This window comes from Rhinatrema bivittatum, chromosome 7 (assembly GCF_901001135.1).
Source record: "Rhinatrema bivittatum chromosome 7, aRhiBiv1.1, whole genome shotgun sequence".
NCBI lineage: Eukaryota > Metazoa > Chordata > Amphibia > Gymnophiona > Rhinatrematidae > Rhinatrema > Rhinatrema bivittatum.
In genome coordinates this window covers 162,650,554-162,794,732 of record NC_042621.1, presented here as the reverse complement: position 1 = coordinate 162,794,732, position 144,179 = coordinate 162,650,554, and the positions used below count along the sequence as shown (strand labels likewise).

The following is a 144,179-nucleotide window of genomic DNA, read 5'->3' as shown; positions in this document are numbered from 1 at the left end:
TAAATCACCATGACCTTTCTCACCAAATCCTGCATTCCATTAAGAATTAGATCTAAAATAGCTCCCTGTCTCATCAGTTCCTGAGCCAATTGCTCCATAAAGCAGTCATTTATTCCATCCAGGAACTTTAAATAACTAGCATGCCTGATATTATATTTACCCAGTCAATTTTGAGATAATTGAAATCTTCCATTATTATTGCACTGACAAATTGGTTAGCTTCCCTGATTTCTCATAGCATTTCATCATCCATCTCATCATTTTAAGGCCAGATAGACAGTAGTATACTCCTATGACTATAGTCTTACCCAACACACATGGGATTTCTATCCTTGTAGATTCTACTGAACATTTAGTCTCTTGTATGATCTTTATCCTGTTGAACTCTATGCCATCCCGGACATAAAGCGCCACACCCCCAGCAAGTTGATCCTCACTATCATTGTGATATAATTTGTTCCCTGATATAGCACTGTCCCATTGGTTATCCTCCTTCACCAGGTCACTGAGCTAATAATTATGCCTTTCCTCCTTCACTGCTATATGCTCTAACTCTCACAACTTACTTCTTAGACTTCTGGGATTGACATACAGACATTTCAAAGTGCATTGTTTGTATTAACAACTGCTTTTCAGTTGATAGGAATAACTTGGAATCCTTTAGCTCAGGTGATTCTTTACTTATAGGCACATGGACTACTTTTACTTTTATTGGAACCTCTCTGTTGGGGTGCTTTAACTTTCCTGTTTCATTAGTATCCTTCAAAGATAGCTTCCTCCAAACCATGCACTGCTGAGTGACTGTCAGCTGATCTATCTCCTTTATAAAAGTTAGTGCCAGCAGCCTAGTTCCACTGGTTAAGATGGGGCCTGTCCTTTCAGGAAAGTCTCCCCCTTCCCCAAAAGGTTGTCCATTTCTTTACCAAACTGAATCCCCCTTCCCTACACCATCGTCTCATCCATGCATTGAAACTCCGGAGCTCTGCCTGCCTCTGGGCACCTGCTTGTGGAACAGGGAATATTTCAGAGAATGCCTCCCTGGAGGTTCTGCATTTCAGCTTTGAAATTAACTCCCCCAATTAGCTAAATTTGTTCTGGAAAATCATTGCCCACAGGGGGAAAAAAAAAAGTGATGGTAATAGGAGTGTTTCCAGGATGTGTTTAAAATCTAGCTGGTTGGTACTCATATTCTATACTGGTTGGCCAAATCAGGTTAATGCTGATTGGTCAAATAGCAGGTGCTAACTAGACAACTTTGCCCAGTTACCTACAGACAGGTATTCAGCTGGACCATCTTCAGGCTGAATATATAAATAGAATCAAAGTTGTCCCTTTAAATTTGTAAGTAGAGGGAACAAAGTTCAGCGGTCTGGTTAACTTTAGATATTCAGTCCAAAGATTGTCAAGTTGGACACATTCTTTGAACATCAAACCCCAAAGGGTCAGCTGATTATCAGCCCCCAAAAATGTTTTCCCTAACAGACACGAAATATGAAATAAGCCTTAGTGATTCAATCCCTAAGTATTGCAATTCTGTGCTAAATAGTTGAATGGCCACCTTAACACATGTACCTATCTAATTTCTGTCGCTGGGTGCACACTGACTTGTTGGTTGGATTGGTAAGATAAATTGACATACAAATAGAATTCTGGGGCAGTAAAAGAAAAACCATAAACTTCTTTTTACAGGACATGGATTTTGCCATTGCTGGACATCACTGTCCAGTGCAAAAAGGGGAAATAATATTGGATCAAAATAACAGACACTTCAACAAGTGATATGCCTCAGGGCAGCAATCCACAAACAAACAAACATTTTTACCTCTAATTGGTCAATTAGGTCACTTAAGCTAGCAGTTTTACTGCTGATGGTATTGCTGGCTTTATCATCCTTTGTCACAGCTAAAAAAAAAAAAAACACACAGAAAAGAAGTTTATTATGCTGTTAGGATCATAAAATTGTAGTAGCTCTTCTTCAAGGTCTTTAAGAAGGGATAAAGTTTGATGGATGCGGGTGTAATGTCAGAATGGATGTGTCATTCTCAACTTGTGGATCACAAAGGATTTTCTAGAAGGAGGACACTATACTGTATTATGCTGATGTCGTTATTTAAATTAAATTATTCGATTGGAACAGCATTACCTAGAGGTCAGAGATAATTTCATTAAACAGCACCTTTCTCAAGGGGAACAAAACAAATGTTGATGCAATTGATGGTGTTGAATGCTAATTGTGAGCATTTAAACATTTATCATTTGGTAAGTATACAATTTTTATTGTATGTACCTGTTTGAATTTAGTCATGCCACTGAATATATCTCGTAGCTTAGATAAAGATAAGATAAACTGGTTAAGTTATTTAAATGGTCAGGTTCGAAATTAACCTCCTTCTATTTAATAATAATAGCCCAGCCAGTATGAAGCTGGAAAGAATTTCTAAAAGTGACTTTGAAGGCTCATGATTGTGCAGTGGGATCCATGATTTTTTCACATTTGTTAGGTGGGTCCACAAAAACACAAATAAATAATTTGGAATATAGCTTTTATCAGAGACTTTTCTAAACTACAAAATCAATTTTCCACTTTTATCTTAATGCAATAGAAAGACTGTAGATTCATGTAGCACATCCCACTCATGCAGGATCTGAAGGGATATTAAAACAATCATACTAACTGGCATTTTCTTATGACAGTTTAAATAATCAAAATCATTAAGATCATTATTCATTCTCTGGGCCTGATTTTAAAAAGCATTTACATGCTTAAAATTGGATTTTACAAGTGTAAATGCCCTTTACCCATGTAAGTGGGCTTTGGAAATTGCTACAATATATGTCATTGAATTGTCCTTAGGATATGCAAATGTAAGAGCATTTTATGTGGATGAAGGGTATTTTATATGGAGGAAGGGCTTTTATGTGGATGAAGGGCTTTTAAAATTGCTGCGATAATATGTTACACGTTCATACTGTGAGAGAAACGTACAGATACCATTGTTAGAGTGCACTTACCTGTTGGAAGACATGCTGAATTGAAGAGTAGGACTCCCCACAAAGTTATGAAAATATACTGCATCGTTAATCCTCAAAACCAGGCAGCTCTGTCTAGTTTTCTATGTCAATCTGTATGTGTCTCTTTCTATTCCTACAAAATCAACATCAATGTCTTATTTATACTAGGCATCATATGAGCCGACAGACTTTGCCAAAGTAGTATTGTGAATTGACGAGACCTCATATATGTGGCGGGCTGTTCAACCACAAGCCCTACTGCCACTATTAGAAAAACTTGCGGTGATGTAGGAAAACTTTTGCACCGTCTTCACGTTATAATCATTGGTCTCACAGAAAAACTGGATGTGTAACCGTGAATATGTAACAGTTTACTATGCAGCGGGTTATAAACAGTAGGTTATTTTGTTACTTATCGTAGCGTGGTGTTGCAGATAGGGTATAACACTGGCTCTGGCCCGACACGGCTCGTGTTTCGGAGAACCTTCTTCAGGGGCCGCTCAATGCCATTAATTTCCCAGTTCTGCCAATCAGTTCCACTACCGGGCTGCTGTCCGAACACATTTGCAGCCCGGTAGTGGAACTGATTGGCAGAACTGGGAAATTAATGGCATTGAGCGGCCCCTGAAGAAGGTTCTCCGAAACACGAGCCGTGTCGGGCCAGAGCCAGTGTTATACCCTATCTGCAACACCACGCTACGATAAGTAACAAAATAACCTACTGTTTATAACCCGCTGCATAGTAAACTGTTACATATTCACGGTTACACATCCAGTTTTTCTGTGAGACCAATGATTATAACGTGAAGACGGTGCAAAAGTTTTCCTACATCACCGCAAGTTTTTCTAATAGTGGCAGTAGGGCTTGTGGTTGAACAGCCCGCCACATATATGAGGTCTCGTCAATTCACAATACTACTTTGGCAAAGTCTGTCGGCTCATATGATGTCTATTTAGAAATTTATATAGAGATTACATCATATCTTACAGTTCTTTAAAATAAAGTTATTTATACTAGGGTCATCAATAACTGTATTTACTTAGAGCAATGTTGAAGCAAAGTGCATTATTGCTTAAGCTGCTAGGAAACTGCTGGATGCAGGGACTTGCTGGGAATTTCCTAGCAGGGCGGTGCTTCCGTTAAGCAAACTAGGCGGTCACCAAAAGTGCCAAAATTTCGAAGGAGGCAAAACCCATCCATTACGAGGCTCAGAGGGTGCTGTGCAGTGCTGGAGCAAATGTTGCCAAAGAAGAGAAATCTGTGATGAAGCCACTAATGCAGAAAAGAGGCTGTGCTGGAGCTGCCACCAGTAGGTAAGTTAGGGGAGAGAGTGCCTGACTGAAGGTTTGCCTAGGGTACCAAATACTCTTGCACTAGCCCTGTACCCTGGACACCTTCATGGAGTTCATACAAATAATTAACTGCAGTAAATTACTTTCCCCTGGCATAAGAACCATAAGAAATCCCAAAGAATAGATCCTATCCTTCTTGCTCACAACCAGGAATAAACTTTCCCAAGTTTACATGGCAAATATTGGTTTATGGACTTTTCCTCTAGGAACTTGTCCAAAACTTTTTTAAATCCAGTTACATCAACTGCTTTCAATATATCATTTGGCAAAAAATTCCACAGTTTAATTTTTTATTGAATGAAAAAATACTTTCCCTGATTTACGTATGCTATTAACTTCATAGAGTGTCCCCTAGTCTTAGTACTCTTTAAAAGGATAAATAACCGTTCCCCTTTTACCAGTTCCACTTTGCTCAGATTTTATAGATATCTATCATATCTCCTCTCTGCCATCTCTTCTCCAAGTTGAAGAGGTCTGTCATTCAGCCTTTCCTCTTTATCATTTTGGTTGCTTTTCTCTGTACCTTTTCTAGCTCTGCTATATAATTTTTAAGATGTAGTGATTAGTCCCGCATACAATACTTGAGTTGCAGAAGCATAGTGGATCGATAAAGAGACACTGTGATATCTCTGTTTTATTTTCTATTAATTTCCTAATAATATCTAACATTCTATTTGCTTTTGTGACCTCCACCACACACTATGGGGTAGATTTTAAAACCCCTGTGCGCGTAAATCCGGGAGGATTTACGCGCGCAGGGCAGTTGCGCGCCGGCACACCTATTTTGCATAGGCCGCCGGCGCGCGCAAAGCCCTGGGACGAGCGTAAGTCCCGGGGCTTCGTAAAAGGGGCGGGAGGGGGCGTGTCCGGGGGCATGTCCGGGGGCAGGGGCGGTCCGGGGGCATGGCGACAGTTCGGGGGCGGGCCGGGAGGGCGATCCCGAGTCCCCTGGCACTGCAGCCTGTGCCGGGGGATGCCGGGGCGGCACGTGCAAGTTACGCCTGCTTCAAGCAGGCGTAACTTGCCCAACAAAGGTAGGGGGGGATTTAGGTAGGGCTGGGGGGGTGGGGTAGATAGGGGAAGGGAGGGGAAGGTGGGGGGACGCGGAAGGAAAGTTCCCTCCGAGGCCGCTCCAATTTCGGAGCGGCCTCGGAGGGAATGGAGGCAGGCTACGCGGCTCGGCACGTGCAGGCTGCTGATTTTGTGCAGCCTTGCGCGTGCCGACCCCAGATTTTATAAGATACGCGCGGCTACGCGCGTATCTTATAAAATCTGGTGTACTTTTGTTCGCACGCGCGTATATTTTGAAGATCTACCTCAGCGTTGATTTAAAAATAATGGCCTCTTGTTCACAATGACTCCTAGATTCTTTGCCTGGTAATGATGCCTAACATGAAACCCTGCATTATCTACGTTTAGTTTGGATTATTCATTCCAAAATTTATCACTTTGCATTTGTCCACATTAAATTTCATCTGCTATTTAGATGCCTAATTCCCCAGTTTCCCAATGTCCTCTTGCAATTTCTCACAATCAGTTCATCTTTTAATTACTTTGAATAAATGTGTGCCTTATGCATTTAGAATCACTTCACACCATTCCCTTTTCCAGATCTTTATAAATATATTTAAAAAGTACAACTCCCTGGGGCACTCCACTATTTACCTTTCTCCATTGAGAGAAATGACCATTCACTCCTAAACTCTGTTTCCTATCCACTGAAACATAGAAACATCACATGAGGAAAAGGCCATTGTAATGTTTGGCTGGCCATGGAAAGGCCCCAAAACCAGCCGCACTCACCCAAAGGACCCCAAAAGTTCGGCCCAACACCAAGGGGTAGATTTTACAAATTTGCGCACACGCGTACTTTTGTTCGTGCACCGGGCGCAAACAAGAGTACGCGGGATTTTAATAGATATGTGCGTAGCCGCGCGTATCTGTTAAAATCCAGGATCGGCGCGCGCAAGGCTGTACAAAATCGGCAGCCTGCGCATGCCAAGCCGCGCAGCCTCCGTTCCCTCCGAGGCTGCTCCAAAATCGGAACATCCTCAGAGGGAACATTCCTTCCACCCCCCCCTGCACCTTACCCTCCCTTCCCCTACCTAACCCAGCCCTACCTAAACCCCCCATACCTTTATTGCAATTTTGCATGCTGCTGGCGTGCAATTCCCAGACCCGGGAGCCATTTTGGAGGCCTCGGCCACGCCCCCGAAACGCCTCCGGGCCGGAACCACCCGCAGACCCGCCCCCAAATGACGCGCCGCTGCAACACGCCCCCCGACATGCCCCCCCCCCAGGAAAGCCCCGGGACTTACGCACGTCCCGGGGCTTGCGCGCACTGCCGAGCCTACTCAACATAGGCTCGGCACGCACAGGGGGAACTTGGGCAGGTTTTTCGGGGGTGCGCGTGTATCTTACGCGCGTACCCCTTTGAAAATCTGGCCCCAAGTGTCTTCATGGTGTGGATGCTGCCAGCTGTTGCCTCCCTTTCTCCTGGTGCTACTCTTAGGTAAGTGCACCATACTCCAGGTGATATATTTCTATGGCAGGAAAGCCCTAGACCAATGCCTCCTGATGACAACTCATGGCTGGGTATTTAAACCCCATCCACGCTTCCTTCTGTGCCTCAACAACAGGTCCTCCTGCAGCTCTGCAGTGCATGTTGCTTCTCCTGGTTTGCTCCTGATCCTACCTCAATCGAGTCTTGTTCCTGTTCCAACCTTGCCTTGTTCCTACCTTGCCTAGTGTTGCGACCGTCACTTCCTGACGGCTTCACTCCGCCTACCTTTCCTTTCTTGCAACTCCTTCTGCTCCTCATGGACGCCTGGCTGCCACGGCGTCCGCTTGCCGTCTTCTCCGGCGTCCCCAGACCAGCTTGGGCACTGCCTCCCGCCATGCTCTTCAGGTACCTTAGGGCGCGCACACCGCGCAGCCCTCATTCTTATTTCCTCATTGGCGCGTTCCTCAGGGGCGTCCCCCTGTGATGATGTCACGCTGCCTGGATATTTAAGCCTACTGTTTATTGTTAACCGTTGAGTTAGCAAGGGTGATCTTACGGATGGGATTCACTCTCCATACCCAACTACTCTGCCTTCCAACTCATATTGGACTCTTTCTGCTAACGGGGTATTCACTTCTCGGGGGCCTCATTGTTTCTTTCAGGTCGCTATCAAGCAACTGGTACTCACTCCTCGAGGGCCCATGTTCCCTGACTCGCTGCCTGCATCTATCTTCTCTTCTACTTGGAAGAATTCGCTACAGACACCATCAGTGAGTACTATTATCATCTACTACTCAGAGCTGTCGCCCTGGAACCAGGTACTCGCTCCTAGAGGGCCTGCCCCCGTTCCAGTGCCAGTGCCATCTCCTACGTGGAACCACTGTGTGAGTACTTTGCCAACAAGTCTCTCTACCTCCAGGGATCTGGTACTCACTCCTCAAGGGTCAGCTCTCCCTATCTCGGGGTTTCTCCATATCTGGGACTCTGTGAATATTCTATTGTGCTCACTTTCTCAGTTCTCTTCACTACAACACTGCTACCGGAAGAACCGCTGTTCCAGCGCCCTGGGTAATACTATCCGGGCTTTCTCTTCTACTCACTACCACCACCTCTGGTGTCTTCTCAAACTGTCTAAATAAAGAACTATCTATGTTTGTGTGTCCAGAGCTGAGCCTGAACTGTGGCCCCCTCATGGGACTTCCCCCGTGGGCGTGGTCAGCTGCCACAGTATCCAAGGGTCCACCCAAACCTCACTAACTATAACACCTAACTCTAGTCCCAGCCTTACCTCGTTTCTGCTTCCTGCCTTGCCCTGTTCCAGTCCTCCACCTGCCTGATTGCCTGATACTGACCTCCACTATGGACCCAGACCATTCTCTTGCCTACTGCCAGGTACTGACCTCTGCAACAGACCCCCAACTTCTCCTTAATTGCTGCTTCCCCTGACACTTGGCCTGAACCTGGTAACTGCCTGATCACTTGGCCTGCCCTGACCTCAGCTTGGCTCTCTTTCTGACTGTCCTTAGGGAAACTCACCTAAGTCCTGCTGGCCCCTGGAACTCAATGGTTCAACCTGCAGCGAATGGCGCTGGTATAGGTGAAGGTCATCCACACCAACTTCTCAGCTCTGGAATCCCTACCACTCCCTCAGAGATCCCATGTGCTTATCCCATTATTTCTTGAATTCAGATATTGTGCTTATCGCCACTTCCTCCACTTGAAGGCTGTTCCATGCATCTACCATCTTCTCTGGAAAGAAATATTTCCTTAAATTAGCTCTGAGTCTATCCCCCATCATCCCATGACCCTCGTTGCAGTGTCTATTCCATTGAAAGATATCTGCCCTTTGATTGGGGGGGGGGGGGGGTTCTTGCACAGCAGTCAAGATGGTTGCCTGATCCAATTGCTCCTCAAGATCCTTTCTGAATCACTGCATCCATCCTACCTTTTTTGAGTCTGCTTTCGGCACTTGTCATTTCAAAACATTCAGATATGTCTGGATCTAAATCGGGGAAGATTGAGGCAGCTTTCGTTGCAGCAGCAGGCACAAAACATTCTAAGCAAGATTCCCCGTCACCGGAGAAAGCAATGCCCACAAAACCTATGGCATCTACTGAACTGGCTCTCACCGAATTGAAGCAGCTTAAAAAAATGCTGCAAATCAACATGGAAACCAGGTTGGCTAACCAGACAGATTTGTTGGCAATGGCCCAACAAATGGCGACCTGTCAAGCACAATTAGAGGATGTGGAATCACAAACTGCGTCACTGCTCTCGCAACAGGACGGTTCCTCAACTTCAACCGAAAAGTAGATTACTTACAGAGGGACCTTGAGGACTTGGCTAACCGTAACTTCAGGAACAATGTCCGGATCCTTGGTATCCCAGAGAGAACCGAAGGCTCAGACATGATTCGGTTCTTAACCTCTCTGATTCCAACGTGCCTGCAAATTACCAGGGTCATTTATCAATTCGCGTTATGGCGTTTTTGCATGCGTTAAGGCGTTTTTTACATGCAAAAACACCTTAACACATGTGAAAAGCTCCATAACGATGGTGCTATGCTAATTTTTAAAAGGGAGTGATAGGGGGCGGGAATTTTGTAAATGTTGCCTGGCTTTGCAAAGCCATAACGCATGATATCACACAATTTTAACACTGAAAATAACTACACTTTTTTCATTAGCATTAAGCTGTGCGATGTCATGCGATATGCCTATAACGCAAATTGCAATTGATTCACAAATTCCATATTAGGCATTTTTAGGCTGGGGAAGGGCCTGAGATGGGGAAGGAAGGGAGAGAGGGAAGGGGAGAAGAGAGAGGGGGAAGATGGGAATAGAAAGAGAGAGCCTGGGGGGGGGGGGCACCATTGCAAGCAGCTATTTATGCTACTATAAGAGGCCCACCTAGTAACTCAAGGTGAGGTTTAGGTAGTAGTGTATGGGTTAGAGGTCACTTTTAAATGCAGAGTGAGACATAAGAACAGAACAGTACAGTCTTGTGAAGATTTGATGTCCTTCGGAGTGAGGAAACTCAGACAACGATGAGATTTGTACAATGTTCTCTCAACTTAGCTTGATGTTACCCAGGTAGAGAGTCCATCAAGCTAGGTCGCGAGAACATTGTACAAATCTCATCGCTGTCTGAGTTTCCTCACTCCAGATTATGTCAAATCTTCACAAGAGTGTACTGTTCTGTTTGTACATCTCACTCTGCATGTAAAAGTAGCCCCTAACCCCTAAACTACTACCTGAACCTCACCTCGAGTTACTAGGTGGGCCTCCTATAGTAGCATAAATAACTAACTACTAGAAGGCTCTTGTAGATAGTCTCTCTCTCTCAATGAGCACTTTACAGATAAGAAAATGCAATTATGTAGGTATTAGTATGAAAAGTTAATACACTTCTGCAAAGCACTAAGAACACACATTGCAATAAATAGGCTATTACCATAAAACACACCCCTTTTAATATTTATTGCTTTTTGATAAATCTAGGCCTAAATTTGACACTCTTCTGGAGATTGAGCTTGCACACTAAACACTATCCAGACCTCAGCAAAACTCTAAATATCTAGGACCAATTATTTTCAAACTGCTTCATTATCCTCATGCTCTGGCTATCCTCTCTGCAGCTCATTCTAGATCCCTGATTCTATACCAGCACACTCTCCATTTTGTGCCGGACCTGGTGAAAACTACTGCAGCTAAACAGAAGGCCTTTTTAGTTTTTCATCCCCATTTAAAGGCTCTAGGGTTGCACTTTGGCCTTCTCTATCCTGCAAGGATGAGGGTGAACTACCACAACCAGACGAAGACCTTCAATTTTCCTGCTGATCTTGCTTCCTTCCTTACTTTTTTGGAAGCTGCACAGCAGAATATGGTGACATGATTTCTTGGGTCTTAGATTTTTTTTTTATTTTTTTTTTCTCCATTGTAAGCCTGGAATCGAGTTTGGCTCTTTTTTTCATCTGGCCTGTAGTTCTGGATTTTCTATACTTTTTGTACACTTTTTTAGCTATTTTGGGACAGAATTTTTTTGGTTTCTCGTGATTGATCAAACTCAATGGGTGTAAAACTAAAATGTCATGGGATAAGAGGTGATGTCCTTTCATGGATTAAATGAGACTCAAGGAAGAACCAACAGCTGAACAAGATCTAATTGGGACAAAAATACAAGACTACACCCATGTAAAGAGACAGAAAAAAAGAAGACTATGAATGTAGTCTTGTACTTTTGTCCCAATTAGATCTTGTTCAGCTGTTGATTCTTCCTTGAGTCTCATTTATTCTACATGCCAATATTTGGCTTTGATTGTCCTTTCATGTCTTCTTTTTCACTACTCAATTTTTCTTTATTGTTGTATGCTTTCCTGTTGGATTGCCATAGTGTTTTCTGGGAATAATGTCCTGTATTGCATGTCTCATTCTTATGCAGGTTTTGTGCTATTTTCCTTAATTTAGCACTAATATGGCACTCGCCTCTTCATTGCATATAATTTCTCTCAATGTCAATAACCTTTCACATCCCATTAAATGGAACAAAATATTATTTTATCTGCACACTCTACACATGGATGTGGCTCTGCTTCAAGAGACACATCTTTCTTGACTTCAGTGCCGGGAAAAATAGTAGAAACAATTCTAAAGATCAAAATTGTAAAGCAAATCAAAAGACAAGGTTTAATGGAACACAGTCAACATGGATTTACCCAAGGGAAGTGTTGCCTAACAAATCTGCTTCATTTTTTTAAGGTGTTAATAAACATGTGGATAAAGGTGAACCAGTAGATGAGGTGTATTTGGATTTTCAGAAGGTGTTTGACAAAGTCCCTCATGAGAGGCTTTTAAGAAAACTAAAATGTCATGGGATAAGAGGTAATGTCCTTTCATGGATTACAAACTGGTTAAAAGACAGGAAACAGAGAGTAGGATTAAATGGACAATTTTCTCAGTGGAAAAGGGTAAAAGTGGAGTGCCTCAGGGATCCGTACTTGGACCAGTGCTTTTCAATATATATATAAATGATCTGGAAAGGAATTTGATGAGTGAAGTTATCAAATTTGCGGTGATACAAAATTATTCAGAGTAGTTAAATCACAAGAGGATTGTGTTACATTACAGGAGGACCTTGGAAGACTGGAAGATTAGGCATCCAAATGGCAGATGAAATTTAATGTGGACAAGTGCAAGGTATTGCACATAGGGAAAAATAACCCTTGCTGTAGTTACACGATGTTAGGTTCCATATTAGGAATTACCACCCATGAAAAAGATCTAGGCATCATAGTGATAATACTTTAAAATCGTCGGCTCAGTGTGCTGCAGCAGTCAAAAAGCAAACAGAATGTTAGGAATTATTAGGAAGGGAATGGTTAATAAAATGGAAAATGTCATAATGCCTCTATATCGCTCCATGGTGAGACCGCACCTTGAATACTGTGTACAATTCTGGTTGCAGCATCTCAAAAAAGATATAGTTGCGATGGAGAAGGTACAGAGAAGGGCAACCAAAATGATAAAGGGGATGGAATAGCTCCCCTATGAGGAAAGGCTGAAGAGGTTAGGGCTGTTCAGCCTGGAGAAGAGACGGCTAAGTAGGGATATGATAGAGGTCTTTAAGATCATGAGAAGTCTTGAAAGATTAGATGTGACGCGGTTATTTACACTTTTGGATAATAGAAGGAATAGGGGGCATTTCATGAAGTTAGCAAGTAGCACATTTAAGATTAATCAGAGAAAATTCTTTTTCACTCAACGCACAATTAAGCTCTGGAATTTGTTGCCAGAGGATGTGGTTAATGCAGTTAATGTAGCTGGGTTCAAAAAAGGTTTGGATAAGTTCTTGAAGTCCATTTACTGCTATTAATCAAGTTTACTTAGGGAATAGCCACTGCTATTACTGGCATCAGTAGCATGAGATCTTCTTAGTGTTTGGGTAATTGCCAGGTTCTTGTGGCCTGGTTTGGCCTTTGTTGGAAACAGGATGCTGGGCTTGATGGACCCTTGGTCTGACCCAGCATGGCAATTTATTATGTTCTTATGTTCTATGGAATCCCTCAAACTGAAGCAGGTTGAGTTGGGGAGGTGTTTTTCAGCCCTGCGCAGCACAAGAAGAAGGGGTTGCAATTCTATTTCATAAAAGGCTGGAGTTTCAGGTCCCTCAACTTTCTGCAGATCCTGATGGCAGGTGGGTTTCTATACAGGCAACTTTGGGGTCTGAAAGTTTTGTATTTTTCAATCTATATGCTCCTAATACTGATGATCCTGGGGTTTTTTCTCAGGAAGTTTTATCAATTGCTGGGAATGGGTTCCTCTAGCTGGGTTATTGGTGGTGATTTTAACCAACCCATTGATCTTATTTTGGACAAACAATCTAAGGCTAGACCCTCTTACTCTAAAGCTTATACAGTTTTACATAATCTTATTAAGGTTAATGGCCTGGCTGACCTGTGGAGATTATTACATCCCACTGATAAGGATGATACTTTTTTCTCTCCTCCACACTCCACATTCTCCCGCATTGAATATTTTTTTGGTTTCAGTTTTCTTGCTCCCTAATATCCAATATGCAAATATCCACCCGATTTTAGTTTCAGATCATGCTGCAGTTTATTTACATTTTACCTTTGTTTCTATTTCAGCAGAAGATCGTCTTTGGCAGTTTAACGCCACATTACTGGAGGATACTTCTTTTTCTGAGTTTTTCAGGCTAAAATTGATGACTATTTTCTGCATAATGACACCTCTGATGTTTCCTTGCCCTTGGTATGGACCGCTTTTAAGGCAACTATCAGAGGCAAGATCATCAGCTGTAGTAGCCGATCATGGAACATACAATGAGCTATCCTTTCTTTACTACAAGCTTCTGTCTCCCAATTAGAACAAGACCACATAGCTTGCCCGTCTTCCTCTACTTTATTATGATTACAGAAAGCAAGTTATGTATATAATAAGTTATTGAGTTCCCATTTTGATAAATTTCTTTTTCCTCAACATGCGCAATATTATGCAGAGAATAATAAATGTGGCTATCTTTTAGCGAATTATTTGTGAAAAAAAAAGAAAAAGAAGCACATCCAAGTGATTAGGTCTCCATCAGGTACTGTTTTGTTGTCTGACTCTGGAATTCTGCATGCTTTTCGTGAGTTTTATTCTGATCTATATCAGTCTGGATCCTCCTCCTGTACCCCTGATATTAACCAGTTTCTCTTGCAGCTTGCTCATCCTTCTCTTTCTGAGGATCAACGTTTGGCTTTGGACAGTCCTATCACTTCAGCAAAAATCATCATCGCCTTGTCTACTTTGCATAGCAGGAAGGCTTCAGGATTGGATGGATTTACTGTGGACTTTTATAAGGCATTCCAAAAGTCACTGGTCCCTAGACTACTCACTTTCTATTCTGATTTGGTTTTTCACCCTGACTTTAATTCTATGTTTTCTGAAGCTTGCATTGTGGTACTTCCAAAGCCAGAAAGAGATCCCCAACATGTGTCCAACTGTTGCTCGATATCACTCTTGAACACGGATTGTTCACTTAGGGGTAGATTTTCAAATAGCGCGAATTGGCCTACTTTTGCTGGCGCATCAGGCGCCAGCAAAAGTAAGCTGGATTTTAGTAGATACGCGCGGAGCCGTGCGTATCTGCTAAAAACCTGGATCGGCGCGCGCAAGGCTATTGATTTTGTATAGCCGGCGCACGCCGAGCCGCGCAGCCTACCCCCGTTCCCTCCGAGGCCGCTCCGAAATCAGAGCAGCCTCGGAGGGAACTTCCTTTTGCCCTCCCCTCACCTTCCCCTCCCTTCCCCTACCTAACCCACCCGCCCAGCCCTGTCTAAGCCCCCCCCTTACCTTTGTCGGGGGATTTACGCCTCCCTCTGGGAGGCGTAAATCCCCGCGCGCCAGTGGGCCTCTTGCGCGCCGGGACTCGACCTGGGGGCGGATACGGAGGGCGCGGCCACGCCCCCAGACCGCCCCGGGCCGTAGCCATGCCCCCGTACCCGCCCCCAAAACCCTGCCGACACGCCCCCTAAACGAGCGACGACCGGGCCCGCCCCCGACACGCCCCCAACACGCCCCCCTCGGAGAACCCCGGGACTTACGCGAGTCCCGGGGCTCTGCGCGCGCCGGTAGGCCTATGTAAAATAGGCTCACCGGCGCGCAGGGCCCTGCTCGCCTAAATCCACCCGGATTTGGGCGGATTTAGGCGAGCAGGGCTCTGAAAATCTGCCCCTAAGATACTGGCATCTGGATTGGCGAATGTTATGGGATTTCTCATATACCCTGATCAGTCTGGCTTCATTAAAAACCGACTAATTTCTAACAATGACAGTCTATTTTTCATATCCAAAAGCTGGCCATGACATTTCTCTCTCCTGTCATTGCTTTGTCACTAGACACTGAAAAAGCATTTGACAGGGTTAAGTGGCAGTTTTTCACTGCTACTCTCAGTTGGTTTGGTTTTGGTTCTTCCTTTTTGGCTTGGATTCAGCTGATTTATCACCACCCGTCAGCTTTTCTGTATCTTAACAATAAGAGGTCCTCCAGTTTTGTTTTACATAGGGTCACCAGACAGGGCTGTTCCTCATCTCTCTTTTTTTTAACCTGGCTTTGGAACCCCTCCTTATGGCCATACGACAGAATTCCCAAATTGTAGGTATTAATTTTGGTACTGAAACCTATAAACTATTGGCATATGCAAATGATGTTATTTTGTTTCTCGCTAATCCAGCCTCTTCTCTTCCTCATTTGTTTTCACTGATTTCTACTTACTCTGCTTTTTCTGGCTATCATATTAACTGGCATGAAACTGAGCTTCTTCCCTTGAATCCTTCTGGGGCAATGGTTACTTATCTGGTCATCCATTTTATTTACAGAATCAAGGTCTTTAATATTTGGACATTTGCTTTTTTACCACCCTATCTCTCACACTAACCCATTGTGAAATTTCACTTTATATTACAATGGTCTCCTCTACATTTAACCTGGTAGAGTAGATTGGAAACTATTAAAATGGTGTTGGCTCATCGCATACACTTTGCTCTTTCCATGGTCCCCATTTTCTTTTCTGGTGTCTTTTATAAGCAAATAGATCACCTTCTCTCTCGATTTCTTTGGTATTATAAAGCCCCTATGTTGCCTTATCTAAGCTAAAAGCTGACATGGGTAGAAAAGGGGTCAACTTTCCCGATTTCTACAGTTAGCATCATATGTTTATTTTGCAGCAGGGTTATCAGTGGTTGTCCTCCTCTTTTACAATAACTGACAGTCTGCTGGGTTTCTATAGAATGTGAACTTCTTTCTCCATTTCCCTTGGAGGGAAACCTGGCATGCTCTTTGCCCTGTTAAATTTCACCTGATATTGAGCACCACACATCAAGCCTTTTCTGAACATACCAATTATATGACTCCTCAGGCCCTCTCTGGCAGATTTTTTTGCTTAGCACCTTTATTGTTTCATAAATCTGTCACTATAGGAGGCGCTATTATTAGTTGGAAGAGCTGGCAGGCCTGTAATATTTGGTTTCTTTCCTCTTTTATATGCAATAACTCTCCTTCTTTTCTCTGATTTCAGGGATACCTATTCTTTACCCAAATCTCAGTTTTATGCCTGATTACAGCTTCATGATTGCTTAACACCATCTTTCCTTTCTCATTTCCATTGTTTTGATTATCCCCCCCTTTTCAGGTTGTATCGGGACCGGCTCTTTAGGCCATTTAGCTTCTAGGATATATAAATCTCTAAAGGAGTCTCTTTTTCCTGTGCATGCTGGTCTGCAACATTTATGGCTTAAGGAAACTGATTGTTCTGATAATGATGTGGATTGTGGGTACTTTTCGTGCTCTTCTCTGTGTGTTCATTGTCTTCTAGTTTGACACAATCTTCTTTTTTTGTTTCTCAATGAGCAGTGTGGACTCCTTGGAAACTTTTTAGGGTGGGGCTTTTATCCTCTCATGTCTGTTGGTAAAACTCTTCGGATAAAGACACCCTGTCACATTTGCTATATTACTGCCCTATGGTTCATTCTTTTTGGCAAAAGCTGAGGAGTATTGCTTCCCAAGTTTTCCATATTGATGTTCCCCTTACTTATTGTATAGTTATACTTCGGGGGGGGTGGCCTTTTTTTTCTTTCTCCTCCACACCGCAAACTGTTAGATTTTTTCCTTGTCACTGTTCATTTAGGAGCAGATTTTTAAAAAGTATGCGCGCGCGTACTTTTGTTCACGCAACCGTTGCAAACAAAAGTACACCGGATTTTAAAAGATACACGTGTAGCCGCGTGTATCTTTTAAAATCCGGGGTCGGCACGCGCAAAGCTGTGCAAAATTGGCAGCCTGTGAGCGCCGAGCCACACAGCCTGCCTCCATTCCCTCCGAGGCCGCACCGAAATCGGAGCGGTCTCGAAGGGAACTTTCTTTCCGGCGCCCCCAGCTTCCCTTTCCTTCCCCTAACTAATCCGCCCCTCCGATCCTAACTAATTCCCCCCTACCTTTATTTCAAAAGTTACGCCTGCCTGAGGCAGGCGTAACTTCAGCACGTCGACCGGCTGCCGAAGCGCCATGTTCTGGTCCGGGGGCTGGTCCAGAGGCTGCGGCCACGCCCTGGAACACCCCCCGATAATGCGCCGGCCGCGACACGCCTCCTGACATGCCACCGACACGCCCCCCCCCCCCAGGAAAGCCTCGGGACTTACTCGCGTCCCAGGGCTTGCACTCACCGCCGAGCCTATGCAACATAGGCTCGGTGCGCGCAGGGGGTGGAAGGGGCAGCTTTTCACAGTGATGAACTCAGCATTTTTGGTGAAAGTCTGTATGCTTATATTGTAAATATGAAAAAGCGGTTGCTGTTAAGAACTGTTGGTGGGCTAAATGGTCCCAGGTATGGAAGCCATTAGACAATTTTTTTGCTTTATATGGATAAGCTTTATTGTTGCATAAACTGCAATCGTGCTGTATTTATTTTTCTTACCATTTGTCTTTTATATATTGCTACCGTGGCCCTGTTCTTATTTGTTTCCTTGCTCATTGTTTTTGCATCTGTACTTTTTGTTTTTTAATCTTATTAAAAAGATTTGAATAAAAAATAAGAGATCTGCCTCCTGTACATTAATACCTTGGAGGTATTTAAATGCCTCTATCATATCTTCTGTATCCCACCTTTTTATAGGATATGCATTTTTAGATCTTTGTTTGTCCCCATATTTTTTAGAATGAAAACTACTGATCATTTTAGAAGCCACATCCTTTAGCCAGTTACCAGTGGGAGCACTGAGGATCACCTTGCTGGTGGCTGGAAAGAATCAGTAAGTACTGCTTGGAGAAATGTTTAAAAGTTAAAAGTATTGGGGAGAAGTAAACTATTGGGATATATTATTTAGTGTGTTTGTGGGTTTTGTTTTAAATAGATAGAAAGTCAGGCAATAAACAGGTTTATATGTTTTTGTTTTAAATAGGTAGTCAGAAAAACAGGCAACAAACAGAAGTTTGTGTGTTTGTAATTCCCCAACCACTCACCCCAGCTCATCCATTAATTTATAGGCAGGTGTCACTTTCACACTTAAACATTTTTTTTTAAACCAGCCTTTTGACTTAAACTCAGAAATTGCCCCACATCTTATCAAGAGTTGATCATTCCCTTGAAGGTCCTACCAGATATATAGTGAATAAACTAATACATTTAAAGGACCCTAATTGTATATAATCCTATACCCACAGCAACCTAAAAAACTAGGAACTGAACAAATTTAAGATGAAGGGAGCAGTCCAGCAGCAAGATGGGGCCTCCCAGTCTTGTGCATCGAGTGTCACATGTATGATTTTTTATCCGCCAGTGAGAAATTGTACTTGTGCACTCGATGCAAAGAGCACCTGTCTCTCAGACAATGAGTCCGATCTCTGGAGGCTAGAGTGGCAGACCTGGAGGAACTGAGGCAGACAGAGAGGTATATAGATGAGACCTTCAGGGACATGGTTGCCAAGTTCCAACTCCAGTCTGGCAGCCCTGGTACTGCCTTTGAGAAGGAAGGTCTCATGATCGGAGAGCATCAAACTCTGCAGCAGAAAATGATCCTGTAGCAAGGACCTGCTTTCCATGTGGTGAATTGTCCACTTGCACCGAGGATGTGTCTCCCAGGGCTCCTGGGTTAGGTCAGCTGTCATAGTTAGTGATTCGATTATTAGTAATGTAGACAGCCGGGTGGCTGGTGGGCATGAGGATTAGCTGGTAACATGCCTACCTGGTGCAAAGGTAGCGGACCTCACGCTTCACCTAGATAAGATTTTATATAGTGATGAGGAGGATCCGGCTGCCATGGTACATGTGGGCACCAATGACATAGGAAAATGTGGGAGGGAGGTTCTGGAAGCCAAATTTAGGCTCTTAGGTAGAAAGCTGAAATCCAGAACCTCCAGGGTAGCATTCTCTGAAATGCTCCCTGTCCCACACGCAGGTCCCCAGAGCAGGCAGAGCTTCGGTGTCTCAATGCATGGATGAGATGATGGAGCAAGGAAGAGGGATTCAGTTTTGTAAGGAACCTTTTGGGGATGGGTAAGGCTTTTCTGAAGGAATGGGTTCCAGCTTATCCAGAGTGGCACCACACTGCTGGCACTAACTTTTAAAAAGGAGATAGAGCAGCTTTTAAACTAGAACAAAGGGGAAAGCTGACAGTCACTCAGCAGCACATGGTTTGGAGGGAGGTATCTTCAAAGGATACTAATGAAGCATTACGGGCGGATTTTAAAAGCCCTGCTCGCGTAAATCCGCCCGGATTTACGCGAGCAGGGCCTTGCGCGCCGGCACGCCTATTTTCCATAGGCCGCCGGCGCGCACAGAGCCCCAGGACTCGCGTAAGTCCCGGGGTTTTTTGGGGCGTGTCGGGGGCGTGTCGGGGGCATGTCGGGGGTGGGGCCGATCGACGCGGCGTTTGGGGGCGGGACGCAGCATTTCGGGGGCGAGCCCGGGGGCGTGGTTTCGGCCCGGGGGCGTTCCATGGGCGTGGCCGCGCCCTCCGGAACTGCCCCCGGGTCGAGTCTCGGCGCGCCAGCAGCCCGCTGGCATGCGTGGATTTACATCTCCCTCCGGGAGGCGTAAATCCACGGATAAAGGTAGGGGGGGGTTTAGATAGGGCCGGGGGGGTGGGTTAGGTAGGGGAAGAGAGGGGAAGGTGAGGGGAGGACAAAAGAAAGTTCCCTCCGAGGCCGCTCCGATTTCGGAGCGGCCTTGGAGGGAACGGAGGCAGGCTGTGCGGCTCGGCGCGCGCCAGCTGCCCAAAATCGGCAGCCTTGCGCGCGCCAATCCAGGATTTTATAAGATACGCGCGGCTACGTGCGTATCTTATAAAAACCAGCGTACTTTTGTTTGCGGCTGGTACGCGAACAAAAGTACACGATCGCGCATTTTTTTAAAATCTACCCCTTAGAGTTAAGGCATCCCAACAGAGAACTTCCAATAATAAGAAATGTAGTCCAAGTGCCTATAATTAAAAACTCACCTGAGCTAAAAGATTCCAAATTATCCCTGTCAACTGAAAAGCAGAATGTAAATACAAACAAAAAACACACTTTCAAATTTTTGTATGCTAATGCCAGAAGTCTAAGAAATAAGATGGAAGAATTAGAGTGCATAGCAGTGTTGCGACCATCGCTGCCCGACATCTCCACTCTGCCCTCCTCACCTCCTTGGCGACTCCCTCTTGCTCAAGTGGAAGGTTGGCTGCCGCGGCGTCTTTCTGACATCTTCCTCCGGCATCTCCGGAGCGGCTCAACGCTGCAATCCGCCATGATTCACAAGGGCCAAAGGGCGCGCGAACGGTGCGGCCCCGACTGATGTACCAGCAATGGCGTGAACCTCAGGGGCGTCCCCCTGAGATGACATCAGCAGTGCCGGATATATAAGGTCTTAGAAATCGCTAACGAATCGAGTTAGCAAGGGATACGCTACCTAAGCTGCTCTGCCTCCTCGAACTTACCAGGGGTACCCACTCCTCGGGGGCCTCGCTCTCTCTTTGTTTTTCAGGTCATAGTCAGGAACCGGCACTCGCTCCTCGAGGGCCCATGTTCCCAGACTGGTTGCTGAATACTTACTCTGCCTGGAAGTCATCGCTGTCTACTACACCAGTGAGTTACCATCTCTCTCTCAGAGCTTTCCCTGGAACCAGGAACTCGCTCCTCGAGGGTCTAACTCATTCCAACACCTGGACTACTTCTAGAGACTATTGTGTGAGTGTTACCATCAAGCTTCTGTTCCTGAACTGCCTACTCACTATATTCAGTTTCTCTACAGCTCAGTTATCCAAAATCACTGGATTCCAGTACCTGAGGGACTACAGCAATGCCGGCCACTTCCAGCTCACTATTGCCACCTCTGGTGGTTCAATATACTGTTTAATAAAAGAACTAGTGTATGTCTGTCTCCATACTCTGAGCCTGACCGGTGGTCCTTCTCGGGATCTTCCCCCGGGGGTGTGGTCATCTGCCACCAGCCCAAGGATCCACCCACAACTACCTCAAACAGCAACAAGCAGTGAATGAGAAAATAAACAATTGGCATCTCAGAGACATGGTGGAAAGAAGATAACCAATGGGTTAATTCTATTCCAGGGAATAAATTATATTGCAATGACAGAGAGGAGCATCTTGGTGGCAGGGTGGTGCTTTATATCTCGGATGGCATGACACTAAATACACAATCAAATCTTTATGGGTAGAAATCCCTTGTGTGTTGGGGAAGAGAATAACCCAAATAGTGAGATGGACAATGAAATGCTAGGAGAAATTAGGGAAGCTAACCAAACGGATAGTGCAGTAATCATGGGAGATTTCAATTACTCCAATATTGACTGGGTAAGTGAAACATCAGGGCATGCTAGAGAGATAAAGTTCCTGAATGTAATAAAAGATAGTTTTATGGAGCAATTGATACAGGAACCAATGGTAGAAGGAGCAATTTTAGATCTAATTCTTAGTGGAGCACAGAGTTTGGTGAGAGAGGTAATGGGGCCCCTTGGCAGTAGTGATCATAACATGATCAAATTTGAATTAATGACTGGAGGTGGGACAGTAAGTAAATCCACAGCTCTAGCGCTAAACTTTCAAAAGGGAAACTTTGATAGAATGAGAAAAATAGAAAAAAAACTGAAAGGTGTAGCTACAAAGGTAAAAAGTGTACAACAGGCATGGACATCCTAGAAGCACAGGCCAGATGTATTCCATGCATTAAGAAAGGTGGAAGGAAGACAAAATGATTACCAGCAAGGTTAAAAGGTGAGGTGAAAGAGGATATTTTAGCCAAAAGATCTTCATTCAAAAATTGGAAGAAGGACCCATCAGAAGAAAATAGAATAAAGTATAAGCATTGGCAAGTTAAATGTAAGACAGTGATAAGACAGGCTAAGTGAATATTTGAAAAGAAGTTGGCCATAGAGGCAAAAACTCACGATAAAAACTTTAAAAAATAAATCCAAATAAGAAAGCCCACAAGGGAGTCAGTTAGACCATTGGATGATCAAGGGGTTAAAGGGGCACTTAGAGAAGTTACGGCCATCACAGAAAGATTAAACAATTTCTTTGCTTCAGTATTTACTGAAGAGGATGTTGGAGAGATATCCGTTCCGGAGAAGGTTTTCATGGGTGATGATTCAGATCAACTGAACCAAATCACGGTGAACCTGGAAGATGTGGCAAGCCTGATTGAGAAACTGAAGAGTAGTAAATCACCTGGACCAGATGGTATACACCACTGGGTTCTGAAATAACTAAAAAATGAAATTTCAGACCTATTTCAATTAATTTGCCACCTATCATTAAAATCATCCCTATATTTAAAAAAGGATCCAGGGGAAATTCAAGAAACTATAGACCAGTAAGCCTGACTTCAGTGCCGGGAAAATCATAGAAACTGTTATAAGAATAAAATCACAAAACATTTAGATAGACATGGTTTGATGGGACACAGCCAACATGGATTTTCCCCACAAATGTCCTATATTTTTTTGAAAGGTTGAATAAACATATGGACAAAGGTGAACCAGCCTATGTGGTATATTTTGATTTTCAGTAGGCATTCAACAAAGTCCCACATGAGAGGCTTCTAAGAAAACTAAAAAGTTTTGGGATAGGAGGTGATGTCCTTCTGTGGTTTGCAAGTTGGTTAAAAGATAGGAAACAGAGAGTAGAATTAAATAGTTTTCACACTGGAAAAAGGTAAACAGTGGAGTGCCTCAGGGATCTGTACTTGGACCAGTGCTTTTTAATATATTTATAAATTATCTGCAAAGGGGTATGATAAGTGAGATGATCAAATTTGCGGATGACATTAAATTATGCAGAGTAATTAAATCTCAAGTGGATTGTGATGAATTACAGGAGGACCTTATAAGACTTCAAGATTGGGCTTCCAAATGGCAGATGAAATTTAATGTGAACAAGTGCAAAGTGATGCATATAGGGAAAAATAACCCTTGCTGTAGTTACACAATGTTAGGAGTTACCACCCAGGAAGGAGATCTAGGCGTCATAGTGGATAATACATTGAAATTGTTGGCTCAGTGTGCTGTGGCGATCAAAAAAGCAAACAGAATGTTTGCAATTATTAGGAAATGAATTCTTTTTCACTCAGCACATATTTAAGTTCTGGAATTCATTAATAGAGGATGTGGTTACAGCAGTTAGTGTAACTGGGTTTTAAAAAAAGTTTGGATAAGTTCCTAGAGGATAAATCCATAAACTGCTATTACGTTAATTAATAAGCAATAGTACCTTGTTTAAGTACTTGCCAGGTACTTGACTCTTGGATTGGCCTCTGTTGGAGACAGGATGCTGGGCTTGATGGACCCTTGGTCTGACTCAGTATGGAATTTCTTATGTTCTTATGTAAAGAAAACAGTTGTTTAGCCATTTTGTTCGTGAAGCAAGTAGTATAAGTCACCACTTCAACTTCTTTTGAACTTTTGCAAATAAAATTCAAAGCAGAAAGTCGTGTTTTACAATAGTGAATAGCATTAATGAACCTTTTTCTCTATCTTTTTTCCTCCTAGGATTCTTATTCTCTGTCTAATACCGGTAACAGCTAATATGAAACTCTCCATCTCTGAGTAGTAAAGTTTATTACAATTGAAATAAGGTGAATATAAAGCAGATGTTTGTTTAAAAGCATATGATTCTTTTCTTATGCTCCGCTTCACAGGTGTTGTGGTGTATTTCCTTGCAGCGGATAAAGGTAAGTATGACCTTTGTATATGTTCCTTTCTTTCTCAGTATTTGTCCTCTATCGCTTTGTCCTCTCTCTCTCCTTTGCTTTCACTGTGTGTATTTCTGAATCTCTTGTTTTCTTGTTCAGTCTAGTTAGGCCCTGATTCACTAAGGCATTTCTCCCACTCTATGTCTATGGGAAAATGCCTTGATGAATCAAGCCCTTAGTGTTTTCGTTGAGTGGATGCACTTAGCTCTTCCAAACAGAGTCCAGTGTTGCTCAGTCTACTCATGCTGTAGAGCATAAATGAATCTTTGCTTCTGGATCTTTGAGTGCACTGTCTGTAGTTCGGTTCTCTCAGCCGTCTCCTTGTCCATTGCAGATTTCTTGACTATCTTTAAATAGCATAAAACATGTGTTCCCTAATTACTTCATTGCATCCCCCTCTTCTGGAGATGTACTACTGCTGTTACTACAAATGCCTTTGCCGTCAAATTGAAATTGTTCTAGCTTAGTGGAGAAATAAAAAAATGAGCAAGGTTCCCTGCTCTTGCTAATAGAGGGAATGAGCAATGTCTTATTCACTCTTCTGTTTTCTTGCATACACTATTACACTCTTCTCCTTTCACACTTTTTCTGCACTTTATTTCTGTGGTTCAGAAGGGAAGTGAGTTCCAGGACAGATATTTTATTCAGAGATAGAGGATGCAATACCCTACTGCCCTTCCCTTTCTTTTCTCACTCACACCTTTCCGTTGTCTCTGCTATTCAGATTGCCAGGGCTGACGCAGTTTTAATTATTCCTAATAGTAGCTATCCTGGCTAGGAATAAGGAGATAGCAGTTAATGTCTCTCTGTCCAAGACAAATGCCCTTGATGTCAGTTTCTCATACTGTCCTATGTACTTCAATGCATTTTTCTAAGGTTTTTTTCACAATCTAGGCAGGTTTTCCTTGAAATTATTCACAGGATCCCCTCTAGCACTTTTCTTCTGTCCAGGGATGTTCTTTCATTTAAAGTAACCATTCTGATAAAATGAACATTACTACCAGCCACTGGCTGTAATTTCTTTCTCTCTCTCTCTCTCAGTTTACTTATCCCTCTGTCTGAACTCAGGGTTAAGCAGGCACTTAAAACAACCACCTGAATGAGCCCAGAAAGTTTATTGTAAATAACTCATAAAGGGTACACAATTAATCAAAGTGTGATTTTTCATTTATTTTTCTTTCACACCATCTCTTCTTTTAGTAGTTCTATCTCAGAGAACTGGGAAAAAACACACGGCCCAGTTGGATTTATAAGCATCTAGCTGTCCTGCACCTTACCTGAAGTTCCTAGGATTACATACTCTCAAAACAATTTCATTCACTTTTAAATATTCAGACATGAACAAGTTTGCCTCAATTCCTGCTAATAATTCACCTCCCCTGAGGCTTCTAAGTTCCCCGGAGTTTCTCTTTTCCTGCCAGCACTGATAACCACCATGTTTTGATTTTGTTTTGGGGTTTTTTCTATGCAGCCTGTCACTGCCTGCACTTAAAGAAACTTGCCACACAGCTCCACAGTCTCCTCTAATTTGAGCCACAACAGCCTCACACCCAGTGATGGGTAGAAAAACATGCCACATCCCAGGACTCAGGTCAGTAAAAAATAAAATGTTTTTACCCTTTTATTGTATATTTCAACCCCTGGTTACATTTATATGGTAAAAAAAATAAATACATAAATCCACTATTCAATTACTTGCTGTGTTTTCCTGTACAACTAAGATGATGCTGATTATTAAATGTTTTTTTCTGACTTTTGAGCAGATTCCAACTAATGAAATCCTACTGACTGCAACTGAATGGGTTGGTGTTTGTGTTTGTGAGAAGTGCTGCCGGCGTATTGCTTAAAGCTGTTCGTTACACATAGTCTTGTAAGGACTCTGAGGAGCCTGTTACCAGTACTAGGCTACAGCAGTAAAGGGAGTTTAAGATTCATAACTAAGCAGGTCATTCTCTAAACCGTGATATTTTTCCCCTGAGAGAAAATAACCGGTCACCATTGTAAAATTTAAAAAAAAAAAAAACCCTTTAAAGATACAGCCAAGGGGAAAATACCACAAGATTCACCAAGCCATGGTAAATGATGTCCTGCAGCTTGCTGCATCACCCTGCCGCTTGGTGAATCCCATAGTATCTTTTTGCATGGGAAAATACTGAGGGAGTGAAGGTCCATCCCAACTCCCTGCAATGATGTCCCTGGGACTGTGGAGCCACCACTGATTAAATGGGCTGCTTGGCCTGAGTAAGCACCCCTTCCAAAGTAGTGAAATCTCTGGCGGTCTGGACAAACACCTGTCCCTCCACCCCTGCTGCCCTTGCAGGCAGCCCATAGTGGCAAAAGATAACAAAAAATAAAAGCTAACTGCCCCTTGACTGAAAAAAACCCAATGCTGGGAGGTTGGGAGCCCCACCCTGACCCTCCCCTTTCTAAAAAAAAATTAACCCTGGTGGTCCAGTGGACTGCCACATATCCTGGATCCATCTTAAACAAAGCTTCCTGGGGGTCTGGTGGACCTCTGACCCCTCCCCCCCCCCCCCCCCCCCCAGAACCCGCTTACCTAAAATATATAATTAGAGGTTCATTGGGGTCCCTAGACTTTGGTCCTGGGGGTGGCCATTTTCCAAAATGGTGCTGCCCGGCCTTTGCCCCCTATCAGGGTGCCTTGTCATATGGAAGGGGGTCCCGGGAGTGGAGTGGGTCACTGAACCACCAGGGCCTTTTTTTTTTCCTAAAAAGGGGTCCAGGGGGGTCCTGGTCTGCTAGGGCTAGAATTTCTTGTAAAGGAATGGGGTTGGAGGTAGGGAACAGGGCATTGCCATGCCAGACAAGGGCAGCGGTGGGATAGACAGGGGTCTAAGACTAACCCTTCTTGCACTGGAAGAGTACATTTATTTATTTTTATATACCGGTGTTCGATTTTACATATCATATCGGTTTACATTCAAACAAAATATGCAGGAAATCATGCGTTTCCTTTGTCAAATACATTAAACATTTATAATAAGGAGATTGTTAACAAAGGATATAAAAGAACATGGGGAATGGCTAACACTACGGGATGCACGAAGGGGAGCGCCCCTTTGTCGCTCCCCTTCGTCGCATGATGCACGGCGCACGACGCCTGGTGTTCTGGTGCTGTTTAATGTCCGTCTCAGTCCTCAGTGACATTGGGGGGTGGGGCGGGTCTCCCGATCAGAGATCACACACCGCCCCTCCCCTCTCAGTTCCAGATGGTTTCCCTTCACCTTTTTTTTTTTTTTCTTTCTCATCACTGTTAATTATTTCAGGGTGCCCGATGGTGATGGTGGGTGGCCTCCCTGTGCGCGAGCGTGGGTAGTTTATACTTCCAGCTGTCAGAAGCAGTGCTGGAGCCCCAGAAGTGGGTTAGTTTTTATCTCATTTCCAGCAGGGGTGTTTTTATATATCTGGGGATGGGGGTGGTATGGAGGGGCCGAGGGGGTAGGGGGTGCGGCCCAAACAGATAAAACTGCAGGTCGGTGGGAGGGTTCCAGGTGAGGGAGGGAACCAGATTGCAAAATAGAATGCAAAACCTGGCAAGGCAGGTGGGAGGGTGCTGGAGCCCGACCTTCAGACCACAACACTGTAAACAAATTTAGGAGGGGTTTGGTGGTGGGGGTTGCATGGCCTGGCAGGGCCATCTTTTAAAATAGATTGGAGAAGGGAGAGACTTGACCACAGGCCCTTTTATTTCTTTTCTTTTTTTATTCTACAGTGCTACTTAGCTGGATATCTTTTGAAGATACGGATGGATAACACAAGGCTGGATAACTTAGCTGGATAGAACTGAAAATTGGCCACGTTAGCTGGATACATTTACTCCTCCCCCAAATGCCCCTGGATTGTGTTATCTGGATAAAATCTAGCTGGATAAGTGGCTCAATATTCAAATCCTTGTCATGCTGACAGATAACTTGTCAGTTATTCGTCTAAATGGTTTTGAATATTGACCACTTAGAAAACTGCCCGCCCTGTATGCGGTTAACAGTGCACGTGTAGGATCTCTGCATGCTTACTTTTACCCACAGAGGCAAGAGGCAGTCCCAGGGGTAGGGCTTAGTACGGGTTTGGAACTACAAGCACACTGGCATTTTCAAAAATGTATGAGCATTTTGTTTCAGCAGCACTATTTGCAAAAGATAGGTGTAAATGTGTGTGTGTAGTTTTCATAGGATAATTTTTCAAGTGGAAGAACAAGCATACTTTCAGTTTGCAAATTAATGCAAAATATGCAGGTAAATAACTTTGCAGCAATATGGGCAGTTACAAAATTACACCCTAATGACATTGAAAATTGTCCTTTTTAAGTTAAATTTAACTGTTATCTCTTGAAAAGCTCTTTACAGTTTAATACTTGATCCAATTTTTGTATGACCTGTCTTTGCCACCCAGGCCAGTTAATTCATGAATTGCTCATTTTATTCAAGGATTGTTCCATAGAAGTATTTGTCTTTTCAATTTAATTTTCAGTGAGTAAATCTTCCAACTTCTAAAATGCTCTAAAGGCTGATATTAATAATACATTTTCCTTAACAATATGACACAGGGGACAAAAAAAAGACTTAGTTCTCTTTCTACCTCCAGCCATCGAGCACTACTCTCTTCCTTCCCGTTATGTGGGCAGAAATCTCTTTGTCACAAGATACATGCATGAAGGGCAGAACACATTTAACAATCCAGGAGAAGCGTCAAATTGGAGAGACTTGTAAACATATAGAGCAGGGTATCCCAACCCTCTCCTGGAGACACACCTATACACAATAAATATGCACGAGATCGATGTGCATATATTAGAGACCTGGTGTATGCAAATCTATCTCATGCATATTCATTGCAAATATCCTGAAAACCCAAGTAGAAAGGTAAACCTCCAGGAGAGGGCTGGAAACAGTGATAGTTACTCCTTACTGACACACAAGAACAAAAGCACATTTTATACTAAATGTATTATATTTTTATTGTAAACCATTTTGATTGAATAGAAAGGCAGCATGTTAAGAAAATGAAACAAACTAAACCAAACTAAGGTGTGACAGTTTCAGATTCTTCTCATGACAAGTACCACAATGTGCTGAAGAGAACTTGGCACTGTCACTTTACAAGCTTTTTGATCACCTTTCCCTCTCCATAGCATTCGGTGCAGTAAAATGGCATGGGCTATATGATTGCGGTAAGGGACTTTGCAGAGATGTTCCTGCTCTGAGCCAGGGGGTAGCGGAGAATCCTTTTGGTTGGAGGGGGGGGGGGCAACCAAGCTCCCAGCTCTTCCCCCAAGCTCCACCCACATTTACACAGCACTTTTTTTTACATTACATTTACAGTTTGTCATTTTATCTTACGTATATTTTTTGCATAAATCATAGAGAATAATTGTTCATTCCCAGACCAAATAAAAGTTTGATGCTAACAAACCAGACATAGCAGTAAAGGAGAAAATGACAAAAATAGCATTACTAATAGAAATGTCAGTACTAAGTGACTGCTCTGTACTGTATGGAGAGAAGATCATCAAGTACCAAGACTGAAGGCTGTTACGTTAAATAACACCCCCCACAAGAAAAATGAGAAAGGCTCAGCAGTGCCCACGTAATATGGTTTTATGTTGGAGCTTTGAAGCCTTTGCCTTTTCTTGTGGTGGAGGGGGGATGGGTAGGACTGGAAGTAGGAGGTAGAGAAAGCAACAGGAGGAGGAGGAGGAGTGGGAGCAGAGAGAATAGAGCAAGAGGAGGTGGATAGGAGCAAGGAGAAGACAGGAGAGAAGCCGAAGGAAAACAAGAGAGAATTGGGAAAGGAGCAAGAGGGAGTGGAGATGGGGAGGGGAGGGGATGGGGGAGAGATGTATGGGAAGAAGAGGGAGATGGGAAGTGGTGATAAGGAGAGAGGAGGGATGCTGAAGTAGAAGAGGGTTGGAGATATAGATGGGATGCTGAAGGGGAAGCAAGAGAGAAAGAGGAGAGGTCTGGAGACCCGGAAGAAAAGCCTTCCTCCAAGAAAAGCAACAAAGGGTGTGCGGCCCTAATATGTTCTGGTCCAGCCTTTCCTTTTTGTCTTGTGGGAGTAGGGGTAGACATATTTGTATGGGCAGGGAAGGGGTGGGAGTCTGAGGGAGGAGAAAGAGCAAGAGGAGGGGGGAGGAGAAAGCACAAGGAGAAGGGGGGGGGGCTGAAAGGAGAGGAGAAGTTGGGAAAGGGAGGCTGAAGGGAGAGGAGGGATAATGGGGCAGGCCGAAGGGAGCGAGGGTAGGAAGAAACTGGGGCTCAGGCGAGAAGCCGAAGGGAGAAGGGCTGGAATAGGGGAGAGAGGTGGGATGCTGGTAGGAGAGTGGAGAAGCCTGACCCTCCATTGTCCTTAGTATTTTCCCTCTTTCCCCCTCCTACTCCTATCCCTCACTTTCCCCACTTCACTCATCCCTCCCCCCCAAACCCCTTACTCACTCTGGTTCATTTCCCACTTCCCTCCGTCTCTGTCCCCTCACTTACCGGCTCATATCATTTTGAAACTGAAGGAAGTACTCTTCTACCATACCCTCCCTCCATTCCCCAACGGGAGTGGGGCCCAAACATTGTGCTTTGAACAACGTGGTTCCACGTGCACTATTCAGGCCCCGGCCAGGAGGAGGGAGGACGGAGAACACAACAGAGGAGCTCTTCTTCATCTGTTTCAAAATGACCTGAGCTGACGAGTGAGGGGAGTAGATTGTGCCATCCACTGCCACCAATGTCTTCCTTTTTCAGGGCAGGCGGAAAGGAGAGGGGAAATGTGCTCTCCTGGGAGGGTGGGTGGTTGGAAGAGAGGGAAATGCTAATGCTTGCCAGCTGAAATTATTTTTTTTTGGGGGGGGGGCATGCTCCACCCCATTCCGATGCTTAAGCTCTGAACTGGAGTAAATATATTTAGAGTTGAAACCCTGGAGGCAAATGAAAGTCATGCAAGTGTCTAGATAAATAACATTGGACCGGTCTTTGGGCAAAGCGGAATGGAACGTCTATGGTGGTTTCTCCTCCTGCACACCCCAAATTTCTTTTTTGAGCCATATTTCTTGGCTACACCACATGCCTCCTGAATAGACCCTTTAATGCCAGTTGCTATTTGACAAAACCCAAATATATGGAGCCCAAAAACACCCAGGGTAATGACAACCTCCAAGTTCTTCTCCACAAGTCACGCATCACAGCAAGTGGTAAGAACAGGGATGAGAAGAGTTTGGGTAAAAGAACTGAAAGGCCTGAGACTGGTTTAGGTAAGGAAACTTATATGTTCATCTGCCCAAAATTGTAAAAGACCAGCGAAGGGAGACAAGAAAATGAACTTAGATAAGGAAAGATATCTTGCAGGTAGTCAAACTTAAGAACATAAGAACATAAGAAATTGCCATGCTGGGACAGACCAAGGGTCCAACAAGCCCAGCATCCTGTTTCCAACAGAGGCCAAAAACCAGGCCACAAGAACCTGGCAATTACCCAAACACTAAGAAGATCCCATGCTACTGATGCAATTAATAGCAGTGGCTATTCCCTAAGTATAATTGATTAATAGCCATTAATGGACTTCTCCTCCAAGAACTTATCCAAACCAGTTTTGAACCCAGCTACACTAACTGCACTACTAACTACCTTCTCTGGCAACAAATTCCAGAGCTTTATTGTGCGTTGAGTGAAAAAGAACTTTCTCCGATTAGTCTTAAATGTACCACATGCTAACTTCATGGAATGCCCCCTAGTCCTTCTATTATTTGAAAGTGTAAATAACCGAGTCACATCTACTCGTTCAAGACCTCTCATGATCTTAAAGACCTCTATCATATCCCCCCTCAGTCGTCTCTTCTTCAAGCTGAACAGCCCTAACCTCTTCAGCCTTTCCTCATAGGGGAACTGTTCCTTCCCCTTTATCATTTTGGTTGCCCTTCTCTGTACCTTCTCCAGGGCAGCTGACAACTGGAAGATATCCTTGGCATAACAGAAGGTGAAAAGGACAAAGACTGGGGCAAGAGGAGCATAGGCAGTCATGAAAACAAAACAAAATGGAAATAAGAAACATAATTGTATAACTGGCAGGAGACATCCTTAGCCACAGCAAAGTAAGCAGTGATAACTGGGCAGACTGGGTGGGCCCACTGGCCATTATCTGCGGATATCTACAATGTATTTTACTATTTTGCATTTTCTCAGCAGGTCTCACCACATTCCAGCCAAGTTACAAATTGAACAGAAATTTGAGTCCCTTTCTTCTAGATGGAAGACATTCATTTAAAGCACTCTGGTTGTGATGTACCATTCTTGTGTTACTGCCTATCTGTGGAGTTTAGTTTTCTAACTTGTGTGTGCATTTTCATCCCAGTGTTGGACCCTTTCATGGCCTTTTACCAAAACTTTCTGAATATGAAACCTGAAATATCCAATATCAAGCAAAAGCTTTGCTTTCCTATTTACAAGCGCATGTTGACAAAAAATACCCAGCAAAAATCCACCTAGCAAATTGTGTTGAAAGCTCTGGGAATTTGAAAAGGCTTTTTATGAGCAAGTTTTCTAATACACATAAAATCCCTAAAACAATACTTACGTGACCAGATGAGCTGATTCTAAATACTGTGATATAGGTGATTGTAACAAATATGGGGTCCAAATTGAGCTGCTGTGCAGCTCGGCAAGTTAGCTGGATGCATTTATCAGGCTAACTTAGCCGCGATATTCAATGGCGCAGCAGCGCCTCTGAATACACCCAGCTATCTTAACGTTAACCAGCTAAGAGGATTCAGCTAACTCGACTCCTCCCCAATCCACCTAGTCCCTGCCCCTGAATGGCACCCACTGAGTGTAGCCGGATATTCAGCGGCACCACTTGGCCTGGTAAGCAGGCCTGGATTTGTTAATGTGCACACTAGGCCCTGTGCCTGGCGCAGCAGGGCCGGCTGAAGATTTGCTGCCTTTCAGCTGTGCTGAATCTCACTCAGCGGAGCACAGTCCTTTGCCTCCTGATGCAGCCCTTCCTTTCCAGGGAACAGGACGGGAAGAGGGGGTGAGCCTGTGGCAGAAAGAGCAAAGAGGGATCATTTTGGGGAGGTTAGGAGGGGCTGAGTGAAGATCATTGGAGGGTGAGGGGAGAGGCTGGGGAGGGTGAGGGGAGGTGGCATATATGTGTGTGTGAGAGAGAAGGGATTGGTGTTTGTGTACATATCAGACTGGGTGCATAGTTAGAGAGAAGGGATACAAGGGGGCAGTAGGACTGAAGCGTGGTAAGGACACCTCCCACCTTTCAACCCTCTCTCCCCCACCCCCTGCAATTCAGATCCTTCCTCTTTTGATCTCAGATTCTATCCCCCCGTTCCTGGAATCTCCCCTCCATCCTATCTCTCCCTTCTCCCTAGGAACCTCCCCTCCATCCTATCTCTCCCTTCTCCCCCAGGAAATTCCCCTCCATCCTATCTCTCCCTTCTCCCCAAGAACCTCCCCCTCCATCCTATCTCTCCCTTCTCCCCAGGAACCTCCCCTCCATCCTATCTCTCCCTTCTCCCCAGGAACCTCCCCCTCCATCCTATCTCTCCCTTCTCCCCAGGAACCTCCCCTCCATCCTATCTCTCCCTTCTCCCCAGGAACCTCCCCTCCATCCTATCTCTCCCTTCTCCCCCAGGAAATTACCCTCCATCCTATCTCTCCCTTCTCCCCAAGAACCTCCCCCTCCATCCTATCTCTCCCTTCTCCCCAGGAACCTCCCCTCCATCCTATCTCTCCCTTCTCCCCAGGAACCTCCCCTCCATCCTATCTCAACCTTCTCCTCAGGAACCTCCCCTTCCATCCTATCTCTCCCTTCTCCCCAGGAACCTCCCCTCCATCCTATCTCTCCCTTCTCCCCAGGAACCTCCCCTCCATCCTATCTTTCCCTTCTCCCCAGGAACCTCCCCTCCATCCTATCTCTCCCTTCTCCCCAGAACCTGGAACCCACTCCCTGACATCTCTTCCTCCCTTCTGCCATTTCTCAATCCCGCTCTCTCCTTCCCTTCCTCCATCCTGAGTTCTCTCACCTTCTCTTCAACCCATTCCTTTCCTCCTCCTTTTCTCTCCCCAGCCCTGAGCTTCTCTTCATGCTTGTGATCCCTTTTCTTCACTCAATAAAAAGAAAATAAATTTGACACAAGGAAGTCTGGAAAACTATTTTTATACTGTTGTATAAAAGATAGAAATGTTTGCCAATTTGCTTCAAGATGTTTTCTAATTTTTGCCACTGAATACCCTGAGCTGCTGCAGAAAACTGTGGGACTGCGCTTTACATCTTCTGCTCCCTGTGGTCCAACCTTGGGTGTGTGGGGGGGACGGGACAAGGGGGGGGGGCAGAAAACAACACCAGGGGTGGCAAAATCTTAAATCTGTCGCTACTGATAAGTCTGACTTATCCGGCTAAATAAATATTGGGCTCTATATAACTAGAGCTTCCAATTTCATAGTATAAGATTTTTTGACTCGAATTTTCATTGTTCTTTATTTTAAGGCTCCAAATGTTGAAGCATCTTTTATTTAGGGTTTTCAGCATTTAAGCACTTGAATAAAGTATTATGAAACCATGAACAAAAAGTATATAAATGCAAGCAAACTGGAAACCTAACATTGGTCAGAATGCAGCTGACAACTGGCTGAACCATATGGACCAAAGACTTTATTCAGTATATAGTTTCTAATATGAAAACTAAATGTAGACTTAAGATTACACACTGAGCTATGGCACTTACTGATTATAACCTATGAGGAGTTTGTGCTAAAAAAAAATGCTATAATCCAGTGGAAAATGTCTTTTCGGCTGGGGAGGTGCAAAGCCAACCAAGCTCCACCCTCACCCTCACCCCTTCCTCTTTCCCCATTCTCTTTATCCCCCTGCCTCCCACCCATCTCTCTTGCTTCCCACCGCCCCCATATTATTCCTCCCCACCTTCTCTAATTTCCCCTGTCTCCACCCTCTATTTTAACCTTTCACTCCCAACCTAAACTATGAGTCTGACCAGCAGCATCCCTCCATCCCCTCTAGTCACTCCCCCCCCCCCCCCCACTATAGCTTGGTGATCCCCCCGTCCTATGCTGATCAGCAGCAGGAGGAGAGCGGTGGTGACACAGGCTGTATCCTCCTCCTCTTCCTCTGCCATCTGTTCCAACTGCTGCTTTGAAATGCTGTACAGCATCTTCTGCAGTTCAAAGCAACATTTAGACCCAGGTCTGTGGAAAGAGAGGGCGCAGCCCAACACATTTCATTTTCCTCCTCCTTATCCTGTAGCCAATCAGCACGGGAGGGAGCTGAAATGTGTCGCTGGCCAACTGGATCTCCTGCATTGGTTCCACAGAAATGCCAGATTTTGCCATACTTCCCGCAGCATTATTATGCTTCCCTGCCTAAAGTTGGTTGGGCCGCCCCATTCTGATTTTAGCACTTTTTAAAAAATTAAGCATGGGACATTCATTTTTAGCACCTGATATATCAAAATAAGTATTTGCAGAGCGAACGCATATACTGTATCCTTCAGGTTCTCCTTTACTAACCAGTCGAAAGCTAAAGGGCCAATTAGCCTGGGGAAACCTACCACCTACTTCCAAATTCAATTTAGGGCCTCCATGCCTACTTCCAACAACATAAGCCCTCCACCTAGACTCCTCTAACATAAGATCCTCATCCATTACCACATCCCCTTGTCAATATAAAGTGTCCCCTCCCAGAACCCTCGCCTCAACACAAGGTCCTTCTCATCTTCCCTCTCAGACCAGAGCAACCTCCATGGAAGGGGTAAGTTTGAGCCAGGGTGCTCCCTGGCCCCAGCAATTTTTGGGGGAGTGGGCAAGGGATGAGAGGAACCTGGGAAGGTTGCAGATGAGCTCAGTTAAGCCCAGCTGAAAAGGTACGGATCCTGACTCTTCTTTTGTGGAGCTGGAGGAGGAGGACCAGGGTGCCCTGGAGAGTCCCAAGCTGGATTTCTTGGGGAGTGGAAGTCCAGCCTCAAGGATGCTGATATTAGTTAATTTTTGTTTTGTTTTGGGGGTTTAAATGTTTTTTAATGGAAAAAAAATTAAAGGAACCAAAACAAATTGTTTCATTCATGCCCCTGTCACATACTCTTGACAAACTTCTGACCTGCTGAAACAATATGTAACTCCTGCAATGAGATCTGAACTGGTATATCGGCTTGACTAATTCATTTTTTTCTGGTGCATATTATTCCTCTACAAGTAGAAGATGACCCATAATGTTTGAAATGGGCCATTTCTTAATAGCATAGGGCAATAACCTTTGCAACAATCTCAATGTTTAAGAGCAGCCAAAGATGTCCTTGTAGGTAAGTCATAAAACAACTAAATGAGAAGCTGGCCAAATACCAAAACATACAGAACACCAACAAAGAAACTGGACCCCTTAAACATCTCATCATTCTGATCAGGTCATCCTGGATCTCTGGACCAAAAGTTTTCTCATCTGAAGTCTTTATGTACAAATACTGCACTTACAATTTCAGAAGACACTGAAAGAGAGATCAGGTCCAAAGTTAGTAGTGTGTTAAAGTCACATTTTCCTTTGGTAAGCATTACCAATGTAGCAGCAGTACAGAAACACTCTTGACATTTGTAGGTTTCATAATCCTGTTAGAGTAGAACAAAATACCAAGGCATGTTCCTCCAGATTGAAATGTGCTTTCTGTTTGCATTAAAGCAAAATCTGTCATTAAAAGTTATCCCATTGCAGATGAAGGCATGTAGTTCTATGAGGTCACATCTGAATTTTAAATTCCTTGAGTTAGAAGTGTCAGATTTCTGAATGATCTTGTAGTGCAAAATCTTATTCTGTTCTGGTCAGAGAGGGGAAGCTGTCATCCCGTTACTGTTAAAACTGGAGCTCCCTGGGTACCTCCCACGGGAAACCACTTCTGCCAAAGTGACCATAGCAAGCTGTCTTCTGATAAATTGGTTTCTTTAAGTCAAGATCCCTGTGAGGAGAAAAATACTAGAGTTTAATTTTAATGTTTAACTTATTCAACTAGCCTTCATGCTTCATAATCACCATTAGAGCATTGTGCAGATATTAGTCCCTCCTTTGTTGGATGACTCAGATCATGCTAGTACCCATTACATTCCAAATGCCAGATTATTAGTGTTTAAATCATGGTGTGGAATATGCTATCAACTGTACTTATCACCACTCAAGCCTATGTATTCCCCTGTAACTTCTTATGCAAGTACCAGAACTCCAGACAGATCCTATCACAATAACTTAAGGTTACTATGTAGGTAATAGAAATTATTTACACAAACACAGTCTATGAATATTTTGCACAAAGGAGGGTTGTAAATAGTTACCTACACCTTCTGCTATACCGTCATACTTCCCTCTGCATTAATTAGATAATGCAGCAGTATACAAAAATAAAAAAATTAAGGTAGAACTTTTCATTGGACTAAGAATACATTTCTTAACTAGTTTTCAGGAAAGCTAGTAAGAAATGTATTAAGTTGACCAATAAAATGGTACCACCTTATATTTTTTATTGACCTTTACTCCTCTGCATTCAAGTAGATTAACATGGCATATGCACTATTTTATCCAAAATGGGGCAGAAAATCATTTTTTACTATAGAATGGATTTCAAATTCATTTTAGAGAAAGTTATATAAGGGCTGTTCTATTATTTCCTCCTAGAATCAAATCAGCTTCAAAATATTTTTTCACAGAGGGTCTGTGGGATGGGAATTCTAAGCCTAGTTTATTTTATGTATTGCATTTTCAACTGATATGCAACACTTTGATTGGTGTTGGGACTAGAACATGGTAAATAGTAATTTTTAATAAATAAATAAAATAAATGATGGGTGATTTTTGTTCTTTCAGAGGTTTTCATTCACATCTTTCTTGATGTATCATGACTTTGACCTACTTCTCATGATTCTGCTATAAAAGAGGGTAGAAGTGATACATAAAGCTGCAAACAGTTTGAAAATGAAGCACCACGGAACAATCATTTGGAAAGTTGTTGGCCTAGGGGTCAGGATATGAAACTTCAAGGGGATAGGTTCAGGAACAATGTCAGGAAATATTTCTTCACAGAAAGGATGGTAGATGCCTGGGTTGCTCTCCAAGAAGAGATGATGAAGACAAATATTGTAACAGAACTCAAAAGGTATGGGATAAATAAGGATCCCTAGAAACCAATATTCTCATCACTTATCTGTCTAAAATTTTAGCCGGATAAGTCATTATCCGGCTAAAATTTACATGGATAATGTAGTGGTGTTTTGGGGGCATCCCGGGGGTAGATTGAGATAATCAAATAATGTATTCAGCTAACTCCAAATAAGTTATTTGGCCATGTCCAGATGTGAGCGGCAGGAGGTTTTTTTTCCATAAACTGTTTATTAGCATCATATATATATATATATATATATATATCAGAAATGAGCAGATCCGTTGCAGCAATTGTCTATTACATAAATAATAGATTCAAAATAAATTATGAATAAATCAGTAAGAATAGTGCATTTTGTGTATAAACATCAAAACAAAAAGGTTTTCCAATTTGTTTCAATTTTGAAGACCCCGCTGGACCACCAGGGCTTTTAGTAAGTCTTGGGGAGGAATCGGGATGGTAGGGGGATTGTAATACAGTAAATTTGAAGGGTTGGGGTGTTTTGTTTTTTTTTAAATAAATGTGCCCCTCCCCCCCGCACTAACCCAAAAAATGAATTTTCCCCGAAGTTCGGGGAAAATCCGTTTCATGGTTCAGGTCCCCCAAACCACTACAAATTAGGCAATTTCGTTGAAATTGCCTAATTCATGATAAACGAATGCACATCTCTATAAAAAAACACCTCCCGTGAGGGCCTCACAGCCGAATCCTGTGCCTTTCCCCTCAGCTCCCCCAAAATGATAACTAAAGTTGCGGGCCTCTAGGCTCGATAAGCTTTCAGCCCCCTCCCCCCGAAAGTTAAAAAAATATATGTATTGCAAGGGCTGCAGAATTTTGAACCCTGCCCTCTCTCCTCTAGCCCCCTCCAAATGCAGTGTTACCCTCCTACCCCACCTTCAACAATGTAATGCTAGCTAGAAGCTCAGATCTTGTGTCCGGCTCCTGGCGTATCCAGCATTGCTCTGATGGTATGGCTGGTGGCATAAGCTACCAGACTTGCAGTAAAAGTATTGCTTTGGTCGCTAGACTTAATGCACCAGGAGCCTTCTCACTAAATCTAACCCCCCCCCCCCCCGCCCCACCCCTTTCCTTCTCAATCTGGCCACAGACTACAAACCAGGGTTCCTAGTTCAAGCAATCGTCTTCTTCCTTCCTGCTATCTCTATCTGCTAAAAGATATCTTAGTTGAAAAAAGCAATAGATATATAAATAGAAAGATATATCCATGTCTGCCATTTACCTGACAATCACTCCAGGTCGAAGGTCAAAGTTCTGATTTACAATATCCAGTAGCTCTTTTTCTGTCTTCTGGGAGGTTCCATAGGTGAATAATGAAATGGAGAGAGGCTGAGCCACTCCAATGGCATAAGAAACCTTAAGAGGAAGAAAGGAGCCATTACTTATATAAATGTAGCTGGCAACTGTCTAAAGAGACAACCCATTTGATTGGTTAAGCATATTCTCCACAACAGAATGTTACTGAATATTAGGACATAAAACTAAATGATATTAGTAAATACTGGAAGAAAAACAGATGCACAAACTGATTGTCATTAAAGACTAAGGGGATATTTTCAAAAGGATTTACATGCTTAAAACTGGGTTTTATGCAGGTAAATGCACTTTTTGCACATAAGTGGGCTTTTGAAAATTGCTATGGTGTGTGCTACTTTTACGTGCATACCTCCTTTTGAAAATTATCCCCCAAAAGCATTCAACTTCACTTCAATCAATGCCAAACACAAAAAACTTGGGAACGAGACAAGAAAAAGTTAAAATTTTCTACACCAGCTCTCCATCCCACCCCTCCCCACAAAATTCATCCAAATGTTACCTGGACCAGAACACGCTGACACAGCTTTGCTTTCACCAAAGATTTTGCAACCCACCGTGCAGCGTATGCTGCCGATCGATCCACTTTCGTATAGTCTTTGCCTGAGAAGGCACCTCCGCCATGGGCACCCCATCCGCCATAAGTGTCCACAATTATCTTTCGACCGGTAACCCCAGCATCACCCTATAACATTAGAAAGGAAGTGTTACCTTTTGTAACCGAGACCAGCACTTAGAAAATATGAGGTCCATATTGAGAAGCATTTAGACAGATAACTCAGCCAAATGACTATTTGGGCATTTAGCCAGCTATATTTTATCTGATTACCTTATTATCTGGATGAAATTTAGGGGCATTTCAGGGAATCGTTACTTTAACCAGCTAAGTTATCTGACTAACTCCAATATTCAGAGATAACTGGATAACTTATCTACCTAAGTCTGGTTGGGCGAAAGAGCTGTCCTAAAGTTAGCCAGATAACTTTAAGATAGTCAGCTATATTCAATAGAGCAGCTGAACTATTGAATATACCTCCAAGGTTAGCTGGATAAGGTTATCTGGCTAACTTTGCTAACCGGGAAGTGACTGAATAGGTACTTCCACAGTTTTTAAAAAATCTATGATTGCCATAGGGCAATGTTTCTAAACTTTCTGCATTTTCACATTTCATCAGATGGTAAAACTGTTTATACCAATAAGTGTTGCTGCAAGACACACATGAATCGATTTTCAAAGGGCCGAGCGTGCAAATACCAGCAGTTACATGAGAGGCCGGGCCCTGCGTGCACTGTGTGCATTTTCTAAAGAACTAGGCCATGTGTATAACCACCGATATGCACTCAAGTGCTGGGCCTAAAAAAAGGGACGGGACGGGGGCGGGGTCTGGGCGGAGCAGGGGGCGGGCTGGGACAGCGCCATTAGTAAGTAGTTATGAAGGGGTTAGGGGTTGGAGTGAAGAGGGGATAGGGAAGAAAGGTTAGGTAGGGGTATAGGGAAGTTCCCTCCCAGTCCGCTCCTTAATTGGAGCGGACTGGGAGGGAACTGGAGAAGCCCTAGTCCCACTGCAGCATGTGGGCTTTGAAAATGCCCCCCCCCCTTTGCGCGGAGGAGGCCGACCACCCGCACATGCGCACACGGATGTTAAAATCCACCACGCATGTGCGTGCGGGTATTGTATTTTATAACACATGCGGGCCAACACATGCGTGTTATAAAATAGCCGCGTCCATGTGCGCGCGCCGGGAACCTTGCGCACATGGACGGCCGTGCTCCTTTGAAAATTGACCCCACAATGTTTAGAGGAGTCAGGGCTCCAAAAGAAGAAGCATGAAGCACAGAAAACAGAATAAGGAAGAATTTACTTAATCAGCATTAAATTCACTATGGAACAGAGAAAAAGGTGAGTATAAGTTGTTATTCTACAGAGGACAGTATTAAAAGAAAAAAGTACAGATAATACTGTGGACACATTGTAATGAAAATAACTTTTAGTAAAGCATGTTTATAAAAACCTAATATAAATCGAATCAAAAGACAAAATAATTATCATTTTTACTTGAGAGTTGTACAATTCAGCTCATAACTGTCTTCTCAGTTATTATTAGGGGTTCTTTACTGTAACGTACTGTAGGAATACCTTATACACCTGATGATATGTCCATTTGTGCAATTTTTCATTGGTGCATCTGCAGGAATTTACGTGCGGAACTTTCCTGGCAGTGGCAATTTATGTGGGTAACTGGAAATTAAGCATACAAGCATAAAACAGCTAGAACAGTGTGGCTGGCAGGATTCCCCAGGCCGTGCCGGTACATGAACTATGGGAGCCAAGTGATCATCAGAGGAGAAGGCCCCGATTGATGCCCATTGGAAGAGGCAAAGTCTTAGGACCTATTGGGGTTGTGGAGGAAAGAAAGAATGCAGAAGCTGGAATGGGAATAGCTAGAAAAGCAATGTGAGAGGACTAGGGGTGAGAGAATTAGAAGAGTATGAGAAATAGAGAGTGAATGGAAGAGGGGACAGGAGGAGAGTGGGTAAGTAAGTGGGGGTGATAGCAGAAAGTGAGGTGTGGGTGGGTCAGAGAATGAAGATGAGTGAGTGGGGGGACAGGTCACATGATGATTGGATGAGAAGAAGATGACGACTGAATAATGGAAAGTGGCTGGGGAGAGGATTGTCTCAGAGGTGAATAAATGGGAGAGGTAGAAAGACCTACAATGGGTGAGTAGTTAGGAGGAGGTCTAGAACTACACCAAGGTGAGAGAGTAATGGAGGGAAAGCACTGTCCCGGGACTGAGGTAGAGAGTGAAGGAGGAGGGAGGAGGACTGCATGTGATTGGGTAGGGGGACATAGAATCAGCAAGAGAGAAATCCACACTCCTCAAAGAAAGTTATTGAGGGAGAGGGCGCTGGAAGTACATTGTGAGTGCATTTTGTCCTTGGTAAGTGCTGAAGGTAAGAACACCCTTGGAAATTTTGTATACTCCATAGAGTGCAGTTTTCCAGTCATGTTTAATTAGAATGCTTTAAATGCAATAACATTGCATCACACTAGACAGCTGCAAAATCTATTTCTTTCTGGCAGAAAAAATAGGAAAGAAGGGTCAGTCAGGTGACTTGGGGTAGCATTCTGCACTGCTATGCAGAAGACCTGCAGAAGCAGCATTCATAGTGCCTGTGGGGAGAAATTTTTCAGTCAATGGTGACACCTAGTGGTCAGTTTTAGGAGCCGCATTTATTTATGCTTGTGTTCTTCTATTCTACAAACATTAAATCAACTGTTCAGTCTGGATTACAAATAGCCAAGTTTTGGAAGTTGCCATGGTTTGTTATCCTTGGCAGGGGACTGCCGTTGTGATCACTGGACTGAGGTAGGAGGACAGTATAAAAATAGGTGGAAAAACCCATGTAATTGTGAATGGAGGCTCCTGACACTAGAGTCCAGTAGAGGCTGGTTCCGATTAAACTGGAAGCCCAAAAGAGAAGGAAGAAACCAGTAGATCATAATAAAAGAGAGTAAGAAACAAACGTGATGAGGTACAGTTTGTGTGTATCGCCCCCAAATTTTCTAAGCGACTTATGCACATAAGTTTGCTTTGAAAACTTGCACACAAGTACCTGAGTACGCTCACAGATCCACCTGCACACTAAGTTACCCCTGCACTATCGAGGGCGTAACTTGCACACATGAACTTATATACATTCTTTTTAAAATAAAATACAAGGCCAATATTCAAAAAAGTCTAAAACAGATAATTTACCCAGCTAGAGTTAACCAGATAAATAATCCAAGATAATTAGCGGGATAAAAGACTTGCTGAATTTTGATGAATAAAGTTATATAGGTATACGTACCTGGATAAGTTTGAAACCTAACCGCTATTTTTGAATATCGCTGGTTAAATGTCAGCTAAGCAGGCCTTCTGGCCAGATCCCCCATCCCAATAAAAGCAAAGCAAGGCCAGCACAGCCGACAGATCTCCCATCCTCCCAAGCCCCCCAGAAATTGTGAGTATCGTTGTAGATTTATAAGCTCAAAAAAGCCTCACTTCTCACAACCCCCCTTCCCTCCAAAACTTCTAGACATAAGGTCGGTTAAATTCCCAATCAAAGGGTCACTCTCCACTGCCCACCTACCCATCATTTCCATCCTAACTCTACTGCCCTACCCAGACACCCCAAGTTATCAGAATATGCATCCAGCTCCCAGCACTTCCAGCAATGCTCTGCGGGAGGTGGGGAGAGAAGCTTTCCAGATCTAAAAGCCTGCAAAGGAACTTACTACTTACAATTCTTTGGTGCGGAAGAGGAAAGAGTTTGGATAATTGAGTAGAGCCAGCCTTGCTTTCGCTGGAATGGGGTATTAGGCCGGGAGAACTGCTCACCTTATTTTTTTTAATCTTTTGAATATTGCCTGTTTAGTTAAAGTACTTTAACCCTCCTCTTGCACACATCTAGAGAAAGCTGAGTAACTTATTTGGCTACCTCAGCGCTGCCCCAGAATGCCCCCAAAATTCCTACCATTAATTTGGATCAGTTTTTTCCAGTTAATGTCTTATCCAGATAAATGTTATCCAATAAATAGTGCAGATATTTTAAAGTTATCATTTATTTGGATAACTTTTAAGTTATTCAGATAAGTACCTTTAAATATTGAACCCCAATGTGCATAAGTACAAACTCTGCCCCTCTGTCCCCAAGAATGCCTCTCTCCTGCTCACATAAAAGCATGTGTATAATCAGGTTATATATATGGGGTAGGTTTTGTAACGTGCGCGCATGGACGCGCCGATTTTATAACATGGGCGCGCCGGCGCTCACATGTTATATAATCCATGGGCCGCACGCACAGGCGCACCAGATTTTATAATCCGCACACACATATGCGGGCGCGCGTGCGGGGGGGGGCGAATTTCATAAGAGTACACACCGCGACACAATTGGACCTTCCCGAGTTCCCTCCCCAACCTTCCTTCCCTTTCCCCTCTCCACCCCGACCCCTAACCCCTACCTATCTACCCCTAATTTTTTTATTTATTGTTCCTTGGGAGCAGAAGCAATTAATGCGCGCCAGCACACACTTCCCCAGGATGGTGTACAATGCTGCTGTCCCAGCCCACTGCCCCGCCCCTCCCTGCCCAAAACCCACCCTCCCGGCCTGCCCCTTTGAAGAGGCCTGGCTCTTGTGCGCATACCTATATTTACACTTGTGGCCAGGCCTCTTTGAAAATTCGTGTGGCGCGCACAAGGCCCGGCCACATGCGTAAACCCCGGGTTTTATGCGCGCAGGCCTTTGAAAATCCAACCTTTGCTTCTTTGCAACCTGATCCCCAGGCTATTTTAATACAGCCATTTACATGCATAAAACATGGATTTATGTAGGTAAATGGCTCTGAAAAAAAGACTCAAAGGACCTGATTTACTAAGACTTTTTTTCCTTTCTGTGTCTATGGGAAGAAAGCTTAAGTAAATCAGACCCAAAGTAAGCTAACAAACTAACAACTATCTATAAATCCTGTAAAGTACAATGTTAGTCAGAGCTCTCTCCACAATGTTTCATGCCAATACAGAATATTGAGAAAAATAGTACTGCTTTATGACTGTATCCAAAAGAGCTTGCCTCCTGTTACTTCCTTTCTAGTATGAATTGTGTTGAGTACAGACAAAATTGTAGTTAGAAACACCTTTTTGCACTATGCCAGGGGTAGGTAACTCCAGCCCTCAAGTGCCATAAACAGGTTTGGTTTTCAGAATATTTACAATGAATATATTTCCGGCCAATGCCTTCATTGTGTGCAAATTTATTTTATGCGTATTCATTATGGATATCCTGAAAACCAGACCTGTTTGCGACACTCGAGGACTGGAGTTGCCGACCCCTGCACTAAGCAGTGAGCAGCCAGGTAAGGACAAACAAAACTCACCTGGGGGCCTCCAATGACAAAACGCCCGCTGGGCTGCAGGTGGTAAATTGTTTTTTCATCCAGATATTTGGCAGGAACCACAGCTTTGATCACGTGTTCCTTTAAGGCTTGGCGCATCTCGTCCAAAGAGATTGTTTCATCATGCTGCACAGATATCACAATGGTGTGCACACGCACTGGGATGACGGCCCCATTCTCCTGGACATACTTAACGGTCACCTGAGTAGGACGGAAACCAGTGTCCACAAACAAGCAGAGAAAAACAGCTCGCATATCATATACTATAATGTGCATTTAAAATCCTATTTGTTAAAAAGATGTTAGCCACTGTATATTCACTGGAAGTTGTTGGGACTAACACTAATTCCTTTCAATGTATTTAGTTCATCTATCTATGATAGATATTTATTTAATATACATATACATATCCAACTGTCCATGTACAGTATCATATCAATGGTATGTATCTGCTAATTAACAAATCTCTATATTTTAATGCTCAGCATTAACAATCTAGTTAGGAAAAGAAGGTTGCAACAATAAGATATATCTGTGGCAAGCCACAGAAAATTAAAAACTGACAGCAGATAAAAATCACATGGGCCATCAAGTCTGCCCACTGGCCTACCGGTGGCAGCATCACAGAACCTGCTTCCAACTTTAATCTCACTTTCCCACTGTTAAGGACACTGCATTTGTCCCAAGACTTTTTCAATCCTGATACCAATGGCACTGGGAGGCAGTTCTAATCTATCAGCTGCTTTGAAAACAGTCCTAGAGAGAGAGGCGGACTTGCAGTCTCAGACAGCTGAGGTTTCTAATACTGTTCTCCATCGGCATATTGAAAGGAAGCGTAAAAGAAAACTAGAATAATATTGAAGATATGTTTGATGGTTCCCTGCTTTAAAGAAAAAGGTTAAGGAAATAATTCTTATAGGAGACGGATATAAAAATAACATTTTAGCTAAACGAACTCACATTTAAGGAGCCAATATGTATTAGGTACAAGAAGTGTCTTAATGTTAGAAAATATGTGCCTACTTGCACCTAACTTCTATTTTCAAGCAGTGCTTCATAATTTATTTGCCTGTTAGTCAGTAAAATTCCCTTCTTTTATTTATTATGTATATTGCTTTCAAGGAGAAATGTGTCTAAGATGTTAGAAAGCCTTTGCTCCTTGACTACTCCCAGCATTGTGAATTTAAGCAGCTTGGGGCATTTCTGCTAGGGTATTACTTGTCATAAGAAACACGCTAATCCAGTCTTGGCTTTACCCCTATGCCTGCATGGATTTGTAGTTCTGATTTTCCTAGGGAAATCAATGGGACAATCAGAACTACAAGTCCAGAACCAGCTCAGTGGCTCAGTAGCAAGCACTGGACACTGTTATGTGGAGGGTCTTAGTTTTTCTGGATTTGATCTTCTGCTCCCCAAAGGCCACATTCACAGCCCCTGGAGGGAAGGATTCCTAATCATTGTGCAGTTGTGACATTATTTGTCAGATTTAAGGACCACGAGTGCAGGGTTTCAGAAAGAGCCCTGGTGGATGACTCCTGACCGAGCATTAATGAATGATGCATTAGAGATGTACATTTGTTTCCAACAAATTTATTTAATTTTATTTATATTCTGCTTTTTCCAGCACTTCAAAGCAGATTACATTTACGCACAGTAGGTACCAAAATGCTATGAATGAGGCCATTTTCCATTAGTTCCAAATGGAATGAACTTGGGTATTTTTGTATTCATGGCATTTTGAAGAAAAAAACAAACCTCTGAGGACCCTGCACCTAAATCTACCTGGTGCCAGGGCCTGCCCGGAGAGAGTTTGGAGGATGGCAATGAAGTGACATCACTTCGATGACTTTCTCCAGTACAGCCAGTGCCATTTTGCTGCATGATTGGATATGTATATGATATGATTGGATATGTATATGGCTGTATAGCAAAATGAGTCCAGCTATACTAGAGGATGTCGGCAAAGTGCTATCACTTTAGCACCATTCTCCAGGAGAAGGAAGTCATTTTTAAAGTATCAGAGACATGGGTAGGAGTAACTGGGCATCACTTCTACCCTTTTTGAAGGATCTGAGAAAGGGGATAAGTGGGGGCTGGGATGGGAGGAGGAGAGAACGTGAGGGCCGGTCCTAGGCCAGCTCAGGATAAGCCTCAACATTGGGCTGGTTTTGGGCAGGCCGCAGTTCTGGGTAAGGTCTTGACACTGGGCCACTTCAGGCTAGGCCTTGGTGCTAGGCTAGATCCAAGTAGGCCCCAACCCCGTGCCAGAACTTTGGCCTGGGATCGTTCTGCCAGGACTCTGGAGGCCTGTTTGGGTTTTTTTGTATTCAGTTTGGGGGTTTGTTTAATGGGGAAGATTTTGGTTTAGCAAATAAACGAAGCCAAAAAAAAAAAAAATTAATGAACTGAAGAAACACAACCCACCCATCTCCCACCCCACAATGAAAAAATGGAGACTGCACATCTCTATGATGTATCATAACACCATATCCAGTTCTGAGTGCACTTGAAATCCAAAGGAGCAGGGGAAAACTATCAGGCCCAAAATCAAAAATAAAAGAACTATAAGTCCATACATGCAAGTGTTCCTTTGGACACAAATCTAGGTGACAAACCTATGCAGGCAGCATATTGATAACACAACCCCTTACTTCCCATGAGTTCATGGTCATTGAAGGGCTGCAAAATCTAGCTCTTGCCACAGAATATGGCAATCTCTGTAGAATTTCATGAAATGAGCCAGCCAAAATAAACAAAAAAACGGATCAATACTTTATCACCCTCCCCTTTCTTCTCCACCAGTCAATTCACTATATCCCCACCCCCAACTGCTGATCAGACAATCTAACCTCTATACTTCTACCCATGGGGCAGGAGGAAGCCAGCGTGGCACTTCAGGTCACCTCCTCCTCCTCTGCTGGCTGGGACTAGTCTCGCGGTTTGAATCACGATGGATCCCGTAATTCTCTATTGTTTCCTTCATGGTTCAAACCAGTAGGCAAAAGGGTGAAGAGGGAAAGGGGATGGTGGGGGGAATGGGGAGAGGGGGAAAGGGGGAAAGGAGATGAGAGGATCCAGGGAGTGAAGGCAGGAGAAGAAGTGGGGCAGATAAGAGGAAAGATAAGAGGAACCTGTAGGAGAGACAGAAAGGTTGCAGTGAAAGAGTGGACTAAGAGGAGAGAGTGAAGGAAAGAAAAACAAAACGGAACCAAGAAAAGGCAGAATGAAAAAAAAAAAAGAGAACTGCAATAGAGCAACGAAGAAAAAATGAAAAAGAATCAAAGAAGTAATCCAGAGGCGAACACCAAAGTTTGGAATGTTGGGGTTTTTTGATAATTCAATGATAATTTTTAAAATAATTATATATTTACAGTAAGAAGTTTATATTTTTTGCATCTTTAGAAATGTAAAGCATGTCTAGAATCTTGAAAATTCTGCCACTTTTTGCCACAGAATGTGCCCCTGAGCTGCAACAGGATGCCAGATACAATGACCAATTGCCAAACAGTCCGCATTAGGACAAAGTCTGCAGGTATTTTTGCAAGTTCCATATGTAATTTCCTGGCTCTTATACCTGGCATAATGCAAGTATACAAATGAGCTGCTATGCATACAAAGAAAGTTTTTGGCATGCAAATAAATAAATCTTGCACACTTTTTTGATCTAGGAAAGTTACTTACATACTGAGAGGTGGTTAATTTTCCCCCAACTGCATTGGAAAACTAAAATGCCTGCCGATGCTCCAAGGCTGCCAAGTTTTAAAGAGAATGCAAAGCCCAGCAAGTCTATATGACCCTCCACATGACCCCCGCGTGTCCTAGGCTGTAAACAAAAATAATTCTAAGACCCCCTTAATCCCTGCCCTGTCAGAGAAAGATCATTCCTACCACCCTTGAACTCCAGAGATTTTCTGGTAAATATAGGGAGAGTCTGGGGAGGTTGGAAAAAGGTAGCGTGCACTTTTAACCAGAAGTGGGGCTTCTAATCTGGGGGTGGAGACTTAAGGGTGGTATAGAATTTATTTTTTTACAGCCCAGGTGAGGGCTTAAAGACCACTGGCATTTTAGGACAGGGGGCTCTAAATGCTGCTGAATATGGACCTCTCTAGACTTATTTCATTAAATAAGAATAGGCTGGTCAGTAACTAGGGGTGTGCATTCGTTTTGAACTTATATGTAAAACGCTACTTTTTTTTTTTTTAACTTAAAAAAGTGATGAGGCGAAAACGATCGGATTTCCAACATATTCAACATAGCTATGTTGAATACGTTGGAAATCGCGATCGTTGATCCTAAATAAAAATTTAAACCCCTCACCCTCCTTAATCCCCCCCCAAGACTTACCAAAACTCCCTGGTGGTCCAGCGGGGAGTCAGGAAGCCATTCCTCTATTCCTTTGTGAGGAGCACGTGACGTCCGCGTCACGTCGGAGTGACGCGGCCGTCACGTGGTCCACCGCGGTTCCGCTCCCGGACCCCTCGTTGGACACAAACAGAACTTTTGGCCAGCTTGGGGGGGTCAGGAGGCCGTATGACATAGTGAGGGCAAAGGTAGCGCCGGCGCCATTTTGAAGATTGGCAATACGGCCCGCGTGCAGGAGGTCGCTCCCGGACCCCCGCTGGACTTTTGGCAAGTCTTGTGGGGGTCAGGAGGCCCCCCCCCCCCCAAGCTGGCCAAAAGTCCCTGGGGGTCCAGCGGGGGTCCGGGGACGATCTCCCGCACGCGTGACGTCGGGAGCCAGGAAACAAAATGGCGCCAGCGCTACCTTTGCCCTGTCACATGATAAGGGCAAAGGGCCACCGGCGCCATTTCTCAACGCAGCGCCTGGACCCCAGGTAATTTAAAACATTTTGGGGGGGGTTCGGGGGGTGGGGGATTTGTTTTAAAGGTTCGGGTGGGTTTTAGGGTTTTTTTGGTGTGCTGGTTTTCCCGCGCCCTATTTAACGATACAATACAAATGCCCCTGACGATAAATCGGGGGCATTTGTATTGTATCGCATATCTAACGATTTTGGACGATTTTAAAATTATCTGACGATAATTTTAATCATTCAAAAACGATTCACATCCCTACTAAGCACTAATGCATGTATATTGGGAATTCCCAACTGTAAGGCATCAACTAGTACATGGAATTTATTAAGGGCTGTGTTTTGAAAACAGGATCTCTGCCTTTCTCATTAGCCAATGCAAATTCTCTTTATTTCTAAACCGTATACTATGTGGTATGAGTTGTGCTTCAAGCTGTGACTACAGGAACTGCAATGACAGGATTTATGGCCCCTCTGTATATGGAACACCTGTTATTCCATTAAGCTTTTCAGAAAGTAAATGTACACCACACAGCTGTTCTTTGATAGTCTCATAACTAAATTAAGCCAAAGGACTATATTTATTGCTTTCCGAACACAAACCATCATAGTACTTTAGTTATATATGGCAATGCCGCATCTTTGCATATCATAGGACTTTTCCACAGGAAGCTGCTTTCTTTCTTCCTTTAGAGCTTTCATGTGTCCTCTCCTGAGTCCAAACTCAGTCCCATACTCCTGGTTTAATATGGGAGGAGAAGTAGAAACTAAATCAGTAAAACATTCTCATACTTTCAGGGTCATTCATCAAAATGTGTTATGGTGTTAATGCTCATGATAGTTATGGTATTGCACAGTGCAAATGCAAATTTTTCAAAGGGGTGGGTTTGGGGAGGGGTTTGGGTGGGATTAATGAAAATGAGGGGCATTAATGCGCTGTGTGATAGTGTAATGCATGCTTTTAATGCTGGAAATAACTACACATTTTTTCCTGTTGTGAAGTGATGTGATATGCCTGAAATGACTACAATGTAATTTGGGCATTTTTGGGCTTGGGGAGAGGGAGAGAACCTCTGGGGTTGCACATATACTCATCACCTATTTATTGCTATAGGAGGGCCAGCTAATAACTTGAAGTGTTGTTAATTGCCATCTCTCCTTCAGAAAGAAACTGAAAACCTGGCTGTTCACACAAGCTTACCGTTGAAGGAGCCTCTATCAACCAACATTGACTCTCACCTTCCAACCATTTCCCTATCTCCTCCCTCCCTCCTTGCTCCAGTCCCTGCCCTGCCACCCCCCTCCCCCGCTTACCTCCCCATGTTTCCTCCTTCCACAGGAAATATGATGTTAATAATTGCCTATGATAAATCTCCAGCCGAACTCAACAATCTGTATATGTCTCGCTACTCTATTGTTTTTCGTTGACTATTTTATCACTCTCCAGTTGTAATCGTTTAAAATCTTTCCTGTCTTCCAACTCCCATGTTTTTGCTCCCTGTTTAATGTAACTTTACCTTCTATATAGTTGTTAATTGGTTTCCCCCAGTTCCATTGTAAACCGGTACGATAAGACTTGGTCTTGAGCATCGGTACAGTAAAAGAATTTAAATAAATAAATAAATAAATGTGAGGTTTTGGTGGTGATGTAGGTTTTTGGGGCCAGTTTTACATGCAGAATGAGACGTACGAACAGCACAGTAGACCTCAGTGAAGATTTGACATCATTTGGAGTGAGTAAAGTCACAAAAAGATGAGATTTCTACAGTGTTCTCTCACCCTAGCTTGATGGATGCTCTACCAGGATTTTATAAAGCTAGGGCGACAAAATATTGAAGAAATCTCATCTTTGTGTGACTTTCCTTACTCCAAATGATGTCAGATCTTCACTGAGGTCTACTGTGCTGTTCGTACGTCTCACTCTGCATGTAAAACTGGCCCCAAAACCCACCACCACCAAAACCTCACCTTGAGTTACTAGCTGGCCCTCCTCTAGTGATATAAATAGTTCACTACTATGTCAGGTAGTCTCTCTCTCCCTTCCTTCCTCCTTTTTTGTTATCACAGGTGTTAGCCATGCAAAATGATAGCATTTTGATGAATCTAGGGGTTTGTTAGTCGTCTCCTCCTTAATTTCAACTCTCATCTTTCTCTTCCCATTGCAGGTTAAAAACATAGTCCAATAAATATGAACATAATATATACGGTCTTACCAAAGGTCCACTGAATCCAGTATCATATCTCAGACAGTGGCTAACCAGAGTCATGAGACTTGTTGCTCACTCCCAGCAATAAGCTCTGGCTTCCCCATGCCTACCTGACTAATAATTGCTTATGAAATTTTCCTCTAGGAACTTGCCCAAGCCCCTTTTAAATCCCGCTATACTATATGCCTTGACTATATCCTCTGGCAACAAATTCCATTCTGCGTGAAGTGAAAAAATATTTTCTCCAATTTATTTTAATTCTGTTCTTATTAGTTTCTTAGTGTCCCCTAATCTTAGTATTATTTGAGAGAGTAAATAACCATTACAGATTTATCTGTTCCACCCCACTCATGATTTTATAAACTTCTATATCATCTATTCTCCCAGCTGAAGAGCCCTAATCTGTTAGCCTTTCTTCATAAGGGAGCCATTTTAACCCCTAGATCCAGGATCCCCTAGATCCAGATCCAGTCTTTTTGTTACCATTCTCTAACTCTATACCTTTTTCAGTTCCGCTCCTTTTTTTTTTTTTTAACATGGGGCAATTATAACTGCATAGAATATTCTAGTTGTGGTTGCTAGTAGGATACAGAGGCATTATGATAATCTTCTTTTTATTCTCCATTTCTCTCTATATAATTCTTAACATTCTATTTCCTTTTTTCACTGCCACTCACGCCACTCATATAGTCCACAAAGACTCCAAGATCCTTTTCTTGGGTGGTGAATTCTTTGGGAAGTAATTTTCAAAGGAGTTACACATGTAAAAATACTAGCATTTATAGCATTTATAGCAGCATTTTCAAAAGCCCACTTACACACATAAAACACAGTTGTAGGCACGGAAAATCTTTTGAAAATTACCTCCATAGTGAGGATTATGTTTCCTTACATGCATCACTTTATACTTGTCCACATTAAATTTCATCTGCCACTTAGGTTCCCAGTTCCCCTGTCTGGCAAGGTCCTTCTCAAATTCCTTACAGTCTGCTCATGTTTTAACAACTTTGATTAATTTTGTGTCATCTGCAAATATGATCACTTCACTTGTATCTCCCTTTTCCAGATCATTTATGTAAATGTTAAGCAGCATTGGTCTCAATATAGATCCCTGGGGCATTTCACGATTTATTTTTCTCCACTGAGAAAACCAACCATTTAGTACAATTTTTTATTTCTTGTCTTTTAACCAATTACCAATTTACAGTAGGACATAAGAACATAAGATTTGCCATACTGGATGAGACCAAATGTCCATCAAGCCCAGTATAACGGTTTCCAATACAAGTCACAAGTACCTGGTAGGATCCCAACAGGTACATAGATTGCATACTGCTTATCCAAGAAATAAGTAGTGGATTTCTCCAAGTCCACCTTAATAATGGTTTATGGACTTTTCCTCTAGGAACTTGTTCGTATCTTTTTCAACTCAGCTTTCACCAATTCCTCTGGCAATTAATTCCAAAGCTTACTTATGCATTGAGTAAAAACAATATTTTCTCCTATTTGTTTTAAATGTTCTACTTAGTAACTTCATTGCATATCCCTAAGTCTTTCTACTTTCTGAAAGAGGAAACAACTGATTTGTGTTCACAGATTCCATTCTGCTCATTATTTTATAGAACTGTATCATATCTTCCATCAGCCATCTCTTTTCAAGCTGAAGATCACTAATCTCCTTAGCCTTTCCTCATAGGGGAATCGTTCATCCCTTTTATCATTTTGGTTTCCCTTTTCTGAACCTTTCCTAATTCTGCTATATCTTTTTTTGAGATATGGTGACCAAAATTGCACATAATACTCAAGATGTGGTCACACCATGGAGCAATACAGAGGCAATATAATATTTTTTTATTCTCCATTCCTTTCTTAATAATTCCTCCTAACTGATTATTTTTTAATTTCCTGGATCATGAGTTGATTAACCTAAGCATTAATGCAATGTATATTAGGTGAAGATTTTCTTATGAGAGACTCAGTGTCAAATGCCTTCTGAAACTCCAGATATGCTATATCGACTGACTTACCTTTATCTATGTGAACACAAGAATATAAGATATGCCATACTGGGTCAGACCAAGGGTCCATCAAGCCCAGTATCCTGTTTCCAACAGTGGCCAATCCAAGTCATAAGTATGTGGCAATTTTTCCTCTAGGAACTTATCCAAACCTTTTTTAAACCCAGTTACACTAACTGCTGTAACCACATCCTCTGGCAATGAATTCCAGAGCTTAACTATATGCTGAATGACCGTCGCCCGTATGACATAGTGAGGGCAAAGGTAGCGCCGGCGCCATTTTGAAGATTGGCAATACGGCCCGCATGCAGGAGGTCGCTCCCAGATCCCCGCTTGACTTTTGGCAAGTCTTGGGGTCAGGAGGCCCCCCCCCCAAGCTGGCCAAAAGTCCCTGGGGGTCCAGCAGGGGTCCGGGGGCGATCTCCCGCACGCGTGACGTCGGGAGCCAGGAAACAAAATGGCGCCAGCGCTACCTTTGCCCTGTCACATGATAAGGGCAAAGGGCCACCGGCGCCATTTCTCAATGCAGCGGTGGCCAGAGAGCGGGAAGTACTGTAGAATAAATAAATAAGGAACATACATTTTTGAGAGTCTGTGGTTCCTTGTCCATTTGGCAAATGTGGAGGAAGAAGGAGAAAGGATACCTATTTAATAACCACCAGAGAGAGAGAAAAGTAAGAAAGAGAAAGAGTGGGACCCATACAGTGTTTAACCACAACAGATACCCATTCAGTATACAGAAGAGAGTCAAGGAGGTTCCTAACTGGTACAACAGAGCAGAGGAGAAGTTGAATTCAAGATCAAGTATTTAGATCACAAATATATGAACAGGGATTTAAATTGGACAGAGGACCCCATATTTCACAGTCCCCCAAGGAGGCTTCACCTTCTAAACAGGAATACGGAAAGGACCTTGATGTTACATTCCGCAGTTCATGAGTAGGCACCGTAAGTTGCGTCACTCATCCCAATGCCAACTAGGCCTCACCATAGCGGAACACTGCCGAATGTCGCCACACAGCAGGACACAGACCACTGCCCAAACTCAAAATCTTTAAATGGCCCACGGCAGGAAAAGGCCACAGTGCCCATGAATGATGTCACTCCAGCTGCCCTATATACGGGCTCATCAGATGTTTCCTCTTCTCCTCATCAATGGGTAAACTACCTTCTGGGTGGTGTTAGTTGATGTGCCCTTCGTCTCTCCAGCCTGTTCCAGTCTTTATCTCTTCAGCATGCCCAGCCTTATCTTTGTCTCTTCAATGTGCCCAGCCTTGTCTTCCTCTCTTCAGCCTGGCCTTCACCTCTCCAGCCTTACCTAGCTACCTCATTCCTACTTTGGATGGATTACTAATATTGACCTCAGCCTGGACTCGCATTATCCTTGCCTGCCACCTGTCTCTGATCTCAGCCTGACACTGGATCTACTCTTCACCCTGTGTCCCAGAGTTGCCACCAAAGAACTGCCAAAGGCTCATTCTGAGGGGAAAGGGGTTGGCATAGGTGAAGTTCCAGTTCAGGCTCTGTACAGTCTGCTCTGCCAGTTGGCAGTGAGGAATTACCCCAACACAAGGGTCCACAATCCTAATAGGTTGCTGATGCCATGGACCTGGCAGCTCTGGCCATACTCCAAGTGATACTCTGTCTGGCTCAATGACTGTAGGAACAACAACAGATACTAAAACAGGTTACTGCGGCCCTGGAAAGATTGGCCATCAGGATGGATGCCCTTAGCCTATCTCAGCATTAGTACCAGTGGCTCCCTCTCCACCGGTTCTGCCTATGTTCACAGACCAGTGCGGCAGCATCCAGCACTCCTGCATTATATGGGGGACTCTAAGCAGTGCTGGAACTTCATTAACCAAAGCCAAATGCACTTCCAACTGCAGGCCATTCTATTCCAGAATGACCACTCTAAGGTCATGTACTTCCTCTCCCTCCTGGGTGGTACCACACTGGCTTAGGCCTCTCCTCTTTGGAAGCATGAAGATTCCCTGCTCCAGAACTTCTCCAGCTTTTTGCATGAATTCCGCCTGATATTCGACAAAACTAAAAGAGACACCAGAGATGTTACAGATCCGCTAGGGCTCCCATACTCTCACTGAATACACAATAAAGTTCCAAACACTCGCCTCCAAGTTAAACTGGGGTGAGAATATACTCACAGCCATCTTCCTCCAGGGTCTTGCAGTCCGAATCAAGGTCTGAATAATCTTATCGCTTTAGCAGAGCATATTGATCGAAGGTTGGTAGAGGTCTCAAGAACATAAAGTGCAGCGGCCTATCCTCCTAGTAACTTGCTTCTGGCATAAGAACATAAGAACAAAAGAAAATGCCATACTGGGTCAGACCAAGGGTCCATCAAGCCCAGCATCCTGTTTCCAACAGTGGCCAATCCAGGCCATAAGAACCTGGCAAGTACCCAAAAACTAAGTCTATTCCATGTAACCATTGCTAATGGCAGTGGCTATTCTCTAAGTGAACTTAATAGCAGGTAATGGACTTCTCCTCCAAGAACTTATCCAATCCTTTTATAAACACAGCTATACTTACTGCACGAACCACATTCTCTGGCAACAAATTCCAGAGTTTAATTGTGCGTTGAGTAAAAAAGAACTTTCCCCGATTAGTTTTAAATGTGCCCCATGCTAACTTCATGGAGTGTCCCCTAGTCTTTCTACTATCCAAAAGAGTAAATAACCGATTCACATCTACCCGTTCTAGACCTCTCATGATTTTAAACACCTCTATCATATCCCCCCTCAGTCGTCTCTTCTCCAAGCTGAAAAGTCCTAACCTCTTTAGTCTTTCCTCATAGGGGAGTTGTTCCATTCCCCTTATCATTTTGGTAGCCCTTCTCTGTACCTTCTCCATCGCAATTATATCTTTTTTGAGATGCGGCGACCAGAATTGTACACAGTATTCAAGGTGCGGTCTCACCATGGAGCGATACAGAGGCATTATGACATTTTCCGTTTTATTCATCATTCCTTTTCTAATAATTCCCAACATTCTGTTTGCTTTTTTGACTGCCGCAGCACACTGAACCGACGATTTCAATGTGTTATCCACTATGACACCTAGATCTCTTTCTTGGGTTGTAGCACCTAATATGGAACCCAACATCGTGTAATTATAGCATGGGTTATTTTTCCCTATATGCATCACCTTGCACTTATCCACATTAAATTTCATCTGCCATTTGGATGCCCAATTTTCCAGTCTCACAAGGTCTTCCTGCAATTTATCACAATCTGCTTGTGATTTAACTACTCTGAACAATTTTGTGTCATCTGCAAATTTGATTATCTCACTCGTCGTATTTCTTTCCAGATCATTTATACATATATTGAACAGTAAGGGTCCCAATACAGATCCCTGAGGCACTCCACTGTCCACTCCCTTCCACTGAGAATCCACCCTCTCCACCTATATCCCAGGCTCCTGAGGTTAAGCTCCTAAAGAAATCCATGCAGTTGGGTCACAGTCACCTTCCTCCTGAGGAGAAGTCACACAGAAGACAAATGGGCCTATGCATGTATTGCGCAGATCATGGTCACTTTGTTGCCAACTGCCCCGAAAAACAGAAACTCCCATGCCTAGTGTTGACCGGGAAGTCAACCCTAGCCCGGCATTTTCCACTCCCCAAATCATCGTCCCTTTGTCCATAACATTGAGTCAAAGCCACTTCTTCTCAGAAGCATTCCTGGACTCCGGTGCAGGGGGAAACTTCATTGACCAGGCCTTGGTTCTGCACCATGGTATATCCACCATACCTCTAAGCCACCTGCTCACCCTTTCCTCTGTTTATGGAGAACTCCTCCTGGAACAGCTCATGAAAAGTACAGTTCCTCTGACCCTCCACCCAGGTCTTCTGCATTCTAAGACCATCATCTTCTATGTTATCCCTCGAGCAGTCAACCCTATAATTCTGAGACTTCCTTGACTTCAAAAACATCAGCCCACCATCAACTGGTCTTCGCTGGAATCGGCACAGTGGGGCCCATCTTGCTCTTCTGTCTGCTTGGCCACTGTCACTCCTCTGGCCTGTCTGATGCTCGCAGCTGCCTATACAGTACTTCCACCTCAAAATGCCAAGTTTCTGGATATATTTTCCAAAAAGAAGGCTAAAACATTACCCCTTCACTGTTTCCTATGATTGTGGTATCGAGCTCCTCCTTGGTATAGAACCTCTTCAAGAACAGATATATCCCCTCTCAAAGCCAGAGACCAAGGCCATGAGTGATTACATTCAAGAAAATCTTGCAAGAGGCTTCATCTGCCCTTCCTCTTCTCCTGCCAGAACGGGCTTCTTCTTTGTAGCAAACGACGGAACACTGACCCTGTATAGAATACCATTACAAAAAAGGATCATTACCCTTTACCTCTTATATCCAAACTGTTCAATCGCCTACAAATAACCCAGATTTTCACAAAACTCAATCTCAGGAGGGCTTACAATCTCATCTAATAGAAATGAAATGCCCCTTTCCTGGGGTATATCATTTCTAAGAACATAAGAAAATGCCATACTGGGTCAGACCAAGGGTCAATCAAGCCCAGCATCCTGTTTCCAACAGTGGCCAATCCAGGCCATAAGAACCTGGCAAGCACCCAAAAACTAAGTCTATTCCATGTAACCATTGCTAATGGCAGTGGCTATTCTCTAAGTGAATTTAATAGCAGGTAATAAACTTCTCCTCCAAGAACTTATCCAATCCTTTTTTAAACTGCACTAACCACATCCTCCGGCAACAAATTCCAGAGTCTAATTGTGCGTTGAGTAAAAAAGAACTTTCTCCGATTAGTTTTAAATGTGCCCCATGCTAACTTCATGGAGTGCCCCCTAGTCTTTCTACTATCCGAAAGAGTAAATAACCGATTCACATCTACCCGTTCTAGACCTCTCATGATTTTAAACACCTCTATCATATCCCACCTCAGACGTCTCTTCTCCAAGCTGAAAAGTCCTAACCTCTTTAGTCTTTCCTCATAGGAGAGTTGTTCCATTCCCCTTATCGTTTTGGTAGCCCTTCTCTGTACTTTCTCCATCGCAATTATATCTTTTTTGAGATGCGGCGACCAGAATTGTACACAGTATTCAAGGTGCGGTCTCACCATGGAGTGATACAGAGGCATTATGACATTTTCCGTTTTATTCACCATTCCCTTTCTAATAATTCCCAACATTCTGTTTGCTTTTTTGACTGCCGCAGCACACTATACCGACGATTTCAATGTGTTATCCACTATGACACCTAGATCTCTTTCTTGGGTTGTAGCACCTAATATGGAACCCAACATTGTGTAATTATAGCATGGGTTATTTTTCCCTATATGCATCACCTTGCACTTATCCACATTAAATCTCATCTGCCATTTGGATGCCCAATTTTCCAGTCTCACAAGGTCTTCCTGCAATTTATCACAATCTGCTTGTGATTTAACTACTCTGAACAATTTTGTGTCATCTGCAAATTTGATTATCTCACTCGTCGTATTTCTTTCCAGGTCATTTATAAATATATTGAAAAGTAAGGGTCCCAATACAGATCCCTGAGGCACTCCACTGTCCAATCCCTTCCACTGAGAAAATTGCCCATTTAATCCTACTCTCTGGACTACTTATGGATCCAATGAAATAGAAGGCAATCCTTCTCTGGCCTCAGCTTGTTGCTCTCCAAGCCCTGCAATAATTTTTGGGATTTGCTAATTATCGCAATTTATCCCCAGGTAGTCCACCCTTGCTGCACTGCTTACCACCGTAACAAGCAAGGGCGCAGACACCAGAAATTGGACCCCAGAGGCTTTCAATGCATTCCAGACCTTGAAGCAAGCCTTCCTACAAGAGCCTTGTCTATGACATCTGGACCCCACTCATCTCTTCACGCTCGAGGCAGATGCCTCTTCCCTCGGGGTTGGAACTGTCCTCAGTCAATATAGCATCGAAGAGACACTTCTCCCATGCTCATTCTTTTCCAGGAAACTTTCTACTACGGAGAGGAATTATATGATCAGGGACAGAGAACTCCTAGCATTTAAGTTGGCCCTTGAGTGGCAGCACCTCCTAGAGGGAGCCCAACATAAGACCACCATCTACATGGATCATAAGAACCTAGAGTTTCTTCAGCAATCTCAACAACTCAACCGCAGGAAGGCTCGTTGGTCCCTCTTCTTTTCTCAATTTGAATTTGAACTTCGCTATTGACCAGTTGCAAAAAATGTACGGGCAGATGCATTATCCATTCCTTCTTAACTGAAGATATAATAGAGGCCCCTCGACATATCATTGATTTTGCAAAGAACATCCTGGCTTCCGCCACTGTTGTTCCTCTCGGGAAAACAGTTGTCCCCCAAGAGACTCCAGGAAAAAAGTACTGAAGTGGACGCATGACTTCCACATGGCAGGACGTCCTGATGTATCCCAAATACTTGACCTTATCCATTGCCACTATTGGTGGCCCCAGGTAAAGAAAGATGTTAGGGACTACATGGATTCCTCTTCTATCTGAGCACAGAACAAAGCTGTTCGTGCAAGACCTTGGGGTTTGATATAGCCATTGTCAGTCCCCAGAGAACCCTGGATCCACATATCCACAGACTACATTGTGGATCTCCCATTCTTATATGGCTCTAATGTGACATGGGTCATAGTGGACAGATTCTCAAAAATGGCTCATTCTGTACCGCTTGCTGGGCTACCCTCGGCTCCTTAACTGGCCTGTTTCTTCATCCAACATGTCTTTCAATTACATTGCTTACCATCCCATATCCTGTCTGACAGTGCCATCCAATTAACAGATGCTATTGGAAGACTCTCAGCTGTAAGTTTGATATTCCCACAGCCTATCACCCCCAGGGTAATGGGCAGACAGAAGGGATCAATCAGGTCCTCAAGACCTTCCTCCGGTTGTATGTCAAAATAAAGCAAGACAACTGGGCCATCTTGCCACCTTGGATGGAATTTTCACACAACAACCATGTGAGCAGTGCCTCTTGTTCTTCTCCATTCCAGATTGTGTATGGCAAGCATCTCTGAGTACCGCTTCCTCTGTCTCTCACCATGGACTGCCCAACAGACTATCTCACCGCCAAAGAACTCCACGACATTTGGACTCATACCAACCATCTACTCTCACAAGCGAGCACTTGGGCCAAGAAGTATGCAGCCACCCAAAGTTGACCAGTGCCACAATTCAAGGTGGGTGATCTGGTATGGCTAGGTACCCAGCACTTACACCTTCGTTTCCCCTCGCTCCACCTGGCACTCCGATTCATCAGACCATACCACATTCAACATCATGTGGAGCCCATGACATACCAGCTAAACTTTCCATTACATTGAGGATCCATGTTTCATTATTAAAACCGCTGATCCTTTCTTGGCCCTCCAGAAAGCCTCCCACACCTACAGATGTAACTGCTGAAGAAGACACACAGTTTGAAGTACAGGAGATCTTAGATTCTTGAAGGCAACAGAACAAATACTTCATCACATGGAAGCACTTTGGACCAGAGGATAAGTCTTAGGAGCCTGCCACCAACCTCCAGGCACCATTTCTAGTAAAGGAGTTCCACAAGTAATTTCCCTCCAATCCAAAGTCTTGTTACATTCCGTGGCTCGCAGGTAGGCACCATGAGCCGCATCACTTACCTCAACGCAGGCTAGGCCTCACCATGGTGGGATGACACCGAACAGCGCCACGTGGCAGGACTGCTGCATCTGGACCCCCTCTCCTAGGTACACACACCCAAACTAAGAACCTTTAAAGGGCTCATGGAAAGAAAAAGCCATGGCGCCCATAGATGATGTCACTCCAGCTGCCCTATAAATGGACTCATCAGATGCTTCCTCTTTGCCTCAGTAACGGATTGACTACCTTCTGGGTGGTGTTATTTACTGCACTCTTCATCTTTCCAGTCTGTTCCAGTCTATATCTGTTCAGCATGCCCAGCCTTGTCTTTGTCTCTCAGCTTTCCCAGCCTTGTCTTTGTTTCTTCAGCTTGCCTAGCCTTGTCTTCATCTCTTCAGCTTGTATAGCCTTGCCTTCATCTCTTCAGCTTGCCCAGCCTGGCCCAGCCTTGCCTTTGCCTCTCTAGCCTTGCCTTTGCCTCTCCAGCCTGGTCTTCATCCCTCCGGTCTTACCTAGCTTACCTAGCTCCGGTCTTACAATGCTACCCTTGGACAGATTATTGGTATTGACTTCAGCCTGGACTCTCATTATCCTTGCCTGCCACCTGCCTCTGACCTCAGCCTGACCCCAGATCTATTCTCCAGCCTGTATTCCAGAGACTGCCACCTGCTGGCCCCTGGAACCCAAAGGCTCAAACCGAGGGGAAAGGGGCTGGTATAGGCAAAGCTCCAGTTCAGTCTCCTCACCGTCTGCTCCACCAGTTGGTTGCGTAAGCCTCACCCAAACACAAGGGTCCACAATCCTAAAACCTGAGAGTTGGATGAAGGGATCACAGAATCATAAATTCACAGATTTACTATTTTGACTTGCTTTATGGAGATTTACTAAAAGAGACTCATACCATGTCCTGTATTTCTTGTTTTAACTACATCAACTGTAAAGTCATGTTGAAACTTTAACTTTGTCTGCAGCTTGGTTCCTGGCACTCAATAAGGAAACAGATAAATAATGTCCAGGTCCCAGGAGTTTATCCTTCCTCCCTATGGAGAATCTTGAAGATCAGGGGCAGAAACAGACTAAGTAATTCATGAAGAACGCTTAACCCCAGTAATGAATGTGTGCCATCTGTGCTCCTAGAAAGGAACCCAGTCTGGTGGATACATCTGCAAATCTAATCACCTCAATCATTGCTTCCTTTTGCAGATCAACAATAAATATGTTAAATAATACTGGTCCCAGTAGATATCCTTGGGGTACGCCACTATTCACCTCTCTCTAATGAAAAATTTGAATTGGCAAGCAAGTTAACATGCTGATGCTCTCAGCCATAGTTAAATACATCTCTTTTCTTAGGCTTAACGCAAATCATTAAGATTTCATATAATTTGTCTTAATTCATTTAATATTAATGAGCTGATTGGCATTCATTTGCATGCAATGTAGCTATCATGATCCTACCTGCTAGGCAGTCTCCCCACCAGCAGAGGTCCTCATGGAGCCACCCCTTCTCTGTGCTGGCCACCTCCTTGATGCTCCCATGACGCAGCCCTATTTATCTCTGCCTCTTCCAGCAGAGGTGAACTAATAGGGGGGGCAAGAGGGGCAGCCTTCCCTGGGTGGCAACAGTGGGAGTGGTGCCATTGCCATCAGTAGGAAGGTCCTACAGTGGCACAGAACAGTGACGTGGCAGGGGAAACCCCACCAGCAAAAGCAAGGATCTGCAGTGGCAGAGGCCAGCGGTGCTGCCGATATTTTCTGCAGCTGGTGCGGTAGCAAAGAACAGGTCCAGCATTGCCGCCTGTGCTCCTGGAGCATACACATATGCTCCCTGTCTCTCACCAAGCATGTATATGTGTGTATGAGAGAGAGGGAGCATATTGTGTGTGTTTGTGTGTGTGTGTGTGTGTGTGCATGTGTGCCCCCAGTCTACAAAAATGTTAGGATGACAGATATGGACAGCAGGATACACTGGTAAAAAACATTTTTTTGTTTCCTTCAGGCTTTTTGGTGTTCCAAATAGATTTTTTTTATGCTGATCACAGATATTACTTCAAAATTTGTACATCACATAAGGTTTTTGAGAAACGGCCAATTTTGTGTTACAATAATTGTAAAATTATGTAAAACATAATCTTGCGTACATATATTTTCTTGCTGGACAGTAGTTTTTATGATTTTTTAAATTCATGTCGTATTTTTGACGGGCATAAGCAACGTAACATGTAACAGAGACTAACTTTTTTTAAAATATACCAAGAATCTCTGCCTGATCATGCCAGAACTTGCTTGGGCAAGCCCCAGCTTGGCTGCAAGATTCCAACTTGTTTCCATGATGACGCAGCCTTATATAAGCAAGCAGCACCAATGAGTAGTCTCCTATACAATGTCTGTGTGAATGAGCGAATTGTATCGCTAAAACTGTTGAGTTTAAAGCTTGTGGATTTAATTTCATATACTTTATGAAATGTCGCGTCAATGTCATAATAGCCATTTCACGTTTTGTTACATCTGTGGTGAGTTTACTCTGAAAGCACAGAAAAGGAGTATGACTGAACTCATTAAGAAGGCATATGAGTTATACTTCGGGTGCAAAATTGGTGACCAGGACAGAGCATGGGCTCCTCATATATGTTGTGCATCTTGCGCCAGTAGTCTGCAAGCTTGGCTAAAAGGTATGCGACCATCCATGCCGTTTGCCATCCCAATGATATGGAGGGAACAAAAAGATCATATAACTGACTGTTACTTCTGCATGACGAATGAGTTAGGATACTCATCAAAGAACAGGAAGTTTATTGAGTATCCTAACCTTGCATTGGCAATGAGACCAGTGCCGCATGATGACAGTTTTCCTGTTCCAAAACCGCCAGAGGTGTGGACACTTGATGTTGAGGATGAGGAGGTAGGCGATGATGGTGAGCCATTGCAGATGGAAGCTGCGGCTGATCCTGACTTTGTGCCATCAACATCAATCCTCATTTAATATCTCAGTCAGAGCTGAACGATCTGGTCAGAGATTCGGCTTTATCGAAGAGTCAGGCAGAGCTTCTTGGGTCAAGGCTGCAAGGATGGAATCTTTTGTCATATGATACATAGATTTCATTATTTCACAGCCATCATGAAGATTTGACAAAATATTTCAACCAAGTAGACAATCTGAGTTTTTGCTGTGACATCAATGGATTGTTTTATGCTCTCGGATGTGACCACGACCCAACAGAATGGCGACTGTTTATTGATTTATCAATCTTAAGTTTGAAGGCTGTTTTGCTGCACAATGGCAATATCTACCCATCAATACCTGTTGGACACACCGTTCATATGAAAGAAAAGTATGAGAACATGCAGCTACTGCTGAACCACATTGAATACTCGAGGTACAACTGGAATTTGTGTGGTGATCTCAAGGTAGTTGCAATTCTTCTGGGTCTGCAGCTTAGTTACACCAAGTATTGTTGCTTCCTTTGTGAGTGGGACAGTCGATCAAGAGATTGGCATTACGTCAGAAAAGTCTGGCCTCTCCACAAGAAGTTGGTTCCAGGGCAGAAGAATGTTGTGCATGACCCATTGGTAGATCCAAGTAAGATATTTCTTCCACCTTTGCACATCAAACTTGGGCTGATGAAAAACTTCATTAAGGCAATGAACAAGCAAAGTAAAGCCTTTGATTATTTGTGGCAAATGTTTCCATGCATAAGTGACACCAAGATAAAAGAAGGTGTTTTTGTTGGCCCACAAATCTGAGCTGTGATGAAGGACAGCCCCTTTGATTGTCTTCTGCAAGGTACAGAACATGTTGCATGGACAGCCTTCAGGAATGTCATTTGTAACTTTCTAGACAACTATAAGGTAGCAGACTATGTCGAACAGGTTGAAAATCTGCTTCAGGCATACAAATTGATGAAGTACAACATGTCATTGAAGATACATTTTCTTCATTCCCACTTGGACTTCTTCCCAGACAACCTTGGCGCAGTGAGTGATGAACATGGTGAAAGGTTTCATCAAGACATTGTCAAAATGAAGAAACGGTATCAAGGCAAGTGGAACCCCTCCATGCTGGGTGACTATTGTTGGACTCTCATCCACAAAGTGTCAGCCAGTGATTACAAATGAAAATCTGTGGCAAAACATTTTTAGTTTTCTTTTCTGGTGCCAACATTGCCATTATAGCTTATGCCGCTACAGACACATAACAATGCTTAATGTATATCACACTTTTCTGGCAAATGGTATGCGATACAGACTTAATAAATGCATATTTGTGTTCAGCTTGTTAAATTCTACTTGTTTCACCGAAGGTTGTGGAGGAAACAAAATGTTCCCAGAAATTTGTTTACCAGTGATATTTTTAAAATCCTTATTAGTTTTAATTATTGGATGTTATTTGATGTGTCTGCTGTTTTGAAATGTTTTATTCGTGTTTAGGAAATTTTAAAATTATATATTGGGGGGGGTGCCAAAGAAGTATCCATCCCAGGTGCCAAATACTGTAGGTATGCCTCTGTCTCCCAGTACTCGTGCCTATTCATTGAGTCACATTGGCTCTTTGCATTGGCCTACCTTGCCTAGCTTTCCTGCTGCATGGCCTTCTTGGCCTTCTGTGTAGCCTGTGACCTACTCAACCTTCTTGTCCTACTGAGCCCTGCCATGGCCCTTCGGGCCTTCTAGTATTTTTTTGCCCTGCCTTGGCCTTTGGACCTTCTGTATTTCCTTGTTTTGTCTAGTCTGTCTTGTCCTTGTCTAGTCCTGTCTAGTCCTTTCTGTGGCCCCAGTTTCCAGAGGGCCTTCTATGTCTCCAGTGCCAGGCCTTGCCCTTTTCTCCAGTCCCAGCCCTGCTTCAGTCTTTGGGCCTTATGTATTTTTTTGTCTTGTATAGTCCGTCCTGTCCTTATCTAGTCCTGTCCAGTCTTTGTTTTGTCCTGTCTAGTCCTCCTGTGGCCCCCATTTCCAGTGAGCCTTCTGTGTTTCCAGTCCCAGACCTTGCCTTTGTTTCCAGTCGTAGGCCCTGCCCTTGTTTTTGGTCCAAGGTCTTTCTCTTGCTTCCAATCCCTGGCCTTGTATCCAGTTCCAAACCTTGCCCTTGTCTTCAGTTCCAGGCCTTGCTCTTGCCTTCAGTTCCATCCTGTGCCACTGGTTCCAGCCCCAGCTTTTAGTTCCAGCTTCTCTCTGGTTCTTGTATCATCACCTGTTCCCTGCATTGTCTCCAACACCTGCTCTACTCCAGCTATAGACTAAGTCCTGCTGGTCACCTTAACCCAAGGGCTCAACCTGCAGAGGAGGTGGCTGGTCAGGCAGAAGAATCTGTCCAGCTTTGCCTAGAGTCTGGCCCTGCATTCCTCACGACATGATAGCAGTTCATTAATATTTTCTTCTCGTTAATTGCTTTTTGCCATTATCGGTAATACTTAAGCTGATGTTACCAATAATGTACATAAATATATATTTAATGCACATTAAGTGCCAAATGTGACATTTAAGACATGTTAATGCATTTTAGTAAATAGGTCCATAACATACTCCCCTTTGGAATGGGTAAATAATTTAACTAATACATTGCAAAATGAGTAAAAATGCCAAGGAGTAGGTGGTATTTTATTGTGATAATGGGCCTCATTTACTAAGCAATTTTCCCATAGACACAGAATGGGAGAAAAGCTTTAGTAAATGAGGCCCAGTGTGCTATAGATTTAAAATTGGAAATTATAGAAAAGAAAGATTATAAATGGAAATCTATTTTGCTTTTTTGTGTGGGATTTGGATTTATTTGGCCACTGGTAGAGGAGAGTAGGGCTTTGAGCCTTCTTTAAAATGTCATTGTAAAGATACTATTTACCTGAGTCTTGGAGTCAGGCCTTAACCAAGGTAGAATATTAGCTCGCCTCAGCTCTGCTAACTTAGAGTTCAGCTTGTGTGCAAGGATGATAGTCAATGGCATACATTCTTCTGTCTCATCTGTTGCATAACCAAACATCAAACCCTACAACAAAGGAAGAGTAAAACAGAATAGTTTTAGATTATAAAGCAGATTAGGATAAATTAATTAACCCAACTATCTAAATAGTTGATATGACTAATTTCATTCACGTTCAGTCTTCTCCAACTTCTCCATGCAGTTTTCATCTCTAGACTACACAACTGCAATAGTATTCTCACTGGTTTTCCAGTTTTAACTCTACCTCCTATACAACTTGCTCAAAATTACTCAGCACATGTACTTTCATCTGCCTTGACATATAGCTCTCCTCTACTAACTGCCCTGGCTCCCAGTAAAATATTGTGGCCCATTCAAAATTCTTTACCTTATTTTTAAATGCATCATATGGTATAGGTCATCACCACCTCTCTGTCTCAACCTACTCACTGTCTGTTCTGAATCTTGTAATCATTTTACTATCTTACACATTAAGTACAATATCTCACATTTTTTGTAAAACTATTTATTTATTTATTTATTTTAGAATATAAGAAACTGCCATGCTGGGTCAGACCGAGGGTCCATCAAGCCCAGCATCCTGTTTCCAACAGAGGCCAAACCGATATTCTGTATATCAATCATACCGGTTTACAGCATATAAATAAAATAAAATCAGTTAAAAAACATTATATAAAATACAATAACATATATTACATAGAATATCTCAGATGCTGAAACAGTCAAAAAAACACATTTCAAATATGAAAGTAACATAAAACTAAAAATTAGATAAGGATTAAATACATTTAAGATAATTTTCCCTCTCCTAGCATCATCCTTATGAAAAGAGTTCTGCCGAACCTCCAGCAGGCCATTACCCTGTCAAATTTTGGAACAAGCTTCAAAACCCACCTTTTTAAACCAAATTGCCCTGTTGCTTAATTCCCTCAGATGTTGTTTTTATTATATGAAACATTTTACTTTGTGCTATCATCTTCATTTTATTAATTGTAAAACATTCAGTGGGTCGTTTTTCCTGCTGAATATCCAGGACAAGTTATTCAGCTAACTTTAGCCAGATAACTCGTCCACCAACTGGTATAATAAATATGAAACTCCCCCCCCCCCCCCCACCATCTTTTTTTTAATAAGGATATCTCTGTACTACCTGGTCTCCAGCTCCAACATCCTCTTCATTTCTGTCTAAATGAACGCCTTGTGCAATATCAGGAGACTGCTGCTCCAAAGCAACCAGGACATTACAGGTCTTGTAGTCAAAGCCTGTTCAAATAAATTACTCCAGTAAGTTGATTTTGTACAAGTAGAAACACTTCCTATTGAAAAAGAGACTCAAGGATAGATGGTCAGGATATGAAGGTATAGGAAGGAAGGCTCAGAGGATATATGAAGAAATATTTCTCTACTGAGAGGGTGGTAGATACTTAGAGAGTGCCTACTAGCAGAAATGGTATTAATCATAATCATGACAGAATTCAAGCATGTTTAGGACAAATGCAGAGGATGTTAGTAAAGAAAGGCAAAGGGAGAGAAAGTGTAAAGAAAGAGAGGGGACTAGGTTTTGGGCCATGGTACAGATATGCATATGTCCATCTACTAGGAATGATAGAGGAACAAAAGGGGGAGTTGACAAAGCTTATTTGCAGTGCATGGTAGTATGGCTATTTCATGATCTTTGGAGGAGGTGGCAAGATCAGCCATCACAAAGCAGAAGTAGTACTTTGGTATATTCTCAAACATTTGGAGAAAGTAGCAGATCACCTAGCATGGGCAGGAGAAAAACTGTTTACACTCACCAGCAAATGGCAAAAAGAATAAGAAATGGCCATCTGCAGGCAGTCAAGCTTGTACAACTGCCAGCTGGGAGCCGCCCTATATCAAAGAATAATGGCAAGAGCAAGGAAGGGTTATACTTAGAGCTCCCAGTTTTCTGTGGCAGATGTTTTAAGACTCTGTGGCAATTATGTGGCAAATTTGCATAATGATTCACACCTCTGTGCACAAAAGTCAAATAGTATTAAATTGAAAACTATTGTTATTGTTTTTAAACAATATTTAAATTATATACAAATAAAAAATGTACCAAGTATAAAAATCAATTATTTATCAAGTTAAGGCATATAAATTATAAACTTTTAACTGAAATGTCACTTTTGTTTTGAACTGAAATAGAGCAACCATTCTTTTTATATTTTCTTCAAAAAATTCCTTGTTGCCATTCCAAGTATATGAGTTTCTGTATGCTAAAAATGCCCCTAACATCAGCAATTGTCATACTGTTAATTACACAGAAAGATATGTCCACATATATTGGATAATACAATAGCAGATACAAAAAAAGTTGAATTAGCCCAAGTTGAAACTGGTCAATAGTAGTGTCATTCATTAAGCCTCCTATGTTTTTAAATTAATGCCCTCTCTGCCAGATGTGGAAAATTAGCAGTTGCACACTTCCAAAAACTCATCCAGGTCTTTGTAAATGGTGTATGATTGGCCACATAAGTGGGTGCATCACTCCAAGAATTATATCAACATCATCTTTGGTTTGATAAGGATTTAAGAGATCTTTGCAGCATCAAAAATTCTGACTGTTTTCTCTGTCTACTCCATCTTCATCTCCCCCCAGGGCCGGTGGAAGCACTAGGCGAATTAGGCCTGGGCCTAGGGCACCGAGCAACGAGCATTAGGGGGAGCCAAGTCGCTGATGGCCGACATGAAGGATCATGCGGCTGCCGGTGGACCTCATCCCACTGGCGGCTGAGCAGTGAACTACTGCTGTGCTGTGTGCTGGATACACACAGCAAGAAGATCGTCAGGGCCGTGGCGGAGCTCATGTCACCACGGTCCGAAGAAAAAGGTCGCGTCCAAACCTGCAGGTGCTCCTCCTCTTTCCTGCCCGCACGGCCCCAGAAGAAAAATGTTGCCAGAGCCGCACAGGCAGGAAGGAGGAGGAGCATCAGCCGTGTGAAGAAGAGGAGCAGCGCTTACTGGCTGCCGCGAATCCCAAGTCGCAGCGGCCTGAGAAGAGGAGGAGGACCGGTAGCAGGATCGCCACCACGGATCCCACATTGTGGGCAGCCCAAGAAGATCAGGGCTGCTGCAGAGCCCATCCTGCGGAGACCCGTGAGGGAAGGCCCAGAGGTGAGAGAGAGGCTGAGGGCCTGTAGAGTGTGTATGTGTGTGTGTGTGTGTGTGTGTGTGTGTGTGTGTGTGTGTGTGTGTGTGAGATGAGTTGAGAGATTGTGTGTGAGAGTGAGTTGAGAGACTGTGTGTGGGAGTGAGGACCTGAATGTTTGCAGAGAGAGAGCATGTGAGAGCCTCTGTGTGTGAGAGAGAGAGAGAGACAGCATGTGACAGTGAGAGCCTGTGCTTGAGTAAGACAGCATGTGGGAGTGAGAGAGCGAGCCTGTGTGTGTGCGAGAGTCAGACAGCATGTGCCAGTGAGAGACTGTGTGTATGAATGATTGTATGAGAGAGAGCATGTGAGAGTGAGAGCCTGTATGTGTGTGTGTGTGTGTGTGTGTATGAGAGAGAGAGAGAAAGAAAGAAAGCATGTGAGAATGAGAACCTGACTGTGTGTTTGAGGGAAGAAGACAAAGACAGATGGAGAGAAAAGAAATAGAAAAAAAGACAATATAAAAGGAATTGACAAAAAAATAAGAAAGGGAAGGTGGAAAAAAAAAGCCTATGACCAACCGATTATAAAACTAAGATCAGACAGCAAATGTAAAAAAAAAAGAAATTACTTTTTACTGATTGGCAATGTAATCTTTGGGAATGTGCAAGAGTAGCACTTTCTCTATGCATATCTCACAATGTACGAGATCAGCATGGAGGAAGTGGAAGCCCAAGGGGCCTGCACAGAGGAGGCAGCAGAATGGGCTTCAGTGCCAGTAGCAGCAATCAGCACCTCCCCAATAGCCACGCAGCAGGAGTAACAGTGGCAGCAGAGGAATGAGAGAGGCTCTGAGGTTCCTGGCAGGGGGTCTCTGCCTTTAGTGTATGCATGCGTATGAATGGGAGTCTGCCTGGGGGTGTATGTATGCGAATGCATGGTGCCTGCCTGAGGGTATGTCTATGTATGGGAATGAATGGGTGTCTTCCTGGGGTTTGTATGTGTGAGAATAGGTGCCTGCCTGTGTGTGGTGTATGTGTGTGTGAGAATGAATTGGTGCCTGCCTGGGGGTCTGTGTGTGTGAGAATGAATGTGTGCATGCATGGGGGGTGGTGAGGGAATGGTGTGAAAATGAATGGGAGCCTGCCTGGGGGTCAGTGTGTGTGTGTGTGTGTGTGTGTGTGTGTATGTTTGTGTGAGAATGATTGGGAGCTTGCCTGGGTGTGGGTGTGTTTGTGTGAGAATGATTGGGAGCTTGCCTGGGTGTGTGTGTTTGTGTGTATGTGAGGGAGCCAGTGAAAGTGAGAGCATGAGTGTGTATGAAAAAATCCAAGGGAGTAAGAGTGTGTGTGTGGGAAGGGGGTGGAGGGGGAGAGAGTGTCAGAGCCTGAGAGTGTGTCAGTGTCTGTGAGAGTGAGAAGTTATGGTGGGTATAAGAGCATGAATGTGTATCTATGTGACAGTATATATGTGAGAGAGAACATAAGAACATAAGAATATGCCATACTGGGTCAGACCAAGGGTCCATCAAGCCCAGCATCCTGTTTCCAACAGTGGCCAATCCAGGCCATAAGAACCTGGCAAGTAACCACATCCTCTGGCAACAAATTCCAGAGTTTAATTGTGCGTTGAGTAAAAAAGAACTTTCTCCGATTAGTTTTAAATGTGCCACATGCAAACTTCATGGAGTGCCCCCTAGTCTTTCTAGTATTCGAAAGAGTAAAAAACCGATTCACATCTACCCGTTCTAGACCTCTCATGATTTTAAACACCTCTATCATATCCCCCCTCAGCCGTCTCTTCTCCAAGCTGAAAAGTCATGTGAATATGTATGAGAGAGAGAGGATAACCTCCTAATCCTCGACAATATCAGGGTGACTGGAAATCAAGAACTCCCATGAATGGACAGCAGGGGCTTTTTAAAATCCTTATTAGTTTTAATTATTGGGTGTTATTTGATATATGTGCTGTTTTGAAAAATTTTATTGGTGTTTGGGAAATTGTAAAAAATGTATATGATTTTAATTAATATAAATTCTATTTATCAGTAGTTTTAAAATGTTCTTTTATTAATATGGTTTTACTATTATAACTGATGCTTTATGTTTCTTGATTTTATTTGTTTTATGAGGCATGGTGGTTCTGTTTTTCCATTGTTAATATACAGAATCTGGCTTCTTGGGGTTTCCATTTCAGTTTTTTCTAATTTGTGCTCCTTTATTTTGTATTCTGTATTTGGTGAGGGTCTGTCTCTGCTCTGTGTGTGTGACCATGATGAGAGATTCTGCTAGCATGTATGGTCTGTATAGGGATCTATAGTAATTGGGTTTGTTTTGTTTCCTCAGTAGGTGGTGTATTGGTATTCTAGGACCCAGTGTAATATTTACCCTTGCTTTTCCACAGGTAGGGTTATTGTTGTTTGAGTCCTTGGTGTTATTACTGTTATGTTATGATGGGATTGCAGTATAGATTTTCAGTGTCTTTTTTGCGGGGTTTTGTGTTAGTTCACAATGTGTCTGGCAATGGAAGGTGTTTGTGCTGCTGTTACTGTGAGGTGACACCAGAATTTGAAAATATCTTTTAGTATGATGAGCTGTAAGGGAAACATCCAAGCTCCATTTTTGGGGGGAATTTCAGTGGATGCACAGAGTTACAGAACTGGAGGTGCAGGATTTGTATTGACATTCTGTTCCTTCCTATATATTCCAGAATTCACTCTCATAGCCATATAGATTTAGTTGAATGAGGCTATCAAATAATTTTATAGTAGTTTTACTAGAAGTGTGAAACTGGACAGTTTTTTTTAAATTATGCAGAAGACCCTTTGGACTTTTTTATTAACACTTTTTTTTATAACCAATTTTAAAGCAGGATCTATGCTATAGAGGTGAGTGTGGATGAAGAAATGTCATTTTGGCTCCCCCCAAAAAAACTTCTTCTGTCTAGAGATGCCACTGATTTTCTGTGACCTTAAGCATTAGTACAAGAAGGATTACGGGGGGGATGCTGGAGAGGCACACAAATGCATTGGCCCCCGGGTGCCGGAGACACTTGGTGCGCCATTGGGTGTGAGCCATATGGGGTCGCGACCCAGAAAACCACAAAGTCAGCAGGCGTGATCGAGAATGAGGTAGGAGTCGGGGCCAAGACCGGAGAGGTGGCGGCGCAACAATTATTTACCTTTAACCTGGTAAATAAAAACTTTGCAAAATTCCATAACTTAGTAAATACCATTAATTGGTAATTTTGTTCTCTTTGTTAAATTCCTATCGCCTCTTCACTGCTCCAACTTATGTAATTCCCTGTTTTATTGTAACTGCAACCTTTCGTTCAGCACCTGTTAATGTTCTTATTGTTTCTTCCTTCGCACCCCTTTGTTAATTGTAAACCGGCATGTTGCGATTCCCATCGCAAATGCCGGTATAGAAAAACACAAATAAATAAATAAATAAATAAACAGGGGGGGGGGGGGGGGGCGCAAGGGAGAAGGCTCGCCTAGGGTGCCTAATCCGCTTGCACCGGCACTGTCTCCCCCCCACCCCTTTCTTTACTTCAGGACAGGAGGAAGTGGGTGTGGGGAACAACAGAAGAAGGTTCCCTGCAGGCTGTTTGTGAGGGGAGAGGCTGGAGCAGGAGCAGAGAAAAAGCTGAGATTGAAGCCAGGCAGGCACCCTGCAGCTTTATTCAAAACATTGAACTAAGAGGTATGAAAGCTTTTAGGAATGTTGATTCTGTAGCAGATTGTAAAATATGCAGCAACAAACTAATTATGTATGCAGTTTCTCCTATGGCACACAATCACTGGAGGCTAGCAACACTGGTTATAACCAGAGCTAGATTAGTATAGGCAGGGACAACTGAGCAGACTGCATGAGCCAAATGGTCCTTATCTGCCAAAATGAACTATGTTACAAACAGGTCGATCCAGTAAAGTCCATGGGAGAGCGGACGAACGCCCGCTCTCCCAGCGCACGCACCGGCCCTTCGCCGGTGCGAGCGATCCAGTATTTAAATGAGGTGACGCGGTGCAAACGAGGAAAAGGAGGCGCTAGGGACACTAGCGCGTCCCTAGCGCCTCCTTTTTGTCAGGAGCGGCGGCTGTCAGCGGGTTTGACAGCCGACGCTCAATTTTGCCGGCGTCGGTTCTCGAGCCCGCTGACAGCCACGGGCTCGGAAACCGGACGCCGGCAAAATTGAGCGTCCGGTTTTCGGCCCGACAGCCGCGGGCCGAATTCAAAAATTTTTTTTTTTTTTTTTTTACTTTTTTTTACTTTTGGGGACCTCCAACTTAATATCGCTATGATATTAAGTCGGAGGGTGCACAGAAAAGCAGTTTTTACTGCTTTTCTGTGCACTTCCCTGGCGCTGGAAGAAATTAGCGCCGACCTTTGGGCGGCGCTAATTTCTTAGAGTAAAATGTGCGGCTTGGCTGCACATTTTACTTACTGGATCGCTCGGGCATACCTAATAGGGCCATCAACATGCATTTGCATGTTGAGGGCGCTATTAGGTGCCGCGGGTGGGCCGCGTGTTTTCCTCCCCTTACTGAATAAGGGGTAAGGGAAAACACGCGTCCAGAGCAGGGTGACAGTGCGCTCCGACGGAGCACACTTTACTGGATCGACCTGTATGTTATGTTATGTTACTATGTGGCTCAAACAAAGGGAAGTTACTCATTCAGACAATGCATGTAAAAATGTATACTACGCAGTCACAGGCAGCCTTGTAAAAGGCCCACTCTACTATTTAAACTATCTGTATTAATTTCATCATTTATTTCTGTAATTAACATGAATATATTCAAGGGCAGACTTACACTTGTAATCCCGTTGAATTTCTTACCTAAACTTACCCAAGTAACTATGCTCCCTGGGTTACTGAATATAGACCTCTATGTGTGAATGAGATAAACAGAATATATATTATTTAATATATAATAAATGTTTTAGAATCTATGATATTTCTATTGGACTAGTTCCATGCAGTCCATATGGGATCTGTATCCTTGCATGACAAGTTATTGTTACATTACTGTTACTCCATTTGGAAAACTACAAAAGATCAGGGTCCCTGCATATTCTTCTCAGAAATATTTGTGCAGACCATAGAGATTTAGATATCAGTGATAGCACTTACTAATATTTTTCACAGTATTTGACTTTAATGTTAACTTTGAGTCAATTACATTTTGAAAATTTACAGTCTAAGTGTGAATAAAGGTATAGAAAATAAAAGTCAAGTCCTCCTTCTCTCTTTCTCTCCTTTCCTGTCATATCTGTAACACCTGATCCACTTGCTTGGAAGTACTGAGGCCATGTTGTGACCCATGCTCCAGAGTTCTTTTCTCAAGGTAAAAGATAAGGTCTTTCAAGGTCCTTAGACTATTTGGAGGTCTTCAAGCAAAGTCTCAATTAGAAAAAGAACAATATACACACCACTAGTTTGAGGTTATTCAAAAATAAATCCTTCTACTGGTTAACTTGATTGCAGATTAAAATTCACAGTAGATATAGTTTGGAATAGTGCATTTCAATACAGAATGGAAAATCCAAAAATATCACAGATACAGTCACTGACAAAACTGCTCTCCCTGGCAGTAGATACTCTTAAATGTAGCCTACACTTGTATCAAATCCCACCCCCCTTTAGGTAAACCCTAGCCTCAAACCAAATATCCCCCCACCTTATCTTTTCTTATAAGAAATCATAACCCAAGGGATACTCCCAAGAGCAGGAGTAATGCCCATTCACTTATGGCCCACTGGTGGCAAAATTCAAAATGACATTGGCTGACCTGAATGGGGCAAAGGAGAGACTTACAGTAGGTCAGCTGCAACCATTATGAATTTTGGCACCGGCAGGACATGAGCAACTGAGGGGCTGAGGAGGTGGCCCAGAAATGCAGGAGGAGTTCTTTATAGATATTCGTGCAGAAAGAGTTTATTAATTTCTACTTTGTCTCCTTCTGCTTTTCATCTCCCTCTCAAGGGTTATTCTTTCACTCTCAAATGCCAGTACTCTTCCTCTACTTTTTTATTGCCCTCTAATCTTTCATCATGCACTCCTCCCTCTTCTCATCTCATGTTACTCCTTTCAGCTCCATCATCCAATTCCTTTCTAGTCTCCTTTTCTCATCCCCTCCAGTCTATCACCCTTTGATTCTCTCTCATCTACCATTGCTCCTCAATTCCTCCCTCATCAGCTTTCCTTCTTCTTTACACTCACCCAGCCATGTCTCCTCCTCCCTTCCCTTCTTCCTGCCACTCATTCCATCAGTCCATCCACTTTCACCTCTCCATGTCTTATCCACTCTCACCTTTCCATCTCTTCTCCCTTCCCCACACTTTCTTCTCCTTTCCCTTCTCTCACACTCCATTCCTTCCATCTCTCCCTGCATTTGCCCCTCCTCCCTTTCCTTTTCTCGCAGATACTGTTGCTTGAGCCTCACGGTGCTAACAAGGATAGCAATTGTTAAGACTACAAACCAGTAGTGGGGACTGCAAAGTATGGTGACCCAGAGGGAAAGTGACAAGACCAGAAAATATGTTGTGTCCAGCAGATAGGGCTGGGGGGAGAGGGTGAAGATTATGCAGTAGTTGGTGGGTAGGGTGAGGGCTGGAAATGTGTGCAGCTGTAAGATGAGTCATATAGTCGCCCACAGGAAAGTATCGAGAAGCCAAGGGCGAGCAGAAGAGCATTATATAGTCTAACAATGGAAGGACAGCTGGACAGGAGCACATGGTGGCCAGTAAGAGGAGTATGCCATAGTTGAAAACTGATTCTTGGAGGCAGATGGCAGCAGCAATATGGTCTCTGGTGTCCAGTAATTCTGTGGAAAGCAGGAAATTCTGTGATAATTGACAGATTTAGCAACAGTTCTTGTGACCATAGAATCATGGAAAACCAAGGATTTTGACTACATCCCCCAATTTAACTTTAATTTTGCTTTAATTGGCAAGAATAGGAGAAAGTATGTTTTTCTGCTTGAAGTAAAGAACACACTTGACCTCTCAATAAATGTTTGTAAAACTAGCATATATATGGGCCAGCAAGCTGTGGCCTACTACCCAGGATCAGTTTTACAGTTCTGAATATCAGTCATAAAATTCTAAAAGTTCTGTAAAAGAGAGTTCTACCCACCTTTGGCTGAATCATCATAACCAATGTGTCTTATTGTGTCTCGAACCACCCGCTGATAATCTACAACAGCATGAGAAGTAATTTCTCCACAGAGTAACACCATTCCTGTTTTACACACTGTTTCTGGAGGAAAAGTCAAGAAGAAAAGTTAGGAGAAAAAACAAACTTGGCGGGGGGGGGGGGGGGGGGGGGGGGGGAAGGGTGGTTTGTAGGCTTCAGTGCCCTAATGCAAGAAGTTTTTCTATTTGAATAAAGAAGTACTTGCGAAAACTTCAAAGATCAGAAATGACACAGACATAGGTGGCACCCTGTAGACTGAGATTTGTTGAGGCATTTGCTTTCAAGGACAAGAATCCACTTCATCCTCAAAAGCTTATACCTCACTCAATGTTTTTGTCTATAAGGTGCCACCAGCCTCTGTGATATTTTTGCTGGTACAGCCGAAAAGAGCTACCCTCTGCAAGTTCAAAAATCAAGGTTTTCTCTGAAAACATTTGTGGGAAGCAAGTTGAATCACTAGTGGAGAAATCATAACAGGTCCTTAAACATAGTGTTACATATTATAGCTGAGTGAGTTTCTTTCCCCCTTTCCTTCCCTGCTGGAGCAACAAGAGAACCACTTTCAACTCTAAAATAAAAAGCAAAGGAAGAGATCTGCTGCTCCCACAGAGATTTTCTCACAAATTTATATTACTGCCCTCTTTCGCAAAACTGCCTTGTCCCATCTCCTCATCCAGACCTTACTCCCAAGAGCCACAACAGTGTCTTCCTCCAACACACAGGGCAATTAAAACAAACTTTGGTCTTTGTAAGACATTGTTTTATTTTCATAAGTCAAATTAGGTGTAACCTAAAACTGAGTCATTGGTTCCTTGACTGTTTCTTGGTGTCCTCACCTTTACAGTCACTTCCTTCTGCTCATAAGAAAAATATGGGTTATAAATTAACCCCACAAGAACTGCAATAATTTCATATATCAATTATTTTACTTTCTTGTGCTTAAATGTAACCCCCTTTCTCCAAGCACTCCCAGAAACAAGCAAGGGGCCATCCTCAGATGCTGCAGGGTTGAAGAAAACTTGGCTGCAACTGAATTTAGGATGCTTCCATGAGGGAAAGCAAAACTATAAGGACCAAAGGGATCACGATCATAATAAACAATGTCCGCAACTGGGTGCAGTCCCAAAACAAAAATGTACTGTACAGGAGACAAAAATGGAAAAGTACAGGAAATAGTTCTTCACAGATTTCAATAGACAGAAAGTCCAAATTAGTCACCTTCTCAAGATGCTTGAATAACAAATGCAAAAGCTAGGATCTCCTCTGTGTCCTATGGCATTCTTTCTTTATGGTCCAGATGGAACTTGAAATCCTCATCTCTCACATAGAAGAGAAGTACTCACATACTTTGTTGGTGAAAAATGCTGCAAGGACATGAGACCTGGGAACAACCATCATTCTCCTCATTCACTGCTCCTAGAGCACCCTTGGAACTCACTCCAAAAGGTTAAAGAGTAAAACCACTCCTCAATGGAAAGGAGTGACAGTTGTCCTTTTCCTTCCTGGAGCTCTAGCGAGGACAGCCACTTACTATATCTTTCCAGCTCACTTGGTTGACCAGTCACCTCTATACCCTTATAGCAAATGCCCACACTTTTTGTAGGTTTACCAACTGGCTGCAGATTTTCGGGAAGGTTGATCCAGTCCTGCAGCACCCCTTTGTCATGCAGGTCCCTCCCACTCTGCCTACCTCTGATGTCACCGAGGCACCGCCCTAAGGGGTCCAGCGTGCCACCAGAGGTGCTGCACACCACTGCTTTGCACACTGAAGGAGCATGACAAAAGGGCTTGCCCCTTTGCGCACCCCTTCATGCGCCCTCTTTGCAGCCATCTACTTCAGCGATCTGATTACCGGGACATTAATGTAGTGATCTTTCAGATTATACTTGCCTAAATAATTGCCTTTTCTTTTTCCAGTATTTCATGTTGTGTTTTGTTTTCTAGGTTCCTATTTATCATAGAAATCTGTACAATATCTGGTAATAGCAAATATAGTAACCTTAGCCACTACTGTCACAAAGCTTATCCTGTTCAAAGAACTTTAATCAGTATCGTGCCTTCCATGAAAACAGCTGCTCTAGTGCTCTCTTCCATTTCACTTCTGATATTCAATGCCAAATCCATTAGGAAAAAAGTTCCTAATGATTTAATTTCTACTCACAAACCCAATGCCATCTTAATTTCTGAGTCCTGGCTTTGTGATTATAACAATTTTATTCTCAATAATTTATGCCTGGCTGATTATATCCCTTTCTTCCAAACCACGTCTAACTGGTGTGGAAGAGGTCTACTTGTCATTGAAAAGCCCATACGAAATCCTGCTTATCTCCTCTCCTGTTGTCAACTTCTGTGTTGTTTTTTGCCCTCCTAATCTGTTAAATCATAATTTATCTCCTTTCCTAGAGGCCTTGGCCTCTCTGCCTGTGGACCTATCCCATATGATTTTGGCTGGTGATTTTAATCTCCACCTTAATAGACACAGAACTAAATTTTAAACAACACATATCACCGAAAGTTAAGGAAGGATATGCTAAACTAATGGTCCTAAGGAAACTAAAACCGTTACTGACACTATCAAACTTTCGCACAGTTCTTCAAGCACTAATTTTTGCGAGCACTGATTACTGCAACACACTGCTACTAGGATTACCTTATGTGACGATAAGACCACTTCAAATATTACAGAACTCCGCAGCAAGAATTCTCACAGGTAAAAGGAAAAGGGATCACATTACTGATATACTAGCAGAACTACACTGGCTACCAATTGAACAAAGAGTACAATTTAAATCACTTTGCACAATTCATAAACTGATTCATGATGAAAAAGCGGAATACCTTAACACAACACTACGTGTACAAGTACCACATAGAAATCTAAGATCAGCGAATAAAAGCTCTCTTAACTGTTCCGTCAGTTAAAACAGCGCGTCTAACCCAGGTCAGGGAGCGAGCATTGTCACTGGCTGGACCCATCTTATGGAATACAATGCCTCTTGAAATAAGATTACAGAGAAATTTCAAACTATTCAAAGTAAATCTAAAAACCTGGCTTTTCAAACAGGCTTTTTATAAAGATATTGGAGAAAGTAAGTAAGGAAAAGCAGGCATCAACAAATCAGCACCCAGCACTTAGTTTACATGTGCTCACCTGGTAATTATTTCAATGGCACTGATAAATGTAGATAAAACTTGAAAGTACAAGAATCAATTAAATGTAATCTAACCAGGAGACATGTATCAAAAGGACAATATATTTATTTATTTATTTATTTAAAATTTTTATATACCGGCATTCATGTTGCAAACACATCATGCCGGTTTACATATAACAGGGGTGTACAGTGAACAATTCAATAACCTATTTGTGTAGAAGGAAGCAGTTACAAATAACAAGGTAATAGAACTGGGAGGAGAGAAGAAAAGGGAGAGAATAACATTAGGTATAGGTATTTACATTATATGACATTAATCAAATAGCCTTTATATGTAATTATTAGGGATGTGAATCGTTTTAGGACGATTAAAATTATCGTCCGATAATTTTAATATCGTCTTAAACCGTTATGGAACACAATACAATACAGATTCTAACGATTTATCGTTATAAATCGTTAGAATCGTGAGCCGGCACACTAAAACCCCCTAAAACCCACCCCCGACCCTTTAAATTAAATCCCCCACCCTCCCGAACCCCCCCCAAATAACTTAAATAACCTGCGGGTCCAGCGGCGGTCCGGAACGGCAGCGGTCCGGAACGGGCTCCTGCTCTGAATCTTGTCGTCTTCAGCCGGCGCCATTTTCCAAAATGGCGCCGAAAAATGGCGGCGGCCATAGACGAAAAAGATTGGACGGCAGGAGGTCCTTCCGGACCCCCGCTGGACTTTTGGCAAGTCTCGTGGGGGTCAGGAGGCCCCCCACAAGCTGGCCAAAAGTTCCTGGAGGTCCAGCGGGGGTCAGGGAGCGATTTCCCGCCGCGAATCGTTTTCGTACGGAAAATGGCGCCGGCAGGAGATCGACTGCAGGAGGTCATTCAGCGAGGGTTCCGGCGCCTCGCTGAACGACCTCCTGCAGTCGATCTCCTGCCGGCGCCATTTTCCGTACGGAAACGATTCGCGGCGGGAAATCGCTCCCTGACCCCCGCTGGACCTCCAGGAACTTTTGGCCAGCTTGTGGGGGGCCTCCTGACCCCCACGAGACTTGCCAAAAGTCCAGCGGGGGTCCGGAAGGACCTCCTGCCGTCCAATCTTTTTCGTCTATGGCCGCCGCCATTTTTCGGCGCCATTTTGGAAAATGGCGCCGGCTGAAGACGACAAGATTCAGAGCAGGAGCCCGTTCCGGACCGCTGCCGTTCCGGACCGCCGCTGGACCCGCAGGTTATTTAAGTTATTTGGGGGGGGTTCGGGAGGGTGGGGGATTTAATTTAAAGGGTCGGGGGTGGGTTTTAGGGGGTTTTAATGTGCCGGTTTTTCGATTTTTCGATTTTTCGATTTTTAACGATTTTTCACGATTTTTCACGATATTTTACCCCCCCAAACGGCAACAATACGATTCCCTCCCCCTCCCAGCCGAAATCGATCGTTAAGACGATCGAGGACACGATTCACATCCCTAGTAATTATATGTTACCAGATATTTAATGGCACTTCTGTTAAATATTAACGATTTTTTACTATATGTGCCTTATTGTAAACCGTTATGATGGTAAATAACTTAATGTCGGTATAGAAAAGATTTTAAATAAATAAATAAATAAACTCCAATCTCCTTCCAGCCGCTGCCTCATCACTTCTTGAAGCAATGGCGGGGCTGGGCTAGGCTGAGAACAACTAATCAATGAACCCACTCACAAACTTGGCCAAACTCTTGACCTTATATTTGGTAATCCCCAATTTACACATTTGTCTTCTGTTATAGAACCTGTACCATGGGCAGATCACTTTCTAATTTACGTTTCAGGAAACCTCAAGCGCAAGACTACCAATGTTTCTCATAGCAGTAAAAAAAACTATACAAAAGGAAAAAAATTGACCCAGCTTCCTTCATAGAAGCTTTTCTTCCAAATACCCCCTTACTTACTGGTACTGACATTGATTTCAAACTTGAACACCTCAATTACAAATTCTCTAGACTTAATTGCTCCAAAAAAAAACTCTGCACTGTTCCCTCTAGACCTAGAAACCACTGGTTCTCCCCTTCATTAAGAAAACGTCAACGCTTTGGAATTTGCGGGGATTTTCTACATTATATACACCTTCTGTACTGCAACCCAATCTCACGAATCCTAGCCAACGGGTACCTTTCTGAGGACGTCCACATAGCACGAGGAGTGCGTCAAGGCTGCCCCTTGTCACCATTGCTTTACATCCTTGCTATTGATCCCTTGTTATGCAAAATGGACCAAAATACTATTATCAAAGGCTTTGGGGGGCCAGCTTGTGTTTTCAAAATTGCAGCTTTCGCTGATGATGTGCTAGTCTTTCTAACCACCCCACACCACTCACTACCTGAGGTCTAACGATTACAACTTCAATATGGACGATTTGCAGGCCTTAAAATAAACCAAGATAAATCGGAGGCTATAGACATAACCGGAACAGTCCACACATCATAGACTGGAGACTTGCCTCTTCGTTGGGTCTCAAAAGAACTTAAATATTTGGGGATACGAGTACCGACCAACATACAATTACTATACAAGGCCAATGTTCAACCCCTATTGGACCAATCTGTAACCAAATTCCAGCAATGGCAATCCTTACCCCTTTCACAAACAGGGAGAATACAACTGGTTAAAATGATCTTGCTCCCCAAATGGCTCTACATCCTGCAAATGACCCCTATTTGGCTCACGAAACGAGACCATAAAAGATTTTCCAAAGAATTGCAGCTTTTTCTATGGAGAGTTAAACGGGCGAGATTGTCAATGGCAGTCCTTACTGCACCGGTGCCAGCTGGGGAAATGAGATGTCCTGACCTCCTCACTTATACCCTTGCCTGTACGCTCCACTACATTAGTGACTGTTTATTCTCAACTTCCAAATACGTACCTTACTCACATCTCTTAGAGTGGTGTGGAGTCCGTACTCTTAACCCATTATTGCAATTAGCACCTAACCTGTTAACATCTAACCTAAAAAGTCATATGTTCCTATGTACCTGCAGAAGTGCTTGGACTACTCTCTGTAACAAATTGCAACACTTGAACCGTCTGACTCCTCTTTTACAGCTCACGGTGAACCCTCTATTCCCCCCCAGGAACTACCAAGGGACCTTTCTACAACTGGCAAGCTCAGGGGCTAACATATGTTTATCAATTCTACGAATCGCTCTCGGGGAGGCTACTTACCTTCCAGGAGTTGCAGTCTACTTTTCCAATCCCGAATACGGACTATTATGCCTATCAGCAAGTAAGCCACTTTATTCGTAGTCTCAGATTTCCAACTGAAGCGCTCCACACTTCTCAGAAAATCCAGGATCTTACTCAACCGGGTTATAGGAAAAAATTATCCATATCCAAAACAACTACGGCACTTATTGCTCTTAGCCGGCCATTGTCCCTTGAAGCCCTGTTTGCTAAATGGACACTTTGGAATAAATGCACCATTACCTTGGATGAATTCTGACGCTGCATGCGAGAGACGTATATAGTATCCGTGAATGTACTGCTAAGAGAAACTAATTACAAATTCTTGTGGCAATTGTACATTCCGCGAACCTGAGCCTTCCAAATGAAAATATGTCCCACTAACATATGCCCCAAATGTGAACTAGATGAAGGGACTTACTATCATTGTTTCTGGGACTGCACCAAGATACAAGAATTCTGGGAACAGATATGTTCCATATGCTCCACATTCCTACACATTGCTCCACCACGAGATCCAGCACTCTGGCTATTCGGTACACTTCCAAACGTCACGCCTTCTTTGTGTAGCACGGAAAGTCTATTTTTGCAAAAAGCAGCCCTTTTGGGGAAAAAATCAATCCTGATCACATGGACGACAAACCAAACGCCCAATTACGAGCTCTGGTTTCAAAAGTTAGTGCAACTGTGTGCCACTGAGTTCGTTATCGCACGAAACACATCAGCAGAAAAACATGCGACAACGTCTGCGGTATGGGCTCCTCTAACAGATTACCTTTCACCTACGATTTCCACTCCATAATTTTGGAGATCCGAAGTTCCACCTCCTGACTTAGTCTGAGAGAATCAACTCGACTCTATATCAAACAGCCTATAAGATCAACGGCCTCAATCTCTAGTAAGACAGCTGTGCACTGGGCCGCTAAGACCTTACAGTCCTTATGTCACTACACCCTTTCTCACCACATAAATCCATACGAATTTGAATATGAATATCACCCCCTATTGCCAAATCCAAGCATCTTTGTGTTCCATTTAATGCCCTACCAGGCGATCTTACTCATGATCTTACGTAGAATTTTTTTTAAGTATGTTTAAACTTGCTCACAATTATGTTGTTCCATCAGTGTATTGCCCTGGTACAAAGTTTCTGCTTGGAATTTCTTGCTCAGAGCCCTACCACGAGGACTCTGTACTGTACCACTATAGCATTTTTCATTGTTTCTCCCTTTTGACGTGTTTCTGCTATATCTCTCTGACATGTTGCTCAAAGGTCTGACGGGATTTGAATTTGTAACCTATCCTAGAACTGGGGGAGGGGAGGGAATAAAGGGGGGGAGGGGAGGGGTAGTAACAAACATGGACACTCCTGATTATTTTGCAATGTTTTGCTCTGTTCTTTATATTCAAAATCTCTGTTCTCACTAATCGAATGTCATAATTGTTGGGCCACATGTATACTCTGCTATTGGGGGCTTTGTTGCCTCTTCCTCTTTCCTTTGTTATTGTTATTGTTTTAAAAAACTTAATAAATACAGTTTCCAAAAAAAAAAAAGAAAACTGAAATCCAAACTAAGATGCTATGAATGATGCTGGCGAAAGAACGCCACATCTGAGCGTAATATGCCTTATTCACCAGTCTAATTAAATAAAATCAGATCAATTCTGTAAAAAAAATCTTTCTATACAAACAAAATCCAGGCAGCCAGTGGCAACCCCAGTATTCTTTTCAATATTATCAAATCCAGCTCATCATTGACTACTTTATCGACTGAACCCTCTGACCATGTCAACAATGCCTTCTGTAACAACATTGCACAATACTTTAGAGATAAGGTAGCCAACATATCTGCCGAATTCTCTCACTACCTATTCCTAAAACCAATTTGCCTCCTGTTACTTGTTCATAGTTCACCTTTGCTGATACTGACCCCTCCACCATAGTTTGCATTCTTACCAAAATGAAGGTTTCAAACAGTCTGCACAACTCATGCCCAGGTCATCTCTTAAAATAATTTGTGAACAAGTCTCACCTCTCTTGGCTCAGTTGGTTAATCTTTCCCTCAGCTCTAGCAAGTTCCCTGACATATTAAAGCCGACTTCTAGTCTTCCTATTCCCAAGAAAAAAACTGTGGACTCTATCATTATCAGTAACTTCCACCCAATTGCATCTCTGACCTCTTTAGCTAAGATCATAGAATCTGTAGTAATCTATCAGCTAACTGATTATATCAATGAATACGCCATCTTCCACCCAAATCAAAATGGCTTCAGGAAAGGTCACAGTACTGAAACACTTCTCCTTTCATCCTTCGATACTATCATCCATGGATTTGACTCCAATACTGATTATATCTTCTTGACATTTCAGCTGCTTTCGTCACTTTCGATCATGACATTCTTCTTGCCAGCTTGCCATCCATTGGCATTAACGACACTGTTCTCAAGTAGTTCACAACCTTCCTGTCCAACCGCCTCCAGCAAATTAATATTGGCTTACACCACTCTGACTGGTGTACCTCAAGGTTCTTCACTCTCTGCCATTCTGTTCAATATCTACCTACTCCCCCATCTGTCACCTCTTAGCCGGTCTAGGCATGAACTTCAAAATCCATGGTGATGACATTCAATTTTTTATATCATACAACATATCCTGGTCCAACACTTTGTCCATCATCAATTTGTATATCAAGTCTATCAATACTTGGCTTTCTCATAATCGACTAAAACTCAACATCTCAAAAACAGAAATTTTACATCTGTCTACCATTCCACACTCTGCTGTCATTCTCTGCCTCATTTAATTCTTGACAACCTTTCCATCCCCATAACAAATAGAGCTTGAAATTTGGGCGTCGCTCTAGGCTCTGAACTGTCTATGTCCTCCCATATTTCTTCAGTTGAAAATTTTTTTTACAAAATTCATCTGCTAAAACGAATAAAACCACTACTGTATCCCGATGATTTTCATACTGTCTTACAAACATTAATCCTTAATGGACTAGATTATTGCAATGCCTTATATTTAGGGCTTCTGGACACTGCTCTGTGCCCACTTCAATTAATACAAAATGTTGTTGCCCGTCTTCTTGTTAACATAAAAATTAGAGATCACATTACTCCAATCCTTAGTACACTGCACTAGCTTCCCATGAGTCTGTGCATTCAATACAAAGTCCTATCAATCATCCATAATCTTCTACACAAGACATCTGCCATCTGGCTATGTTCAGCTCTGTGAATTTACCAGCCCATACATCATCTATATAAATACAAACCTCTTACAAGTCCCTACAATTAAAACGACAAGCCTTGATCTCACTAGAAGGTATGCTTTCTCAGTTGCAGGCTCAGCACTCTGGAACTTGATTTCAGACTCCTTAGACTCTTATCCAATCCCAAAGAGTTCAGGAAAAATTAAAAACTCACCTATGTTCTAATGCATTTGGCAATTCAACAGTAGTCTGATTCCTTCCACCTCCTTTCAGGAGGCCTGTAGTTTATTAACTTTCTCTTATGTTTGTCAAGAATTTGATTTTGTCTTTTTAATGATTTCTTGATTTATATTTAATTATGTTTTTACCTTGTAAATGACTTAGACCCACTCACATTGTATAAGTGGCACATAAAAAGATTTTTAAATAAATAATAAAATATTTACTTTAAAACTATACAGACTAACACCTCTAGCTTCCAGTTTTGATGTCTGATCCATAAGAACATAAGAAATTGCCATGCTGGGTCAGACCAAGGGTCCATCAAACCCAGCATCCTGTTTCCAACAGAGGCCAAACCAGGCCACAAGAACCTGGCAATTACCCAAACACTAAGAAGATCCCATGCTACTGATGCAATTAATAGCAGTGGCTATTCCCTAAGTACATTTGATTAATAGCCGTTAATGGACTTCTCCTCCAAGAACTTATCCAAACCTTTTTTGAACCCAGCTACACTAACTGCACTAACTACATCCTCTGGCAACAAATTCCAGAGCTTAATTGTGCATTGAGTGAAAAAAAATTTTCTCCGATTAGTCTTAAATGTGCTACTTGCTAACTTCATGGAATGCCTCCTAGTCCTTCTATTATTCGAAAGTGTAAATAACCGAGTCACATCTACTCGTTCAAGACCTCTCATGATCTTAAAGACCTCTATCATATCCCCCCTCAGCCGTCTCTTCTCCAAGCTGAACAGCCCTAACCTCTTCAGCCTTTCCTCATAGGGGAAGTGTTCTATCCACTTTATCATTTTGGTTACCCTTCTCTGTGAACTTCTCCATCGCAACTATATCTTTTTTGAGATTTGGCGACTAGATGCAGTGACCAGAATTATACAAATACACTATCAAATACCAGCAGATTACAAACTCCCCATAAAATAATTGGTTCAGTGTCTGGAAGCTGATGGTGGCCAGGTATTGTCTAGCAAAGCCACAGGGACCTAAGAAGCTGTATGTTTGAGCAACAGCCTCACTAGCAGAGACATTCGTCAAAATGCGTTATGGCATTAATGCACACGATAACAGCATAACGCATGCATTAACACCATAACATGTGATAATTGTGGTACTGCATGGTGTGAATGCAAATTTTTGAAAGGGTTGTGATCAGGGAGGGATTTGGGCGGGATTAATGAAAATGAGGAGCACTCTTGCACATTTTTAATGCCAGAAATAACGACACCTTTTTTCCTGGTATTGAGCTGTGTGATATGCCTGAAATGGCATATCAGGGTACTCAGGGTACTCAGGGTACCATCAAGCTAAGGCAAGAGAACATTGTAGAAATCTCATCTTTGTGAGACTTTCCTCACTCCAAATGACGTCAAATCTTCACCAAGGTATTCTGTGCTATTCGTACGTCTCACTCTGCATGTAAAACTGATCCCAAAACCCTAAACTACCACCAAAACCTCACCTCGAGTTATTAGCTGGTCTTCCTATAGTGATATAAATAATTGACTACTATGACCACTTTATAAAGAATCTCAATCTCTCTCTCTCTCTCTCTCTCTCTCTCTCTCTCTCTCTCTCTCTCTCTCTCTTCCCCCCCCCCCCCCAAAGTGAAAGTCTCACATGTATGATAAATTTAACACACACTTGCAATAAAATACCTATACACAGTGCAGTAACTCTATAATTATCATAGCCAGGCCCCCTTTTTCTTATCACAGGTGTTATTCATGAAACCTTATAGCATTTTGATGAATCTAAGCCTAGATTTGGTAGTTGTTTGGGTTATTGCAGGCCTTAGTGCTACTACATGGGTTGCTGGATGTTGGATTAAGTTTGAAATCTTGTATGCTGATTTTCCCAAGGTAGTAGAGAATCAAAAAGGAGAAGTGCAAAACCAGATTTGGATAAGGAATGATATTCTATAAGCAGCCATGCTTCTATGACTGGGAGATGAGATATATCCTTACAGTGTAGGCAGGAATAACTGGACAGACTAGATCAGTCAATTGATCTTCTGCCATCATTTACTATGGTATGTTAGAGTACTTTGATATGCATAATACCTTCCAAATAAGAAAGAAAAGTAGCATCAGTACTGTTACTTTGTAAAAAGAGAGGGGTAAACTGAGACCCAGGGGAAAATAGTGACATCCACAAAGCAAAGAGAGGGTCAAGTAGGGTAGTATGTTTGAAACACAAGGACCAAGTGATTTCTTGACTCCTGAGTTACTAGACCACAAACTTTACATATCTCAGCAAGTGAAAGAGCATGTGGTTCTGCTCTGACTGCTCATGAACATATCTTATTATGAAGTAAGAAACCACTGCCATGCAAGATCATCAGGAAAAGAAGAAAAATGTGATTTCCTTACCACATGCCACCTTAGCATCTGGATCCTGTCTCAGATGGGCATCCAGCACCGCATCACTGATCTGATCACAAATCTTGTCTGAAAGGCAATAGGCAAGTGTTGGGCATGTTAGACAAACCAGGGTGAAGGAGAGAGTCGACAACTTCATTGCCATGAAAGCTCAATTCTTTTGAAAAAAAAGTCACTGAAGCTGAATAAGTATTGAAAAAGCATGTCCTGCTATAAATAGCAATTATCTATTTTTGCACTGATTCCCATTCGAGTGCAAGGTTTGTTATGCAGGAAGGACAGAGCACCAGCAGAGCCCTCATCTCCCGCTCACCATGCTAGCACAAGAAAATCAACAGGTAAAGGGAGGGAAAAGAATGAGAGGGCAAAGGAGAAGAAGAGAGTGAGTGAGACTGTAGGGAAGTGGGGCTAAGAGAAGGTAAGGAAAAGAAGGAAATGGGAAAGGAGAGGAGAAGGATGAGATAAGCAAGAAGTGAAGCGTAAAGAGGAAGGAGTGACTCATGCATTACATATAGTAACCTCACACTCATGTATGCACACAAAGGAGACTTCCACCCCCTCTCCCCTCCCCTCCCCTCCAGCTTTCCCACTGGAGCCCATTCCTTAACTGACTTTCAGTGCAAGTAATGGGGATGTGAATCGTTTTAGGACGATTAAAATTATCGTCCGATAATTTTAATATCGTCTTAAACCGTTATGGAACACAATACAATAGAGATTCTAACGATTTATCGTTATAAATCGTTAGAATCGTGAGCCGGCACACTAAAACCCCCTAAAACCCACCCCCGACCCTTTAAATTAAATCCCCCACCCTCCCGAACCCCCCCCCCCAAATGAGTTAAATAACCTGCGGGTCCAGCGGCGGTCCGGAACGGCAGCGGTCCGGAACGGGCTCCTGCTCCTCAATCTTGTTGTCTTCAGCCGGCGCCATTTTCCAAAATGGCGGCGAAAAATGGCGGCGGCCATAGACGAACACGATTGGACGGCAGGAGGTCCTTCCGGACCCCAGCTGGACTTTTGGCAAGTCTCGTGGGGGTCAGGAGGCCCCCCACAAGCTGGCCAAAAGTTCCTGGAGGTCCAGCGGGGGTCAGGGAGCGATTTCCCGCCGCGAATCGTTTTCGTACGGAAAATGGCGCCGGCAGGAGATCGACTGCAGGAGGTTGTTCAGCGAGGCGCCGGAACCCTCGCTGAACGACCTCCTGCAGTCGATCTCCTGCCGGCGCCATTTTCCGTACGAAAACGATTCGCGGCGGGAAATCGCTCCCTGACCCCCGCTGGACCTCCAGGAACTTTTGGCCAGCTTGTGGGGGGCCTCCTGACCCCCACGAGACTTGCCAAAAGTCCAGCTGGGGTCCGGAAGGACCTCCTGCCGTCCAATCGTGTTCGTCTATGGCCGCCGCCATTTTTCGCCGCCATTTTGGAAAATGGCGCCGGCTGAAGACAACAAGATTGAGGAGCAGGAGCCCGTTCCGGACCACTGCCGTTCCGGACCGCCGCTGGACCCGCAGGTTATTTAACTCATTTGGGGGGGGGTTCGGGAGGGTGGGGGATTTAATTTAAAGGGTCGGGGGTGGGTTTTAGGGGGTTTTAGTGTGCCGGTTTTGCGATTTTTTGATTTTTCACGATTTTTCACGATATTTTACCCCCCCAAGGTTTTAGGGGGTTTTACCCCCCCACGAGGTTTTAGGGGGTTTTAATGTGCCGGTTTTGCGATTTTTCGATTTTTCACGATTTTTCACGATATTTTACCCCCCCAAACGGCAACAATACGATTCCCTCCCCCTCCCAGCCGAAATCGATCGTTAAGACGATCGAGGACACGATTCACATCCCTAGCAAGTAATACCCACCAATGTGCCCCATTGTAAAAAAACCAAAACGTTAGCCCACCCCTGGTTAGGGTAAGATGCCATTGTTGGAAGAAGTCACTTTAAGTGTAAAAAGAGGTCCAGGGATGATCCAGGACAGTACAGACTGGTGAGTTGGGGAAAAAATGGTTGAAACTATTATAAAGAGCAAATTTACTGGAAATATAGATAGTCATATTTTAATGATTCAAAGACAACATGAATTTAACCAAGGAAGTCTTGCCTCACCTTCTTTGAAGGCATGAATAAACATGCAAATAAAGGGAGCCAGTTGATAAGTGTCTGGATTTTCAGAAAGTGTTTGACAAAGAGTCTCATGAGAGATTCTTGAGGAAATTAAAAAGTCATGGAATAGGAGGCAATGTTCTATTGTGAATGGAGAACTGTTTAAAGATAGAAAACAGAGCGTAAGGCAAAATGGTAAATTTTCTCAATGAAGAAAAGTGAATAGTGGAGTTCTCCAAGGACGACTGCTTTTTAACATATTAATAAATGACACTGAGATGAAAACAACATGCGAGGTGATCAAATTTGCAGATGATACAAAATTATTCAAAGTTGTTAATTAATCACAAGAGGATTATAAGAAATTGCAAGAGGACCTTGGGAGACTGGGCATCCAAATGGCAAATGACATTTAATGTGAACAAGTACAAAGTAATAGAGATGTGATTCGGCCGAACCTTTTGGTTCGGCCTTCATTATCGGCCCGCCACAGGAAATTTCGTTTCCCTCAGTTCAGGCCGATTTATTTTGGCTGTTCCGAACTGAAAAATAAAAAACCCACCCCAACCCTTCAGATTTAATTAATTACAATCCCCCACCCTCCCGACCCCTCCCCCCCAAAACTGGCCTGAAGTCTCTGGTGGTTCAGCGGGGGTCCCAGGAGCGATCTCCCGCTCTTGGGCCGTCAGCTGCCAGTAAACAAAATGGTGCCGGTGGCCCTTTGCCCTTACCATGTGACAGGGGCTATCGGTGCCATTAGCCAGCCTCTGTCACATGGTAGGAGGAATGGACGGCCGGCGCCATCTTAAAAAATGGCACAGGCCATCCATTGCTCCTACCATGTGACAGGGGCCGGCCAATGGCACCGATAGCCCCTGTCACATGGTAAGGGCAAAGGGTCATCAGCGCCATTTTGATTAATGGCAGCTGACGGCCTGAGAGAGGGAAATGCTCCCGGGACCCCCGCTGGACCACCAATGACTTTAGGCAAGTTTGGAGGGGGGGGTTGGGAGGGTGGGGGACTGTAATTAATTAAATCTGAAGGGTTGGTGTGGGATAAGAAAACCACACGAAATTTCATGGGTTTTCCTATCGTTTCGGGGACCCCCCCCCCCCCCGAAACGTGACGAAATAGGAAATATTGTCTATATTTCCTATTTTGTTGCAAACGAATGCACATCCCTACAAAGTAATATACATAGGGAAGATCAATCCAAATTATAGCTACACACAGTAAGGTGTCACCATTCAGGAAAAGGATCTAGGTCTCATCATGGTAATATTTTATTTATGTTGAAATCCTCTGCTCAGTGTGTGGCAGAGGCCAAGACACCACCTTGAGTATTGTGTGCAATTCTGGACACTGCATCTCAAAAAAAAGATATAGCAGAATTAGAAAATGTACAGAGAACGGCACCAGGAGGCAGAGCACAGGAGGAGACAGCTAGCTGGAGCTTCACCAATAGCAACCCGGGGTTCCCTCAGGTTGAGCCCTTGGTTACCCGGGCCGCCTGGTCTTGGGTGGGCCTCGCAGGATCTCCTGGAGAGGAAGTGCAGAGGAGCACCCATCACAAACAAGGGTGTGCGGTCGATGTCCAAACTAGAATGTCCAGAGGCCATAGTGTATGGTGAGGATCAAGGCCAGAGTAACAGTTCAGAATGGTCAGCCGAAGCAGGGGTCGGTATCTGTAGTCAATCCAGAAGTAGTCAAGCCAGGTAGAGGTCATGTTCAAGGCAGCGATCAGGAGAAGTCAGTGGTCAGGCAGAGGTCGGTTTCAGGCAGCAATCAGTAGTCAGAGAACAGGCAGAGGTCAGGTCCGGGCAGCAATCAAGAGTAGTCAGGAGCAAGCAATGGTCAGTACCATGAGATCAGCCCAAAGGGTACTACCAGGGATGGAGAGACGAAGGAACAGGAGATGCTGAAACAGGAGACACTGGAACAAGAGACCCTGGAACAGGAGACACTTGGAAGGCAAACTAGAGACACCAGAGTGTACAACCCGATTGCCAAGGCGAGGAAGTGGTGGCCGACCACTTCCTTTAATACAGCCATCAATCGGGGCGAACCACGGAGGTGGGATCCGCCCCTGGTCCTTTAAGAGGACGGGCGGTCCGCGCATACCTAGGGGTGGGACCGAGCCTGGGCAGGAGACTGAGCACGGGAGAGCCGGGGACACCACAAAGCAACTGTGGCACGAGATCAGGAGAGCCCGGAGCTCATGGACGGACGAGAAAGGTGAGCAGGCCCGACCACGGAGCGAATGCAGCTGGGAAGCGCAACAATGGGTTGATTACTCTTTTAAAGAGTACAAAAACTAGGGGACATGCCAGTGGATGTGGTAAAAACTGTTAGTGTAGCTGGGTTTAATTAAATTTTGGAAATCCACTGCTTGTCACTGGGATAATAGCATGGAATCTATCAACCTTTTGGGATCCTTCCAGGATACTTGGCTTGATGGACCTTTGGTCTGACACAGTATGGCAAATCTTATGTTCTTATGATAGTACATGATGCTAGATTCTTTCAAGGCAACTAGTAAGATGAATCCTTACTGATAATTTCATTTTGATTCAGAGCTTTTTCTCAAAACATTTCTTTTTTCGGTGTAATAGTTATTTGAATTGCCTTTCTTCTGTACATATGATATATGGTATGTAAATCCTTTATCTGCATGTTGCTACCAGAAATGGTTATGTACTGTAGATCAATATCTATACCTTTTCATATATTTGTTAACCATAAATAACCTCCAAAATGTTTTACTTTCCTTGGCAGATTGAACAAAACTGTGATAGTTTTATGGATATTAATCCACCTACTAATTCAGGTAAAAATCACATTATATACAAGGAAATAAACCTCAAACTATTTTTAAGAAATCAAACAATCTTTCAGTTTCAGAGCAGTCATTTTTAAACTTTGCTTAATATTTGACAAAAATTGGGATTTTTTTTTTCCCTTTAGGATAAAACAGTAAAACAAATGTTAAGTTGTGAGCTGTCAGAACTATTAAGGTATTTCTCTTGGGCAATGTCAATGCATCCTATTACTTTTTTATCCTAAAAAAAAGGTATCAACATTATGTAATTAGTTTGTTGGGTAGGGTGGGGAAGGATTAACTAATGTTATTTTTAAAACTTTGAAACTAGCTATACGGACAAAATGAATTATGAAGCTGAAGATGAGTTATTTCATTTGCTGACATAAGAACATAAGAAGAAATTGCCATGCTGGGTCAAACCAAGGATCCATCAAGCCCAGCATCCTGTTTCTAACAGAGGCCAAACCAGGCCACAAGAACCTGGCAAGTACCCAAACACTAAGTAGATCTCATGCTACTAATGTCAGTAATAGCAGATGCTATTCCCTATGTCAGCTTGATTAATAGCCGGTAATGGACTTCTCCTCCAAGAACTTATCCAAACCTTTTTTAAACCCAGCTACTCTAACTGCACTAACCACATCCTCTGGCAACAAATTCCAGAGCTTTATTGTGCGTTGGATTTGAATTTATCTCTTAAGATCCTTTTTCCTGCCTGAGACAGATATAAGCCATCTTTGACATAGAGCCTTTTACTGTTCCATCCATGGCCCCAGCCCCCAATATATCCAAAACTTTCTTCCTTACCCCAAATTTTGAGCCATGCATTGAAGTTATGTATATGGCTTAGCCTCTCTTTCACCTTTCCATGAACAGGTAACACTTCTGAAAAGGCAATAGTCTTTGCCATGTGACTAATCTGCTTCCCCAGAGTCTGGAAATCTCTCTGTGCCACTTGAATGTTGTTTCTAGCAAGGTCATTGGTTCCCAGATAGATGATAATATCAGTTTCAGAGTCTTTGCTTTCTTCTTTGATTGCATTGACTATTTGAATAGCATTTCTACTGACCAATAATCCCGGAAAGCTTTTAACTATAGTGTGTCCCTTGAAAAGAGTTCCCAAATTAGTGCCTCTGATAACTGAGTCATCCAGCACAATGAGCTGTTTCCTATGGTTATTGATTGTATTAGGAAATTTCTGTGTGCATTGGGTTTCTTTTTTCTTTTCAGATACCACTTCAATCTAGGGATGTGAATCGGGTTTCGGACGATTGAAAATATCATACAATATTTTCAAAATCGTCAGAAATCGGGGGCACCCCCAAAACGATAGGAAAACCCCACGATATTGTTCGAGGGGGTTCTCTTATCGTTTTGGGGAAGGGCAGGAAAAACGGCACACAAAAATAACCCCTAAACCCACCCCGACCCTTTAAAACTAATCCCTTAGCTTCCCCCACCCTCCCGACCCCCCAAAAATTTTTTACAGGTACCTGGTGGTCCAGTAGGGGTCCCAGGAGCGATCTCCTGCTCCCGGGCCGTTGGCTGCCACTAATCAGAATGGCGCCGATGGCCCTTTGCCCTTACCATGTGACAGGGTATCCGTGCCATTGGCCGGCCCCTGTCACATGGTAGGAGCACTGGATGGCCCGCGCCATTTTTAAAGTTGGCGCCGGCCATCTTTTCTGTACTGTATCGGCCTGATAGTTGGTAACTTTCAAATGGGCGCACGGGTGCACATATACATGTGTGTATCAGTGCAAGCCCAGAGACGTGACAATTTTATAACATGCACACATATATGCATGCATGTTATAAAATAGCCTAGGCAAGTATATGTGTGTGTGCTTAATTTTAAGCTTGTACGTGCCCAGCAACATAAATTGGCTTATGGACGCGCAACTGCCTGTACTTTAAAACAGGCCTGCATCCAGCCAAGGACCAGTTTCAGCAGTGTTCTCCTAGTCCTTGGCTGGATGCAGGTCTGTTTTAAAGTACAGGCAGTTGCACATCCATAAGTCAATATATGTTGCTGGGCATGCACAAGCTTAAAATTAAGCACACACACACATATGCATGCCTAGGTACAGCATACGCATTTGCAGGTTCTCCTAGGTACAGCCTGCATACCCCAATTACCCCAGACCCCTCAAACCCCACATAGATGCCTTGTATTATTTTTTAACTTACACCTCCTCCACAGCAGAAATAAATTTACGTGACACTGGACCTGGGCATGTGCCCAGGCATGTAGGTAGCTGTGCGCACATCTCTCGGCCCCACCCTGGAACGCCCTTTCTCCGCCCATACCACACCCCTTTTTCTTCCGATGTGAGATGTGCGCATCTGCCCACTTTATAAAATAGGGTGGACATGAACGAGTGCTAGATGCGTGCCCATTACCCAATTTTGGCACACATACAGCTTTTAAAATTCATCTCTTAGACTGTAAGCCCTCAGGAGATAGGAAATACCTACAGTACCTTAATTTAATCGGCTTTAAAGTGCCTGAAAAGCATAATATAAATGAATAAATAGAAATTTAGCTTGCAAACAGGTCATTCATAGTATCACATTATAAAGGTGTAAACACTTTTGAGAAGCAGCAATATCACAATATAATTCAACAAAATTAATGTGTGCCTCAAGCCTAAATCTAAATAAATTAACAACCCTGATTAAGCCGGCATGCACACATGGACACACCAGTTTTATAACATATGCGTGTATATGCGCGTATATGCGTGCATGTTATAAAATCAGCTATCCGTGCATGCATGCACGTATGATTTTATATTGATGCGTGAATATGCACGAGAATGCCTTCTCGAGCACATAAGTAGGGGGAATTTTAGTAGGTATGTGCAGGAACGCAATAGACATTTTTTCCTATTTTGCTCCCAGTTCACCCCAGTAAAGGAGAATTCTTGCTAAACCCCCTAGCTAACTCACCTCCTTTTTACACTGTTAGGTCCAAGCCTTAAAACCCCACTGACTAGCCTCATTTACTTACACTCCGTCTATAGCAGTAAAAGTTACGCAGTAGGGGACCCCGACTCGTACTTGTGCGCGTAACTACTTACACGCTGACTTCATGGTACAGTCCCAGCTCACCCATGTCCCGCCCCGCCCCTTTTGGTGAGAAAAAATTTTCAGTGCATACCCACATGGGTTTTAAAATCCACACAGCACAAAGCCAGGCCGAATCATGTGCGTATCTCCCAGCTTTGGCTTTTAAAATCAACCAGTTTGTGAACAGAAATATTCCATCTTCAGCATGCAGCCACAGATGTAATTAAAGGTTCAGACAGTAAGGGAAAGATGTATAATGTTTGCTGAATTCCCTGTTTAATGATAATGTAGCTCACTTTCCCTTAATTGTTTGTAATTTGTTTTGGAGATGCTACTTAGCCGCGAAAGGTGGAATGGAAACTGAAAATTAAATTTAAATTTACTTAAACTTATTGAACATCATGCATGCAGTTCTTTAAATAAAGTTGGAATATATAACAAAGATTTAATTTTTAAGTTTGTCCTTTTGTAAGAAAACATTCATTATTCTTTGCTCCTATGTTAAAAATAGTAATTTCTGTTATGAGAAAATTTCTGTCATAAACCCAAAAAGGTGAACTTTTAAAGCCTGGCACACACATGAATTGGGGCATGCACACATCAGTCAGGCTGGCGCACGTTGACTGAATTTTAAAAGCCACCCAGATACACGCATATCTCCCGCTGCACACACATCTCAAACGTTTTCAAAAATGGGAGGGGTATGGGTGTAGGCCGGGCATGTGCATAGCCCCGAGATGTGCACATAAATACTTACACACACCTGGGCGCATACCCAGGCCACTGGCATGTTAGTTTACTTCTGCTGTGGAGGAAGTGCAAGTTAAAAAAAAACAAACAAAAAACTAGCTATAACTGATGTGATTTAAGATTCTGGTGTAACTGGGAGGTTTGGAGCACCTAGCTGTTAACTGTGCGACCTGGTGGACAAACTGGTGAATCTGGTAATGGCGTGGGCACATGCACCTTTTAAAATCCCCTGAATTATGCAGAAGTGGGATTAGGGTAGTCATGCACTTAAAATTGGGCTCATGTGCACGTGGTCAGACTATGTTATAACATGTGCACATATACACACGTACGTTACAAAATGGCTAATTATCTGGGTGTGTGCTGGTTTGAAACTTATTTATGGTATGATTGCATTGTGCTTGGATCTACTCTTTAGGATCTGCCATGTACTTCCTAGTAACCTGGTTTGAGTACTGTTAGAGACAGGATGCTAGGCTCGATAAACCTTTGGTCTGATGCAGCATGGCAACTCTTATGTTCTTAGCTAGCAGTATGATGTATAACTGTCGTCAAGCTGGCTACCACCAACTTTTTTTCTACCAATGTGTATCGATGTGTAGAATATGGGCCTGATTTTCAAAGACATTTACATACTTAAAACTAGTATTTTCATGTATAAATGCACTTTACTTGCATTAAGTGGCTTTTGAAATTTGCTAGAATATGTGCTATTGAATTGTCAATAGGATTTACCTTTGTTAAATGCACTTAAAGCGGGTAAACAGCTTTTGAAAATTGCTACAATAGTATGTTACATTTCATGTGTAACTCTTTTGAAAATGTACCTATATTGGTCCTTCAGGAGTTATAAGTAAGGATCTGACAGCTATTCTTGATTTTTGTTATCTCCCTTTGTTTACAACCTGATAAAGTTTTGTTGTTGGGGGATTTAAATATTCATGCTGCTAGTAAACCTGTATCTAGTTTTCTGGATTTCATTGACGGCCTTAATGGCTTACATTTATGACCAGTGGTTGAAACTGCTACCCTTAAAGGGAGTCATATTTTAGACCAATTAATTATTTCTGCTCAGTTTTGTGATACCATTGGGGATTTAATGATACATACAGTTGTGTGGTCAGATCATTTTTTCATATCATTTGCCTTCTTTTTACATGATAAATGCTACATATTATGTTAAGAGGTTAGTCATTAAGAACATATGAGTTCCTATTGATGTAGTAGATTTTAGGGTTCAGTGGAATTTGCCTTTGAATCATTTAAAAAATGAATCGGTCACATCTTTTGCTGACACTAATTTTTTCAGATATTACTTTTGCTGACACTAAGTTTTTCAGATATTACTAACAAACTGCACCAGTAAAACAGAAAACATTTGTTTGGTTGAGACCTCATGTCCTATGGGACTCGAATTATCTTCTGATTTAAAAGCGAGCTATGCGCCGTGCTGAGAAAGAATGGGGAAAGTATAAGACAGCAGATAATTAAGCATTATATACAGTCTCTCATCATGAATATAAAGTGTTGTTTGATTTATCAAAAAAAAATTATTTTCATTCTCATTTAGTGGAACTTTTGAATCGTCCGAAAGAGTTATTTTTAATTGCACATAAATTGATTGGAGATATAGAATCTACATACAGAAAGCTGCAGAAATTTGTTGATAAATGTTCATCAAAGGTAGCTACATTTACTCGAAATTTAAAGGTTAGGTAGCAGGATTTTGCGGATGAGTTAGTGTGTCTGGAATTAGAGGTTAACACTTGGAATAGACTTCAGACAATAGGGAAGTCTGAGGTAGAGGAATTCTGGCTGGTTTAAAAAAATTCTGTTAGTCCATTGGCTCCATGCTCTATTTTGGTTATTTACATGCTGAAAGATTCTTTTTTAGATGTTTTGACTTCATTTTTTAATCAGCACTCTCTGAAGATTGTGTACCAGGTTCATTAAGGTTATCCACCGTACATCCAGTAAATAAGAAAGGTAATTTATCTGTTAATGATCCCAAAAATTATAGACCAATTTCTAACTTGGTCTCATTAGGAAAGGGATTAGAAAATTGGTTTATAAATAATTTAATGAATTTTTGATTGATAGGACAATATTCCATCGGTTTCAATGTGGATTTCGAAAAAAACACAGTACTGAAACATTTTAAGTGTCAGTTCTTGATTTTCTTCATCATCAGTTAGATTATAATGGACAAGTAATTGTTGTTTTTTTAGAAATCTCAGCAACATATGTTATAGTTCATCACGACATATTACTTTTTTGTTTGAAGCAGATAGGAATCTCGGGTACTGTTTATAACTGGTTTAAATCATACTTAAGTGAATGGAAACAGCAGGTTAGGATTCAAGATAAGAGTTTGGAATGGTACATACAGAAATTTGGGGTACCACAGGCCTTTTGTCTGCTGCTCTTTTTAATGTATATTTGGTCCCTCTTTGTTCTTTGACAGAGCAGTTCGGCATTGAGTTTTGAATCTATGCCAATGATATACAATTATATTTCCTATTGATATTTCATTGCCTTTAACATTGATTTGGATTTCTGAATGCATCACAGTTATTAATAATTGAATGCAGGAGAATAATTTGTGTTTAAATTTGTTAAAAACAGAGGCAGTGTGTTCTTCATTGGAAAAATGTATCCCCTCCTGATTTAATTCATTATCCAAGTTTGGTTAATGGTATTAGGATACCAATAAAATCAGTAATAAGGAATTTGAGGGTGTTATTTCATGAAAATTTCAATTTTTCCTCACAACTAAAGTCCACACTAAAATCTGTTTTTTTTTTTTCAAATTATGGACATTATTTCATATGAGATATATTTTGGATCGTAATGACTTTCACACTTTGGTGCAGTCATGTGTGCTTTCCTCAATAGACTATTGCAATGGTTTGCACATGGGTTGCCAGGAGCTGGCATCCGGGCATTGCGGGTATTACAAAATTCTGCAGTGAGACTAGTTATGCGAGGTCAGGGCAGGCCCAATAAGTATGCACATACCTCCGTATTTTAAAAGCAGAAACTGCAACATGCATACACAAGATATCACTTTACTACTGCTCCTGATGAGGAACAAGTTTGTAGATCTCGAGTTTTATGACTTATATGACAAGGTGAGGGGTCTGGGTTAATTGAGTGGTGTACAGGATGAAGAACCAGAGGAATCTGAAAGACCTCGATATTAACTGGAGAAACTGGTGAACTAATTGGAAAACTGGGAATGTGCCTCAAAAGAGCATGTTTTAAAATCCTCTGATATACGCACGTAAAAGCTGACAATGTTCTATGGAAGACACATGCATGCTAGCTGTGATCAAGTAACCTCTTAAAATTAGGAGCATACTTGCTTGCAGTTGGTGTATTTTAAAACATAAGCACACAAGTGTGTGCACGATTAAAAATTCCAGTGTATCTTTGCTTGTACTTACATATGTGCGTGTATGGGCGCACGCATGCTCATTTTAAAATTACCATCATACTACTTAAAATGGATTTTAATTTTGGCATACTCTAATATCCAAAAATAGAAGCCAACCAAATGTGGTATGTCTTTTTTTTCTGAGTCTTCCTTTAGCTACAAAACACTTGGCACATGTTGTAATATGACATCATCTTAAGAACATAAGAACATAAGAAATTGCCATGCTGGGTCAGACCAAGGGTCCATCAAACCCAGCATCCTGTTTCCAACAGAGGCCAAACCAGGCCACAAGAACCTGGCAATTACCCAAACACTAAGAAGATCCCATGCTACTGATGCAATTAATAGCAGTGGCTATTCACTAAGTAAACTTGATTAATAGCCGTTAATGGTCTTCTCCTCCAAGAACTTATCCAAACCTTTTTTGAACCCAGCTACACTAACTGCACTAACCACATCCTCTGGCAACAAATTCCAGAGCTTTATTGTGCGTTGAGTGAAAAAGAATTTTCTCCGATTAGTCTTAAATGTGCTACTTGCTAACTTCATGGAATCCCCACTAGTCCTTCTATTATTCAAAAGTGTAAATAACCGAGTCACATCTACTCGTTCAAGACCTCTCATGATCTTAAAGACCTCTATTATATCCCCCCTCAGCCGTCTCTTCTCCAAGCTGAACAGCCCTAACCTCTTCAGCCTTTCCTCATAGGGGAGCTATTCCATCCCCTTTATCATTTTGGTTGCCCTTCTCTGTACCTTCTCCATCACAACTATATCTTTTTTTGAGATGCGGCAACCAGCAGTTAATGGACTTTTCCTCCAAGAACTTATCTAAACCTTTTTTGAACCCAGCTGCACTAACTGCTGTTCTGATGCTTTGATTAAAAAGAATCTGTGTTATAGCATGACAGTTTACCCTCTAAAGCTCCTATACACTGTCCAGAGCTCATGATTTTGACACAATAGGTAAAAATATCTAACATCTAAAAATGGCATGTATCCCATAGTCAATCACTGTAGTAGAGATCCATGTGTGAAAGAAAGTTGTAGTAAATTCCTCATATATTGTGAGTCATCTGTAAAAAGATCAAATTGATGGAAAGTCAGGCTTTGTTTGCTTGCTTTTTGGCCAGGCAGATTGATTCCTTCTCCTTTCAGTTTCTCGCTCAATCACAATCAGTATTTATTGGGCTATAGGGATGTGCAGACCAAAAGTTTAAGTTCATAAGTCCATAAGTCGAAAGGGGGTCCCATTTGCGGTCAATATGGACATATGGAGAATTCCATAAGTTGAGTCTATGTCCATATGTGCAAATAAAAATTTAAACCCCTCACCCGCCTTAATCCCCCCCCCCCCCCCAAGACTTACCAAAACTCCCTGGTGGTCCAGCGGGGTCAGGACGCCATTCCTGAACTCCTTTGCAAGGAGCACATGATGTTGGCGTCACGTCGGAGTGACGCGGCGTCACGTGATTCCCCTCGGGTTCGCTCCCGGACCCCTCGTTGGGCTCAAAAGGAACTTTTGGCCAGCTTGGGGGGGCCTCCTGACCCCCCCAAGCTGGCCAAAAGTGCCTTTTGGGCTCAACGAGGGGTCCGGGAGCGAACCCGAGGGGAATCACGTGACGTCGGCGCCACGTCAGAGTGACGCGGCGTCACGTGATTCCTCTCGGGTTCGCTCCCGGACCCCTCGTTGGGCTCAAAAGGAACTTTTGGCCAGCTTGGGGGGGCCTCCTGACCCCCCAAGCTGGCCAAAAGTGCCTTTTGAGCCCAACGAGGGGTCCGGGAGCGAACCCGAGGGGAATCACGTGCGGTCGCGTCACTCCGACGTGACGCGGATGTCACGTGATTCCCCACGCGTCCGCTCCCGGACCCTCACGGAACTTTTGGCCAGCTTTGGTAAGTCTTGGGGGGGGGGGGATTAAGGAGGGTGAGGGGTTTAAATTTTTATTTAGATCAACAATCGCGATTTACAACGTATTCAACATAGCTATGTTGAATAAGTTGGAAATCCGATCGTTTAAGCCTCATCTTTTTTTTAAGTTTAAAAAAAAAAAAGTTGCGTTTTCCATTTAAGTTCAAAACGAATGCACACCCCTATTGGGCTATAGCACCAGGAGCCTTTAATCACAACTACCTGGAATTTTAAATATCCCATTCCCAGTTCAGCTCAGCCATTGCAGTCTTCATTCAGCCATGGGCTACAAAGCAATGGTTCTTTCGAGCGCTGTGTTATTGTGAGCCCTAGGTCTGGCTATAAAATGTCTTCATTGAGCAATGGCTGAAACGTCCTTCCTCCAGAGGCTGTGAACACGGCTTGTGCAGCATCCCCCTGCCCTGACCTGCCCTAGGAACAGAGGACCTGACCTGGGAATGGAACCCAAGTAGTTGTGAATGGAAGTTCATATTACCAATAAAACTGCACCAAATATAAACAAACACATCATTATTTATTGCTTTAAACTAAAATAAATGTAAACTGAGGGTAATGAGATCCCAGCGCCTCTTTGGGCAAAGGAGAGGGGGGCCTCCCTCCACCTTCAGGAGGCATCTTCCTTCTGTGCCAGCTGCTCCTGGCGGCAGAGCACTGCATGGAGTCAGACTGTGAGAAAATGCCTCATAGAAAACAGAGAGCAGCAAGTGCAACGCAGCCAAGGCAGCAGCTGTCCAGGTCATTGAGACTCCAACCAGCAACCCCAGAGATCAGGATCCAGGCTAGCATTGGAAGGAGCCACATGAACGTTGGCAGTTTGTTAATAATTTATCCTCAAATACCCAGGCAGATTGATGCAATATAGTGCGCTCGGCCGAGTGCACAGCTTTACACGCGCATCCAAAAGCCCTCATGCAATAAGGGGATCAGCACGTCCAAACGCACATCCACACCAGCGCATAGCTAATAGCGTTCATCACATGTAAATTCATGTTGATGAACGCTATTAGCTATTACCCCCGATGCAAAAAATATATATATATATAGGCACCCAACGCACACATTTTTACTCTAAAATATTAATGCCTGCCCCGGAGCAGGCGTTAATTCTTGAGGAGCCCCTAAAGTTAACAGAAAAGCAGAAAATACTCTTTTTATGTAGTTCCTCCGACTTAATATCATGGTGATATTAAGTGGTGATATTAAGTCAGGGGATATTAAGTGGTGATATTAAGTCAGGGGATATTAAGTCAGGGGATATTGTGATATGGTGATACTAAGTCAGGGGAACCGTAAAAGGAGTATGTGAAAAAAAAATAAAGATTAGGAAAACAGAAGCTCAATTAATTAATGTCCGTTTTCCTAACCTGTGGCTGTGCATAGATTAGGAAAATGAATGCTGGTAAAATTGAGCGTCTGTTTTCCTAACCTGCACTGACAGCCATCTCTCCTGGGCGCCCGATGCCGAGGAGGCGCTAGGGGCACACTAATCACCTAGCACCTCCTTTTTACTGGGGCAGCCCATTTAAATATTAAGGGGTAGATTTTAATATGTGCACGCGCGTCCATATGCGCGCACTTCCTGGCATGCACACATGGGCGCGCTGATTTTATAGCATGCGAGCGCATGTTATAAAATCATTTGGCCACGCGCACATGCACGCTGGATTTTGTAATCCATGCGTGCATGTGCACGCGGCGCGTGCAAGGAAGGATAGATTTTTTCAAGTTTCGCACGGCGATGCATCGCTGCCTTCTCCAGTTCCCTCCCAGTCCGCTCCAAATAAGGAAGTAAGTTGCGCGAGGCTCCAGGACAGCGATCAATGCTGCTGTCCCGACCCGACCCGCCCCTCCCCACCAGGACATCCTCTCTGTCCTGCCCCTTCCAAGAGGCTCCTTTGAAGTTGTGCGCAGCACACACAAGGCCCACCCACGCACGTAACTCCTGTTTTTAACTCGCACGGGGGATTTAAAATTTGGCTATAAATTGGGAGAGGTGGATCGGCAACCATGTTAGACACTATACTGGGAATATAGAAAAGGCATGTACCCTGCTACTGAATGCAATAGATGGCTGTGCCAACAGCACAGACAGGAAACAACGCAACAGCACACACACACACACACACGCACGCGCACACACACAGACACAATAGAGAGGGACACAAACAAGACAGAAATCAGGAGAACATAGCAAGTGCCATACCTCGAAACCAAATAGAAACCATATTAAAAGATGCTTACAGACAGAAACAAATTCTACACACATGGAAATAAATTCAAGCTCAAATATACACACACACACACAAACACATACACACACACACACACACACAAACATACCCTTCATCTCACACAAACAACCCCAAACTCTTGGTTCTCATACATGCATTTATACACAAACACACACATACACACACACACACACACACACATACAAAATCAACCCCTTTCAAGCAAACATATATATATACTCCATTCAGAATTGTTGCCTGACAGTTGGTATATTGTTTATGTCTCAAACAAAAAAAAATTTTTTTTTAAAGTGTTATTCTTACGTGCATACACAAACATGCCTTCCCCACTCCATGTTTCACACATACAAATGCAGACATAAAATCGACTTATTTTACACAAACATACAAAAAGTAAGTTTCATTCTTGCTCACACACATACACTTTGAAAATGTGTACTCAATATAAAAGAACACCTATGTGAATTTTGGGTACACCTTTACAATTTTGTTTTTATTGAATAGCTGACTGCTCCAGGTGTTTTTCTCTCTTTTTATTTTTTTTGCATTGAATATACTATTCAAATAGGAATTCAAAAGAACTGCAAAGATTGTAATAAAACCAAGTATCACTGTGAGTTAAACAGTATTGATCAGCAAATAACATATCTCTCTATGATCTTGTTTAAAGTTAGCTCTCTGTTGGCTGCAGTGTAAAGTCTCTGGTAAGTATGCACGTGGATAACTTAAAAGTATGGTAAATAATTCACTCTTATCTGTTGCAAGCAAGTCTATATGAAGGAGCCATGTTTGAGAAAGCAGCTGCTGTTGTCACAGATTTATTTACTTTTGCAACAGCTTAGTACCTTACAGACACTTTTTTGTGTCTAATATTTTTTCAGCACAATATACATATCAGAAAACGTTTATTAGGAAATAAATATGCAGAATTTAAAAAAAAAGCATATTTTGAATATTCTCCACTCAATCCTCTGGACACACCTAACCAGTCAGGTTTTCAGGATATCTATAATGCATATGCATGAGATAGATTTGCATACAATGGAGGTAGCACTTGCAGAACTATTTCATGAATATTCATTGTAGATATCCTAAAAATCTGACTGGCTAGGTGAGTCCTTAGAACTGGACTGAGAACCCCTACTTTAATATAATTCACTAAGGAACAAAGGGAATACAAACTGTACCCAGTTTCTGGAATAAAAAGTGTACATTTAGTATCCACAGTTCAGCTGCTTCACTTCTGAGTTCCTTCATCTGACATCACACTATATATGTCTAAGCAAAGATCCAGTGCAAGAAAATAATAAACACTCACATTTATATACCTGCTAGCTTTAGAAGGAAAGAATCTTAAGCAGATTTCCAACTGCAAACATTTTGCTTTAGTTGTGGCATGTCACTACAAGAGAAAGCTACTCACCAGGGTGTCCCTCCCCTACAGATTCAGATGTAAACATGAAAGCCCCTTCATCATCCAGAGAGTGATCATATAAACCATCCACTGGCCCATTCATGGTCTGGCTCTTTTTGTAGACAATTTTGTAAAAAAAAAACTGCAGCTAGTAAACGCCTGACTTCTGTCTCTATTTTACTGAGCAAAAGGAATCAACTTCAAGCCCGTGAGGTCCCACAGCAGCTGCTGGTTGGGGAAACTTTTTGTGTGTTACTGACTACGCATGCCTGAGCTACAGTAGTCTGGACTGCTCCTATATATGGGAAAGTGAAAGTGCCTGAACAATCATGTGAACAAACTGGAGCAAGCCATTTCCTGATGGGAGGACAAAATGACTTATGGGAATTTGAATGATTAACTCTGTGCTCATGATTGTCTCAAAACTCAATCTGAAAATACCGAGTGAAGGAATTACAAAGACCAGTGTGTGCCAATTAAGCTTCAACATGCAAACCATTTGTCAGGTTTACATTTATTTGGGGGATGTATATTCCAAATCATGTGTTATGTTTCTGCAAGAAGTTGCCTTTCTTTTCATCTCTAACAGAAGGAAGTAGTTTGATTTTGGATAACGCTTAATATTTTAATGTTTTTCAGACTTGAAAACACCTTTAAAGGAACTATTCCTTATTTGAATATTATTATGAGCATTCCAAAGCATTCCAAACTAGATTTCGGGAAAGCTGACAATTGCTCAGGTCCAAGTGTCTTCAAAGGATACTGTTCAAAGAGAGATGTCAGAATTTCCAGATAGAGAGGAGTTTGTAAAAGCTGAGTTAACTCAGGTGAATATAAATATATAGCAAATAAATATGAATGATTCAAAACTATCTGAACCAACTGCTAACAATAAGCCGGCTATGATTAGGGATAAAAAAAAAAATCATCAATTTACTTGTCTATATACAAATTCCAAAAGTCTGAAAAATAAGACTTGATAGAATGTATGGCACAGGAACGGTAACTTTCAAATTGGCGCGCGGGTGCACATGTGCTTCAGCGTGCACCCAGAGACGCGGCAATTATATAACACGCGCACAAATGCTCTTACGTTCTAAAATAGCCTAGGCGTGCACATGTGTATGCCCAGTTTTGCAAGTGGGTGCGCACAGCAATGCAAAGTCAGGTTTGAGCTGCACAGGAGGGGGAATTTTAAAACAGGTGTGCGTTCATGCCAGGACCAGTTTCACCAGTTCGTCCACCAATTCACCCAGTCTAGAGCTTGGTCCTCCAATCTCCTCTGGTCCTTTAGCCTACACTCCCCCCAGTTACCCAGGACCCCTTAAATCCCTCAGGGATGACTTTTTTTTTTTAACTTACATCTCTCCATAGCAGAAGAAAACGTATGTGGCACTGGACCTGGTCATGTGCCTGGGTGCACAGGAACTTACGCACACATCTCCTGGCCCCACCCTGGAATTCCCACACCACGCCACACCCACACCATGCCCCTTTTTTGTTACATGTGAGATATGCGTGCAGCGGGAGATGTGCATGCATGTAGGTGGCTTTTAAAATCGGGTAGCACACGCATGTCCCTCATGCGCACATCTCCCAATTCTGGCATGTGTCTGGCTTTTAAAATTCACCTCTATATAAAGATATAGACATAATACACATCTCAGGGACCTGGTGGAATGAGGATAACCAATGGGACAATGTGGAGGAGTAGCCTAGTGGTTAGAGCACTGGGCTACAAAAGCAGGAAACCAGTATTCAAGTCCCACTGGTGCTCCTTGTGACCTTGGGCAAGTCACTTTACCTTCCATTGCCTCAGGTACAAACTTATGGGGTCATTTATCAAAATACGATAAGGCATTTTTGCATGCATTACGGGCTTGTCGCATGCGAAAAGCCCCGTTAATGCATGGCCATAATGTCATGGCCCATAGGTAGGTATTTGTATCCGTATGGTAGGCCCACCTAGATTTGTGCAATGTTCTCTCAAGCTAGCTTGATGTTACCCAGGTAGAGAATCCATCAAGCTAGGTTGAGAGAACCTTGCCCAAATCTCATCTTGGAGCGAGTTTCCTAACTCCGAAGGCCAGCAAATCTTCACAAGAGACCACTGTTCTGTTCGTAGGTGTCACGTAGAATGTCAAAGTGGCCCCTAACCCCCTACATTGTTACCTAAACCCCACCTCGAGTTACTAGGTGGGCCTACCATAGGGATACAAATACCTACCTATGGGCCATGACATTATGGCCAGTCTCTCTCTCTCTCTCTCTCTCTCTCTCTCTCTCTCTCTCTCTCTCTCTCTCTCTCTCTCTCTCTCTCTCTCTCTCTCTCACTCAAATGGTCCCCCAGTGGTTGAATGCAGGAAATACAAAAGGTCTGGCACTTATCACAGAATCTGAAAATGGTATCCCTAACTTAGCTATTAGCACAAATTGTGATAAATGCTATATTAGCATAAAACACATCCCTATTGCATGCAGTACTTAAGATTGTAAACCCTCCGAGGATAGGGAAATACCTATGGTATCTGAATGTAATCCACTTTGAAGGGGCTGAAAAGTAAAATATAAATAAAATTAATATTAAAAAAAAATATATCAAAATGACAAGGTAGAGCAAATGTGGGGTGGTTCTATACATAGAAACACACAAGTGTATATATGGCCATGCAGCAAGATGCACTAACATTTTATATCCTGTGTACATGTTAGAAAAATAGGCCTTGTACATGTATGTGTGCTCCTAATTTTAAACATGTACATGCACAGTGTCGGCATTTAGACGTGCAAGTGAGGGACTTTTATTACATGCACACGCCAGGAAATAACCAGTTTAACCAGTTCGCCTACCAGTTTGCTCAGTTTATAGCTATGTCCTCAAGACCCCCTTGGTTCTTTAGCCTGCATTCCTCCAGTTCAGCCAGACACCTCAGGCAATTCATATATGGCTGGAAATAGTTTTATTCAGACCTATACCTCATCAATAGCAGAAGTAACTTTATGCTAAAATGGACCTGGACGTGTGTCCATGCACGTAGTCACATACAAGCATATCTCTTGGTCCCACCACGGGACATCCATGCCTCGCTCACATTCTGCTCCTTTTTTCCCCGATGCGAGATATTCATGCATCAGTACTTGTATGCATATGGGGCAGCTTCATAAATGTGACTGGGCGCGCTTAAGCCATACACTCAAGGTATGGCTGCACGTATCATTTTTAAAATTCATCTTTAGGGACGGCATAGTAGGATAAAAATTCTACAGAAAACAAATTGCACTCTGGAATCTCTGGATAGCAATTCAATGTCAGACAGAGAAGAGCATAACAGTAGGAGTATACTAACGTCTGCCTGACCAGAGTGATGAAACAGACTGCAAAATATTAATACTAATACAAAACATTTTGGCAATCCAGTAATACTGGGGGATTTCAATTACCTCACTGCAGATTGGGTGAATCTCTCATCAGAGAAGTAACATTTTTAGATACCATAAATGATTACTTCTTTGAGTATCTAGTCCAGGAACCGAGGAGAGGGGGAACTACTTTAGACTTAGTTCTCAGTGGTTTCTAAAACCTGGTGTAAAAGGTAAAAGTGGAGCGACCACTTAGCAACAGTGATCATCATGCAGTCAAATTTGATATAATCACCAGCTATTTATTTACAGACATTTGATAGCCTGCCTTTTTCCAAATATGGCCTCAAGGCAGAAGACAATCAAATTAGAATTAAGCTTGAAGGTACAATAATAACTCGACTTGCATGGTCATGTGAACTCATCATTAAATCAAATGTCCAGTTATAGTGGCTTTTTCTTCTTCTCTAATGAGCAATCTAGGGGAAGGCCTAGGTGAATAGCTATGCCTTTGCTTTTTCTGGAGTAAGAAGGCAGAAAGCAAAGGGTTAGCTTTCTCTTGTTCCAAACTTTAGATGCAAAGCAGATGAAATGCCAATGTCTTGGGTAGTTCAGATTGGCAGAACACAGAAAGGCCATTTGAGAGGGTTAGTGTTCTCTAATGGGAGTGTAAGAGGAAAGAAGAAGGACCAGATATTCAGAAGCCTATTTCTTTGCACTTTTAAAGACAAAGCAAAGAGTTTTGAGTTTTATCCTGGCTTGACTGGATTTCTGTAAGGGCAATCCCATATTGGACAGGGAAAAATATAAATTTCCTCTCTGTGATTATATCCGATACTCCTCCAAGTGTTTACTAAATTTATTATAAGTTAAACCCAAACCTTAGGATTGAGGACAGTTGCCCTCATACAGATAACTGGGTTCAAACAAGTTGAAATTTATTTATAGTACAAGCAAAGGGAAAAAAACACAATCTGCCATAAGACGCAAGGAAGAAAAGAAAGTAATCACAGGCACCACAGCAGGGAAAATATAATAGGCAGACAGCAGGTACAAAATCCACAGTCCATCCTCTTTTAGCAGCTCAAAATTCCATAAATCAAAACATCATACACTTCTCTAAATGATGCACAAATTTTGGGAAAATAATACTTACTCATAATCCCCTGGCAAGGTGAAACTTCCATAAAAAGACAAGTGTAAAGTAATACTGAGCCCATTGTTCCTCCTAGGGCTCCATGAAGAGAAACTAGGAAATAGGGCCCAGGAGTACATCACTGGGCCTCCAGCATCCAAGACAGAACATAGGCTAATTCTTGATTTCAGCAATCAAAATGCCTGGACTGGAAGATTCCCAGCAGAACCCAAAAGTTCTGGCATGCACTAATACCTCAGACTTGGGTATACCTGTCTCCTTCTCTTTTCTGTACCCTTCTCTAAAAACAGGTTCACAGATATATATACACACAACCTTAGAGGATGTGGGATATCTCATTCTCTTTTAAAGAACACATTGCTTCAAAGCCCTGTATTTTTATAACCACCTATCCATAGAATAGCATGGGTCCCGAGGCTCCCACCGCCCATTTAAAGCAGCAGGGGAAAAAATACGGCTAAATGGGAAGGTTGAGCAGGGGTCATTTCTGATCCCCATTTCAACATGGGGCCATTGGTCGAGGCAGCCGTGACACCCCCAAAATACAAATAAAGTTAAAAGCATGCGCGCGATGGTAGTGGCCCCCCGATACACAATCCCCCTCCTCCTGGCCCCCCCCCCAATTGCCATAGCCCAAGATTCCCCTCCCCCTGATCCCCCAATTGCCATAGTCACAGATCCCTCCTTCCAAATCAAGTAATTAAGCTTACAGAAGAAAACTATAAGTCACAATATATATGTCAACAGTAGCTTACTAATAACCCTCTATTATCAGTTGTTAATAAGGTCCAAACTGACTACAAGTGCTTCTGGTCTAACTAGGGCTGGTGCAAGAGTATCAGGCATTCTCGGTGAACCTTACAGCCTTGCACCCCTACTCAATTAAAAATTATGCATTTATAATAACAGATTTTACATGAAAAAGAACATTCACAGTACAATCTTATGACATAAAGGAGAGTTGCTTACCTCTAACAGGTGTTCAAGAGCAGCAGGATGTCAGTCCTCACACATGGGTGACATCTTTGGATGGAACCTGGCATGGAAAACTTATGTCAAAGTTTCTAGAACTTTGTGCCTCATTGAGCATGCTTAGCATGCATTATGCCACAAATCCATGTGGGGTCCCCTTCAGTTTTATAATATAGAATTAAGGATAAAATAAAATAAGGAGATAAAACCCACTTAGTGGAAATCCAACTCCGCGGGGTAACAGGTGGGTTTCTTGAGGACTGACTTCCTGCTGTCCTCAGAGAACACCTCTTACAGATAAGCAACTCTGCTATCTCTGAGGGCAAGCAGCATGGCAGTCCTCACACATGGGTGAATCCCTAGCTAGAGGCTGCCCCCAACATAAAAGGGGACCAACAAAACACCAAAATAGGTGCCAATGGGCAAAACAACAACTAGTTTTGTTGGTAATGGGGGGGGGGGGGGCAGCCTGAACACAAACAGTGGACCCTAGGTGGGAACAGAGTTAGGTTCTATACCTCAAACATGTTTCAAAGGACAGATTGGCCAAACCTACTGTCATGTCTGCCATCCCTGTCCAAACAATAATGTGATGTGAATGTCTGGAGATCTTTGCAGATCTCCTCCATGGGAATTGTTCACAAGTGGGCCACCGATGCTGCCATGGCTCTGTCAGAGTAAACCTTAACATGGCACCCAAGATGCAATCTCACCTGAGCATAACAGAAGGAGATGCAGTCGGCTAGGCAATTAGAAAATGTCTGTTTGGCAATGGTGATACCCAACTTATTTCTTTCAAAAGAAACAAAAAGTCAGGTGGACTGTCTATGGGATTCTGTCCACTCCAGCTAGAGGGCTAAGACTCTTTCGCAGTCCAAACTGTGCAGGGCTTGTTCACCTTGGTGTGAATGGGGCATGGGAATGAATGTTGGCAGGTTAAGATGGAAGTCCAACAACTCCTTAGGCAGGAAATTAGGGTGTGTATGCAAGACCCCCTTTCATGGAAAATCTTAGTGTAAGACCAATTGAAATGATGTTCTGAGATGGTACTTGGGGTAGTTGATGACGATCCCTATGGGTCTCCAATACCTACATGGTCAAGCATATGGACTCGACAGCCCCTGCTCAAGAGGTGCTCTTATCCAGCCAATCATCCAGATATAGAAAACATGAACTCTCAGAATGCGAAGGTGCACTACCACCATGGCCAGGCATTTTGTAAAAACACATGAGGCTGACATGATCCCAAATGGCAGCATGCGATACTAGAAGTGCTTTTTTCCCACCATGAATCTGAGATACTTTTGGTGACTTGGAAAGTTCTCGATTTGGGCGTATGTGTCTTTGAGATCCAGGGAGCATTGCAAGTCCCCTTTTTGTGAGAAAGGGCTCAGAGTGTCCAGGGAAACCAGCTTGAAATTTTCTTTTTTGATTAACTTGTTCAAAGTCCTAAGGTGTATGATGGGATGAGTCCCCCATTTTCTTTGGTATCAGATAGTACCGTTTGTAAAATCCCTGCCCTCTTTGCCCTGGTGGAACAAGTTTGACTGCTCTGGACATTTAGAGGGAGGAGAGCTCCGCTATTAGTACTTACTGATGTGCTACCTGGCCACAAAATGGGCTCAGGAGCAATTTGGCAGGGCATTCAATAAGTTAAATCTGTAGCCTTGGCAAATGATGGAAAAAAACCGACAGGTATGAGGTTATACTGGGCCACCATTTTGGAAAGAACCAAAGCCTTACCCAGACCAGCAGATCCACTGCCTCATTTATGAGTAACTGGGCTATGTTTCCTACAATCCAGTCAAAACCCCATCCCTGGAGTTGACTGAGGCACCAGCTGGGACTTTGGGATTCTTTGTTGGCAAGGGAGGCCATGGGAGCCCTGATGAGACTGTTCGGACAGAGGTGGCGGAGGATAATATTTCCTTGGACAGAAGAAGGACTTCCTCGGCCCAGACCTCAATGACCTCCTAGATGAGGAGGTTGGGAGTGCTGGCGGAGAACTGCTTAAGGGTTGCATGGTGGTCCCGGATTTGGGCCACTAAATCCTTCATCTTATCTCCAAAGAGATTTTCTCCAGTGCATAGCATGTGTGCGAGTTGCTCCTGCATCTCTGGTCTGATCTGCAGTCAGTCAAGTCTGTGGGTGGCAATTCCCACTGCAGAGATCCTCAATTCCATTTTAAAAACATTTTAGCTTGAGAGAACCTCGTGTTTTCTGCACTCCAGGCTCTTATGCACCTGCGACAGAAGTGAGTATTGCAGCTGCTGCTGCAATTACTCAGCAACATGCTGCACCTGCTTCCAGATGTCCCATGTACAAATGATAGACAGTATGTGGGCAATAAGCATAGCCCACTGGAACACCTTTCTCCCAAGAGCATTCATCGCTCTGTGATCCTTTCCCAGGGCTGCTGAGGAATGGCTCAGAGAATGCATTGCCTTCTTGAGAACGGATTTGACTATCATCTATTGGTGGTGCAGCTGATGCTTTCAAATCCGAGAGTTTCCTGGATGAGATATGTAAATAAGGTATCCCTAAAAAGAAGAAAATGATTACCTGAGTTCTGGGAAGCCTGGTCACAACCCCTTGGAGAAGAAAGAGAGATCCTGACAGGGTTGTGAGGCAGAGGTGACATCTGGGAGGTAAGGGAGGCAGGGCGGATATCCAAAACAGCTGTAGTAACACAGCCATTAACGACACTGATGGAAAGTTTTCCCCCCAGTTTAAGAACACAGTGAAGAGGGAGGGAGGCCACTAAAGAATATGCCATTGCGGTAAAAGGGGGCCATGGTAAAATGGGCTCATGTTGAGGTAAAAGGGCAGACTGCCATGAAAAAATTGCAGTGAAGAAAAAAAAAACAATGAGAGGGAAGCTGGCCACAAATGGGTGAGGGGAAGGGCAGCATCAAGGTGAGACACGAAGGAGCGAGAGGGAAAGGAGAGGCCTGAAGTATTTCAGATCACCACCGCAGGCCTGCTGAGGCCACATTGTTGGGAGGAAGGAGAAACTGAGAGAGAGAGCGATCAGGCTAATGCGGAGGATTGGCGTCGAGGCGTTGCCAATGACAAGGCCTGCTCCTTCCGCTGCTGCTTGTTGCAATGGGGAGAGAGTCAGAAGTCTGCCGTGTCAAAAAGTGAAGGCTACAATTAAGAGAGGAAATCCTGGCACAAAAGAGAAGAAGAAGCCGGCAGAGAAAGAGAAGGAGTTGCGCCGCTGACCTGGAATGCATGGTGCTGAGAGGAAGTGACAATGGGTTTCAGACTGACGCAATTTCGGAAATAAGACCATGGTGTTTGCTAGCAAGGATCCAGTCACAGTTGGGCCAAAAGATGGATGACAGGAGGCGCCAGAGAGGTTGAAGAAGGAGGGGCTCAATGTGGAGGAGATGCCATTCCTGCCTGGCAAGACTGCCACTGTGAGTTGGCCCAATCAGGTGTGGCATCGGAGGGAGGCCCGGGCAGAGGGAGTATGTTGGATCAATGTCAAGGCCTGTGCCAGAGCCCAATTCTGCCACTGGAGCTGTGACACAGGAGAGCTGTGATCAGGCCGGAAGTTAGGGCTGGAGTGAACAGAGCAGTAACCTGCTGCTGCAGCAGCCTTCTTCCCCTGCTGTTAGCTGAGTGGGCCAGGAGCTACACTGGAGAGTGGGCGCTGAGCTGCGCCATGGGAGGAGGCCGCACCTGAGAGAGATGTCCGGAAGAGGAGGACCACCCAGTTAAGTAATGGGGAGTTGAGAAGAGAAAGTGTGGAGGTAATTGGCCAGCTAGCAGCGGATGAAGGTAATTGCGATCATTGTCGCTGCTGGCGGCGTCCTTCCGAGCCAGGATTGCATTGTTCACTGGGTTCGATCCTGCCCTACTCCAGAAGCACTGAGTGGCCCGATGTCCTACCACTGCCCTGAAGGAAAGCAGTGATCGGGTAAGTGCCTCTGTCTCCTCCTGCTGCCACTGTTGATGTACTTTTACATTTAAAATTAAAAAACCAACAAGATTCGGGTCAGGGCCTTAGGGAAGTCTCGACATCGCAGCAAGGATGGCTGGGCCTGCTCACTGACGTCATCAGTGATGTCAGAAGGGGATCCGGGATCGGGAAGAGGGGCTCTCAGTTTTAGATAAAAACAAGGAAAATAAGTAAAATTGGAATGAAAAGAAGGTGGTGGCCAGGAAAGGGGATCCTGGCCACCTGACTGACCCCATCTGCCCAGCTTAGGAGTCACTTGTAAAATGAGAAAATACCCCAATTGGAGCCATGCTAATTTTGGGGATGAAATACCCTTAAAACAACCTAAAAAGTAAAGAATTTTGATGGTGACCACCAAAGGGGATCCTGGAGATCCGGGCCAGGCAGCATTTGAGAAATAAAAATTAAAAAGTTTCAAGGAAAATTAAAAAATAGTTGTTACAAGGCTTAAAAATGTTGTTTGTTATTTTTACGACCAATAGCGACCAATACGGGATTAGTTAAAGATGGGAAACAACATTACTATCCTAAATAAAATTCCAAGAAACATTTTAAAAGAAAAAGATTTAAGAAAAAAGAAGAATGGTCGTGTCTGTCTAGCCCCAAAACCAGTGGAGTGGTCAAGCACATCCAATAAAAACTAGAACCACCATGGTGACTGAAGAGGTTCCAAAGCCGTATCTAGGGATTGCATCACAACGGCTTCATTAGTAACCAGTGAAGTGGTCAGCATAAGCTCTCTAAGAATGATAAAAGCACTTGTAATTTGAAAACTAACCAGTACAATTTAAAGCAAATTCAAGACATAGAAAATTGCCATATGACCCACATGATTCCACCAGGGGTAAGAAAGAACTTTTATTAATTATATATGGGAATCCTTAGCCATCATCCTCATATCATCACAGGACAGGGATCTAGGGGAGCATAAGTAAGGAAAAGCAGTTTAGAATTAGTGACAGAAATGAGCTGCAGAGTAAGAGAGAGGAAGCACTTTCACCTGTGCTCTTCTCCCTGTGCATAAAAAATGCTCAGACAATAGTAAAAATTGTCAGGAACAGAGTAGAATGAGTATGAATGTAGAATATTAGATTTTTGTTTAAATAAGGAAAAATTAAGGTAAGGATTAGGAAAAAATTAACTTTAATTGTAAAACAGCAGACCCGCGGTTGATATTGTCAGCATTGAAAATTAGAGGATGTGAATGTGCAGCAGTATTGCTGGAAAATGTGAAGGGATCACCTAAACGCAGTACTTGAGACTCCCTGAAGTTTGTTAACAGGGAAAAGCCTGAAGCTAGCGCTAACACCTTGAGCCTATTACATACCAATGCTGGAAATGCAGTTGCAGCAAAATATACACCCTAATAACAGGAAAACATATAAAGAAACAACATATCAGAGATATACTACGCCCTATTTTTCCTGCCCAATATAGATAGAGCTAATCAATTACCATTTATTTTGATAGTTAGTGTGAACAGTACAATAAGCCAACAAGGACATTACACGATAGGGAACAGGTGTAGTTACCAGAAGATCAAGCAGTGAAAGGGAGTTAGCCTTCTTTAATTTTGTAAAGAAATAGGCAGTAGGTGCCAAGGAACAAGGTACAGAGTTGATAGAGACAGGGGAAGACAACCAATGTAACCCAGAAGCAAGCCCCAAAATCAACAGACAACAATGAAGAACAATACCTAGTACATATAATATAAGTGTGTACACACCAACATGACATACAGACCTATTAAGAAAGACAGTGTGAAAAAGTGAACAATAAAAAAGACAAAAAGAAAAGATAACAGATAAAGAGAATCAAAAAGAAACACACAGAAAAAGACAGAAAATTACAGGAGCAAAAAAGATAGCACTTCTTACCTCTAAAACCCTTTTGAGAATATCCCCAGGCGGATATTCTCAAATACCAGAATTGTACTCAGCACTCAAGGTGCAGTCTCACCATAGAGTGATACAGAGGCATTAAGATTTTTTCCGTTTTATTCCCCATTCCCTTCCTAATAATTCCTAACATTCTGTTTGCTTTTTTGACTGCTGCAGCACACTGAGCTGACGATTTCAATGTATTATCCACTATGACTCCTAGATATTTTTCCTGGTTGGTAGCTCCTAATATGGAACCTAACCTCGTGCAGTAGTGTCCTGAAAAACAAAAATATATACCCACAAAGAATCAATTCTTGCAGTTACAAGAAAGAAATAGAGAAATTAAAGAAAAGTAAAATTTATGGTATTTGAGCATACTTATCTAATATTAGACTATAGAATATAGAACAATGATGTTCATGAAAAATTCTGAAGTAATAGCCTTAACCTAAGTGGAAGGCACACATAGTAAAAGTATATGGTAAAGGAACATAAGAATATAAGAACAAAATAAGTTGCATACTAGGTCAGATCAAGGGTCCATCAAGCCCAGCATACTGTCTCCAACAGTGGCCAATCCAGGTTACAAATACCTGGCAAGTACCCAAAACATTAAGTAGACCCTATGCTATTAATGCCAGTTATAGCAGTGGCTATTCCCTAAGTCAACTTGATTAATAGCAGTTAATGCACTTTTCCTCCAAGAACTTATCCAAACGTTTTTAAAACCCAGCTACACTAACTGTGCTAACCACATCCTCTAGCAACAAATTCCAGAGCTTAATTGTGGTTGTGTGAAAATAATTTTCTCTGATTAGTTTTAAATTACTACTTGCTAACTTCATGGATTACTCCCTAGTCCTTCTATTATTCAAAGAGTAAATAACTGATTCACATTTACCAGTTTTAGACCTCTCATGATTTTATAGACCTCTATCATATTCCCCCCCCCCCCCCCCCACTCACACACACACACACACCCAGCCATCTCTTCTCCAAGCTGAACAGCCTTAACTTCATAGGGAAGCCATTCCATCCCCTTTATCATTTTGATTGACCTTTTCTTTACCTTCTCCAGTGCAACTATATCTTTTTTGACATGCGGCGACCAGAATTGTACTCAGTACTCAAGGTGCAGTCTCACCATAGAGTGATACAGAGGCATTAAGACTTTTTCCGTTTTATTCACCATTCCCTTCCTAATAATTCCTAACATTCTGTTTGCTTTTTTGACTCCTGCAGCACACTGAGCTGACGATTTCAATGTATTATCCACTATGACTCATAGATATTTTTCCTGGGTGGTAGCTCCTAATATGGAACCTAACCTCATGCAATTATAGCATTGGTTATTTTTCCTTATATGCATCACCTTGCACTTGTCTACATTAAATGTCATTTGCCATTTGGATGCCCAATCTTCCAGTCTCGCGAGGTCCTCCTGCAATTTATCACAATCAACTTGTGATTTAACTACTCTGAATAATTTTGTATTGTCTTCAGATTTGATTTCCTCACTTGTCAAATTCCTTTCCAAATCATTATAAATATATTGAAAAGCAATGGTCCAAGTACAGATTCCTAAGGCACTCCACTGTTCACCTTTTTGCACTGTGAAAATTGACCATTTAATCCAACTCTCTGTTTCCTCTCTTTTAACCAGTTTGTAGTCCATGAAAGGACATTGCCTCCTATCCCATGACGTCTTAGTTTTCTTATAAGCCTATCATGAGGGACTCTGGAATTTGTTGCCAGAGGATGTGGTTAGTGCAGTTAGTATAGCTGTGTTTAAAAAAGGATTGAATAAGTTCTTGGAGGAGAAGTCCTTTACCTGCTATTAATTAAGTTGACTTAGAAAATAGCCACTGCTATTACTAGCAATGTAACATGGAATAGGCTTAGTTTTTGGGTATTTGCCAGGTTCTTATGGCCTGGATTGGCCACCGTTGGAAACAGGATGCTGGGCTTGATGAACCCTTAGTCTGACCCAGTATGGCATGTTCTTATGCCTTCTGAAAATCCAAATACACTACATCTACCGATTCACCTTTATCCGCAGGTTGATTAATCCTTTCAAAAACTTAAGCAGATTTGTGAGGCAAGACTTCCCTTGGGTAAATCCATGCTGACTGTGTTCCATTAAATCATGTTTTTCTATATGCTCTGTCATTTTGATCTTTAGAATAGTTTCCACTATTTTTCCTGGCACTGAAGTCAGGCTTGCTGTTCTAAAATGTCCCAGAACACCCCTGGAGCCCCTTTTAATTATTGAGGATATTGACCACCCTCCAGTCTTCAGGTACAATGGATGATTGTAATGATACGTTTCAAATTTTGTGCATCAGGGGCATCACTTAAATCCTGGTGGATATGTCATCATTTTTTAGTTCCTTCAGAACCCTGGGGTGCATGCTATCCAGTCCAGGTGATTTGCTACTCTATAGTTTGCCAATTTGGCCTACTACATCTTTCAGGTTCACAGTGATTTGGCTCAGTTCATCTGACTCATCACCCTTGAAAACCATCTGGGGAACTGGTATCTCTCCAACATCTTCATTAGTAAACACAGAAGCAAATAATTAATTTAGTCTTTCTGCAATGATCTTATCTTCCCTAAGGGCACCTTTATCCCCTCAGTTATCTAAGGTTCTAACCGACTCCCTCGCAGTTTTTCTGCTTCAGATATATTTTTAAAAAAATGTATTATGAGTTTTTGCCTCTATGGCCAACTTCATTTCAAATTCTCTCTTAGCCTGTCTTATCAATGTTTTACACTTAATTTGCCAATGCTTATGCTTTTTCCTATTTTCTTCAGATAGATTATTCTTGTAATTTTTGAAGGATGTCTTTTTGTCTAAAATAGCCTCTTTCACCTCACCTTTTAACCATCCCAGTAATCATTTTGCCTTCTCTCCACCTTTCTTAATGCATGGAATACATCTTGACTGTAATTTTCAGATTTTTTTCTAACTATTTTCCTCATTTTATCAAAGTTTCCCTTTTGAAAATTTAGTGTTACAGCTGTAGGTTTCCATATTGTTCCCCTTCCAGTCATTAGTTCAAATTTGATCATGTTATGATTACTATTGCCAAGTAGCCTCACTACCGTTACCTCTCTCACCAAATCCTGAATTCCACTAAGAATTAGATCTAAAATAGCTCCCTCTCTCGACAGTACCTGAATCAATTGCTCCATGAAGCAGTTGTTTTTTCCATCCTGGAACTTTATGTCTCTAGCATGTCCTGATGTTACGTTTACCCAGTCAACATTGGGGTAATTGATATCTACCATTATTACTGCACTGCCAAATAGGTTAGCTTCCCTGATTTCTCTTAGCATATGTTGTTGGTATATGTTGTTTACATTTGTTTTATATAACTAAGACATTGTTACAGAGTAGACATTGTTACTGCATTTCATCCTAAAAATAAACATTGTTATATTTTGAAACCTTTTAGGGGATTTATTCCTTACTTTTATCCTTGCCTCCCCTTTTGACATGGGAGAAATTGTTGAATGGATTTCGGACCCCTAACCCTATTTTCTTTGGGGAGACCTAACTGGGAGGAAGGCATAGTAACTGACATCTGTGTAACATCTTAAGATTCTAGCTAGTGGCTTAACGACTACTGATACAATAAAAACTTTCACTGCAGGAAGGAATCTTTACCACAGTGTGTCAGTTTATAGATAGATCGCGTCTGCCTTCCTGTTCACAGGAGGCACTCTGAGAGGGTGTTCCCATATCCTCAACAGCAACTCCACAAGGATCTCTTGCACTGAAACTGCCATGATCTCCTTGGGAGGCTCCATGAACTGGATGATATCAAGCATTTTGTGCCTAGTATCTTCTTCAGTCACTAACTGAGAGGGGATGGCTTCCGCCATCAACCGGACAAACCCTGTGAATAAGAAGTCCTCTGGCGAGGACTTTCTTCACTTCTCTGGAGGAAATGGATCTAAAGAGAGACCATCAGAAGCATCATCAGAGGCCATAGATGTGTCATCTCCCCAGGGGCCATACATGTTCTTATCCCCACTGTCATCGACTGGGGATGGGGCCCTGAGCATTTGGCCTTTGCCCAGAGGTGCAGGCACCAAAGAAACTGGATGTGGGCCACCCAGTGCCTTTGCTGGTCTGGGGGGAGCTGCCTCTTCTGAGGGCCTGGCAGTTACAACTGGATCAGCAGGAGGCAGCAGCAGTGCCCCGCAGGACATTGATGCCATCCCAGGAACTGAAGCCAACTGGGTTATAACACACTGATGAGTGCATGCAGGGATTCCACACATTACCTTCTTGATGGTCAACTGCACATGCGTCTCAAGTTCTTCCTCAAACATTGTTGATTCTAACACAGGCTGGGACAGAGGAAGTGTAACCAGATCTTCTTCAGAACCTAGAAGAGGATCAGTGGCTGGCATCTGGACCAATGGAGTCTGTGTTACACCCCCAGCATCAATGTCAAACTGGCTCTCCTTGCTGCGGGTTGTTATGGTTTTGAGGTGTTGGAGTGGATTCTTGGATACTGCGGGGGAGGAGCCCCGTGAGGAACCTCAGAACTAGGCTAGACTCTACACAGGCAGACACAGAGAATTTGTATTTATTATACAGCTTGATGGTACTGTCCGGGGAGCGGACAGCAATGAGGCAACCCAGTAGACGTAGTCCAGGGGTTCTCAGCAGAGGAGACCAGTCCCACACTCAAGTAGATGGTAGGCAATGCAGTGCAGCCGAGGAAGCTCCCGGATGAAGACTCCCAGTGCTGAAGCTGAAGGTGAGAGAGACTGACAGGGTTAGTACTCACTGAAGTAGGTAGCTGTGTTGATGAAGATCCTGGCAGGAAGAAGTAGTTCAGTAGTAGGCACCAGGAGCGAGTACCCGATATCCCATTTAGGTACCTGAAAGAGAGCTTAAGGGCCCCCGAGAAGGGGGTACCCAGGTTAGCGATGAATTACCCCAAAGGGTAGAGAGAGAGCTTCCTGCGGCAGCTAGGAAGCGGCAGAGAAGCTTAGACTGGAGGCAGTCCAATCCTTGCTAACTCAGTTTGTTAGCAAATGAAAGGCAGGTTAAATACCAGGATGTGAAGACGTCACTCGGAGGGGACACCCCCGAGGTTTTCACTATGTCGTGGATAAAGATGTGGGTGGCATGCGTGCGCGCGCCCTAGGAGGCCCTCAGGAAAATCATGGCAAACACCGTCGCCGTTGCCATTCCGGGGATGCCGGAGAGAGCGGCATGAAGACTTGGCAGCAGCCATCTTCCCAAGGCTTGAGGAAAGAGAAGAAAGAAAGTTGAGGCACAGAGGTCGAAGCTGTCTGAGACTGACGGAAGCAACACGGGGTTGCTTTGAGGGCATCACAGCAGAAGCTACTGCAACCCCATGCCCAGCACCATGCATCGACAAGGATCAATGCAGATGCTTCTTTGTCTTCCCTCGATGCTCGGCATGGTCTTTCCCCAAGGTCAATGATGAGGAATCCAACATACTCAATCTGGAGGAGCCTGGTGATGGCCGGCCTCTGGTGTCTCTTTCAGCCGACGACCTTGATGGAACCGATGGCCCCGCCGATGTTGATGGCTTGGTGTCCATCGGTGTGACTATGAGGTCCCTTGATGCCAATGCCTCCAAAGCTATTGCTGATGGATCAGTCTTCTCTAGCCCGAATAGGCGCTCCATCTTGATAAGCCAGATCTTATGTCCCTTTTGGGTCATCCTGGTGCATTTGCTGAAACTCCGGACATTGTACGATGCCCCAAGACAGAGGACACATCTATCCTGGGGGTCCATGACAGACATGGTCTTGTGCATCAGGGGCATCACTTAAATCCTGGTGGATATGTCATCATGAAATAAAAGGGATACGAGATTGAAATCGATAGCGGCGGCCGTCAATGGCCAGTGGACACCAAATGCACCACAACCTCAGGCATATCAACCATGAAAAGAAACTTACCAATAAACATTGAAAACCCTACCTAGGATGCTACCGGAAGAACCACTAGGACCCCGACTTCGACTTCATGAGGCAGCAAAGAAAAAATCATGAAAAAAGCTTTGAAAAGTTGACCCAAAAAATTAGAAAAGTGAGGCTCTCAACTGATCGCAAGATGCCAGGCTGCACGGAAAAGAAGAGACTGTAAAGGCCTCATGTGGATGCATGGTATAATACATAATGAACACGCTCAAAAAGGTTCAGTCAAAGTTCCAGAAACTTTGACATAAGTTTTCTGTGCCGGGATCCATCCGATGATGTCACCCATGTATGAGGACTGCCATCCTGCTTGTCCTCAGAGAAAAATATCACTTACAACAATATGTATATTTACATGCATTGCTGTAGTGTTAGCCAGAAGACCCTGCAAAAAAAAAAAAAAAAAGATGCATGGAACCCCTATGGTATTAGGCCTATTGTAAGGTATGCTATGTGTGGGCTTCCCTCAGAAAGCCATGAGTAAACTGAATTAAGTTACAATATGGTAAACCTCCCATATCAAAACGGCACTAACTGCCAGCACTGAAAGAGTAACAACCCTCCCTATGAAAAGACAACATGGCAAATATTATACTAAGGGCCAGATTTTCAAAAGGTCACGTGCGTAAATCCAGAGCATTTACGCGCATAACCGGCCTTACGCGCTCCGGGCCTATTTTTAAAAGGCCCAGTGGCGCGCGTAAAGCCCCGGAATGTGTGTAAGTCGTGGAGCTTACAAAAAGGGGTGGGGCGTGGGCGGGGAAGAGCAGTCCTGGGGCGGGGCCAGAGCCTCCAGGCACAGCGGCCATTTGCCACTGTGTCCAGGATTGCGTGCCAACAGTCGGCCGGCGTGCACAACTTGTACCTGCCCAAGGAAGGCGTAACTGGGTAAGACACATTTTTTTTGGGGGGGTTAGCTTAGGGCTGGGGGGCAGGAGAGTTAAGGGAAGGGAAGGTGAGGTGGGGGAGAAAGGAACAGGGGAAGGCAGCGCAAGCTTGGTGCGCACAAGGTGCACAATTGTGCACCCCCTTGTGCGCGCCGACCCCCAATTTTATAACATGTGCATGCCTGCATGTCCATGTGTGCGGCTGGGTAGTGCTTGCACCCTTTTAAAATCTACTCCTAAGCCCAAAATACCACTATACCTCCTATTAGGAAACAGAGCAAGCTAGGTTGCTAAAGAGATGTCCCCCAATTTCATGCATCAAATTTGTCAAATTCCATGGCAATTAAGTGGCATATTTGCATAATTTGGCATATGTTTGTAATTTAAATAACGTACTTTTTTTTACTTTATAAAAATAAAATAATTTCTGACATTTCTGTGTCCAATTAATTTATTTGGTTCTTTATTAGAAGAAAAGGGATCTCAGTGATTGAGGCTGAAGAGAAAAGAGGGGAAGAGATCTAGGAATGGGAAAAGGGGATTTCACAGAGGACAAGAATGAATGAATCTTAGGTGGGAGGGGTAGAGAGAGAAGGGATGGAGGAGGACAGAGGCATAGAGGGAGCAGGAGGAGAGAATGGGGATTTAGAAAGGATAAAGGAAGAAGGAGAGAAGAGGAATAAGGAAGCTCTAGAACAATGAAAATAAAGCTCTAGAACAAGGAGGTCATGGGATGAGGGTGAAAGGGAGTAGACTCAGGAGTAATCTTAGAAAATATTTCTTTATAGAGAGAGTACTGAATGCATGGAATGGCTTCTCAGTGGAGGTGGTGCGGGAGGCCAGGGGCACTTCGTATAGTATACAATGATGGTTTATCATATGATTCCTTTTTAATATCAATCATAATGAACTGTACCCATAATTTTGTCTGTTATATGGAGAACAGATAGATTTAATATGCACAATAAAAGATGCAGCTTTCTTCAATTTGTATTTGGACTTCATCTTGTTGGTACACACATACATAGTAAGAACTTGTGTTCCCTGTGGGGGTACTGTTATTCATTACTTTGAAACAGGTTGAGAGTGTTCTGAGAAAGGTGAGGAATTGGATGTGTGCAAATCACTTACTATTGAATGTAACGAAGACAGAGACTCTCTATATATCCAGGGGTCCTGTGAACAGCTTCCCATTGCAGCTGTATTTTGATGATATGATGATTCCAATCTTGTCCTCACTCAGGAATTTTGGGGTTGTGATGGACAGGGTTTTCTTTTTTAGGAAGCAGCTGCTTATGGATGTATGGGCTGGATTTTTTAAACTTCGTAACTTGCGACGCTTGAAATATATTCTAGAAAGGAAAGATTTTAGAGATGTGATCTAAACATTTGGGTTTTTTTACCTTGGAATATTGCAATGCCCTATATATATATATATATGCTTGCCTAAGTGTCAGGTAATGGCACTGCAATTGGTGTGGAATGCTGTGGCTCGTTTCCTGACGGGGACTCCTTTAAGGGACCACATTATTCCGGTACTGAGGTTCCTGCATTGGCTCCCTGTCAGTCAAAGAGATAAATTTAAGAATTTATCCCTGGCTCACTGGCAATTTATGGGGAGGGGCAGGATTATTTAAAGGCACAAAAGTCTTGGTATTCCCTGACTCGATCATTGCGTTCTAAGGGGGCTTCTTTATCAGCAAAGGAGGCACCAAAGTTAGGTTGCAGGGGACCAGGAATAGAGCTTTCTTCTGGGTTGCCCCTTCTTTGTGGAATGGGCTTCCTTTGGAAATCTGTCAATTACAGATTATAAGACCTTTCGGAAGCAGGTGAAGGCCCATCTGTTCCAGGAGGCCTTTGGAGGGGGTGTAGGGGTGATTTTTTTTTCTTAATTTTTATTATGTCTGATATTTTTTAATTTTTAAAAAAATTATTTTCTTGTTTGTGTGAAATTGTAAGCTGCCCAGAACAGATGTCTGATAATTGGGAGGATAAGAAATTTATGTAAAATAAAAATAAGCACTGTTTGCATGTTTGCATTTGAGAAAGTTTCATGGTCATAGACATGCAAAACATGTTAGTTTCAAGTAAATTTGTTACAAACCATGACATTGCAGGATAAGATAATATTTAATCTGGCATGTCTACTTGAACTCTTTCATTGGTTAAATATTTGCAATAGGACCGTACAGAAACTACTTTTCAAAGTAATGATCACCAGTGTTAGTAGCAAACTCTTCCTACTCACTAGCACTGTGAAATTAATGGTGAGGCCAGTTCTTCCTCCTCTTACACAATGTTAATAATAGTATGAGCTGCTTAAGCGATGAGCTCCATATTATTATATTACATATTGCAATATATCAAGACCAAAGTGATTGCCTCTGCATTCCTTTCTTCCTTCTAATGTTCACAGCTTCTGGAATAAGGTCCAACTGGCAGTCAAATTGTCAACAGCTCTGATATCTGCTGCAGTAAAACTCGGTGGGCTCATTCAGCACATAATGGAACATTCACTTTAACCAGTGTACTGTCACATTCATATCTCACTGTGTAAAACATGGTCATTTTTAAAAGCCATTTATCTGGCTAAATAGGCTTTCTGAAAACTGGCCATCCTATATGCAAGTAACAGTTCCACAACATGTATCGCATACTTTTACTCAGACACTGCAGAGGTATCTGTTACGTTTTTCTGCTCACTTACTTTCTGGCTGGTGGTGCGGCGGAATGCTGCTGAGCTACAGGACGCCGTTGGAATCAGCGTTGCTGGATTTCTCCCTTGGTGCACGCACACCTGCAGTCTTTTTTATTTAAAGGACCCGCAGCATCCTTGGATGATGTCACAGTGCCTTGCCCTATAAAAGGGATCCTCAGATGTTCCAGGATTACCTCAACAAAAGGTTGCCAGCCAAGACTTCAGCCTTGATCCAGCCAAGTCTTCAGCTTCAGCCTCAGCACCGCTCTACGTCTGACTTCAGCTTCAGGTTTGCTCCACGTCTGTCTTCAGCTTCGGCCTCGCCTGATCTCCAGTCCTTGCCTGTCCATCGGACCTGACCGTAGCCATAGCCTCCTGGACTCTGGCATAGCCTGGCCCGTGCCAATACTCACTCACCTGTTGATGCAAATCTTAGGGCCCTGTTTATGAGGTTGCGCCAGCTTACGTTGCTCGCAGCAGTGTCCCTTAGGGTAGGGATAGGTTGTGGGAGGGAACAACACATGTAGTTTTGGATTTTCAAAACTATGTGCATTTTATTTGAAAAAGTACCACAGGAAACGCAGGCACACATCTCTGCAGATAATTGTTTTCTTTGGGCAATTTTCATAGGAAAAGTGCACACATACTTTCCCTTTGAAAATTGTTGCAAATCCTGTAGGCAAAAGAACCTGAGCACTTTTTACCTGCCTGCACAGTTATGAAAATTGCACCTATACTGTCAGAAGCTGACACAAAAACCATGCACTCAGACCCAGGCAGGCTCATACACAGATCGTCATGTAAGTCAACAACATTTTCTGCCCTTACATAATGTGGGACTTAGATGAGCCTAGTTAAGTAATGAGTTCTGTTGTATTATATTACATGTTGCAATACATCTGACCAACATTTTTGCTGCTGTATCCCTGGCTTCCTTCTTTTAAGATCAACACCAAGAGGCTGTGTATAAAACAAATTAATGTGGAACAGATACTAAAAACTGTGCTCATTCATTTATGGGACCTTGAAAAGTAAGGATGAATATAAATCAATAACCTAAGAAGTCCATCCTTTTTATTTTGTTATCATCCATACACTGGTACATGGCCTTGCTACTGGATTGCCATAAATTTTGGAAAACTGTTACAAAAACTGTTAATCATTTAAGAAAAATAGTTATATTTATGCATTCCTGGATCTTACTTCTCATTAGTAATATATATTGCTATATTTAAAAACCATAAACAAAATCTCACTTAATACACAGTGGGATAGCAGATAAATTCACATCTCAAAGTTTAAATGACCATACTGCACTGGGTCAGACATGAAAATTTTCAAGTTTCTGCAAACCCACAATGTGCAATCGTATAATCATTGGTCATAGTAAGTCTCTTGATGTCCATATTACGAGCCGAACAAATTTTTTGAATATTTTCTTTGCATATAAAAATATAAATATATAAGATGAACCACAAGATAATCTTATCATAATCTTGTTAATCAATCCAGGGGCCTTTAAAGAGCATTCGTGCAATGGGAAACTTGAATGATCCCTTTTTGGATACCTAGACACTAGGGATGTGAATCGGGTGCCCGATCGTTCCTGCTTTCGGGTTTGTCTGGCCATGGGGAAATCTTGTTTTCCTGCAGATCCCCATTTTTTTTTTAGTGAAAAATCGTTTTTTGGGTTAGTGTGCGCTAACTCATGTTATATATATAACTCATGTTAGCGCGTACTAACAAAAATAGCAAAAAGTAACAAAAAATGATTTTTACAAAAATTTTTGGGGAAAAGTGATCGATTCTTTTTTTACCCGATATATTAAGGAATTTAGAAATATCATACGATATTTCAATGACGATTCACATCCCTACTTGACACTGCAATGTTTCAGAACCAATGTCCTTCCTCAGGAGTATATGTTAGTGTTGCGTCTTCATGCTGAATGCCCAGCTTCGGAAAGGTCATATGCTGCAAAGTTTCTCCCATTGCTTTGGTGCACCACCAGCAAGAATTTAGCCGCCGGCAGACCGAGCAATGTACATTTAAACTTTGAGATGTGAGTTTATCTGCTACCCCACTGTGTATTACATGAGATTTTGTTTATGGTATTTTCTTCAATTCTTTCCCTTTTGGTTTTGATTGCAAATATATTTAAATACCAGCATTCTTAGCCTTACTAATTTCAAGTACCTCACTGCTATGCTGATCATATCGGTTATGACCTTCTCAAATACCTTTTCATTCTCCTCCTTTTCTATGTGAAACATATGCTATTATCTCTTGCTCTATACACTGGATCATTATAGTAATTATTAACTGGGTAAATCTGAATATCATGTATTTATCCAGCTAAGTAGTGGGCAGGAAATGGGCATTTCAGAGAGGAGTTACTTATCTAGTTAACGTAGGCCTGGATTCACCATTCTATCGCAGAATGGTGAATCCAGCAAAAATGGGGGGCAGGGGGGCAAAGGGGGGGGTGTGCCTGCAAAAGCCGGCAGCCTTCACACCACCGCGGTGTTTTCGCTGCCGGCTTTTACACCCAATAGCGCCACCGTGAAAGGTGGTGCTATTGGGCACGTTACTGATGATAACATTACTAACCTTATCGCCGCCAGCGAAGAAACCGCCGAGTCTGCCTCCTTGCCGCCCCAGCTGTACCCAGACTCTACCCCTAGCATGCTATCGCACACAAAAAGGGCCTTTTCGCGTGCGATAGAGGCTTATTGCATGCAATAAGCCTTTGAAAATGACTCCCTTAGTTGTATAAGTGCCAATATTTGGACTAAGTTAACTGGATAAGTTAGACCTGCCCAACAGCATGTCTAAAGTTAGTCAGATCAGACTTATTCAACTAAATATCGATTTCTTCAGGAAAATACGGCAGCATAGCCGTGATGCCAAATATCCCTTGTAAGAGCTGGATAAGTCTTATCCAGCCAACTTACTTAGATGGATTTCTTTCAATAGCAAGCCCATAAATGTGTCTATTGTGTCAACAAATAATTGTACAGAGCAAAATCTACATTTTTCATACATATTTATTTATTTTTATTTATTTAAAAGTTTTTATTTCCTGCACCATCCAGTGTTTAGGGTAGGGCACATAAAATAACATACATGATACAATAAAAAAAGAAAATTAATCAAGACGATATGCTGCAGAAAATAACAAGTGAGCAGGAACTGTTAGGAGTCAGCATATTCATAAACAACGGAAAATGAATTAAAAAACTGTTGTAAATGCAATTTTGCACAAATGTGTTTAAAAGCTTTTTTGAACTCCTTAGAGTCTTTTAAGCAATGCATGGATAGGAGAAGGGAGTTCCAGAGGACTGATCCTGCTATGGAGAGAGCTCTCTCACAGGTTTTAGTTAGACGTGTATTTCGAGGAGATGGAACGTCAAGTAAGTTTTGAGTAGATGACCTTGATGGAATGTAGAGTCCGAGTGTAGAATTAATCCAAGGAGAGATGTTATTAATGAGTTTGTGAATTACTGTATTTCAGCTTGTTTATATTGAAATCATTGCTGAACAGGAAGCCAGTGAAGTGACTGATAAGGCTATTACCCTAAAATTTGAATCAGACACTCTAAACTTGCTGTGGATTTTTTAGTGTGGGTTTTTTCAGAGCTAAAGCCCTTATTACATACCTGGGCAAGGTTAACATGGAAAAACCCATAGTAGGTGCAACACAGCTTGTTACATTGGCCCCATTATGGAGAGGGGTTCTTAGGGAGCATGCAATAAGGGTGAGCTGTATCTAGGGACCTTCATTTTCAGTTTTTATTTTATTTTTTTCCTGGGAATTTCAATGTTATAATGAAAAAAAAATCAGTGGAAAAATATTTGTTTTTCACTGATATAGCCAGGATATAGCCAGGAAAATTAAAATAAAAACTGAAAATAAAGATCCCTAGCAGTATCTTACAGCAGGATTTTCTTTTGATGCTTTCTCCCAATGTTACAACTTTTAATGCAAATTCTTTTAATTCTATATACTAGAGAAATTCCCATGCTCATTAGGAATAGTATGGTAACTATAGAACCATTGCAGTTTTATCTTGAATGAGTATCTCTCATTCAATGTTTTAAAAGCACTGTATAAGATGGGAGAGTGGCAATTACTGGATACTTATTACTGGCAATAAGGGGAGGTACAAGCAGAAAATCAGCCGGGCTGATAATGAAAATGGTAGGTTAGCTTGCTTATATAATCAGATAATGAAAGTGCATAGTTCTTTTTTTTTTCTTTATGCATTTTAACAAAAATTTACAAGATTATTCTTGTAGGAAAATACAGAGAATACTTTAAATACAGTCAAAAAAGAAACAAATATTCCCACATTACAAGATATTCTTTAAATTAAGTCCTCAGAATATGAGGGGGCAGGAGACACAACTTCAAGAAAAGTTTTTACTTATGAAGGTAATTAACACAGTAACTACAGAGAACTAATAATTTTCTATGAGGGACTTAAAGCAGTACTGTTCCCTCTGGGTGTTAGCGAAGTTTTCCCAATGAGAAATTGAGTCAGTTGTGAGGGCTCGAAAAAAATATAAGTATTATTTGCATATTTTATAATGCATTTGCAAGGATATTTGAGGAAAAAAGCCCCCCACTGGCAATACTTGTGGTTTCAAGAGAAGAAAAGCCTTCCTTCTCTTTTGAGTGTCTCTCGAGACGTCTGGGAACACAACTTAAAAATATAACATTTCTCTGCCTTAAGCATAACCTTAACAACCAGTTCTTATCTGGCTCTAAGGCCAGGGTAATAATCAAAGTTGCAGGCAAAGATTGTTCTGTATCTGAGACTTCTAATATTGCCGAGATGTCTATTGCCAAATCTCCTCGCGGATTTTCTGGAATCACAGCATCTTTTTGTTCAATCTCAGTCTCATCCCTAGCTTTGGGTAAATAAAATATTCTTGAAAGGGGTGGAATAGCTGACTCCTCCACTTGAAGCACTTCCTGGAGATATTTCTTGACCATCTCTCTGGTGGAGACCATGGGTACTTGCGGGAAATTTATAAATCTTAAATTTCTGCTTTTTAATTGATTTTCAATATTTTCCATTTTTACCGCCAAGTTCTTTTTCTCTTTTATCATCATAGTCTATACTTGTTGAAGACCCTTGATTTGTTCTCTGTTCACATTAACTTGCTGTTCCAGATTAACATTAGCATGAGTCAGCGTTTCTACTTTCTCCTCCACTGATTTTAAATTTGCATTTATCGGTTGGAGCTGTCGCAAGATAGAAGCTCTCATTTCTGTTATTGATTCCCAAATCGTCTCTAATGAGAAAACAGTGGGTCTTACCACACTCAATAGAAGAGACTCCGAGAAAACTTCCTCGGTTCTTCCCGTCTCTCTCAGTACTGAACTTTCCTCTCCGCCGAGTTGCCCCAAAAGAACTGGGCTCCCTGCTGCCGGTGCACTTCCCGCAGTACCTGCCAGGTCTTGCTCCATGACTTCTTGGTCCAGTATCGCTCCTGCCGCTCCGATAATGCCTCTCACAGCTGCAGGATTTCTTGGCGGTGTACCCTCTGTGGGGCTAAGGGGAGATAGTGAGCCAGGAAAAGAGGGGAGCTCCTCTTCCCCTCCCCCACTCTCCAGTGGCTGCATACCCACTCCTTGTTCTCCGCGGATGACGTGAGCATCCATGGGTCTGGTAAGAGGCAACATCGTGGGGGCCGCAGGGTAAGGTTCCCCCCTCGGTTTTCGCTTTCTTCCCATCCAAAAGGAAAAATATTTGCAGGCAACAAAGTTCAATTTACCCAAAGAGCAAAATGCCAACCTGTGTCACTGTGCGGCCATCTTGTGACTGATGAAAGTGCATAGTTCTAATCTGTGCAACACGAATATTTACATCAAAAGTTTTAAGAGACCATTTTTGGCATCCAATATGCATTTTAAATATTAATTTTCACAAGAACTGCTTAGCATTAACTCACTAAGGGGCTCATCATTTACTAAGCTTCATTGAGGTGTTACCATGCGGTAAACTACAGTTACCATGCTGTAAATTCATTAATGTACAGATACCATTAATGTACAGATATTTCAAACACACTGAGTTATTTTATTTGATTAATTTAGATTTAGCTCGCACCTTTTCAATCAGAGGTGAGTTATATGCAGGTATCATTGGTATTCACCTCTCCCCAAAGGGTTTACAGTCTAATGGGTCAAATTTAAAAGCGTTGCTTGCTCAAAAACAGCCATATACACGCATATGCAGGCTTCGCGCAAGCAACGCACATTTTAAGGAGCCACAAAGTACGTGCGTACATACCTGTGCATGCGACATTCCGGGGCAGGGCCAAGAGTTACACGCGCAAGTCCACATTTTAAAAAAGCTGACCATGGCGCGTGTCGCATGTCATCTGCGTAACTTTACTTCTGGTCCTGTTGAGGAGCAAGTGTGGAGATCTCGGGTTGTAGGGCGTTTAGCACAGCGTGAGGGTTAAGGGTCATGGGGGGGGGGGATTGCAGGATGAAGAACCAGAGGGGTCTTGGAGACCTCAAAATGAACTGGGCAAAATGATGGGCTGCTTGGAAAACTGGTTTTTCCCTCACGCGAGCATGTTTGAAAATCCGCCTGCATACTCATGTAAAAGCTTCTAAAGCTCTAGCCAAAACACGCGCAAGAGGGGTACTTTAAATGATACACGCGTACTTGCGAGAACAATTTAAAATTGCAGCGTCTCTCTGTTAGCGCGCCAAAACGCGCGTTTATGGGCATGCTCATTTTCCTTTTAAAATTACACTGTCAGAGCCCAACTTTCAAATCGATCTGCTGTACAGCATTTACACATGTTAAGTGGCAGAGATTAATGCTAGTATTTTATAAACAGTGCGGCGGGAGCTATACAGATTATATAATACCACATAATTCTGCTTTGAAAGTACATGTGTATGTTTCAGTACATGTATTTCCAATGCAAAAAAAAAAATGCATAATTCCTCTAGCAATTTTATAAATATACTCTAGGTGCATAAATTATATTTTGGATGTATAAAAAATAAACATATACATGTAATAATTCTGATTTATACATGGAGACAGGTATTTTATAAAGTATGCACATATGCAATTTTGGGACCCAAAGAGAAAAGAAAAAGAGAGTGCAGACCTTAACTGACATTGACAAAGGGGGAGGGGTAATATTCAAAAGCATTTCTGCTGGTAAAGCAGTGTTTAACCTGCAAAAATGGTCTTTTTCAAAATGTTCTGCCTGATATTCAGGTCAGCTTACACGTACATGTGTTGTTGACTATGCAGAGGTGTTCCTGGGGGCAGAGTTAGGAGGGGCGTTAGACTCATGCACATATGTGCAATGTTAAACAGTTAACCCCTACAAAATAAAACAGCCCTACTTTCAAAAGTGTCACTCCCCTTCTTTATCCATGTAAAAGTCTCTTAAAATGAAGGTCTAAGATCATATCAATCCTTTTCAAGGGGGTGACTTGAGTATGACTGTATATTTATTATCCAATACCTGAATCCAGTGAAGGGCTGGGGAAAAGTGATAGGATTACTGGATGGGCATGAGGGTCCAGCTGAACTGCTTCATTACATAGAGTCCTTTTCCTACAGAAACAAAGGTATAAATCCAAAGATGCAATGGGGTAAAAAAAAGGTCTGGCTGTTTGTCCATCCTGATAACAATAAGTTAGCTGCTCTTATGAAAAATAATTACTGAACCGCCACCCTCCTAATTTTAAAAGACTTTTAACTTGACTCTGTTCCCCCATCCCAGAAGCAAGTTTTCCTGTCCACCACCAATTTTTAAAAGCTTTAACATATTCAAGTATCTGTATTTTATGAAAATGCAAACTCACATTCACAAGAACAGCTTTATATTGCTAAAACACAATGAACAGATAATCAGCAGAAACTGTAGAATTCTGTTTGCAGTTTTAGAATTCTGTTTGCAGTTTTAAAAATTCGATGAAATATTTTCTTTTATTATTGACTGAACACCCCCACTGATTAAAAAAACAAAACAAAAAACTAAACAACTGGTTTACTTTGGGTCATAGTAAAACAAACACAATCCAATGTGAGTGTTTGCACGCAGCCAGGAGATTCTTGAGCAATGTTGCAGGGTGGGTGGTGTAGGGAAAGAGTGAAACTGATTGGTCAGCCTCGCCAACTCCCAGTAATGCTCCAAATAGCTGAGGGAGAGGGGTTCAGAAGGAGAGTGTATGTATTGCATAGCAGATCTTTAAGTCTCTTTCCCTCTCTGTGCCTCACCCTTGACAGCAAACCTCTGATTTACAATTACAGCTTCCTCTCTCACCTAATCTGAACAGTGTGCAATAGGGTGTGACTTCAATTCTAGTGTTTAAACTTATTCTGATAGGCAACTCCGGCTCTTGAATGCCACATTCCAGTCAGGTTTTCAAGATATCCACACTGAATATCCATGAGATACATTAGCCTGCACTTCCTCCACTGCATGCGCATGCATTTTATGCATATTCATTGTGGATATCCTGAAAACATGACAAGCTTGTGGCACCCAAGGACCACAATTGCCTATCTCTGATTGAAAATATATACAAAGCAATACAAAGCAATGAGTGATGCAGAGCTGCCAGTTCCAGGAGGGAGATTTTAGGCCAGTCTTAGATTACTGGCAACCCCCCTCTTGATGCATTATAGGGACTTACAGCACTGATTTCAATGGGCTGAATCAGGGACTACAAATATCATCATGCTTTGAGATATAAGTTCAAAACCAGGACTGGCCAAAAAGTCTCCTTCCTGGAACTGGGTAACCTGGCAGCTCTGGTGAGATGATGAGATTTGCAGATGACACAAAAATATTCATAGTTAAAACACAAACAGACTGTGAGGAACTGCAGAAGGATGTCGTAAGATTGGTGAACTGGATATCTAAATGGCAGATGAAATTTAATCTGGACAAATGCAAAGTGATGCACAGAGGGAAAACTAATCCTAACTATAGCGTCTATATTACAAGTCACCACCCCGGAAAAGGATCTTTGTGCCACTCTGGACAATATACTGAAATCTCAGCTCAAAGTGTATCAGCAATTAAAAAAGCAAATAAAATTATAGGAATTATTTGAAAAGAAATGGAGAACAAAATAGAGACTTTCAATATAGCTCCTTGGTGTAACTGTACCTTGAATATTGCATTCTGTTCTGGTCAACCCATCTTAAAAAGATATAGTGAGACTAGAAAAGGTGCAGAGAAAGGCAACAAAAAACATAAAGGGGGTGAAATAGCTCTTTTATAAAGGGGCCGATGTAATAAGGTGCACTGAAGCTGCCGAAGGTTTGTACGAGCGTTTTCCCGCATAAAGCCCTACACAGGGATGTAATAAGGGTTTTCTGCATGTGAAAAAAGTGTGTTCAAACACGCTTTCAGACCCACGGTTTTTCCTGCACGAGTACATGCTAATGGCAAGCAAAGGCGATTATCTATTCACGGCAATGCAGGGAGCTGCACTAATACTAGTGCAGGTATTTTAATGCAGGTTTTTTACCGCCATGGTCAGGGCACGACTTAAGTGACAGCGCCAACTCGGAGGCCATTTTATTCCTTTGCTGGCATTGGTATGGTGTGATTTTGATGATGGAGATTTCTGATTGTGTCCAGCTATTCCTGATGTTTTGGTATATCCTGTGCGTTCGCCAAAGATATAGTTGCGATGGAGAAGGTACAGAAAAGGGCAACCAAAATGATAAAGGGGATGGAACAGCTCCCCTATGAGGAAATGCTGAAGAGGTTAGGGCTGTTCAGCTTGGAGAAGAAACAGCTGAGGGGGGATATGATAGAGGTCTTTAAGATCATGAGAGGTCTTGAACGAGTAGATGTGACTCAGTTATTTACACTTTTGGATAATAGAAGGACTAGGGGGCATTCCATGAAGTTAGCAAATAGCACATTTAAGACTAATCGGAGAAAATTCTTTTTCACTCAACACACAATTAAGTTCTGGAATTTGTTGCCAGAGGATGTGGTTAGTGCAGTTAGTGTAGCTGGAGTCAAAAAAGGTTTGGATAAGTTCTTGGAGGAGAAGTCCATTAACTGCTATTAATCAAGTTTACTTAGGGAATAGCCACTGCTATTAATTGCATCAGTAGCATGGGATCTTCTTGGTGTTTGGGTAATTGCCAGGTTCTTGTGGCCTGGTTTGACCTCTGTTGGAAGCAGGATGCTGGGCTTGATGGACCCTTGGTCTGACTCAGCATGGCAATTTCTTATGTTCTTATGATGACAGCAGCAGAAGGTTTGGCAGGTGACAGGGGTTGTGGCAGGAGAGAGAGAGGATCAGGAGGGATCTGTCACAGAGGAGGGAATGTGAAGAGCAGGCTGTTCTGGCTGGAACAGCCCACAGAAGGCTACAGAGGCAGCAGATATTTCACCTCAGGACTACGCTGCTTGGGATGCCAGCGTCGGATGTGGTGAGGACCTACAGACTGAGCTCCAGGGCTATCATGGGCCTGTATGAAAAGCTCAAAGAGGACATTGATGATCCCTTCGCAGAATGTGGACAGACCATCCCAGGCCTGATGAATCGGAGCCTTTCATTTTCTGGCCACTGGGTCTTTCCAGAACACAGTGCTGTGGTAACTGGCATGGAGCAATCTACATCCTCCCGTCTCTTCACCCAGGTACTGAGGGCCATGCTGAAGAGGGTGAAGAAGTATATCACATATCCACAGCAGCTTTGGGAGTGGCAGAAAATGAATTTGAGCGTTTTTCGACATAACCAGTATGCCAAATGAGATGGGAGCTAGCAACTGTAGTCATGTGGCTGTCACCCCTCCTCATTGAAGAGAGGTGGCATACCGGAATCGAAAGCATTACCATTCCCTCAACGTGCAAGTGGAGGATTCTCAGCATGGTGGCAAAATTCCCTGGTAGAAGCCATGATTCCTTCATCCTGGCACAGTCAACACACATATGCATACGAATGCATATGTGTGTGCTCATACTCACTTCCATGAGGGTAGAACTTCCTGTTCTTTTTGGGTGTGTTGTAGCAATGCCTCGTCCAGCGCGCCAGCCCAATTTTACCACCAGGGCATCCCTGGTGGTAGTTAACGAAGAAAAACTCTATTGGTGTGCAAGTGAGAGGGCCAACATGTGGCGCATGGCTCAGGCTTGGGAGCAACTTAAGCTCTAGTTTGACTGAGAAGCCTCCCACCCACATGGGGTAACTAAGGACTAGGTAGGGGCTTGGGATGGTTACCTAGTGCCTAGTTTAATTTTTCTCTGTAAAATGTAATTTATGTAAAAAGCCATAGTTAAATTTTTATAAAATTAATCTTATATAAATTTTAATCCGGTATTAGATTTCTTTGTGCATTTTCATCTTATAAATTGAGGAACTGAAAAAGAAGGCACACTGGCTTCAATTGAAAAAGAGGAGGTAGCTTGAGCGGATGCAGGCCGGAACTGGTGGTAAGTTTTTTATCTTTTGCCATCAAGGCCGTACGGTCAGTTTAGGCCCAGTTTCTAGCAGTATTCACACATCACAGCACATACCTTTTATTTTATTAATCTGAAAGTCCAAGCTATTTTCTATGGGTTAGGCTCCTCAGACCTATTAGTTTTTTCCTTGCCCTACATTTCCACTGTTAAAGCTTCACCCTCTCACAAATATTTTTGTTCTCTTCACAGATGACATCCTTTTGCCAGATGAAGAGGAGGGAGAGTGATGGTGGCTGGTGAAGCACCAATCTCGGGCCCCGCCCAGGAAGCTCCATCCATTCCTGGGGAGAAGCAGGATGCTCCTCCCTCACCTCAGCCACAGCATCCTCTCTCCCACCTCGTAGGGCCTCCTCCCTGTCCTGACCGAGGCAGTAAGGAGGGAGAGGCACAGCCTTTGCTGCCTGAGGGAGGCTCTTTTCACCATCCATCTCTTCCCTTAACATCTGATGGCTTGGCTGGAGAATCCAGTTCATCACCTGGAGCAACCGCTGCAGGCAACGAGCCAGTTACTCAGTGGCAATTTGCTCAAGTTGTCCAGATGTTGGGAGAGGAGATGATGGCGAATCGGGCAGCCCTTGGGGGTCTTGCTGAGGATTCCATGCACCTGAGGTCCAGTAGAATCACACCAGACTTCTGCTGGCCTTAGCTAGGCGCATGGGCCTGTTTCCGCCTCAGCAACACCCTTAAATCTGTTGCTCTGCCTCCCTATTGTCCTGACCCATTTTTTTTCCATGTAAATAGATTTTCTCCTTAGATAAAGCAGAGTTGCTTACCTGTAACAGGTGTTCTCCCAGGACAGCAGGATGTTAGATCTCATAGATGGGTGACATCATCAGATGGAGCCTGGCATGGAAAACTTTTGTCAAAGTTTCTAGAACTTTGAGAGTATATAGAAAAGCAGCTCGAGGAGGGGCAAGATGGCCGCGGAGTGAGGAGCACGGAGGGAACACTGACTCCCAGTTTTGTTTCCTTATTCATTTGCCTAAGAAAATGCCGCATACAAAGCGAAAAGCGCAGGTAAGGGAAGTATTAACATCATCTCCCTTACCTGAAGCGATTCAACCGCGGTTAGAGACTTTCTTTGCTCCTGATGTGAGCCTGAGGCCAGTGGAGGGAGCCGCAATGGAGGTAGGCATGGAGCGGACGCTGAACCCGCAGGCAGATGACATATCTCTGAGACCCGATGCACCAAACACCACACCTCTGCCCGCCTCCGTCGAAGAAGCAGAACAGAATTTGGGACGAAGGATCCGGGAGAGGCAGCTGAATACTGCTGAGCCCAGCGATATGGAAAGGAGTTTAAGATCTGTCGCAGAGAAATCTGCTGACCGGATTGATAGAACTTCTTCAGGAGAGTCTGCTGGAGGCTCGGAGGAGGAGGAAGAAAAACTGCAGGTTGAGATTGGTGCTCTATCAGCCGAAGGGAAAGAACCCTCCAAGCAACTTGCTGAAATTCTGGCGAAGGAGAAACCCAAGGTAATAACCCTTGACTCTCTGTGGGGAGGCCTGAAAGATCTGAAGGCTGCTATATTAAATTTAACAAAGATTACAATAGGAATAAATCAGCATTTTCAGAAAATGGATGGGATGATTAAAAACCATGAGGAAAAAATAGAGAAAATTGCAAATAGAGTTGGGAAACTTGAAGAGAATCAACTTGAAATCTTGTGAAATGAGAATATAAATTTAAGAAAAATTGAAAGTTTGGAGAATATGGGAAAATATTCAAATTTACTGTGTTGAATTTTCCATATTCTGAGGTTTTTTCCCCATTAGAGATGTTCAAAAAATACTTCATTCAAATTTTGGAACTTTCTAAAGAGTTAACGCCGGTATTTAATAAAATATATTATATATCAGAAAGAGAAGAGAGGAAAAATGAAAACCAACCTAAAGTTCAATTAAAAGAAGATTTGGACTTAACTCAATTCTTAGAACAATCTTCAGAATCTATGGTAATATCTTGAAGAACTTTGTTTCTATCTTTTGCCTTAATTTCAGATAGAGACTTGTGGCCGGATTTTAAAAGCCCTGCGTGCGTAAATCCGGCCGGATTTACGCGCGCAGAGCACTCACGCGCCGGCGCGCCTATTTTGCATAGGCCGCCGGCGCGCACACAGCCCCGGGACGTGCGTAAGTCCTGGGGCTTCATAAAAGGGGCGGGGAGGGGGCGTGTCCGGGGCGTGTCCGGGGTCAGGGGTGGTTCGGGGCGGGACCGGGGGCGTGGTGCCAGCCCGAGGGCATGGTCGAGGCCTCCGGACCAGCCCCCGGGTCGGGTGATGGTGCGCCAGCAGGACGTGTTGGACAACGGGCAATGAGATGACCTGCTCCTCCGCAATAGAGACAGAGGCCTGCCTTGCGGCGTCTTTGCCGTTCTTCTGGAGAAAGGGGGTCCCGTCCCAATTGCATAGGTTCTTCTGTAGTTCCTTCGGAATTAGGTGCCATTTGGGAGGCAGGGTTCGAACGAGAAGAAGAGGTACCCGCTATGTGCCTTCTCATGCTTGAATCCTCCCATGCTCTTTCCTGTAGTCGTCGATCGATTCGGGTTACCAAATCCACGATGGAGTCCAAGGATTGAGGTAACTCTCGGGCTGCCATTTCATCTTTTATTTTGGGTGACAGACCCTCTAAGAATATGGACCGGAGACAGTTCTCTTCCCAATGGAGTTCGGATGCCAGAGTGCTGAATTCAATGGTATAATCCGCGAGTGGTCGCTCTCCTTGCCGGAGTTGTAAAAGCTTGGAACCAGCAACCACTTGTTTCCCTGGATCATCAAACACCACTTGAAACAATTCCAAGAATTTAGGCAGATTTTGTAGGACTGGATCTGACCGTCACCAGAAAGGGGAAGCCCAGGCCAGGGCCTTACCCTCCAACAGCGACAGGATATATGTTGTTTTGGTAAGATCATCTGGAGAGAGGGAGGCTTGAAGATGAAAGTGCATACTGCACTGGTCGAGAAATCCTTGACACAAGCAAGGGTCTCCGGCGTAGTGTGGAGGAGTCGGTAATGGAATCACGGACTGGGGGATTACTCTGCACCACCGAAGGCAATGGTGGCGGGATGATCTGAGCTGCAGCTATAGAATCCAGACGGGCGTTAAGTCGTTCCAAGGAAGCCGCCATGGATTCTAGTATATGTTGCTGCTCCATGACCTTCTGGGCTAATCCAGGAATGGCCTGGTGAACTGAGGCCTCTGCCGGGTCCATGGCCTTAGTATTCTGTTATGAAGGCAGCAACTTGAAAAGTTATCCCAAAAACGGCATAAACTTTGCACAGCAATGCCCCATTCTCAGAACCCTCCCCTTTTATGAACCACCTTGGTAGCAGGATCTCTCCAAACTCCCTTC

General features: G+C 43.0%; 1 protein-coding gene across 1 annotated transcript; it reads right to left on the bottom strand.

The window, feature by feature from the left end:
- Nucleotides 1-35,157: 35,157 nt before the first annotated feature.
- On the bottom strand, nucleotides 35,158-108,712 carry MAT1A (methionine adenosyltransferase 1A). Its single transcript, XM_029609461.1, has 9 exons — nucleotides 108,455-108,712; nucleotides 90,659-90,736; nucleotides 78,406-78,528; nucleotides 69,301-69,413; nucleotides 68,052-68,195; nucleotides 45,528-45,746; nucleotides 40,105-40,287; nucleotides 39,511-39,644; nucleotides 35,158-37,076 (listed from the first exon to the last, which is right to left on the bottom strand). The coding sequence occupies exons 1-9, from the start codon at nucleotides 108,546-108,548 to the stop codon at nucleotides 36,974-36,976; spliced, it is 1,191 nt and encodes a 396-aa protein (XP_029465321.1). The 5' UTR covers nucleotides 108,549-108,712; the 3' UTR covers nucleotides 35,158-36,973.
- Between the last annotated feature and the right edge of the window lie 35,467 nt (nucleotides 108,713-144,179).

What these genes read in the sequence shown, in the direction of transcription:
- MAT1A (XM_029609461.1), bottom strand. Translation starts at nt 108,548, where the DNA reads ATGAATGGGCCAGTGGATGGTTTATATGATCACTCTCTGGATGATGAA. An exon ending in TGTAGGGGAGGGACACCCTG is followed by an intron (nt 90,737 to 108,454) that starts GTGAGTAGCTTT and finishes ATTGCCTTTCAG; the next exon opens with ACAAGATTTGTGATCAGATC. An exon ending in GTCAGCGTGTTCTGGTCCAG is followed by an intron (nt 39,645 to 40,104) that starts GTAACATTTGGA and finishes CTTCCTCTTAAG; the next exon opens with GTTTCTTATGCCATTGGAGT.